This window comes from Narcine bancroftii, chromosome 2 (assembly GCF_036971445.1).
Source record: "Narcine bancroftii isolate sNarBan1 chromosome 2, sNarBan1.hap1, whole genome shotgun sequence".
Classification (NCBI taxonomy): Eukaryota; Metazoa; Chordata; class Chondrichthyes; order Torpediniformes; family Narcinidae; genus Narcine; species Narcine bancroftii.
Window position 1 is genome coordinate 282,263,723 of NC_091470.1, and position 144,179 is coordinate 282,407,901.

Consider the following 144,179-nt stretch of genomic DNA (forward strand, 5'->3'; position numbering starts at 1 on the left):
TCTCTTCAATCTGAGGCGCCTGCAAGCTCACACCAAGACACAAGAGAAACTTGTCCGTGAACTACTCTTTGCAGACGATGCCGCTTTAGTTGCCCATTCAGAGCCAGCTCTTCAGCGCTTGACGTCCTGCGTTGCGGAAACTGCCAAAATGTTTGGCCTGGAAGTCAGCCTGAAGAAAACTGAGGTCCTCCATCAGCCAGCTCCCCACCATGACTACCAGCCCCCCCACATCTCCATCGGGCACACAAAACTCAAAACGGTCAACCAGTTTACCTATCTCGGCTGCACCATTTCATCAGCTGCACCATTTCATGTTCTGATTATTCCATCATTAACTGGTATCAGAACTAAGTTGGTTTGTTTTGCAAAGAGTGAACACAATATCGTGACTTCTATCACAAAATTAGAACATAACTGAAATAGTAATGAGCAAAAGCAATATGTTCATATTATGCTCATTGCTAGCTGTTAATTGCTAAAAAAAAAGGGAGTCAGAGCAAGATTGATGAAGATTGAGATGAGCATGAAGCTGCTATTTTCTAGACAGATTCTCTGATTTATTTGCAGATTTCTAAAGCTTAAAAATGTAGATGGGAAGGATGCTCCTTTTTCAGACTGGAAATATACGGTCTTTTATGCTAGCTAAAGACTGTCTTTTTTTTTATAAAAGAAAAAAAGGTTCAAAGACTATCTCCAAAAGTAGAGGCTGATTGCATCAGGCACAACTAACCCAAGGCTTCACCATCGCAATTCTTGAACTCGGTATTCAAACTCAACAGCCTCTGCAGTCCAGATTTGCCATTCTTTTCAGACCATCTAATCCCTTATTCATGACTTCAGTTTTCAAGTTCACCCTGTTACAGATAGAACTGTATAAGCAATGATTCATTACATTTCTGATTTAACTTAAATTGGACTAAATGGTGGAACATTTGATGGTAATCTGTTTGATCTCTGAAAAATATCATCTGATTCATTCACTGACTTGATTACGCACATTTCTTTCCCACACCTTTTGTATTTTCCAATGTTTAGACTGTTACTGAGGAGAGAGAGACTCACTCTCCTAATTAGCTACCTGACAGCAATATTGCCTGGTATCCAGATCCCTTGAGATGATGATTTAATAAAAATATAAAATGAAAAGATTAATTAGTATGTGCATGCAAGATTTTCATTGCATTAGAATTTTCCAAAGCCATTTATTATTTTGCATTGTGAATGGCATCTTTCAAGCTCAGTAAAAGTCATGATTTATTTTTACTTCTGTCTTCTTGCATTTTTACATTTTCTTCCTTAATCCAAGCATTCATTGAGTTTGCTGGAGATTATTGTACAAGCTGAAAATGAGATGCTCTCTACACCAGAGATGCCAGCTACTTAATTTCAGAATATAATGCTCTCTACACCAGAGATGCCAGCTACTTAATTTCAGAATATTTTGGAAATATTACATGAGCATCATTAAAATGGTGATGCAAATATTTTTATGCTCAAAATATTGTAATGGCTGTAAACAATCAATCCATATCTAGGGCTATCAATTTAATTTGCTTTTGTAATTAGAAATACCTGTAATGCTTTTATTTCTTTATTTAATATTAATATCTAAATATGATCATACACATGACTGAATATTACATTTATTTCACTGGAGTGACTGGGTGTTGCAGCATTTTAAAATGCCAAGACCAAGTCCAGATTGTGCATTATTCATTGTGGAAAGGTTAGAATGATTTTTACTTTTGAAGCTGCATTTTAAATTTTAATGCCAACTTCGTTTACAAATCTTCTCGAACAAGTTAAGAAATCAACTTTCATATTTGAGGAGGGGAGCTTTGGGAGAATAGGAAAGATTATCAGATGGTGGGCAAAAGCGAAGATATTTAACAAGGGTCATTGCAGGTGGAAAAACCAAAGGATTTAAAGGAGCGAATTTCAGAGCATGAGATCAATTCATCTGAAGAAATTCAAATGAAGTCAGAAGGCTCTGAGCATGTGGCAGGTAGAATACTGCAGCAATGGAGGAGGTTACAGAGAGGGATACCTTTAAGTGTGCAATATTACATTGTCTCTATGCTTGTGTCTGGGTTCATGGTCAAAAATCAGGTAGTGTGCATGCTTTTGAACAATGTAAAAGTTACACACAAGTTCTGCTAGCTTTCCAGACTGTCTCAGTGCACAAACAGGTTTAAGAATGTTGAATTGTACACCAACCTCTGTCACTTTTGGATAAATGTCTCAATGTTTGCATGAAGATTTTGCAATAGAGTGGGCTTTAAATACAAGAATGTGAAGTTTAATCCCAAGAATTTAAATGACAGCAAGTAATTTTAAAACATCAAGGGCATGGAGGTGATAGGCAGAATTGACTTGGTATGCATTTGGTTACTGACAAGAAAAAGTTGTAACTGTGGATTTATGACCGTGTCTTACATTGCGAATGGATAATGCTTGATCTCGTCTGGACCTTACTATCATATCTTGCATAACTTTCCTTGCAGCTCCTAATGTCCTATCCTCTTCACTGTTCCAGTCATTCAATGAGGCAGAGCAGCCCTTGAGCAGAAATGTGGCCAAAATTGGCAGTAACTAAGATCTTGTCGCCTAGATCAAACTGATGATCTTCTGACAGATCAGGTTTTCAGAAGGGTTTTCCAACATTTCTAAATAACTATAGTTGGAAACACTTTGAAGAGTTGAAAGACATTTTAGAGTAGGGGAGATTCACACAAGAGGACATGGATTGAGATTGAAGGGGGAAAAGTATAGGGGAAACACGAGGGGGAATTTCTTCACTCAGAGGGTGGTAGGAGTGTGGAATGTGCTTCCGGCCAGAGTGGTAAATGTGTGCTTGATTTTAATATTTAAAGAAAAGTTGCATAGGTATATGGATGAGAAGGTAATGGGGTGGGTGTGGGTCATTAGGCCCAGGTGGGAGAAGGTGTCTGGCATGGACTCGAAGGGCCAAACTGGCCTGTTTCTGTGATGTAATTGTTACATGGTTAAACATTCTAAAATAAGAAGATAAAAACTTAAAGAATTAAATACATTTATTATAAACCAGGTTGCTATTTCAATCACGAGAAAAGGAAAAATTCAATTGTACTTTAAAGGGATAACCAAAATTTCATCAGAGAGAAGAGCAGTCTTGAGCCAAGAAATAGTACAGGCTTTAACCCAAGCTGGAAAGAGTATCATTTGTAGTTACTGATTCAGCTACAGGATCCCGTGATTCCCATAATTTACAGTGAAAGAAAAGCCCTGATCATGTGAGAAGGGCCACACTGGCCTTTAGAAACTTGGTTGCACTTCAACTGCTTTAGTGATAACTTTTAAATTCTTCATTGTGCCAAATGTTCCTTTTTATTGATCAAGATAAAGCAGTTACTTTGATTGTAAATTAAGTCACTTCCTTTCATGTAATGAATTTTGTTCAAATGGCAGATTTGCACAGAACACATTGTAGTGCTGTTTGCATATCACCCATATAAGACACCTGGTTGCCACCAAGCTCTCTACACAAGGGTTGTTTTATCACTTTGTAAACATGGTTATCCTACCTGCAGTCAATGGTGGAAAGACAGTCTCTTTTGATTTTTCCCCATAAATGGATGGGTTGGAGGAGTCTGGGCAGCCATTCTTCACCTTTTTTTTTGGCTATGGCTCCCTTGGGACTCTGCTCAAAGTTTATGGGCCTCCTTCTCTCTGTGAAGCAGCCAAGTTTAGTTGGTTTATTTTGTACTTCTACTGATTACTTAAAAAACAAACAAAAAAAATTAAGATTTCAACTTGTGATTCCCCCATTGAGAATGGCTGGTCAAATTTTTCTCACCTGACCTAATAATTACCCAATTGTGCTTCTAAAATGTATTAATAATTCAAATCAAATAACATTGTTCCTAGGGGATATTTAATGAGATGTGTAAGAATGAGAAAAGTCATTAAAATGAGTTAAAATGGAAACAGAAAAATAACACAAATTAAACTCTTTCTTCATTAACAAGTTTAAACAAAGGCAGTTTTTAAACTCAAAAGACAGATGCTAAAGTTCTGAATCATGGGGGCCCAGTCTCCAAGTCAGATCTTATTAGCATACTATACAAGTGATTTTCAAAATCATTCAACTCCGAAATGCATTTTTACTTAACCAAAAAAGAGAAAGTAAGAACTATTGGAAACACACAGCTGTGTAAGATAATTGATAGACTGAGCACTTCCAACATGTTGCTTTTTGAGTAAGTGACCAGCATTTGCATTGTTATATGCTGTATTTCCTAAATGTTGCTGGATTATAGAAGAGCTTAATATTAAAAGTTTAATAATTATTTTGAAGAGCATTTTTCTGCATAATTCTAATTTTATTATGGCAGATATTTAGAAAACATTGTATAATGGCAATATTATTTTATGCTGTTAGGCTTAATTTAATGTAATGATGACTTTTTTTGCAATGAGGTTTATTTTTTGAAGCCAAAAGCCTCTTAAGAAAGGCATATGGTTGTGCAAGATTTTGATCATTGTTTCTGCAGCCCATCTTTGCTTCTAATTCCCTGAATCAGGTGTTAGCAGTGGCTGGTGATTGTTACACCTTGCCTTTTACTTTACAGACGATATAGCAATGCTAGTCCACAGACATTGGGGTCGAGTGCAAATACACAAGTGTGCAAGAGAAATTCAGTGTCTATTGGAACTAAAGGGTAACTAATATTTTGGGCCTGAGGCCTTTGTCAAGGTATGAACAAAATAAAACAGGCAGGTGTCTGAATAAAAAGGTAGGGTGGGAAAGAAGAGGAGAGGAGCAAGGAAGAAGCTAACAAGCAAGAGGTAGCAAGAAAGGGCATGTGGCTGTGGAAGTGAGTCTGGGTGAGTAATATGGTAGTAGGGCTTGAGAGCAACAGAGATTACAGAGATGGAGCAGTGAGAGAGATTCTCACAGAACTTCCTTTGGAATAAGGTGAACTTTTTCCAGGGGTAGACATCCTTCAAAGAGACTTTGCAGTGGAGCATTTGAATGGAGTTCATCAAGAAAGACTGCAGCTGCTGGGGTTGCCCGCAATACGCAAATTTGCTGGAGAAATTTAGCAGATCAGGCAGCATTTAAAGGGCTAGAGCAAAGAACAAGCAAGCACCGGAATAAAAAGGTTGGGGGGTGGGGTCTCAGGAGAAAAGGAGAGGAGGAAGGAAGGGACAGGCAACTGGCTTGCAGCAAGTTGGATGGGCCCAGTCGCAAGAGATATACAAGAAAACGTCTATGGATTAAATGGCTGAGGTTTCCCATCAGCTTTATGGCAGGAGTAGGAACCACTTGAAATTTTCCAGCTACAAAGAACAAATGTAATTATGCGAGAATGTAACAATGGATGGAACTTTAAAAAAACAACATTTTAATCAATCAGAAATTTCACCTGACTTTTTAATTTAGTGCAGAAACTTTGTGTGATTTGTGATACCTATATCCAGTACCAAGTAAGCATCTATTTCCTCATGTAACCCTGGACAAACTTGTAAATGGCTTGGAGAATAGTAGTTGCAAGATCAAGCCCAAGAATCACTTTTACCATGCAATTCAACTGAGAAAAAAGTTTCAAAAAGTTATTGTTGTCTTACAAAAGTAGGAGAGAAACATTGTAGCCAAATGGGATAAAAGGTCAAGCAACAATATATAAACAAATATAATCAAAACAGCTTTACAAGGATGAAAGAAAAGAAAACCAAAGAACAGGACCTAGAAAGGGCAAGGCAATGTTGTGCGCAAGTTTGAACATCTGCTTAATATCCTGAACCATCAGTTACATAATTTCATCACTAACACAGGGATTTCCCATTGAATTTGCTACTCAAATACAAGCAGTGCTGAACCAAAATTTGGAAATAACATATGGTCACACCTTGAAAACATAATTCAACACATACACCAAGACAAGTTGCAACATATTTTGTGCTGAGATTAAAAAAAATAAAATCAGGTCCAGGCAGCAACAAATGGTTAGGTAACTCTTTATTATGGTGAAATTAATCTTCTATTTGTTTAACATAACAGCATATCAATCAAATAGAGGAAAATAAAATCAAACATAGAACACTACAGCAGAGTACAGGCTCTTAGGCCAACCCATATATCCTTTCCTAAAAAAAATACTAAATTCTCCCTACCCCATAACCCTCTATTTTTCTTTCATCCATGCATCAGACTAGAAGTCTCTTAAATGCCCCCAATGTTTCAGCTTCCACCACCATCCCCGGCAAGGCATTCCAGGCACCCACAATTCTCTGTGTAAAAAAAAGTCTCCTCTAAACTTGCCTCCATTAACTTTGTATAATGTCCTCTGGTAGTTTGCTGATCCTGCCCTAGGAAACAGGTGCTGACTGTCCACCCTATCTATGCCTGTACATAATCTTATAGACTTCAATCAAGTCTCTACTCATCCTTCTACGCTCCAAAGTGAAAAGTCCCAGCTCTGCTAACCTTGTCTCATAAGATTTGTTTCTCAATCCAGGAAACATCCTGGTAAATCTCCTCTGCACCCTCTCCATACCTTCCACATTCCTCCTATAATGAGGTGACCAGAACTGAACACAATACTTCAAAAGTGGCCTCAACCAGAGATTTGTGGAGTTGTACTCCTGAATTCAATCCCCCAATTAATGAATCCCATAATCCCACAGGCCTTCTTAACTATCCTATCAACCTGTGCGGCAACTTTGAGGGATGTGTGGATTTGGATCCCAAGGTACCTCTGTTCATCCACACTCTTAAGTGACCAGCCATTAACCCTGCACTCAGCCTTCTGGTTTGTCCTTCCAAAATGTGTCACCTCACATTTATCTGGATTGAAATTCATCTACCACCTTTTGTCCACTCTGCATGCTGTCTATATCATGTAACCATCCACAAATCTTCCAACCTTCATGTCATTCGCGAACTTACTGATCCATCCTTCCACCTCTTCATCCAGGTCATTTATAGAAATCACAGAAAAGCAGGGGTCCTAAAACAGATCCCTGCGGCACTCTACTAGTCACTGACCTCCAGGCAGAATACTCTCCTTCCACTACTACTCTCTGCTTTCTTCCTACAAGCCAATTTTTAAAAATATACATAGCTAATTTTCCACTGATCCCATGATTCATGACATTCTGGATGAGTCACTCATGGGGGACCTTCTCAAAAGTCTTGTTAAAATCCACATAGTCCACATCTACTGCCTTATCTGTAGGTAGCCGCTGCTATCAGCTGTCCTATTTCCACTGCAATCACGCTGCAGCCTCCTTATCTACAAGGGTGCACTAAGCATGTGCAGGTATGCGAGGTCACTAGAGTGGAGTACTGTGAAGAGAGCAGACACCGAGCTGCAGGCTCTCTCCCTGCCATGTTATTGTGTTTGATTTATACTTAGTAAAGTTCATTGTTTGGTTCACTGCACCCGCCAGCTCCAGTCATTATTTCAGACACAATAATGACGTGATGTTGGAAGTGAAGCCTCACAACTGAAGAACTACCACAGTGAGTAATTAAAACCACATTTGTGAAACTTCAAAATGGCCAATGTGTTCAGACAGCCCAACCCCCTGATGTTCGAAGGAAACGTGACCTAAAACTGGTGCGTGTTCAAACAGGAGTATGAAATTTTTATAGCGGCTGCACATGGCGATAATCCTGTCTATACCAGAGCGTACATTCTGTTGAATTTGGCGGGCTCTGAAGCCATTGAAAGAGAGAGGTCGTTCGTTTAAGCAGGTGAGGTGTGAGCAGGGAATCTCATAAAACAAAGGAGGACCCCGAGTGCCTGAAACGCAAGTTTAGAGAAATGTGCAACCCCCCAAAGAAATGTCACAATGGAAAGGCATGTTTATTAGGAGGGACCAAAAGCCTGGCGAGTCCATACACTCCTACGTAAGCGATTTGAAAATTAAAGCCAAAACCTGCTACTTTGGTACACTTTGTAATGAGTTAATCAAAGACCAGATGGTCTGTGGAATTTGTGAAGTCAACATGAGAAAAGCGCTCCTATGAGATGGTGAGCTAACTTTGAAAAAGGCCGTATCATTTGTCAGCCAACGGATCTACTGAAGAGAACAGCGAAAGACTGGCTGCTCCCCAACAGCCGACCATGAGTATCGATACAGTACAGGCGGGACTGGCGAGCAAACAATGGCCAGAGGACTGGATAAGATATCTGCCTCTCCAAGCAGCCCACTCTACACCCAGGATGGGATGTGACAACTGCGGAGGGGACCACATTCCGAGACGAGAGATGTGCCCGGTGTATGGCCAGCGATGGCAGAGCTGCAGAAGACGGAACCATTACAGCAGGTCTGCAGGTCCAGACAGCAGACCTCTACACAGACCAGACCCAGGAAAGCTGTCAATCACCTGGAACCAGAGCAGAGATGGAGTGACCCAGATGATAAATACCATGTTGATGGAATTTCTACAGGAGTGAAATATGACCCAGCAGCAACCCAGATCAGAGGCATTCGTGTCCATGAAGGTCAAAAGCAAGGTGGCTGAGATGAAAATTGATACTGGAGTGAAATGCAACGTCATGCTGTTACAAGCCCAAAGGACCCCAAAACCCAGCAGCAATTGACATTCACCAAGACAAATGGCTTTCAAAACAAAAGTTATTTTTAATCAATTTTAAACATGAAAATAGAATCAAACATTAACTTAACTTTATACTTAACTAACCCAAATTAACCCCCTTCTAATTCTAAGCGCACGTGTATGTAATGTGTGTGTAAATTCAAGAAAAGTTCTTTGGTTCACATTTCAATCTCACTTCTTCCAAGTTCTCTGGTTGCAGGCAATCACCATTCTGTGCACAGAATTTAACATGTATAAAGTTCACCAGGCTTGGTGCTTGAAAGGTAAATGTTTACCGCTCAGGAAGGTTCTTGTAGGGTTTGCAGAGATATTTGTTGCTCCAGGATTTCCACAACTGAGGTACCACCACTAGTCACCTCAGGGACTCGCTGATGAAACTTGCCCCATCAGGGTCTTCTAGATGGTAACCTCTTTCTTCAAGCTATCACAGAGTTCCATTCCTTCCTCTAGGAAGCATCAGACAGATAGCACTTCCAGCCATCTACTGCTCTGGAACTTGCTTTCATCAGTTTCAAACAGTTTTCCTTGGATTGCACTTTTCAGTTACTTGTCAGTGTCCCACACATTGACTGACTGAGCTGTTAACTCAACTCTCTCCCAAATGAAACTCCAAAGAGAGCATGTGACTCATGTCTTGCAAAACCCCCACCTTCTCCAGCAAACAACAGGAGTTCTTTCTTCTTCTCAAGTTGTTATCTTAGGTAAACAATCCAAAATTTGACCTTTCTGTGAGCACTTTGTAGAAAGGTACTGATAGATAGCATGACTCCATTAAGACAATAGTCAAGCATTTTATGACATCATTTCAATTAACACCCTACTTGTGAAAGGTGCTTCCATTCTCCAAGAGATCCTGCAATGTGAATTCTTCAGTCTTTCAAATAAGATCTGTTTTAAAATGTGTGTATGTATGTGACCTACTCTAAATCTTATAAATTCTCCCCAGATATTAATATTGTTACAATGCCATTGAAGGTCTTCTGCCAGCTGAGAAGCATGGAGCGGGTCCACCATGCATCAAATCTACAAGCCTGGTGGCTTACAGAGGCAGCAAAATCCAGACCAACAGCACAGTACACCTGTGGTGCTGGGTAAAGGGAAGGCCCTATATGCTGTCTTTCTTCGTAGTCCACGAAGACATCAAGCCCCTGCTTGGCCTCACCGTGTGCATGGACATGCGACTAGTTTCCTTTGGCACCGACATCCACCAATTAAGTCTGTCTGAAGACAACTTCTTCCGAACAATCCTCTTGGAGTATGAAGAACCTTTCACAAACGAGCTAGGGAGGCTACCAGTGACATACTCCATGTGTCTCGACCCAGAGGTGAGACCTGTGGTCCGTCCAGCACACCGCATCCCCGTGCCATGAAAGAAAGAGTCAAGGCAGAACTGGACAGAATGCAGGATTTTGGCATCATAATGCCAGTCTCGGAACTAACAAGAGTGGGTGCCATCCATGGTGGCCGCCAAGAAGAAGGATGGTCAAGAAATCCACATTTGTATCAATCTGCAGGACCTCAATACAGCTCTAAGGAGACTGCATCACCCCATGCAGACAGAAGGGGAAGTGGGTGCACAGATGGCCAGTGCAATGGTGTTCTCAGTCCTAGCTGCAAAGAACTCATTCTGGCAATTCTCACTCAACCATCATTCGTCACTCTGAACCACCTTCAGAAGGTATTCGGCTGGTACAGATTCCAGAGAATGCCATTCGGCATTAACTCAGCAAGCAAAGTTTTCTTGAGGTCTATTCTCCGAATACCCTTGCGCCATTATCGTCAACAATATACTGATGGGTGGAACATTGCAAGAAGAGCTTGACGAAAACCTGAAAAGGGTGCTTGACCAGACACGAAAGGTAAACCTGCGGCTTAGTCCCAACAAGTGCAGTTTCTGTCTCAACCAAGTCAGCTACGTGGATCATATGTTTACTAGTGAGGGACAGAAGGTGAACCCTTCAAAGACAAGGTGTCTCTACAGCAATTCCTTGGCATGGTAAAAGACCTGGGTAAATTTATACTCAATGTCAGCCAACTAACGGCCCAACTCCTTCAGCTGATCCACAAGGACACTGAATGTACCTGGCACCAGCAGGACACATTTGAGGCCCTCAAGCAACATATGTCCTGCCCACCAATCCTCTCCTACTTCGATGTATGCAGGCCCGTGCTGTTGACCTATGATGCTTCACAGTATGATCCATGTGCGGCCTGCTTGCAGGACAGCAAACGAGTCCAGATCACTTATGAACACAGAGATGAAATCTGCCCAAATTGAGAAGGAGCTTCTGGCTGTGGTTTTTTCCTGCACCAAATTCAGTGATTATGCGTATGGCAGACTGATTACCATCGAAACCAATCATTTACCCCTAGTGAACATCATCACAAACCCATCCACGCAGCACTGGTAAGACTTCAGTGGATGATACTTCAGTTATAAAAGAACCACTTCACCCACTGATGCCCTTTCACAAGCCCCCAAGAAGTGCACAATACGGCAGGCTGAGGAAGAAGATACCTTTAACATAATGACAGTGAGCCACATCTCTTCAGCCCGACTTGATGAACTGAGAAAGCACACTGCAGAGGACAAAACCCTGAGCTACTTCATTAAAGGCAGCTGTCCGACCAAGCAGCGCAGCCTGCCACCAGCAAAACAACCATTTTTTTCCTTATTGGGACAAACTGATCATTGATGAGGGGATGATTATGAAAGGCCAGAGAGCAGTCATCCCCACTGCACTGCAGAACCTGTACGTAGAAACCGTGTACAGAGGACACCCCGGCATGGAAGCAACAAAATGTAGGCTGAGAGACATGATCCACAAATTTGATCCCCTGCCCCCTGCATCAACTCTTCAGCCAAATGCATTCATCTGCCACAACTTCTGGCATGTAGCACAGGCAGCAGTCCTGAGATTACCATCCCTGAGGTCCTGCTTTTTAACTTCCTAACTCCCTATATTCTCTCTTCAGGACCTCATTCCTACTCCTATCTATGTCATTAGTCCCCACATGGACTACAACATCCAGCTGCTCGCCCTCCCCCTCCAGAATACTATGAACTTGATCAGAGACATCCCTGACCCTGGTGTCTTGGAGGCAACTACCATCCAGGAGCCTCAATCTCATTTACATAACCTCATCCACTTGTTTAACCAATGAGACCCTAATCATCATTGCTCTCCTCTTCTCACCCCTTCCCTTCTGAGTTGGGGGGCCAGCCTCTGTGCTGGAGAAGTGACCATCTCACCTTGCCCCGGAAGGTTGTTTCCCCCACCCTGCCCCACCCCACCCCACCCAACAGTATCTAAAACAGTATACTTGTTGAGGGGAACATCCACAGGGATGCTCTGTACTGTTTGCTTCTTCCTCTTCCCTCTCCTGACAGTCACCCAGTTACCTTTGTCTCCTGACCTTTAGAAGTGTCTGCCTCCCTGAAGCTCCTCTAACACTACCTCTGCCTCCCTCAAGATCCACAGGTCATCCAATTCCAGCTCCAGTTCCCTAACTCGGTTTTTCAGGAGCTGCAGTTGGATGCACCTTTTGCAGGTGTAGTCATCAGGAACAAGCATGCTGTCCCTGACTTCCCACATCCTATAAGTTGAGCACTGGATTGCCCTAATCACTGCCTCCATTACCTACTCCTGTTAAATAAATTTATTAAAGAAACTTATCAGTCTCATCTATCTGTGAGCAAGTGCTCTGAAACCTCTCGAGTCAAAGCCTCACAGCTGCACTCATACCCTGTCCTGCTCCTCACTGGTCATTCCTCATTTATTACCCTTCCTTTTATCTGTTCCTGTCAATTATCTTAATTACCCAATTATTCAATTAAATCAACACTCTGCTTAACCTTTGCCCTCCGTGTCCTTTTTAAATGCTTCTAAACTCTAGTACTCTCCTCTCTAACAAGACTTCCCCCTCCTTTGACTATCCCACAATGCCAAACAATGGTTATAATTTTACAAACTCCCTATACAAATCCAAGTTGGTAGAATGATTATCAAGAAATCGTGGATACTCTGATCCTGGTTTTTTACCTACACAATTCTGTTCTCTGGGTCAAGTATGGCTATTGTCAGATCCCTGAAGGTGAAAGTGCAGGGCCAAGGAGAAACCCTTGCCATACTAGGTGAAATGTGATCTGAATGGTTGAAACTAAATTGAGGACATGAATGGCATGGGAGGAGTTGTGTACATGAGGTAGCAAGGAAATGTACCGTGCGCACAATTCTTGAAAACAGTACGACAGTAGACCAAAAAGATGTCTTATAATGTATTTCAATCTGTAGTTCACATCATGGAAGTCCTCAAGCACCACATAGCTCAGTGACTGCATTCCTGTCTCTGACTTGAAAGCATGTGGGTTCAAGTTCCAGAATTGTTGATTTGGCAATTTAATCCTGGATGATTTCCCAGCACATTACAGAGGCAATGCATTGTTTGATGCACCACTGTTTCTTGGAAAATGAGAGAACAGAAGATTGGACTGCCCTCTCAGAAGGTTGTAAAAGTTTATTAGGAGTAGTGTGAAGAAACTTTCCCTCCTCTTGGCTAATGTCATCGATAAAGATGTAAAACACAAATGTCTGCAGACACCGTGTTTGAAGTAAAAATAGAATGCTGGAGAAACTCAGCAGGTCAAACAGTGTACTTTATATAGCAAAGATAAAGATAGATAACCAACTTTTTGGGTGAGCCCTTCATCAAGGTATGGAAGATGTCGGATGGCATCTGAACAAAATGGTAGAGGGGAGGGGTAGAGGGAGGAGCACAGTCCTAAAGGCAAGAGGTAAGGCTGGAGGGGTTCACACCAGCAGGCAGGAGGAGGAAGGATAGCTCTGTGAATAGAGAAGGAAAGGGTGGGGAAAGAAGACAAGGCAAAAGAGAAGGGAGGGAAAATGAAGAGCAGGTTAGCAGAAACTGGAGAAGTGAATGTTAATAGCATCCAATTAGAGAGTGCCCAGATGGAAAATCAGGTGTTGTTCCTTCAATTTGCAGGTGGTCTTGATGGGATAGTACGAGGCCATGAACAGTCATGTGAGCATTGGAGTGGAATGCAGGATTGAAATAGTTGGTCACTGGGAGATCCCTACCACTGGTGCGGATGAAGTGAAGGTGCTCAGCGAAGCAACCTCCCAGTCTGTGACCATTCTCTCTGATGTAGAGGCTACAAAGGGAGCACTGAATGAAGTAGATCACTCCCAAGACACATAAGTGTTGCTTCAATTGAAAGGCCTGTTTGGGGCCCTGAATTATGGTGAGGGAGAACGTGTGGATGCAAGTGTGGCACTTTCTGCGATAAAAGGGGGAGGAATTGATGGGGAGGGATGAGTGCATGAGGAAGTCATGAAAGGAGTGATCTCTATGGAAAGCAGAGAGGTGAGGAGAGAGGAAGATGTGTCTAGTGGCGGGATCATGTTGTTGGTGGCAGAAATAAGGAGAATAATGTATTGGATGCAGAGGCTAGTTGGGTGGAAGGTAAGGACTAGGGGAATCCTGCATTTGTTGCATCTGGGGGCAGAGGGGGCCAGGGCAGATAAGCAAGATATGGAGGAGATGCGATTAAGGGCTGAATTGATGGTGGTGGAGGGGAATACCACATTTTTGAAAATAGGTGGATATTTCAGATGATCTGGACTGGAAGACCTCCTTTTGGGAAAAGATGAGGCAGAGACAGAGAAATTGCAAGAATAGAATCCTTGCAGGGGATGGGTGTGAGGAAGTGTAGACAAGGTAGTTGTAGGAGTAGTAGGTTTGTTAAATATGTCTGTGGAAAGCTTGTCTACTGGGATGGAAATAGAGAGATTAAGAAAGGGGAGAGTGTTGTCAGAGATGAATCCGGTGAATTTAGGATCAAGGTGGAAGTTGGCAACAAAGTGAATGAAGTAGATGAGCACATCATGAATGAATGAGGTAGCTCCAACATAGTCGTCAATATAGTGGAGGAAGAGTTGAGGTGTCTTGCCTGTGTAGGCTTGCAGCATTGATTGCTCCACAAAGCCTACAAACAGGTGGGTGTAGCTGGGACCCATGTGGGTACCCATGGCTGCTCCTTTGATTTGAAGGAAGTGAGATGAGTCAAAGGAGAAGTTATTAGGAGTGAGAACAAGTTCTGCCAGGTGGAGGAGGTGGTGGTGAAGGGTGACTGGTTCAATATTTATCAATGCTTCATTGATTCAGATGATGTGATACCATAAGGTTAGCCTTCTTGAATTCTTTTCTCTTCACTGAAGTTGTTTCTTTTTGTATTGAGCACGTCTAACTGAACCTTTCTCTACTTCCACACCATCAGTACACCACACCCAATCCCAGGATATGGAACCATATTACACAGAAATGTCCTTATCTAGTCCCACCAGAGGCCTTGTGCCACTCTGACCATTATCTCCTTTATTTAAAAGGAGAATAAAGTTCTCTTGTCCACCCCTTCATCATTTGAAGCTTTCTCCACTTGTGCCACCACCTTCACGTCTGCTGTTGCTATAATGTTTACGTCTGTGCATGCGAGATAATTCATGTGGAGACTAGTGACTGCAGTTGCTGGAACAGATGCTGGAATCAGGACCAAAAAAAAATGCTGGAGGAACTCATTAGCCCTTTTCACCCTGGCTAACCAGTAAATTGGCTGTTCAGTTAACCGGTTAAAAAGCCATTTTTGTCGTTCACACTGGACCACTGTTAACCGTTTCTCTGCATCCTTTCAGACTCATCACAAGGCATCCCCAGGGATAGAGGAGTCTATCCTCCACCAGTGACATCTGACTGATGCATCAAATGATGGTAGACCTGCCCGAAATCCTGATCAATGCATTATGATCCTGTACTTAAACATTAGTCATACCGAATTATAACATAATAAGCATTAGGTACAGCACAGTATGAGCCCTTCAGCCGCTGCTGTTGTGCTGACTTATATAAACCTTTATAAATTCCAGGGATAATACAACCTACCTAGGTGGTCCATCCCCAGCGTGATTTGATGCCCGTGTGTCAATTAAGGTGGTTTCACACTGGATCTTTAACTGGTATATTGGCCTTTAATTACTAGGACAAGGTGCCAGAATGAAAGGGGCTAGTGGTTCAAGCAGCATCTGTGGAGGGAAAAAAAAAAAAAATCAATATTTTGGGTCAAAATTGATTCTCAGATCTGCTGATCCAAGACTGATGCATGGTCTATGCAGATGTACATGGCTACACTATAGAGAGTTTGATTTTGTGATGGACTGTGTATGTATGGATTGTGTAATATTATTGCAAGAATAAACACATATTGTTAAAGATGTAGGCATACTTGTTTTCCTGAAAAATCAAAGTAAAAAGGACAATATAACAATCTGAAAATAAAAACAAAATGCTGGAAAAACTAAGCAGTTCAGGTCAGGTTGCATCTGTGCAAAGAAAAATAATCAATGTTTCAGTCTGTGAACTGGAAAGAAAGATATGCATGCACATTTTTAATAGGACGATAGGTTAAGGAGGAAAAAAGGGAGAGAGTGTGATAAAATGAGTCAAAATAGCATGATATTAATCATCACATTAAACAACTAGGCCTGTTTTATGAGCCTTTTACTTCCTGCCATGTGACCTGCTGAGATTCTTCAGCACGTTTACGCATTGCATTCAACCAGAGCTTCAGTACATTTTCTTGTTTAATGTTGGAACTTGACTGCCATGCTAGACTCATGCAATTAAAAATAAAAAAAAATCATAAAAATTAAAAAATGCTAGAAAAGCTCAACAAGCAGACAGAACCTGTTGAAAGAAAAACAGTTAATGTTTCAGACCAGCGACCTGAGATTAAGTTGTACAAGTAGCAAAATTAAACTGAAAACTTGCTTCTCTTCCCACATACACTGACTTGTTGAATTTTTGCAGCATTTGCTGTTTTTATTTAGCACTTCTTATTGTACATCACTGAGCAGTGCATTATTTCCTATGAAGAAGTACACATCTGCTAAGAAATTGGACCCATTTGTCTTGTTTTATTTCATATTCAACTCGCATGCAAAAAGCCTTTTGCCCTGTTCATAAGTATTTATGATTAGTCTAACCCATCAGGAAATTAAGTGGGCATTTCCTGCTGTAATTCACCCAAATGCATCTTTCATTTCCTTGTGGTATTTTGTATTAATCATAACATCACCATGTGCAAAGTTGATTTTAATTACTTAACAATTGAAAATTGAGCAAAAGGTTTTGATTTACAACCTGCACAAATAACTTCCAATAAAGAGCATGGGGGGACAGCACAATTAGCATAGCGGTTAGCGCAATGCTATTTATAGCACCAGCGACCTGGGTTCAAATCTGGCACTGTCTATAAGGAGTTTGTACATTCTCCCTGTAACCACCTGAGTTTGCGCTGGGTGTTACGGTTTCCTCCGATCCTCCAAAAACATAGAGTTTATAGGTTAATTGGATATTTGGGTGGCACAGATTGGAATTTGAATTAGGCAGTCTCAATACTGCTGATCGAGCATGTTCTGGTGACAAGACCAGGTGGAGAATCTTCATCTGTAGTTTTCTAAAACAAGCATTGCTGTGATAATTAACAGCCCATCTAATGATGGGCTTTTTACTGGCATGGAATATGAGCTGGTTTTCTACTGCTTAGGCTTCTGCTAAACTGCTGGCTGAGATCAGGCAACACAACGCTGATAAAGGATCAAATCTGGGACCATTTAGGCTTGTGGTCTGTTATGTTCAAGTACAGGTTCAAAAAGAATGAAGGCTGGACACGTGTTATGAACAAACAGTGGTCTTTATTTATAAACAATGGAATTCTCAAAAGGGCACACATTCACAAAGACTAACCTGGAATAATACACAAATAAATACACATCGAGTGCAAATAAATCACTACTAAACATTCTCAACTCCAGATTGGGAATGCAAGGGTTAAACATACAATGCCCACCCACCCACAGGCACAGCACACTAATGGACAGTAAATTAATTGCAACTAATAAGAATATGAAATGAACCTGGTTTCCAGCATCGACCATGGGTCGGAATCTAGGATGGGCATGTTGAAGTCACCCTACGATGCTCACCTGTGGCCAGCAATGTGGAGTTCAGTGATGATCTTGAGACAGCATGAAGAGGATGAGCAAGTTCCACGTATGGTATTTTAATGCAGGGCCCATTCATGTCACCTGCTCGGACTAATCATTCATCAGCCTTGCAGGTGGGCAGATCTAACCTTTGATTGGCAGGTGATGTGACTTCTGACTAGGTTCCAGCCGGAGATCACATGACCTGCTGCAATCTACATTTTAACCAGGTTCCAGATGGAGATGTCACATGACTCTCCACAACCCATTATAAATGGCTCTGTATTTTTCTGTTTTGGAGTTTGTTCACCTAGCACCCAAAGCTAGTAAAAGTCCTAAAATCCAGACCGCTCGGGCATTGGGTCCATTCAGATTTTCTGGATTCTCAAGTAGTATTTTTAAAATTCAAGTGTAAGGAAGTGATGAACAGGTAAATTTTGATAGTATTTTGTATGAAAAATATTTTGTCAATAAACTAAGTACAAAAACACAAATAAATAATTATTTGTTCATTTTTACAACTTTTGTGCATCTGTGGTGCTTTTACTGCATTATGAAAACTGCAGATCTGAAGCGACAGCAAAAACAACTCAAATTTAGTTCTCTTTGCTTCAAAAAATCATTACCTTCTTAAGAGCATAGAAACCCAAGAATTAAATCTCAAAATGGAACAAACACTAGGAACTGAAAACAAGATGCAAATTAAAAAGTACTATCCGAAAATCAAAACAAACTGGCTGCTTTTGAACCCAGAAATATTTGAGAAAATGGTTAAAAGGTTTTAGAATTCTCTGTTATGCAAAGTTTAATCCATCTTGCCACCTAAATATAAAGTGCCATTCAAGTGAAACAGAAATCTTTAAAGAGAATTCTAAGGAACAGAGGCAGAAGGTAATATTAAAAAAAAATCAATAAAGTTACTGATTGGGTAACTTTAATATACAGAAGTGCTAGAGAAACTCAGCAAGTCCCTCAGGAGCCAGAGGCAAAGTTTCAGGTCTCAGCCCTTCCTCAAGGTATGAGCAAAGAGCAGGCAGGTATTTGAATAAAAATATGGGAGGAGGAGGGAAGAAGGGGCAGGGGGAAGATCACAGACAACAGAGCATGATAAGAGGACAGGCGAGAAAAGCTAAGAATTAATCGGGGAAGTGTGATAGCTCTGTGAATGCAGAGCTGGAGGACAGAGAGGGATAAGGAAGTAGAGTGGGAGAGAGGGGAAGAGGAGCTGGAGGAGAGAGAGAGATAAGGAAGTAAAGTGGGAGAGAGGGGAAGAGGAGCTGGAGGAGAGAGAGGGATAAGGAAGTAAAGTGGGAGAGAGGGGAAGAGGAGCTGGAGGAGAGAGAGGGATAAGGATAGGGAAAGAGGGAGATGGGAGGGGGCTAATGGAAACCAGAAAAGTTGGAGGCTGCCCAGATAGAATACGAAATTCCCCCAATTTGGAGGGTGAACACCACGAGACCATGGATGGGTATATCAGCATGGGAATTGAATGGGATGCCTTTGGAAGATATCTATAAATAGAGCAGACAGAGCGAAGGTACTCAATGAAGTGATCTCCCAGACTTTGTCCAGTCTCTTTGATGTAGAGGAGGCCACAACAGGACCACCGGATGCAGTAGATGACCCCTGCAGATTCACAAGAGAAGTTCTGCTTCACTTGGAAGGGTTGATTGGGGCCCCAAATGGTGGCGAGGGAGGAGGTATGGGCTCAAGTGTAGCACTTCCTGTGGTTACAGGGGAAGGTACCAAGGGGGTGGTTGATGTAAAGGGATGAGTGGATGAAGGAGTCATGAAGGGAGCAGTCCCTGTGAAGAGGGAATGAGTCTGGTGGTGGGATCACGTTGTAGGTGAGGAGATTGTGGAGGATGATATGATGGATGTGGTGGCTGGTGGAGTGGTCCAGGGCTGATGTGTTGGAAATGGAGGACATGCGGGTGAGGGCTGAGTTGATGGCAGAAAGACAAAGCCACTTTTTTTTTAAGGGGTCATCTTGGATAATCTTGTATGGAAGACCTCATCTTGGGGAACAGATCTGACAGAGACAGGAATTGCAAAAATGGAAAAGGATCCTTACTGGAGACAGGGTATGAGGAGGTATAGTCAAGGCAACTGTGGGAATTGGCGGGTTTGTAGAAAATGTCTGACATGAGTTTATCTCCAGAGATGGAGACAAAGGGATCGAGAAAGGGCAGTATTGCCAGAAATGGACTAAGTGAATTTTGAGGTTAGTGTGCAAGTGGATAGCAAAGTAGATAAACTCAACATGCTCATTAAGGGTGCATGTGTCATTAACCTAACAGAGGAAGAGTTGTGGAGTCTTGCCTGTGTAGGCTGTGAATGAATTCCTTTCAGGTAAGAGAAAGGAATCTAAAGCATGGTTAAGGATATACCTAGACCCAAAGGATCTACTGGTAACTCTGAAACAAATTGTGTCAATATTAGCAGAGATCAAAGTTTTCAACAAACTTGATGCCAGAAATGGGTAGCAGTACATGAGCTTGATGAGGAGTCTTTTCAGTTAACAACATTTAACACTTCATTTGGATGATGGAAATTTCAACATCTATCTCTTTTTATAAAGAGGGTGACCCTAGACTTGTTTCAGTAGGAAGTAGTTAAGACCAAAAGGAGGCAATATAGAGAAAATATTAGCAGATGACACCAAGATTATTGGCAAAGCCCATGGCTGCCATCTCAGCAAAAATACAATCATGAAAGGAGGAAGACAAGCCCTTAGGAATGGTATACACACCAATAAAGAGAAGACCACAAAAATGCATAAACAAAACTGAAACAAAAGCATCAAAGGTCTAGAAAATATTTTTTTAAAAACTAGTCAAATCTAGAGATCAGAGTCATTCACAAGGAAATAGGCCCTTCAGACCAATGAGTCTGTATCAACACTCAACCAAACTTTTACACAAATCCAATTAATAATTTCCCTACATTAGGATTAATTTTCCCCTTCTCCAAATTTAACTACATACCCCCAACTTACGAATGTATTTGTCCTTTATGTAGTTAGAACATCTGGGAAACCTAAGGCAACCAATAAAGAAATAGAGAGTATACAGCACAAAAACAGGCCAGTTCAGCTCTTCTAGTCCATGCCGGACACTTTCTCCCACGTCGTCCCATTGATCCATACCCAGCCCATACCCCTCCATACCTCTCTCCTCCGTCAAGTACATTTTAGCAGTTTTAGAGGAAATGGTGAGTGTACGGACAATAACCACACCAGCAGTGCGAGTATAAGACACAGAACAGGCCAGTTCAGCTCTTCTAGTCCATGCCGGACACTTTCTCCCACGTCGTCCCATTGATCCATACCCAGCCCATACCCCTCCATACCTCTCTCCTCCGTCAAGTACATTTTAGCAGTTTTAGAGGAAATGGTGAGTGTACGGACAATAACCACACCAACAGTGCGAGTATAAGACAGCTTTAATAAACTAATATGTACACTAGGAGGTCTTGTCTCTCTGCAAGACAAACCTGGAAGGCTAGATTGTAGCTCTGGACTGCTTTCTGGACAAGGTCACTGGGACGACCCCTGGTGACCTAGTGGTGTAATTACATAGCACCACAGGGCTGTGTTCTCGCACCAACCCTCTTTTCAATCTTCTTCAGCATGATGCTGAACCAAGCCATGAAAGACCCCAACAATGAAGACGCTGTTTACATCCGGTACCGCACGGATGGCAGTCTCTTCAATCTGAGGCGCCTGCAAGCTCACACCAAGACACAAGAGAAACTTGTCCGTGAACTACTCTTTGCAGATGATGCCGCTTTAGTTGCCCATTCAGAGCCAGCTCTTCAGCGCTTGACGTCCTGCTTTGCGGAAACTGCCAAAATGTTTGGCCTGGAAGTCAGCCTGAAGAAAACTGAGGTCCTCCATCAGCCAGCTCCCCACCATGACTACCAGCCCCCCCACATCTCCATCGGGCACACAAAACTCAAAACGGTCAACCAGTTTACCTATCTCGGCTGCACCATTTCATCAGATGCAAGGATCGACAATGAGATAGACAACAGACTCGCCAAGGCAAATAGCGCCTTTGGAAGACTACACAAAAGAGTCTGGAAAAACAACCAACTGAAAAACCTCACAAAGATAAGCGTATACAGAGCCGTTGTCATACCCACACTCCTGTTCGGCTCCGAATCATGGGTCCTCTACCGGCACCACCTACGGCTCCTAGAACGCTTCCACCAGCGTTGTCTCCGCTCCATCCTCAACATCCATTGGAGCGCTCACACCCCTAACGTCGAGGTACTCGAGATGGCAGAGGTCGACAGCATCGAGTCCACGCTGCTGAAGATCCAGCTGCGCTGGATGGGTCACGTCTCCAGAATGGAGGACCATCGCCTTCCCAAGATCGTATTATATGGCGAGCTCTCCACTGGCCACCGTGACAGAGGTGCACCAAAGAAAAGGTACAAGGACTGCCTAAAGAAATCTCTTGGTGCCTGCCCCATTGACCACCGCCAGTGGGCTGATAACGCCTCAAACCGTGCATCTTGGCGCCTCACAGTTTGGCGGGCAGCAGCCTCCTTTGAAGAAGACCGCAGAGCCCACCTCACTGACAAAAGGCAAAGGAGGAAAAACCCAACACCCAACCCCAACCAACCAATTTTCCCTTGCAACCGCTGCAATCGTGTCTGCCTGTCCCGCATCGGACTGGTCAGCCACAAACGAGCCTGCAGCTGACGTGGACTTTTTACCCCCTCCATAAATCTTCGTCCGCGAAGCCAAGCCAAAGAAGAGACAGGGAGTATCTGAAGGATAGGCTCTATCAATAAGACAGAGTCATAGGCTGCAGGAACAATAGGCTTTAATGCACACAAGACTTTGATTGGCCCGGATCCAGGTCCAGGACTGCCGGAAAGGGGGAGGTAACCTTTATGGCCAGGGCAAAAGGGGAGGAGACTTAAGGGATGAGTCATGAGTAGGCGGGCCAGCCTCATATAAACCGGAACTGGTCAGGGCTAGACAATGGAGGAAGACCTATCAGTACACTGGAGAAACTTACTTTAAAAGGTCGATGGCGCCAATAAGTATCCAGGAGCAAGCCATGGAAAGTGCACACGTTCACAGAGATGAGATAGGACATGGTAGAAATATTTGCAAAAAGTTCCACATTTGCATGATGAATTCATCCCTGCAGCTCATCTCAAACCCGAGGCCCAGCATAAAGGGCCACATCATCCCTCAAGCGTGTGATTTCACACGAAAAGATCAGCAGGAAAGGAGGTGGTGCTGAAAGATGTTCAGTGTTTCTGAAACCACACCAGCGGCTCCGAGAGCTGCAAGTGACAGCCTCGAAGGTGAGCGGGGCCTAAGCTGGCGGCGGCGCGCGGCGCAGCCTGGGGCGGAGCTGGCGGCGCGCGGGCGGTTCCGCAGCCTGGGGCGGCGCGCGGGCGGCTCCGCAGCCTGGGGCGGCGCGCGGGCGGCTCCGCAGCCTGGGGCGGAGCTGGCGGCGCGCGTGCAGTTCCGCAGCCTGGACCTGGGGCGGCGCTGGTGGCGCCGTGCCGACCCGTGGGTCGCCTGGACTTGGATTCACGAGGAAGCGCTGCGAAGACGCGCACGAAGAGTCGCCATGAGTGCATTGCCGAAGTGGACAGGCAACCCCCAGTAAAATGACAAATGGTAAGTGCCGGAGGGGTGTCAGACATCGGGCCTCCGCGCGACCACAGCCCCACGAGAAAGCGGTGCGACAGGCAGCAGGGAACATCCAGCTTCAGATGGGAATCCCACGCTGACAGGAGCTGGGCTTCCCCATGGGAATTTGTAGCTCGGGTTCATTCTGCTGGAAATCCGGACCGAGTTCTCCGGCCGATCTTTAATGGTACCTGGCTGGAGTTGTGCAATCGTCTCGACCCCAACCCAAGAGAGGAAATGCATAGATTAAGTCTTCGATGGCGCGGGGATATAACAAAAGTGGAAATGATTCCGGAAGCCCAGTCCATTTATGAATTTCTCCAGGGAAAGGACGCCGTTGCTAAGCAAGAAAAGCAGAAGTGAAGCCCGAGCAGGTGGTTGTGAAGTGAGAATGACATCCTGGTTGTCGTGATGAGGTAGAAGGCAAGAACACATTAATTGGAACAGGTTGCTTGAAGGAAAGTGTGCGTTGACAAGAGTGCAGGACATGCACCATCCTTTGAGAGTGAAGAGCCATGCATCCCATTTTAAGGAAGTCTGGATGACGGGAGAAATTTAGGCTCTGGTCAAGAGCAAGGAGGCCAGGGCAAGTATAAGCATTTGGGATCATGTATGGGGGACGAAAAAAGAAAATCAGAACAGGAGATAGCTGTGGCAGATAACATTAACGATAATCCCAAGAGCTTTTCTAACTGTGTTAAGGGAAACAGGGCAACCAGAGGAAAAAATGGGATCCCTCAGAAATCAATGCAGTCCACTAGGTGAACCACAGGAGATGGGCAAGGCCAGCAACGAGTTTGCTGTGGAGAAAGACACAAAGACAAGGGAACTTAGTGTCTTAAGAACAGTCAGTATTACAATTGAAGAGGTGCTCAAGTTCCTGATGCATGTGAAGGCAGACAGATCTGGACCTGATCGGATACATCCTTCTACTTGGGAAGCTAGAGAGGGAAATTGCAGGTGCCTTAGCTGAGATTTTTAAGTCCAGGTGAGGTTCCTGGAGGATGGCAAATGTTGTGCCTCTATTCAAGAATGGCTCCAGGAAAAAGCCTGGGTGGGATCTGCAGACCAGTGAGCCGAACATCTGTGTCTTCGGTAAATTATTAGTGAGAATCCTGAGGTAGAAAATGTACATGCACTTGGATGAACGAGGGCTGATTAGGAATAGTAACCACAGTCTTGAAAGTAGAACATGCCTCACAAATCTGATCTTTTTTGAAGATGTGACCAAGAAAGTTGACAAAGGCAGAGCTGTGGATCTTTTATGGATTTCACATTTGATAAGGTACCACACAGTAGGTTGCATGGGATCCAAGGTGAGATAGCAGATTTGGATAGAAAATGTTTTCTTGTACACAAATTATCATACAGGAACATATTTGAATGTATTGTGGCTTAAAATGTTAAATGAGGTATTCAAAAAAATTGCTTCATGGAAGAAACTAGAGGGTGATGGTGGAAGGTTGTCCTTCATATTGGAGGCCTGTAACATAGTGTGCCCATTGCTGGGCTAATTGCTGTTTATCATCAATATCAATGAAAATATAGCAGGTGACACTGAAGTGTCTGGTATTGAAGATAGCCAGAGATTGCAACGACATCATGATTAGTTGGTCATGTGGCCAGAGGAATGATTGATGGAATTTAATACAGAGAAATCGGAGGAGTTGTATTTTGGAAGTCTAACATGAGTATGACCTACACAGTCAATGGTAGGGATCTGGGGAGTATCATAGAGCAGAAGGATCTAGTACTATAGGTACTTAGTACTTTGAAAGTGGCATCACAGGTAGATAGGACAGTCAAAAGACTTTCAGCACATTGGCCTTCATCAATCAGAGTACTGAGTATTGAAGTTTGGAGATCATGTTGCAATCAAATGTTGATGAGGCCCAATTTGCAGTATTGTGTTCAATAATACAGTGCTGCAGAAAAGATGTTGTTAGATAGAGTGCCAAGATGATTTATGAGGATGTTTCCCGGACCTAAGCTATAGGGACCTAAGCTATAGGGAGATGTTGAGCAGGCTAGGGCTTTCCTTGGAGTGCAGGAGGATAAGGAGTGATATCAGAATAGTGGTTATAAACTTCCTCCCTAAACTCACATTCCACCTTTAGTAATCCCTATACCATCAGTACTCTGTGATTCCTTAAGGTGGCATGTGAGTGGCAAGGGAAGGTTGAGAACCACTGTTCTAGACTCAATTGTTACGGAAATATTTTGCTTGAGAAAAATTGTCGTTGGCCCAATTCCTTTGAAGTTATGAAACCGTGCACATAACAAGTCAATTCTCTTTCTTTTCTTTTCTTTGGCTTTGCTTCGCGGACGAAGATTTATGGAGGGGGTAAAAGTCCACGTCAGCTGCAGGCTCGTTTGTGGCTGACAAGTCCGATGCGGGACAGGCAGGCACGGTTGCAGCGGCTGCAGGGGAAAATTGGTTGGTTGGGGTTGGGTGTTGGGTTTTTCCTTCTTTGCCTTTTGTCAGTGAGGTGGGCTCTGCGGTCTTCTTCAAAGGAGGTTGCTGCCCGCCAAACTGTGAGGCGCCAAGATGCACGGTTTGAGGCGATATCAGCCCAATGGCGGTGGTCAATGTGGCAGGCACCAAGAGATTAATTAAAATAATTAATTAAGATAATAATTAAAACAGTAATGTTACAACATTTTAAAAATATTAGATGGACGTATGGATGGGATAAGTTTAGAGGCATATGCACAAAATTCAGATAGGTGGGACTAATGTATTGGGACATTTTTAGTCAGCATCGGGATGTTGGGCTCTATGACTAAATGTGATAGGGATTCTAAGATCTGAAGCCAATAAAGTCATTGCCATGGGGTATGAGTTGGTTGTTGAAAGTGCTGAAGAGGTATTGAGGGGTGATGATATTTTCTGTATCGTTTGATTGTTAAAGATTGTGTTGTAAATTCTCATACATCTTTATTGCTGCACAGTAACTTATTACTGTTGTGTAAGTACATTTTGCTGGTCCATTTCCAGTTATTAAAACATTTACCTACATTTTTTGTTTGACCAGATTATATCAGGATTACTATTACATTAATAGCTGAAATTCATCAATCCTAAAGAGTTCTACAACTGCCTTTAATATATATAAAATTCCATCTTGGGCACTTTCCAAGTTCCACTGGATCCTGTTGTGATGACCTTCTTCACTGTCCATTTTACCAACAATTATGGTGTAGTCAACAAACTCACTAGACATGCTATCGAGCTGCAACAATATTACCAGGGTGCTGGCACTGCCTTCAGATATAAATTGTATTGTTCCTGTTATTCATTGTTGGCACCTCGATCATTTGAGTGGCCTATGGACCCATTATCAATTAAACAGCCCATAAAGCTTGATGTCAAAGTATTTGCCAAACTTGTCCATGTGTAAGTAGTCTTTTATTTCCAAAGAGAGCCAATTTGTTAGCAGTTCTACAAAGTCAGATAATCATTCCTTTCACTTAAAGGAAAGGTTTTGTGATTAAAGCAATTGTACTTCACTGAAAGCACAAATGTTTAGTGTCATTAAGCTTCAGCAGAGTGAAATATTTTCAGTTCAGGAAGGTTCTAGCCATATTTTGAGTCCTGTTCACTGTAATTCAGTTTTCTTTAGGTGTGTCCTGGGTGTACCTTCCCTGATAATCCTTCTGATTCCAAACATTGCACTCTCTTGCAAGAACAGCAACTTAAACATGGCAGAAGTATTGAGTGATTTCCAGTACATCATACATTACGATTTTCAGCATTTGGTAAGGAATGAAGAAATCATGTTGACTTATTTAAAAAGTTGAACATTTTAGAAAATTGTGCACTGAATGTTTGTCTTGCCTTCAGTTGGCACTTTTGGAGACCAAGGGTTATAATGGCAGTTACAGCCAACCATGGAAGTCAAAGCATTCTCACTGCAATGAAGGGATGGTAAGATGATTTAAAGTCCTGTTTCTGCTGTGTGTTTTTCGATCTAACATTGTTAGGTCTGCTTTGTTCATGAATGAGTGAGTCAAACACCAGACTGAGTCGAAATCAAGGTTCTTTGTTCTTTATTGCCGGATTGTAACACTTGCAACTAACAGTGTTAGTTGGAGAAGGCGCATTCCGCCGTTATCAGCAAGTGGTGTTTTTTTACACCTCAGGATACGTACTTAGTAAATTATCATACCATTACATTGTCCAATGAATAAATCATTGCTATCCTTCTATGTTAGTCTGCTGCACATCATTCTTGTTAGTGCAAAGCTTATCTTGAGTGGACAAGGTCACATCTGCATTCTGTTACTCCTTAGTACTGGGTGACTCCTTCTCCGGTCCCATCTCATGATGTTTTTACCTTACAACATTCACAAATAGGTCTTTGCAATCTAAGAAAGTTAAAATGATAATCTAAATCACTTAAGTAATTGGTCATAGAATTCTTGATATTTAAATTTTAAATGTAAATATACAGCCCTTCTCGCCCATGAGTCCATGCCTCCCAAATACACCAATTACCCTACAACTCCTGAATGTTTTGAATTGTGATGGGAAACCACACACACAGGGAAAACCTTCTTTCAGAGAGTGCCGGATTCAAACTTGGTTGCTGTCACTGTAATAGAATGGTGCTAATGGCTGTGCTGCCCTTGTTATATAGCTAACATTTTAAAAAAACCTGTATTGATAGCTGGTCAACAGCAAACCTACATTTCTTTTGAAATGATACTCCAGTTTTGTGAACGCCATCATGTGCCAATCAGATTAATGCAATGTTGATTTCACGATGCTTATTGCTATTAGCTTCCATTGGGGTCATCTTTTTAAAATAAAAGTCACACAGGCTGCAAGAGCTCATTTCAATTTCCAGTCTATTTATTTAACTAAAGGTTTGTCTGCCTTTAAAGTGGATTAAATGACTAAAACTCCCTTTCCTGATTAATAATCCAAAAATTGTGATCATTATCCAGCATCAGCTCATGAAAAGAGATAGGTGGCTATTTGGTGAAAGCAGGAATGCACCCAAATTTCACTCTGGTGTTTTTTTCTTTTGGTCATTAGAACATCATCACTGCCAATCTAGGCTCATTCATGAGTAAAGGTTTTTCTATACACATGCCCTGAGAGATGCCATTCCTTCACTCCTACTGTATAACTGAGGCCCTTTTAGTGGAAGGACACAGGAAAATGGGAGTCAGAGTTGTCCTTTCAGCATTTTGTGATCTTGGCTAATTTACTGCAGGATCTGTCTCCTTTTCTCTACATTTTCTAAGTTGTTTGAATATTTAAATCACCTTTCAAATATTTAAGTGAACTGACTTTATGGAAGCATCCAGTAATCTGCATTGCCTCACCATTTATCATTTATTGGTGTACAATAGTATAATAGCTATGTTCTGGCACTAGCAGCCAGGGTACTGTGCGGTTGATCTGGAGACAGGGATACGAATCCTAATAGACATTCCCAAAAATTAATTCTAGTCTCTGTAATGGTGGAAAACCACCCTCCACAAACTGAAAATGTCTGAGTTTACTATTGTACTTCAAGTTTATTATCTCTGATTGCACATATACAACCCAACAAAACAGGATGCCTCCAGACACACAATCACACATTGCGCAGTATGCAGTAGATAAATAATTTACACAGTTAAAGGATGCTGTTGTCACAGCCTGCGGAAAGAAGCTATTCCCCAGCCTCTCAATCCTAAATTTGATGTTCCTGTACCTCTTTGATGGTAGTGGGTAAAGATACTGTGCACTTCTAGGTATTGGCTTTGGGAAAGCTTATCAGCTATCCATGAAAATTAGCAGCATTTGTAGGATCCAGTAGGAATGTGTGGTATGATTCTCTAGGACGGGTTTTGAATAGCAGCAATTGGATGAGATGGAGGCAAATTAATAAAAATCAGGTGTATGACACAAAAACAGAAGAGAATACTTTATATAATTTCTAATGCACTTGCAGATGTCACAGATTGTTAACACACCTGAGCCATTACAATACAAAAGTCAATATTACATATTCCTTCTTGAAGTGAGGGCATAATTAAAGGATGGAAAAATTCCTGATGAGAAATTTCCAATCAACTTGCACTAATTCAAATATTATGGAGAATCTTGTATTTTGCACACTCTTTGCACATGTATGTGGAGATCATTGCCGCTTAGTTTTAGGCACTTATTACTGTCATTGACAATGGTTGCCATCTATTTAACCCTATGCAATATCCTCTTCTACCCCAGAGCTCATCAATTATGCCATCATAAGTTCTGTGACCCATGCATTTTGAAAAATGTATAATGGAAGACCTGTTCCTCAAGTGCTAGATACCATTACATTCCCTTTTTCCTGCCTGTATTTCTAACACTTCAATATTAAAATAATGATACTAGTTGGAAGTCCTGTAACAATAATTCAGAATGAGATTCCTTGTCAGTGTCAGTTTTCAAATGGATACACGAGCCCACAGAATGCAACAGGCGATACTGATTTTATTTTTAGGTTTAAAACAAAACCTTCAATCTGAAGCTCACTGGGAAGTCCAACATTTAATACTTAAAGAATCTCTAGAATCAATAAAGTTCTATTGTTAATAGCAGGTGACTTTACCAACACATAGACACTCCTCATCGTTAATTAAACAGAGCATATGAAGGCAAATAATTTGAAATCTTGATGCAAGGATTCTATAAAATTACATCCAGGTATAAAGAAGGAAACAACCAGTGCCTTCCAAAGAGATTTTTACAGGACATGATCATGGTTAAACTAAAAAGGAAACAGTAAATTCAGTATATTGCATATACTTGTTATTAGTGCCTGTAGTAAATCCTAATGCAGGGAAGAAGTTGTGCATGTCTGAGGTGTCTAGGACCACATAAAAAGTAAATTGTGTAGGTCTGAGATGAAGAGAATTTTTTTTCCTTTATTGAGTGGTGAATCTTTGGAGTTTTCCATCCTAAAGGGTTGCACAGGCTCGCTCATTGAATTAATTTTAACCAAAGATCGATGGACTTTGGGGTGATACGAGAGCTGAAGATCTGCTACAATTTTGATCGATGACAATACTGGTTCACACAGCCAGAGAGCCTACTTTCTCACTCCTAATTCTTGTGTAACTCCATGGGTGATAACTTGAAGACCCAAAATTATTATTTTTTAACTTCTGGCTCACAATTTTCAATTAATGGGAGGTGCAAATAAATAAAATAATTTGGATGGTTGGATGCTTCCCATTCAGAAGTAAAGCAGAAATTTTGTAATACTCTGAAAAATGGTGCCTATTTCTGATGGGCACTGGACATCTTCAGGCTTGGATAGATATAATGAGTTTGTCTTATAAATTCTAAAATGTGCACATGCATGGAGGTTCTTAAAGCAGCTGAACAGGCATTTGTAAAAAAAAAAGTAAAATAGATATTTGAATTAAAGAGACAATAAATATTTAAGATTGACAAATATTGAAGCGAGAACATCATTGCAAATTTCAAAGAATTAACATGATAATGTCAATTTTTTAATTGTTAAGTGGATACCAGGATGTATTTTCTGTAATCTCTTACTGAAGTCTATAAGATGAAGATGCATAAACCAGGCGGCACCTTTGGGCACAGGATGACGCAACAGTGTCTGGTCTATGATTAATATTTGTGGTATTCATTTGTGGTGATTCCTGACCCAGGGCTGCTCCACACATCTGGTGAAGTGCTAACTTTTCCACCTCCAGAGGGAATTTACCTCTGTTGTCTTGACTACAGTCAAAACCACACCCCCCCCCCCCCCCCACCCTACAGGCAGACATTGAGTTAGCACTGGAGAAGCCACACGCCATGATCAACAAATATACAGTGTTCTCCATTGCCTTCTCAGTCATCGCTGGGGACTTCAACCAGGCCAGCTTAAACAAGGTACTCCAAAACTACCACCAGCACATCTCCTGCAACACCAGGGTAATGAACACCCTCCACCACTGCTACACTGCATCTAGGATGCCAACTGCTTCATTACACCCTGTATTTTGGAAAGCTGGGCCTCCTGGCTGTGTTCATCCTTTTTGCATACAGACAGAAACTGAAAAGTAAAGAGCTGGTACTAAGAAGTGAACAGAGATGGTCTGACACGGAGCCTTATTACCTTATTGGAATCGGTGGACTCGGCCACGTTCAAGGAGACAATGACAGATCTGAATGAATATGTCAGAATGGTCACTGACAATCAGAAAGTGTGTGGATGTGTGTGCTCCTACTAAGACCATCTGGTTTTAGTTTAATCAGAATTCATAGATGAACTAAGACATCTGTAAACTGTTGAAGATCAGATCTTTGTTGCTTGGGTCAGGAGATTCAGGAAGGTACAAAACTACCAAGTATAACCTCGAAGGTCATTACCAACATTAAAAGATAATTCTGGACCAAGCTGTAGTCTCAGACAAATACTTCACAGCTGTAGCAGGGCTTGTCTCATCCTATGAGACAAGGCAGTATCACTAACTGTAATATGTCTCTTCCAGATAAGCTCAATGCCTTCTATGTTCACTTTGAAAGGGAAAGCAATGAAGAATCCTTGCAAGCCCCATAGCTGCTGGTGACTCTGTGCTCCCAAAATTCTGAGGCTGAGGTAAACAGAATCTTCAAGAGGGTGAATCCTCAAAGCATCTGGCCCAGATGGTGTACCTCTTCATATCTTTAAATCTTGTGGGAACCAATTGGCTGGAGTTTTTGGACATCTTCAAACTTTTGCTACAGCCGTCAGAGGTCCCCACCTGTTTCAAAATAATTCCATTATTCCGGTGCTGAAGAAGAGCATGGTTACCTACCGTCCATTGGTACTGACTTCTACTGTGTTGAAGAAGTTGGTTATGGAGGAGATCAACTCCTATCTCGGGAAGGACATGGACCCACTTCAATTCACCTATCATCAAAATGGGTTAAGAGCAGAGATCATCTCATTGGCAACCCCCATTCATTAGGTCACCTGAATGATAAGAATACCTACATGAAGCTGTTGTTCATTGACTATAGCTTGGTGTTCGACACTATTATGCCAGCAAAATATGACTAAACCAAGGGATCTGGACTCTGGTTCCTCACTGGCAGATCCCAATTAGTATGAATAAGCAACATTACCTTCTCCATGCTGACCATCAATATGGGCACCTCAAGATTGCATGCTTAGTTCCTGCTCTATTCCCTGAACACTTGTGTCTGTGTAGCCAAGAATGGCTCCAATATAATCCATATATTCACTAATGACACCACTTTATTGGCCAAATAACTGGAAGTGATGAACTAGAATACAGAACAGAGATTGAGAATCTGTTTGAGTTGTGCCAGAACAACAGTCTCGCTCCCAACATCACCAAGACCAAGGAGTTTATTGTGACTTTTAGGAAGAGGAGGCCTAGGGACTATGCACCTGTTTCTATTGATGGGTCAAAGATGAAGAGGGTTAGTACAGTGAAGAGGGCATACCAAATCTCTATTTCCTAAGTGTCTGAGGATATTTGGCATGCCATTGAATACTGTGTCAAACATCGACAGATGTGCTGTGGAAAGTATTCTGTTTCATTACATTACAGTCTGGTTTGCAAATTTGAATTCTCAAATATTAAGAAGGTAGCAAACATAGGCAGGTCCATCACAGGCTCTGATCTCCAATCCATCTATATGAAAACATCTATATGAGGCATTGCCTCAAGAAGGCACCCAACATCTTGAAGGATAAGCATCACTGCGTCACAACCTCATCTTGCTGAAGACCAGCACCTCTAGTTTCAAGGACAGTTTCTTTCCAACAGCTCTGAGGATCTTGAATCTCCTCTTATTACACTAATTATGGACTGCTCTTACACCACAAAAGGACTGTCTGCACTATTTCCTGTGAATATTTATTATCTATCTTTTGGAATTATTAACTCTATTAATTCAGTTATGTATAGAATCATAGAACATTACAGCACAAAAAACAGGCCCCTTCATCCCTTCTAGTCTGTGCCAAACCATTTTTCTGCCTAGTCCCACAGACCTGTACGCAGTCCATAGCTCTCCAAACCACTCCCTTCCACGTACCTGACTAAATTCTTAAATGTTAAAATTGAGCCCGCATTCACCGCTTCAACTGGCAGCTTGTTACAAACTCCCACTACCTCTGTGTGAAGAAATTCCCCCTGTTGCGTTGCCCCGCACCTCTCGCACCTCAGTCGGAAAAAAGTCTATATTTACTCTATCCCTCTCATAATTTTAATTATCTCCATCACATTTCCCTGCATTCTTCTAAGCTAAGGGAATAAAGTCCTAACTGGTTAAACTTTTCCCTGTAACTCCATACCTGAAGTCTGGACAACATCCTACTAAATCTTCTCTGGAATCTTTCTATCTTGTATCTTTCCTGTAGTTAGGTGACCAAAACTGCATACAATACTCCAAATTTGGCCTCACCAATGTCTTGTACAACTTTACCATAGTATCCTAACTTCTATACTCAGTTGTGTATAAGCTCACCCTGCTGTACATTATGTCATGATGTCATCGTCCAATATATATCTATGTCAGTAGCCATGTTAGTCTGATGCTGTTAAAGAATGAGAAAAGCATCAAGTCTAGGAGTCCTAATTGTGTAAGTGCATACACAACAGTTGTGGTGAGGAATTAAATGAACCCTACGCGTGCTCCATGCACCAACCAGGGGAAGGAAGCAATAGGATAATGGTAAAAGGTGACTACCTAATGAGGTTCACAAATTCCCGCCAAAAGATCAAAGCAAAAGCACACCGAGATGGTGGAGGGATAGTTCGGAGAATTCATCGAAGCAGATGAAAGTTGGGGTAATTACATAGAATGGTTTAACCACTACTGCATAGTCCATAATATTACTGAAGCCCCAATAAACTGAAAATGTGCCCTATTCCTCAGTATAATGGCACCAAAACATTCGATCTCCTTAAAACTTTGCTGTCCCTGGAGGACCCAGGGATGAAGACGTACACCAAGTTATGCACAGCACTGAGGAACCACTTAAGCCCTAGTCCACCGGTTATGGCAGAAAGGCAACAATTCTATGAAAGTAAACAAATGCCGGGGAGGCAGTAAGTGAATACCTGGCAGCATTGCTTAAACTGTCCAAGCACTTTCACTTCGAGTATTTTTCTTACCCAAGCACTTTGAGACAGATTGGTGATGGGGTTGGGAGATTGCCAGGCAAAGCGGAAATTACTGACAATGGACGTCGAAGTAACTCATGATCGCTTAGAACTGCATACAGCTCGGAAATGGCAGACAAAATTTTGGATATGGGCCAACAAGACCTTCTGATCAGGAGGTTTTCCTGCCAACAGTGCTTCCGTTGCGGGAAGTACAACGATCGCCTAGAAAACTTCAAAAATTCCAAATGCCAACACTGCAACAAAAAAGACCTATCAAAGGGAGATATCCAATTAAAGAAACAGCAAAATGCATCTGGATTCGAGGTCAAATCACTAGCAGAGAGAGAGAAAGAGAGAGAAAACAGCCCTGACAACGACCATAGCAACAGCTGCAGTCTTATACATTGGAAAGATAAACGAAAAAAGCACGGCAATTTATGTTCAACTAAAAAATAAACAAGGAACCTCTGAAAAAGGAACTCGACACAGGGGCTGTAGTGTCTCTAATGCCATTAAATTTAAAGCAACACTTGCTTCCTCACCTTCAAGTGAAAACAAGTGAAGTAACACTTTTCCTGGAGACAAAATCAAAGTGTTTGGGAAATGTACGGGCAAGGTACAATGCAATCAACAACAACTAAAAACACTATCTCTCTACATTGTAGATATCAAGGGACCAGCACTTTTTGGAAATAACTGGCTACAACACATTCTTCTAGACTGGCTGGAGATCGGTTCAATACTGACTGTAAACTATGAAGACAACACCGAGCCAGAAATCAACAACCACACCGTTGGGTTGGGGAAGATCAAAGGGGTTCAAGCCAAAATGCAATTAAAAGAGAATGTAGAGCCAAAGTTCATCAAAGCCAGAACAGTTATATTTGCAATGAAAGGAAAAATTGAAGCTGAGTTAAATAGATTAAAAGATGAAGGCAGAATAGAACCAATAGAATACAGTGACTGGGCATTGCCCATTGTACCTGTACGGAAAGCAAACTGGAAAAGAAGGATTAGCAATAAGTTTTGGTGTAAAAAGATTCCACCAATATCTTTATGGAAGAACTTTCACCCTAATCACTAACAACAAACCTTTGGGGTACCCGTACAATCATCCCGGCCAAATGGCAAAACACCATATTATCAGAGCTGTATCAGATGCATGTTTGGTGGACATAGACCGAGACATTGAAACAACAGTGAGAGAATGCAAAATATGTCAATAAAGCAAAAAATGCCACAAGCCCAGCCCAACCCATGGAAATGGCCTTCCAGACCCTGGCATCAGATTCACGTAGACTTCGCGGGGCCATTCATGGGAGAGACTTTCCTTATAGCGGTGGATCCACATTCCAAATGGCCAGTAGTTCAACATATGAAAAACACTAAAGCCGATTCTACAATTGAATGTCTACGGGCCATGTTTGCCACATCTGGATTACCTCACGAATTGGTTACAGACAATGGACCCCAGTTTATGTGCGACAACAATATCAGGCATTTTTTTTGTTGGCACCCTATCACCCATGTACTAATGGGGAGGCGGAACACTTTGTACAAACATTCAAAAAGGTGTTGAAAACCAAGAAACTCCTAAATGCCTCCTGCACTTTCAGAATTGTAGATTTCCTATTGGGGTACAGAAACATACCGCATTCTACCACAAAACACATCCCAGCAGAATTGATATTTGGCCACAGCCTACAGACAAGACTGTCCACAGTTCACCCATATCTGGGCCTCCTTTAAGAAAAATCCACAACACCGTAAGAGAGTACTGGCACAAGATTACAGACAATACAAAGACCCTTGGGTGGTAGGGGTGAACCTACAAAAGTTGAGCCCTTGCTCATACTCTGTTCTAGTGGGAGACAGACTGTGAAAATTACACATTAATCAATTGTGGCCATTGTCTGACAAAGTCCACAAACTACCTCACAACCTGGAGGAGGTAGAACCAGACCTGCCATGTCAATCCAACCCCTTGGGCTGAGTGAAGAAGGGGTGAAGACAAGTACCCCTGTAATCGCCTCAAGCACCCCAGCATGTAGAAACCCAAAGGCCAGCGAAGGCCGGCAGTCATTGTTGACCTGACTATGGGTCCCACCCAGAACAGCCCCGAGCAAATACTGGTCCAGCATGCCACGCTGAGGGGTCTAAGAGAGAAAGAAGACCACCTGAGCACTTTAAGGACTATGTTCCACAATTATTATTATGTCCCTTCCTGTATTATAATCACTCAGTATATGTACCCTAATTCACACTAGTAGTCATGGGCCCGATGTGGTAATGGTAGTTAGAGGGGGCCCATTCAACTTTTATTGCACGGGGTGGGGGAGAGTGTTTTGTATAAGCCCACCCTGCTGTCCATCATGACGCCAAAGACATGATGTCACCCCTCCATATTTATATATATAAATCTGTATATCAGTAGCCATGTTAGTGTGATGGTATTAAAGAATGAGAAAAGCACCACGTCTCCGAGTCCACATTGTGTAAGTGCATACACAACACTCAATACTTTAATATATGAAGGAAAATATGCCATAAGCTTTTTACAATCCTGTCTATCTATGACACCACTTTCAGGGAATTATGTATCTATATTCCCAGATCCCTTTGTTCTATCACACTCCTCAATGCCCTACCATTTATGACATACACCAAATGCAACACCTCACACTTCTCTGCATTAAATTCCATCTGCCATTTTTCCAGCTGGTCCAGATCCCTCTTGCAAGCTTTGAAAACCTCCTTTGCTGTCCACATCACCTCTTATCTTAGCGTTATTTGCAAACTTGCTGATCCAATTTACCACATTATCATCTAAATCATTGATATAAATGGCAATCAACAATGATTCCAGCACTAATTCCTTGGGCACACCACTAGTTATAGGCCTCCATCACCACCCTCTGGGTTCTCACGTCCAGACAATATCAAATCCAGTTTACTATCTCGCCATAAATACTGAGTGTCTGAACGTTCCTGACTAACCTCCCATGTGGGACTGCATCAAAGTCCTTACTAAAGGCCATGTAGACAACATTCATAGCCTTTCCTTTATCAAATTTCCTGGTAACCTCCTCAAAAAAACTATGTTTGGTTAAACACAACCTACCACACACACACAAAGCCATTTTGACTATCCCTAATCAGTCCCTGACTATCCAAATACTTGTATATCCAATCTTTTAGAATATCTTCAAATAATTTACTTACTACTGGTGTATAATTTCCAGGGTTACGTTTGGAACAATATGAGCTAACCTCCAATCCTCTGGCTCTACACCCATGGCAAAGAATATTTTAAATATTTCTGCCAGCCTGCAATTTTTACCCGTCTCCCTCAAGGTCCAAGAGAATATCTTGTCAGACCCTGGGGATTTATCCACCCTTGTTTGCTTTAAGACAGCAAGCTGCTCCTCTTTAGGTTCCTTGCAGCTCTTGATTGCTGATGCAAAAAAAAATTAAGATCTCTCCATCTCTTTTGGCTCCATACATAGTAAACCACTCTAACCTTTGATGGGACCAATTTTGTCCCTTACTATCCTTTTGATTTTAATATACCTGTATAAAATATTAGAGGACTTTCCTTCACATTGTCTGCCAAATCAACCTCATGTCTTCTTTGAGTCTTCCTGATTTTTCTTGAAATTTTTCTTGCATTTTTTATACTCATGTACCTAATTTACTCCATGTTGCCTAAACCTGTTATACACCTCTCTCTTCTTCCAAACCAGATCCCAAATATCCCTTGAAAGCCAAAGTTCCCTTTGCCTACTAACTGCCTTTAATCCTAATAAGAACAGAAAACATTTGTACTTTCAAAATTTCTCCTCGCACTTACCTCGCACGTCCTTGCCCGAAAACAACTTATCCCAATCCATGCATTCTCGATCGTTTCTCATTTCCTCAAAATTAGACTTTCTCCAATTTAGAATCTCAATCTGAGGACCTATCCTTTTCCATATAACTTGAAACTAATGGTGTTAAGATCACTGAAACTAAATTGCTCCCCTACACATACTTCTGTTACCTGTCCTGTTTAATTCCCTAATAGGAGATCTAGCATTGCACTCTCTTTAGTTAGCGCATCTATATATTGATTTAGAAAACTTTCCTGAACACATTTGACAAATTTCAAGTCATCTAGCCCTTTTACAGCATGGGAGTCCCAGTCAATATGTGTGAAAGTTAAAATCTCCTACTATCACAACCTTGTGTTTCCTGCAGCTGTCTGCTATCTCTCTACTGATTTGCTCTTCCAATTCTCATTGACTATTGGGCAGTCTATAATACAACCCCATGACTGTGATCAAACCTATCCCGTTCCTCAGCTCCAGCTGTGTAACTAACTTCAGTAGACAAGCTCTCAGATCTGTCCTGTGATATTTCCCTTATGAATAATGCCACTCCTCCCCCTTTCATCCCTCCAGTTCTATCACGTCTGAAGCAAAGGAAGCCTGAAGCATTGAGCTGGCACTCCTACCCCTCCTGCAACCTAGTTTTACTGATGGCCACAATGTCATAATTCCACTTGCCAATCCATGCTATAAGCTCATATGCCTTTCCTTCAATACTCTTTGCATTTAAATAGATGCACCTGAGAACCGTTGACTTCTAATGTTACATGCAGTTTTCACATATGAAGAACATATTTGGCTGAAGCAAGTGAGAACTTTGTTGAATATAGAAATATTGCACACTGTATGTGACAATAAACTTGTTTTTGATTATCAAAATTTTTCAGAGTTGACAAAAGACCAATTGAGATTTACAGAAATGGTTAGATGCTTTTGTGGGGTTATACTCGATTAGATTTCTTGGAAAAATCAAATAAGAATGGACTCAAGAGCTTATCATCATCAAACACCATGTGATTCCATAACTCTCAACTGTGATCTAATTCCTTACAAACATTAATTTTCACAGCACTCAATAACAGTCACTGGTTTCAACTGTGTTTTGTGAATAAGGAGCAAACAATATTCTGAAAATATTGTTTTCTTTTTAATTCTAGGAAGTTAATTCAGTCCATCACTTGACATGTTCTATTGTTTATATTACCAAGCAAATTAATTTTGATTTTACTCGGGAAATAATAGCTTTATCCAGGAGAACTGAAAGAACATTAAAATGCCGTTGCAAAAATAAAAAGGTATGTTGGCAAGATTTGGTTTATGTAAAACAAATATTATATTTACTCTAGCATTATTATAGACCACTAAACTTAACCATGAAATTGAGATATTTAGTAAAATGCAGTTAAATATTATGTTGTTCTGGGTTTTATGGTCCACTTTTACTATGACTAGAATTGATTACGGAAATGATCTATCAGCCAGCTTCTGCCCCTCTCAAATTGTTTCTTGAACCAACTCCTTCATCTGGCAGTTCAATTCAGTTGACTTTAACACCTCAATCCGAGAGCTGTGAGCTGCAACCCCACTGAAGAACGGAATCAAATAAGAGGTTAATTTTGTGATCTCTTTGTGCTATGAGACATTGTTAAGTTCACCAGCCCAGATTTCTGAAAATCAATGGGGCTGTGGTGTGAAATTAGATATACTAGGTTGACATTCTCCAATTTTCCTGTAGATTGTCAATGACAATTAGCCAAATGTCTATCTACATGTTTTAAAAGTTCTATTATTTAGAGGAAAACAATAACTTCTACTAATGATGGTTTAAAGTTTGTCTAATCATTACTACATACTTGCTACAATGAACAAACATGTTCTCTCTACCATTTCTTGCAATCATGCAAAGATTACAATTTACAGAGGAGAGGATTACAATCAAAAGGAAAATCAGTTAATACCAAGCAAGGACCACATGATAGCTCTGTTATAGGGTTTATTCAGGAGTGGCTGCAGGGAAGAGACTATCTTTCAGCCTGTTGGTGCATGCTTTCACACTTGATTTTTCTCCCTGATGGGAGGAGGGAGAAGAGAGTGTGTCCAGGGTCTTTCAGTATATTTGTTGCTTTTCGCAGTCAGTGGAAGTTGCAGATGGAGTGTACGCAAGTTTGCATTATGCTCTGAGCTGCATTCATTTCCTTCTGTAGATTTTTCTGATCTTGAGTGAAACAACTTCCCTACCACACTGATGTATTCACCAAGTATGCTTTCTTTTGTGCACCTTTGAAGTTGTTGAGGGACAAGGGGACATCAACAGGCTTGTCCCAGATCCGGTCATTGGAGATATTTATTCTGAAGAACTTGTGGCTATCTACTCTTTTGACTTCAGCGCCATTACTGTAAACAGGGATGAGGACTCCGCTCTTTCTTCTAAAATCCAGTGATTATCTCCTTCATCTTCTTGATGTTACGAAAGTGAGGGCACATGCATGTGGTGTGTGTTCATTTGTGTGCATGTTAGTGAAATGGCAGTAGACTATTAATCTCTTTCCTGTATTCAATCTCATTGTTGTTTGATACCTGGCCCACTACTGTGGTGTTGTTGACTTGAAGATTGAGGTGAAATCATATTTAGCAGTACACCCATTGGGTATATTAGTGAACTGAGTACATGTATCATTCATGTACGCTGGTGTTAAGTGTAATTGTGGAGGAGATGTTTTTGCTAATTTTCACCAATTGTAGTTTTTTTTTTAAAGACAGGAAGTCAAGGGTTCAGTTACAGAGGGGAGCATTGAGGTCTAGATCCTGAAGTTTGGGAATAGGTTTGCCTTGGTTTGTGATAGAGGCAGACCTGTAGTGTATGAGCAGTCACCTAATGTAGGTGTGTGTGGCATCCAAGTGTCCTGGGGTCTTGTGGAGAAGTGGGGAAATGGCATCTGCTGAGGATCAATAGGCTTGCTGGTAATATTAATTAAGAAAAAGAAAGTGTATTAAAAAGGAAATTGTAGTGCCCTGCTACACACAAAAAAACACCTAGAGACTCAGTGGGGTTTCCATTAGAACTGTTAATTTGAATTTCGCTCGCGCCCCTTTAAGGCCAACAGGAGTTCTGCCGTGATGTAATCACGTGACCCTGGGCGTGAGCTGTGGCCTAAGCCACGAGGAAATGAGCAAGCCCTGACGGTGCCATCTTCTGCAGCTGCCCCGCCAGCGTGACGGTACAAATGGGGCCTTTTCGCTTATGGAGATGTGCGCTGCCACACTGCCCCACCCAGAACTGGCTTACACGTCCTGCCGCTTGGGCGGACGGCCCCTCCGTTTAAGTTGTGCCATCTGCACAGGTGGGTTTAAGTCCACGTGTGCCGGCTATAACCCGTCAACTGTGAAAAGTTCCTCCCTGCTCCCAATGTCCCGATCGCTGGAGGACTTTGTATGGGCCCTCATACGGGCACTGGAGGGGGGCTGGGTGCGGGCCATGCCAGACGAACACGAACTCCGCTGAGTCCAGCTCTTTGGGGACTTTCGCCAGGTACTTGCTGTGGTGGGTTGGCGTTGGGAGTGTTAACGAGGCGAGCTTGCTACAGAGGTCCGCGAGTAGAGTCGGGGTCTCACTTCCAGGCTCAGTGTCTGCTCTGAGAAACTCCCCTGGTAGTTACAGCGGTGCACCATAGATGAGTTCCGCAGATGAAACTTGGAGGTCTTTCTTTGGAGCCGTTCGAATGCCAAGCAGGACCCATGGCAGCTCATCTAGCCAGATGGGTCTCTCAGACACGCCATGAGAGCCAGCTTGAGGTGTTGGTGGGAACATTCTACGAGTCCATTCTCTTGGGGATGATAAGCCATTGTGTGATGGAACTAGATCCCCAAGTGGTTTGCCAGATAAGTTCAAAGGGCGGAGGTGAACTGGGTGCCCCGTCGCTGGTCATGTGGGCTGACACGCCGAAATGTGCGACTCAGTTCGTGAGCAGGGCTCTGGCGCAGGGCTCAGCGGAAGTGTCCTTGAGGGGGGATGGCTTCCGTCCACCTCGTCATTTGATCGACCACGGTCAGGAGGTAGCGGGCGTCCCTGGACACCGGTAGGGCGCCCACTATGTCAAAGTGGATATGGTCAAACCTCCTGGCCGTCGGGTCAAAGTGCTGTATCGGGGCTCTGACATGGTGCTGAACTTTGGATGCTTGGCAATGCATGCAGTTCCTTGCCATCTGGGCCACTTATTTCTTTAACCCACGTCAAACGAAGCGTTCCACCACCATGCGCACCGTTGTCTTGACTGAGAGGTGAGCCAGGTCGTGGATCGCCAGGAATGCTTCCAGGCTCCACTATAGGGGGACTATCGGTCACGGCTAGCCTTTCGATACATCACACAGGACCGTGTCATGGCTGCCTGGCAGCTTCAGGTCCTTGAGGCGCATGGTTGTTTGGAGGGCCTGCGTCTGTTTGTCATCCCTCTGGGCCTGAGCTAATTCGGTGTAGTTCAGGCCAGGAGACAAGTTGTGGATGGATGGTCTGGAACGTGCGTTGGCAACGACATTGTCCTTACCTGCCTGGTGTCGGATGTTGGTGGTGAACTCCGAGATATAGGAAAAGTGTCATTGCTGGTATGCCGACTAGGGGTCTTTAGCCATGGCGAGGGCCTGAGCGAGCGGCTTGTGGTCCATGAAGGCGGTGAACGGTCTGCCCTCCAGGAAGTAGTGGAAGTGCTTGATCGCAAGGTCCAAGGCCAGGTGTTCTCGGTCGAATGCGCTGTACTTCAATTCGGGTGGTTGGAGGTGCCAGCTGAAGAACGCCAGGGGGCACCACTGCCTGTTGATCTCTTCCTCTAGGACACCCCCAATGGCTGTGGCAGATGCATCCATAGAGAGTGCTGCATGGGCGTCGGGTCGGGGATGGGCCAGTAGAATGGCGCTCGCGAGGGTGGCCTTGGTCTGGGCAAAGGCTGTCTCGGGCTCTTTCAACCACTCGAGTATCTTTTGTTTAGAGGAGATCAGGGTGAACAGTGGTTGCATTATGCGTGCTGCCCCCGGGATGAAGCGGTGGTAGAAGTTGATCATCCTGGTGAACTCCTGCAGGCCTTTGAGGGTGTCCGGCCTGGCGAACTGTTGTATGGCCCTGCTTTTGTCATGTGACGGTGCTGCCCCATCTGCAGTGATGGTAGGGCCCAAAAACTGTAACGACTCCTTCTCGAACTAACATTTTGCCACATTGATGGTGAGACTGAATTCAGCCAGGCAGGCGAACAGTGTGCGGAGGTGGGTCTTGTGCTTGTCGTGATCTCAACTGGTGATGAGGATATCGTTGAGATAGATGAACACAATGTCCAAGTCTCTGCCTACTACATCCATGAGCTGCTGGAAGGTTTGGGCTGCGTCCTTCAGGCCAAAAGGCATCCAAAGGAATTTGAAAAGGCTAAAACGGGGTGATGATGGTGGTCTTAACAATGTCATCAGGGTGTACAGGATTCTGATGGTAGCCCCTGACCAAGTTGACCTTGGAGAAAACCTTGGCGCTGTGCAAGTTGTCTGTGAAATCCTGGAGGTGGAGGATGGGGTAGTGATCAGGCTTAGTCGCGTCGTTGAACCGGCGGTAGTCCCCACACTGGCGCCAACCCCCAGAGATCTTGGGGACCATGTGCGGGGGAGATATGCAGGAGCTGTCTGACCTGTGGATTATGCTGAGCTCCTGGAGGCGGGAGAACTCCTCTTTCGCTAACTGCAGCTTCTCTGGTGGCAGTCGTCTGGTCTTGGCATGGAGCGGAGGGCCCTGTATGGCGATGTGGTGGTGGATGCCATGTTGGGGCATGGTGGCAATGAAATGTGGCCGTAAGATGGCGGGGAACTCATCGAGGATGTGGGAGTATTTGTTCTTGGGCGTGCAGACGGTTGCTATCCCCGGCCTGTGCATGTTGGATGGCTCGAGATAGAGGGTCTGGAAAGTACGGGCATGCACGAGCCTCTTGCCCTTCAAGTCGATCAGCAGGATGTGTGCATGAAGGAAGTTGGCTCCTAACAGAGCAGTTCTCACTTCCAATAGTATTTATCCTGCCTGAGGTGTACCTGAACACTCCGTGTGCCTATGGTCTTTATATTGGTGCCGTTTGCTGCCTGCAGGGTGGGCCTTGTGCTCTCATGCGGGTCTCAAGGGCAGTCAGGAGTAGCATGCTCAACTCTGCTCTGGTGCCCACCAGAAGCACCGACTGTTGGTCTTGTCCACCATGTGTAAGAGGCTGTTCGTGTGGCCAGCCATCGCAGCCATCAGCGGCAGCTGGCCTAGTCGTTTCCCTGGTACGAGCAGGGTTGGTGGCATTTGCGGGCTTGTGCTCCCCAGCATTGGTGATAGAAGCACTAGATCGACTGGTGCTCTTCCGTCTTCTGTTAGGGGGCGGGCTGTGATCGGCTGGGCGCAGGGCGGGCGACCTGGTTCATGGTGGCCTCGTTCTCTCTCTTTGTCTGCCACAGCATGTCAGCGCGGGCTGCGACCTTCCTGGGGTCTGAGATGTCCTCTTCTGCTAGCAGGAGCTGGATGTCCTCTGGCATTTGTTCGAGGAAGGCTTGCTCAAACATCAGGCAGGGTTTGTGACCTTCTGCTAGTGCGAGCATCTCATCCATCAAGGCGGATGGCACTCTGTCCCCCAGGCCATCGAGGTGCATCAGTCTGGCCATGCGCTGCTGAAGGGAGAGTCCGAAGGTGCTAAGGAGGAGGGTTTTTAGGGTGATGTACTTGCCCTCCTCAGGAGGATTGTGGATCAGGTCATTCACTCTGGCCGCCGTTTCTCCATCGAGGACATTCACCACGTGGTAGAACATGGTGGAGTCCGAGGTGATCTGCCGGAGTCGAAACTGTGCCTCGCCTGCCCGAACCATGTGCGGGGCCGGTGGGTCCAGAAAGGGGGTGGGGCTTCATAGATATAGCGCTGATTGCCGAGGACTCCATGTTTTGATACCAGATATTGTCCGGGCTCTGTGGGGTTGCCGATGTAGCGGCTGCTACAACATTTTCAACCTCGCTGGGTTTCAAACACACCACTTAACTCGGTGGGGTTTCCAGTAGAACTGTTTATTGAAATTTTGTGTGCGCCCCTTTAAGGACAACGGGAGTTCCGCCCCGCACAGCAGTGATGTCATCACATGGCCCGGGGTGCGAGCTGTGGACTAAGCCACGAGGCAATGAGCAAGCCCTGACGGTGCCATCTTCTGCAGCTGCCCGGCCAGTGCGGCAGCACAAACGGGGTCGTTTCGCTCACAGAGATGTGCGCCGCCACAAAATAATACTTTGATTCATCCCAAGACTCTTCACTAGATTTTCCAGTCTAATATAGTGCCATATTTGTTTACTTCACAGTTATGGTACTTAGTGTGACGCATATAAAAATGTCTAGAGAATTCTAAAAATGTTTGTTTCTTTTTGTTCCATAGTTTCTCTTTATCTTTAATTATTTTTATCATAATGCAAGTGCTCCTTAATTTTAACTTCTAATTGCTGATCCTTCTTCGCAATAATTCTAACCTCACAATCAATTTGGTGAATTCACATCATAATCCTAAAACCATGAACTAGCCTGTCTGCTTTTTTTCTTTTATTTTCCAATGAGAACAAGTACATCATCCTTAAAATGTTCCTAAAATTTATAATTCATAATCATGTTCTTTACTTCTGGATTCACTTAACAAATTAAATCCATTCAGTGATTACTGTTATGTGACAATGAGTCTGCACTTTTATGCTATAACCTTTTATGATTTGTGCTTTAATATTGAAACTATTTTTATTTGATACCTGTACTGAACTATGTCTGATTTTACTGAAAGCAATTATTTTATTTATTTTTATTTATCTCGTTAATCTGTATATCTTGTCACTCACTGTTTCAAAACTATATTCCCCTTTTTTGTTTTCTTATAATGATTATTAGTTTTTCATCCTAATTCCAAATTCATATTCCACTGCAGTTTAAGAGGATTCTGGTAATCCAACGAAGTGAGCATGAAATTGCTGGCCAGAACAATTGTTTTATAAGAGCGCTTTAATTTGTCACCCCTTAGTCGAGTGTAGTTTGGCATACCATCCCAGTTGTCTTGCAAATCTTGTAAATCCTGGGTTTCAAAGAACAAAATGCAAGCTTATTTGTATTCAGTTGGAGCTTCAATGTTGTGGGATAAGAAAAATCAGAAAGACCACATTTTCCCTCACTGATGATCAATACAGGCGCATCTCAAGGATGCGTACTTAGCCTACACCCATGACTGCGTAGACAGGCACAATTCAAATACTGTCTACAAATTTGCTGATGACACCACAATCGTCCTCAGAATCATAGATGGCAATGAGGAAGCATACAGGAGGGAGGTAGATCAGCTAGTTGACCGGTGTCACAACAATCACATTGCACACTACATTAGCAAAACCAAGGAGCTGATTAGTGGACTTCAGGAGTAAATCAGGAGAACATGAACCAGTCCTCATTGAGGAGTCAACAGTTAAGAAGGTAAAAAAATTCAAATTCTTGGGTGTCAACATCTCTGAGGACCTGTCATGAAGTCTCTCTGTTGATGCAATCATGAAGAAGCCTCATCAGTGGCTATACTTCGTGAGGTAGGTCACCAAAGACTTGCAAATTTCTACAGGTGTACCGTGGAGAACATTCTGTCTGGTCGCATCACTGTCTGGTATGGAAGTGCCAATGCACAGGACAGGAAACAAAAACACCAGAAAGTTGTTAACTCAGCCAGTGACATCACATGCATCAGTCTTCATTCTATTGAGGACATATGCAAGAGATGGAATTTTAAGAAACCAGCCTCTATCCTCGAGGACCCCCATTACCCAGGTCATGCCCTCTTCACTCTTCTACCATCCAGAAGGAGATACAGGAGCCTGAAGATGAGTACCCAACAGCACACGGGCAGCTTCTTCCCCTTTGCCATCAGATATCTGAATGGACAATGAACCACACCTCAATTTCTCCTATTTTCTTGCATTATTTATTTTGAAATATATTTATTACAAAATTTGCACTGTAATGCTGCAAAACAACAAATCTTGTGACATGTTGTCGGACTCTGGCTTTACCCTACCCTCAATTTAGTCTATGTGTCGTCTGAGACCAGTGTGCTCATTGAATGAAGTGATAGGAGAAGGTATTCGGTTCAACAATCAGTTTATTACACAGCACAAGAATAAAGCTTAACAGAGCTCAGAGTCGTTAGTTCATAGGTCACCTGCTCAGTGAGCTATTCCCCAAGACTGACCCCTACTGTCCAGTCTCTTCTGTTTATATAGATCAACATTGTTACATTGAACAAAAGTTGGCTTTCTTTGATAGGCTCCTTGCCTAAGATGTATCTCAAGCAATTTCCTGCTCTGAAATTATTTATGGAGTAGACCTCGTATCTTAATCCCCAAGGCCAGAATATCCTGTTGTTTTGATCAGGTCAATTCATACCACAGATATTTCTAATTATTCTTTTGTTCTCGTCTGGCCATAGTCTTCTGTTCTAATCAACACTTCCCGTGTATCCTTATGACTTAGCATTCTTACTAAATTGGTTTATCCATTTTGTTTGTCTCTTACATTCTCAGTCACTTATCCTTGCAATCCACTTATCGTCCTGTCCCTAGCCTGTTTCAGAATAAATCACTGTCCCTATGGTTCCTCCAACTTCATCCTGCCTAACTTCTCCTATCTGCTATCCTATTATTCTCATGTGTGTTTTACAGTTAGCAGTGTAACCTTGGGGATGAAAGTATTTTCTCTCTTTGTATTTGGAGGCAGCAAATTCTACACGTACTATAATCAGCTAACTTTTCTATGTACTGTAGCTTTTACTTAATTGCATTAATATTTCCCTTAAACTGTATATAGTGTCGGACTCTGGCTTTACTTTATTTACTCTTAATTTAGTCTATGTGTGAGCTGAGTCCAGCGCGTTCGTTGAATGAAGTGATAGGAGAAGGTATTCGGTTCAACAGTCAATTTATTACACAGCACAGCACAGCACAGCACAAGAATAAAACTTAACAGAGCTCTGGGTCAGTCTGTTAGTTCATAGGTCACCTGCCAGTGAGCTACTCCCCGAGACTGACCCCTATTGTCCAGTTGGCACAGTTTATATAGGTCAATCTTATCACACAGAACAAAAGTTGTTTTCCCTGCTAGATCTTTTTGCATAAGGGTTATCACAAGTCATCTCCTGTTTTGCAGATTTCTGGGGTGTAGCATTCCCATGTTAATCCTCCAGGCCAGACTATCCTGTTGTTTAGATCTGAAATTAATTCATCCCCAGATATTTCTAATCACCATTTGGTCCCTGTCTGGCCAATTTCTGCTGTTCTCTTTAACACCTCCTCGTGCCTTAATCTTCCTCCTAGACTGGTTTTCCATTCCCTTTGATTCTTGTGGGCCATTCTTTGTTCTGATCTGGCCTGTGTCTCCTGTGCTACTTCCCACCTCCTTCAGTTGAGCATTCCTCCTAAATCGTTTTATGCATATCCTCTCCCTGTATCTTGGGAGCAGCCAATTTTGTTCAGCCAACTTTGCTCCATGCTGTGACAGCCACTTAGCCACATTCCTCTTTCCCTGACTCATGCAGTACAAATGAACTTATTGATTAATCATTTATTTCATAATGTTTTAACCCCTAGATTCCAACAATAGTAATGGATTAATGAATACATAATGAATAGTACATAGGCATATTTTCCATGATTACAACCCCTTGGTTCCAACAATGTTCATGATGCAAAATCAATTCTCACCTTTCCTCTTATCATATCCAATTAACACCTTTTGTCTGTTAGTCCTTATTCCTTCCCCTCCCATTCATCTCCCTTTATTTTCCCAGTCTTTGATTCAGATGGCATTTTTTTCACTGTTACAGAGTCCAGAGGACCCCAAAAACCAATAGCAATAGATATGCACTACAACACTCTGTTATTTAAACAAAAGTAGTTTTTAATTATATTTGAACAAGAAAACAGAATTGAACTTTAACTTATTACTTATCCTACTTACTTAAGTAACCTAATGACTTAACTCCCCCTCTAATACTAAGCACAGGTGTGTGTAATGTATATTTAAGATTAGTCCAATCTCACTGGTTGCAGGCAATTCTTGTACTGTGCACAGAAGTTAGCATTAACAAAGTTCACCAGTCTTTGGTGCTTAACAGGCAAATGGTTACCACTCAGGAGGGTTCTTGGTGGTTTTCAGAGAGAGATTCCTTTTCCAGGACATCCACAACTGATTCCTTCTCAATCAGTCTTGCTGACGAAACTTGCCCCATTCAGGGTTCTCCAGATGATCCTCTTTCAGGTCATCTTTCAGATTGCCAATCTTCTCCTTTGACCAGACAGCCTTCCAAAGTTTGCTAACTTTGTCCTTCTGGAAATAATTTCTGTGACTCCTCTCTCTGTTTCACACCCTCCCTCCCTGAGAGCAAAACTCTTCTTTCCTGCCTGCAAAGATCACATGCTCTCCCAGGCATGCTGCTGCCAATACTTTGTTGCCTCCTGCAAAAAGCATTCTGCAAAGGTCTTGAAAATATTCTGTGTTTTTAAAATGCGTGTGTGCAAGCTGCTCTAACAATTCCTCCCAAACCACCTCTAAATACTCTGTCACATCACTCATACTTTGAGGAACAGTTCAGGCTTGAAATATCGGTAATCTAACTTTACCTCCTATTGGTGCTGCGAGACTGGCTGAGTTCCACCAGCATTTCTCTAATTTGACTACAATCACAGCATCTGCAGACTTGTGTGTTTTAGTTCATACTTATTGCTTCCCTTCAAAGAGGACCGAAGTGCAGAGGAAAAGAAACGTTATGGAGATCAGGCCCACAACGTTGATTACATATCTTTGCTACATGAGGAACCCTGCATGAATTGCTGAGTTTCTCCAGCATTTTTGTCTTGAAATTGTATGGATTAATTTCCCTTTTCAGACCTAGCAGTCTATTTTCAGACTCTTCTTGTCAGTTGTTCAAGGTGTGAATTTATAGAATAATACAGCACAGAAACCGGTCCTTTGCCCCACTGAGTCCATGCTGAGCATCAACCACCCATCTCACTAATCTTGCATTGATCCCATTTTTTCTTTACTCTCCCACATTCTTATCAACATCCTGCAAATTCTAACCTTCACCCATACACTAGGGGCAATTTACAGTGGTCAGATTACCTAGTAGCATGCATGTTATTGGGATAGTAAAAGAAACTGGAGAATCTGGATAAATCCAATGTGGTCACAGGCAGGTCTGAATCAGCATCTTTTGGGGAAGTCATTTCATTTAAAAGAATAACATTGACAGTTTTGTGTTTGAGTGGCTTGTGCCATCATTTTTTTTTTGTTTAAAGTTTTACAATTACCAATCATCAGATTCAATATTTGGAATGTACTATTTACTGATCTGGAAAAGTATTGTATTTTTAAAACATTTGTACTATCTAATCCTTTAACTGAAACATTATTTCTTTAAAATAGATTGATACCAGCTGTAAAACATTGACAAAGAAATGTTATTCAGATGCATTTTGTAGCCTCCAAGCTAGTTATCATAGCTGAATTTTAATTTAATTTAAAATGTATCTTTTTACAAATTCAAGTACATCCTATTTTTAAAAAATAAACATATTTAAGAATGTATTATACCTGTGTTTTGAACTAAAGCTAGTAGTAATCAAAATAGAAAATTTTGTTTTATCTCCTTTCTCATCTCTATGTTCACATTTTGGCAGCGCTGGAGAACAAATAATAGAAAATCAAAGACTTCAACCAGGAGTACAGCAAAATTATCACAAAAGAAGTTCCGAAGAATAAAAGAAAAAGTTTTAGATTTATATTTATGTTGGAAAAAATTGTATAAGTTCACGAAAACATGATTAACCTATTATAATTCCTACATTTATAGTAATTGAGGGAATACCTTTTGCAACAAAAGCCATCAGATAGTTTTGTTGGTTTTGGGTTCATGACCCATGATAGTATTGAAGATTTGAATTAAATATAATCTCTTTGATGTGATTGTCACTGTGGTAAATACAAGTTGATACCCCTGTTAACAAGATATTATGTTTTCTGTGAAGGAATAAATCAAGGCCTCATCATGCCCCTAACATTGGATAGAGATAAGAAAGTTTTCATATCCAAAGACAATTGGGATAGTCTTTTCATTTGACTTACTGCTTTTTGTGGAATCTTAGCATCACAAATTAGCTGCCACATTTCTCCAAATTCCAACCGAGATTAAGCCCTTTAGTAACTGACTGATGAAACTCATCTTGACCATTCGAGTTTGTTAAAGGTTCTATACAAATGTGTTTTTTCTTACTTTGTAATAATTGATAAATGGTATATTGCAATGAAGGGCAAGGATGGAAAGTTTAGGACATCTTGGATAACCAGAAATATTGTGGCTCTGTTCAAGTAAAAAAGAGACACAAGTTAGATATAATTGGGTAGGATCAAGTGGATTCCTCGATTACAGAAAATGTACGAGTTTGCTTGGAGGGCATTTCAGAGGGCAAAGGTGGAGTAGGAGATGGCTCTGGCAGATAATGTTAAAAAATTCCAAAGAGATTCAACTGGGCTTGTGGCAGAGAAACTTGTATCAACATTATGCCCAGGTTGGTGCTGGAAGACTGGAATGTGGCTATTGTAGCTTTATTTAAGAAAGATGCAAGCTCAAGACCCCCAGGGGGCCTCCAGTCCAGTAAGTTTATTGTCAGTTATGGGTAAGTTACTGGAGGGGATTCTAAGGGACAGGACGAAGGTGCATTTGGAAATTTGCATGGTTTCGTACATGGGAAATTGTGTCCCACTGCACTGAGCCTTCTGAAGAGCTGACCAAGGAGATCGTGGACAGGGCAGTAGACATTGTATACATGAAGGTCTTTAACAAGATCCCACATGGGTGCATACAATCCAGGGTGAATTCGTGCATTGGATACATAATTGGCCTAATGGCACCACACTTTATAATGATGCATCAGTCTGGTAAGGCAAAGATGTTAACAGGATTTGGGGTGATGATGATGGAGGGAGATTTTCATTGTCTTCCACATAAATCCAAATATCTGGCTAATGGTGATTTGAGAGTTTTAGGATTTTGAAAACAATTGATCAGCCATTTGGGAGAGAAGTGAGGAAAACCTCTGTGCTAAGAATGTTAGAAGTGTGCAATTTATTTTATCAAAAACACCTGATCCTCAGTTTTAAACCTCTGATAGATCTGTGTAAGAGATCTTATCCGTCAGAAGTTTAAAACTGGGATATCTTATTGCAGCTGTAGAGGATTTTGTAAAGACCTATCTGGAATTTTGTGTCTGGTTCTGGTCTCTTTATCTGAAGAGTCTTGTCCTTGCCATGGGAAAAGTCCAATAAAGGATTACGAGATTGATTTCTGGGATGGCAGGACTGATGCTTGAGCAGACTTCAGGTTGGTTTGGAGAATAGAATGAGAAGGGATTTCTTAGAAATCTGTACAATTCTAACAGGACTAGACTTAAGGACTAAGGCTCACAGGCTTGAGATACTGGTTAGACCATGTAAAATTAAAAACAAGTTTCTTCACTATTTTTGATATCAAGATTTGAAAAATATTGATCTTAATCTTCATATGTAACTGAAAGTATTTCAAGTTTCTAAGTCTTAATATCTATCGATTTATACATATTTATGAAGTCTTAGTTGCTGTATTGCCATTGTGAACTATTGGCCTTGTTATATTTTCGCTGCAAGTAGCTTGTATATCAGCTGGATAACCCAATGATACTAGGTGACAACAGGGTTATGATTATGTCCTTGGAAATGTAATCTGAATTAAGGGCCTGCCCAATCACCTTTGTATCCTAAAATGTAATTCTTTTGATACTAAAAGCAGTGCAAATGGTAAGATTGATAGAAGATGAATTAGATCAAAAATATAAAACCTATAGAAAGAACTTCTCAATTTAATTTTTTTTCTGTACTTCTAAGGTTATTGTAAAAAGGCATTAAATATGTTAAATAACAATAGTACCCTTAAGTGGCTACAGCAGAAAAAGTTATTTTCTAGATTAACATTAATTTCTAGAGGGAGCTTCATATAAAGAAAGAACCTTTTATAAAATTGTCTTTGAAGCTTGCAATGGGCCAGTGCTAATGGTACCACCCTTCCAATAGATCTAAAGTCTGCAGGTATTTTCTTTAACTTTGAACTTGATAGTTCACAATTTAATTTGAGCCTGCACATTGCACTATTATGAAGGCACAACTTCCAGAAGTTTCCACCTATTGATTTCTTTTTTGTTTAGAAAACGATTGAAGTTAACTTTTTATTCTCTAGAATATAAAAGTGCCAGGTAACAGGTCTAAACAAGCAGTGGAGTATTGGAGACTTACAGGAGACTGATGCTGGAATCTGAAGCCAAACATAATCTATCAGAGGAACTCAGCTAGTCAAGCAGCTTTAGTGGGAGAAAAAGACATTTCGAGCCAAATTATTACACCTATATAGCACATTATTTTTTTCTTAATGATTTCAATTGATAGAGTTTCCATTATAGTCTAAACATACAACTTTAGCCATTTATGGATGTTCCGCAAAACTACACCAATGAGAATAAAATGTATTTTCTAGTCCTTCAGGAAAAGTCTACTAATTTTTTTTATTATTTAGACCAACAGTACAGTAACAGGCCAGTTTGGCCCACGAATCCGTGCTGCCCAATTTACCCCCAATTGACCTACACCTCGGTACGTTTTTTTGAACAGTGGGAGGAAACTGGAGCCTCCGGAGAAAACCCTCGCAGACACAGGGAGAATGTAGAAACTCCTTACAGACAGCATGGGATTCGAACCCCAGTCCGGTCCCAATCGCTGGAGCTGTAAAGGTGTTGTACTAACTGCTATGCCAACCATGTGAAATTCTTCCCAGTATTTGAAGATTCTGTGGACATGCTTTTATATAGGTATGAAGTAATTTGGTTGAATTAGAATTATTTTTACTTCATGTTATGGGTTACAGAGATTCACTGTGTCAAATACATGAACAGTTTAAAGAATACATTCTAACTTCTGTGTAAATTCAGTATTGGACACATGATATTTCTCTTTATTCTCAAACGCTACACTTGTTTGAACAATGCTGTAAACATTTGATTACTGATGAGAATGTTTCACTAAATATTTTGCAATATGAATAGCCTATTGTGCCATTCATTTTTAAATTGTAGATAAAATAATGTGTTTTTATGCTTAATATTTCTTTATATTTAAAGTAACTGTTTTATACACCTATCTTTTGTAAAAATTATGAAATTAATGATTTTTTTTGAGAATAAACAAATCTTTTGACAACAGAGATTATCTTTTAGTTACATGGAAGCTATGTTTCATTAAGCAGGAGATTTGTAATTTTGTTAGGTAGATTGTTTAGCCTAGGTACCATATCCTGGTGGTCAAAAACAGGTTACATGCAAAATATAAAAATAGCTTTAAAAGTTTGGTTGGAATCAATTAATGACAGACAAATTTACTTAACACATCCTTGGCTTTTACCCCTTGCTCATTTTAGTCCCTACTCTTGCTCTGTTATGAGCTCCTTACCTATGTGTGTTCGAACATATAACTGGGCAATCCTCTGTCACTACTTTTTCCACTGCCACATGAAGAGACCATCAATGTTGCCAAGCCTCTGATTATCCCCACAACAGCAATGATCTGCAGGTCTTGTCATTTCTACTTTTACTCCCCGACCAAATAATTTTCATTCTGATAGACTCCAAATGCTCAGATCTACTATCTGACCCCTAACTTGGGTCACATTTAGACTTATTGCATCTGGTAGGGTGGTTCCTGATATTATTACTGCTCTTGAAGACGGTGTACTGATAAGGTGCAAATTTGTTGGTTTCTGATTGCCCTAACCCTAACCCTAACCCTACTCAGCAGAGCTTTCAGTTTTTCCTGGCCTCTTTCACTGTTCTGAAGTCCTGTCAGCCATAATTTTTATTTTTCATTTATATTTGTCCTTAGTATATTTGTCCAGCAAGTTAGAAGTGTTGATAGTCCTGGAATTTGCTGACTTTAATTTGGTTCCCTGGTAATAGCAATAGGACAAAGTTGAAATCAATTAAACCCATTTTCCACCCTATGCTGAAAAAGCTTCTTTTAATCTTTTGGATCATTCCTGATGACAGTCCTGCATTGTGGCATCAAACATTTTTTTGAAAGTCCATATATGTCATAACAAGTACATTTCTCTGATCAACCCTCTGCTACTTAATAGAAAACTATAAAGTTAATTAGACATTATTGTCTGCAATAAATTCATTTTGACTTATTCTAATCATTCCCTAATCATTTGTGTTAATTAATACTTGAATGAAAAAGCATTCTCTAATCCTCAGTTCAAAACATACAGACCTGCAACCAGATGCTCTATGATGAGCAAACTGATCATCAGTTATTAAGTTTATCTTTGCTCCCTTTTTCTTTGCAATTTTTCAACTCCAAAGAACCAACTTTGAATTAATAAAAGTTTGAAAGATTATTATCAGCATTTCTGCAATTTCCTCCCTTACATCCCTCAGCAACTTGGGATGTATTGCATCTGGACTGAGTGATTTATTCACTTACAGTAAAAGTACTGGAAAGTATAGCTGTTCTTAATCAATTTTTTTAGCCCATTCAGAGTTTCAACTGAATCATCTTTACTGAGGTCCCTTTCACATATTCTCTTGATGATGACTGATGTACATTTAATGCCACAGCATACAATTTGCCTCAATTAGTAGATCTTCCTTTTGGTCTCTGATCAGCCTCACTTCTCTTGCAATCCTGTATCTGTTAATATGCCTGTGGAATATTTCTGGAGTCCCTTTCATATTGCTGCTTGTATTTTCTCACAGTTCCTCTGTTTTTCATATTTCCTTCTTTACTTCCACACTTTTGGTTTTCATAAGCGTTATGCCTTTATATGCTTGATACTATATGTGTATTCTTCTATATCTATACTCACAAGGACATGATGCAGAGTAATTTTAAAGTTACTGAGATCATGTTTCTTAATTTTTTTTTCTCCCAGCCCCTTAAAATCTGTCTGCAGTTCCCTTTTATGTCTTTGCTGTTGGTACCATTTTTGACCATAACTTCTCCACCTACTCCACCCCTTCATACAAGGATTAGCTCCTATTAAAAATCCCCAGTGGCTTGGTTCCAAGACAACTACTTCTCATCTCAATGTTCAGCAAGTCCAGGGAGCTAGTATAGACACCTGGAAAAGACTGGAGCTTGCTCTCCAGACTGTATCAACAGTGATGAGGGGGAGGCGGCAGACAATTTTAAGTTCCTCGGGGTAATCATTTCCAATGACCTGTCCTGGGCCAGCACATTGATACAATAACCAAGAAAGTGCACCAGCTTCTCTATTTCCTCGGAAGCCTTAAGGAAATTGGCATGTCATCTGCAAATTCTGGAGATGCACCACTGAAAATATCCTGTCAAGGTGCACCACTGCCTAGTTTGGCGACTGCTCCACCCAAGACAGCAAGAAACTGCAGAGGGTTGTGGATGCAGCTCAAACCATTACACACACCCCCCCCCTCCCTTCCATTGACTCCATCTATAACTCTCACTGTCTTTGAAAAGCAGCCAACATATTAACAGATTCATTCTACCCCAGACATCTTCACTTCACACACCCACTGATGAGAAATAGATTCATGATTGTGAGATATATCACCTGAAGATGAACTTGGAGGTAGTACAGAATGCAGTGCAATCCTCCATGATATTTTTTTTAACCTTGTTAAAAGTTTGTGATAAAGCATTTGAAGGTTTTCAGACTTCAGATCAAGGTACTCCTGCAGTAATATCTGAAGCTGAAATGATTGCCTTCTGCAATTATAATTATTTTCCAGTACAGTGGTCATGAACTCACTATGTAGAAACTTTCTCTTTGATTCTTGTGGATTTCAATGTTATGGAGCTCCTTGATGCTATGCTTGGTTAAATGCCAGTTGAACATCTAAAACAATAATTGACTCTAGAATTCTGATTCCATATTTAGATGAAGGCTGCAAATAAGTCAGGAACATTAACTAAGCAGCAGCAAGCAGTTATTGACTGGCAGCACTTAATAGCATTATCAGTGGCTTCCAATTCTTTGCTGAGGATCAAGAAATAGAATGATGGGACAGATTAACAGGAAGAGTAGAAAAGCAATGCTGTAGAACAGATATCAGGATGTTCTTGTCCAGGAACCTTAGTCAAAAGCCAGGTACAGTAATTAATATGGAATTTAGGCCTTCATTGTAATGAGATGGCCAGGAGGTCTTGCTGAAACCAATGGTGAAATTGTGGAAGTATTTTGCACAGCTTTTATATCTTTAAAGTTGAATATAAATTATTATACTGTATATGTTGCCATATAAGATGACTCTATATAAGATAATCCCAGAATTTCCACTGAAAATGTAGATTTTGAGCTATACTGTTATATAAGACTATCCCAAGTCTGGTACTTACCACTGACCGTAGGAGTGATGCTATCACAATATTTTAAAAACAAATTAGCCAGTAATGTTTAAATTTTATTAGCATATTTTAAGATAAACCACCGTAAAATCCTTCAATGGGCCGTTTGAAGCCCATTCAGAGCCGACGGGAGTCAAACTGGGAAGATGGACCCCGAGGGTGAGCGCTGAGACTTCGCTTTTAAGGTTCAGATTTTATACTTGGCGCGGAGGAGCACTGAGACTTCCCTTTAAAGGTTTGTATTTTATACTTGACGTGGGGGAGCATTGAGGCTTTGCTGTTAAGTTTTGGACTTTATATTTGGCATATAAGCCTTCAGGGCATGAGGCCATTTAGAAGCCCTTCTTGCCCTCAGCATCCTCCCATTGGCCAATCTCCAGCAGCTGCAGCCTGTGTGGGTCCCCCCACTGCAAGTTGCCCACAGCTGAGCCGCTTGCTGGTCTGCTGCTGTGTGTCCCCATTTTTTGGTGCCCTGTCCCTGTCCACTGCTTCCCCTGCAACCCATCTTGGCTACTATCTAGCACAGACCCTGGCACCTTGGGCACAGAACCCATGGTCACAGGATTTTAAATTAAGACAACACTGGCTCCTTTAACAAGCTATTTAAAGTTGGTACAGAGCTGCCACTATTAGGACAGGGTGATTGAACCCATCAAAGCAGTGCTGTGATTCCACTATCAAGTGTCCACACAAGTAGTTGCATGTGTTACAGCAACTCCAGCAATACCACCATTTCTTTGGATTTTTTTTAAATGAAAACTCTTTCATTCCTGGAATGATCCTTATGAACCAACTCTGAACCCTTTCTTATGTCAGTACATTATTTCTTAAATGAGGAGCCCAAACTGCTCACAATATTTCAAGTAAGCTCTCATCAGTGTTTTATAAAGCCTCAGTATCACACCCCTGTTCTTATATTCTATTCCTCTAGAAATGAATGTCAGAAATCTGCTCATTTTTTTCAAATGTGACATTTGTCAACAAGTTTGCCTTAATTTTAGTAATTTGTGTCTTCTATACCAAAAATACATTTTCAATGGTTTTCAGCAATTATGGAGAAACCAACTCAATGCAGATTGGTAGGTGTTATGGGCCCAGAGGACTCCAAAACCCCGTAGCAATAGAAATTCACCAAGATAAATGGTTACTTGAACAAAAGTTGCTTTTAATTATATTTAAACAAGAAAACAGGATCAAACTTTAACTTATCACTATTAACTTACTTAACCCACTTAACTTTCTTAAGCACAGATGTATGTAATATGTGTGTGAGTTCAGAAAAGTTCTTTGATTCACAGTCCAATCCTCATTTCTCCAAGTTCACCGGGATCAGGCAATTCTTATACTGTGCACAGAATTTAACATTTATGAATTTTCACCAGGCTTTGGTGCTTGAATGTTAAATGGTTACTGCTCAGGAAAAGATTTGTTGCTCATTGGACACCTATAACTGATTCCTTCTGATCAGCCACTTCAGACTCTTCCCAAAGAAACTTGCCCCATCAGGGTTTTCCAGATGATAACCTCTTTCTTTCAGGTCACCTCAGTGAAACATTATACAGCCAGCCATCTCCTCTTGTATGGATCACAAGGGCTTTGAATAGGCTGAACTAAGAACTCACAACCAGTCTTCAAAATGGGGTTTTTCCACAAGCTTGCCAGCTTGTCCTGTTCCAGTCCCAGAGAAAACTACATGGGTCTCTTAGAACAGCAAACTGTACCAGACACAATTTTTGAGTTCTTCATCTGTTTCTTCCCAAAACAATAATCTATTACTCCACAGCGTGTCCAATTAACACCAACTTGTGAAGTCTCTATAGGCATTCTTCAAAGTTTTTGCAAAGGCACTCGAAGCCTGGACTGTGGCTTGAGCTAAGCTCTTGCATTTTAAATAAGTCTGTTTGTATTTGTTTGTGACTTACACTGAAAAAAACCTGCCACAATTTATCTCCTTTAAAACATATCTATATACAATATAAAATATAACAATCTGTCACATAGGAAACACAACACTCCCATAGAATCATAAAACACGACAGCACAGAAACAAGACCTTCAACCAATCTAGTCTGTTCCAAACTATTAACCCATCTTGTCACATTAACCAAGATTTCGACCATAGCCCACCATAACCCTCCCATCCATGTTCCTATCCAATCTTCTCTCAAATGTCAAAATCGAACATGCATCCACCACCTCTACTGGCTGCTTGTTCCATACTCTCACCACACTCTGAGTGAAGAAGTTCCACCTCATTACCCTGAAATAATTCAACTTTAACCCATTCTCTTGTTCTTGTCTCACACATCTACAGTGGAAAAGTCAATGAAACAACATTGGCTCTTCTCCAGTCCTATGGCATCTCAACAGTATTTAAAGACAGTTAAATACCTCAGCTACAGGCTCTGAAATTTCTGCATGAGCTACCTCAGGAGCAAAGGGAATATCTTGTCAAGCCCTGGAATTTATTTACCCATTTTGCCTTAAGGTAGTAAGCAATTCCTATTTGTATGGAATCCATGACCTCAATTGGTTTTTTCTCAATTCTGTTGACTCTATAACCATCTACCAAGTATTTTTTTTTTATTTCTTAGACTCAATGCCTCATTTGTTCCTTGTTGCCTATACTATGATTCATCTGCTTTTTCTTAACCAGTGCATCAAAATTTCTCAAAGACCCAAGTTTCCCTATACCTGTAAGTCCTACATTTACTTCTGACAGGAAACTACAGACCAGGGGTAGCCAAACAGCAGCTCGCGAGCCACATGCGGCTCTTTAACCTTTAATATGCGGCTCGCCCTGCTGGTCCCCCCCTCACCCGCCTGACTCATGCTGCTGGTCTCTTCCCCCTTTGCCCGCCCTACTCACGCTGCCAGTCTCCCCCCACCCCCCCACCTTGCCCGCCCGACTAATTTTGTAAGGTGGAAATATGATTAAAGTATCTCTAATTTTTTGGTTTACTTTTTTTTAACATATTTGTGATTATTGAAATTAATATGTTAACAGTTTTAAAACTGCATGCATGAATAAATATCACATTTAATATGCATTTCTTAAAATATATTAATTTTTTGTAACAAAATGTGCATGAAACAATAAAAACTTGTGTGAATTTTGTTCATGTCCTGTGGCCCTCAAGCATCTGAGCTTTATCGTTTGTGGCTCTTACATTAAACAAGTTTGGCCACCCCTGATACAGACTCTGAATTCTCAAAATTTCATATTTGAAGGCATCCCATTTACTAAGCACCCCTTTGCCAGAAAACAAATGGTCCCATAGAACATTACAGCACAGAAACTGGCTCCTTTGGCCCTTCTAGTCCATGCCCTGCATACCTCTTCTATTCATGTACCTGTTAAAATTCTGAATTATTAAAATTAAGCCTTCAGCTGGCAGCTCACTCCACACTCCCACCACTCTGTGTGAAGAAATTCCCTCTTATGCTCCCCTAAACTTTTCCCCTTTCACCCTTAACCCATGTCCTCTGGAATGTACCTCACCTATCTGCAGTGGAAAAAGGCTACTTGCATTTACTCTGTCTATACTCAATTTTTGAATACTTCTATCAAACCTTCCCTTATTCTTCTAAGCTGCAGTGAATAAAGATCTAACCGGTTTAACCTTTCCTTACAACTCAGTTCCTGAAGTCCAGGCAACTTCCTACTATATCTTCTTTGCACTCTTTCTATCTTATTTTGATCTTATTCCTGTAGTTAGATGACCAAAACTGCACACAATACTCCAATTATGGCTTCACCAATGTCTTAAACAACTATCATAACATCCAAACCTCTATACTCAGTGTTTTGATTTATGAAGGCCAATATGCCAAAAGCTCTCTCTACAACCCTAGCTCATCATGACACCACTTTCAGGGAATTATGTATCTGTATTCCCAGATCTCTCTGTTTAACCACACTCCTGTGTTCTACCATTTACCATGCTTGTCCTTTCTTGGTTTGTCCTTCCAAAATGCTCACACTTGTCTGCATTAAATTCCATCTGCCATTTTTCAGCTAGTCCAGATCCCTCTGCAAGGTATGAAAACCTTCTTCACTGTCCACATCTCCAATCTTAGTGTCATCTGCAAACTTGCTGATCCAATTTACATTATCATCTAGATAATTGATATATAGACTATAAATCAATTATTATAGACTTCCCAGTAGACATCGAGAATTAGAAGAGCAGATCTGTAGAGAACAGACAGCTGCAGGAAACAAGGTTGTAATAGAGGAAGATTTTTAACTTTCCACATATTGACTGGGACTCCATGCTGTAAAATAAAAGTTAGAAGGCTTAGAGTTTGTCAAATGTGTTCAGGAAAGTTTTCTAAATCAATATATAGAGGTACTAACAGGAAAAAGTGCAATACAGGATCTCCTATTAGGGAATGAGACAGGACAAGTGAAATAAGTATGTGTAGGGGAACATTTTAGTTCCAGTGATCATAATTCCAAAAGTATCGTTAATTATGGAGAAGGATAGGTCTGGGCCTCAGGTTGAGATTCTAAAGTGGAGAAAAGTCAATTTTGAGGAAATGAGAAAGGAGTGAGAATGAATGAATTTGGATTGGGATAAGTTGTTTTCAGGCAAGGATGTGTTAGTTAAGTGGAAGATCTTCAAAGAAGAAATTTTGAGAGTACAGAGCTTGTATGTGCCTGTCAGGATTAAAGGCAAAGTTAGCAGGCATAGGGAACCTTGGTTTTCAAGGGATATTAAAGATCTAGTTCAGAAGAAGAGTTGTATAGCAGGTGTAGGCAACATGTAGCAAATGAGATACTTGAGGAGTGTAAAAAATGCAAGAAAACTTTAAAAAACATCAGAAAGGCTAAAAGACATGAGGTTGCTTTGGCAAACAATGTGAAGGAAAATCCTAATGGTTTTGACAGGCATATTAAGAACAAAAGGATAGTAAGGAACAAAATTGATCCCCTTGAAGATCAGAATGGTCGGATATTTATGGAGCCAAAAGAGATGGGGAGATTTTTAATGTATTTTTTTGCATCAGCATTCACTCAGGTAACTGGCACAGTGGAGACGAGTAAGGAAAACAAACTGATTAAAGAGTAGGAGGTTCTTGATGTCTTAAAGTGAATGAGGGTGGATAAATCCTCAGGGCTTGACAATACTCTTGGACCTTGAGGGAGACTAGTGTAGAGACTGCAGGGGCTCTGGCAGAGATATTTAAAATGTCCTTAGCCACAGGAATGGTGCCGGAGGATTGGAGGGTGGGTCATGTTGTTCTGTTTAAAAAAAGACTCCAAAAGTAACCCTGGATATTATAGGCCAGTGACTCTGATGTCAGTAGTAGGTAAATTATTGGAATGTGTTCCAAGATATCATTTAGCAAGTATTTTGACAGCTAGAAACTGATTAGGGATAGTCAACATGGCTTTGTGTGTGATAGGGTTGTATTTAGCCAATCTTATAGTTTTTTGAGAAGGTTACAAGGAAATTTGATGAAGGAAAGGCTGTGAATGTTGTTTACATGGACTTTAGTAAAGCTTTTGGCAAGGTCCCACATAGGTTAGTCAGGAAGGTTCAGATGCTCTTTATTCATGGTGAAGTAGTGAAATGGATTTGATATTGGCTGGATAGAAGAAGCCAGAGGGTGGTGATGGATGATTGCTTTGTAGACTGGAGGCCTATCAGAACAGGTCCCACCTTTGCTGGAAGAGAGCCCAATGATCCAGAAACCTAAAGCCCTCCCTCCTGCACCATGTCTTTAGCCACGTGTTAAGCTTCATTATCCTTCTATTTCTAACCTCCCTGGTACCAGTGTCAGAACCTTTCTGATTCCATCATAATGAGTCTTTCTCTGATTTAAAAACGCAACCCAAGGACCAGACCTATCACTTTCCAAAATTATCTTGAAGTTAATAGCATTATGATCACTAGATTCAAAGTCTTCACTTGTACACACTTCCATCACCTGTCCATTCTCATTCCATAATAGGAGATCCATTATTGACTTAAGAACTTTCCCTGTACATATTTGACAAACTCTTACCCATCCTGCTCTTTTACAGTATGGGAGTCACTTGCTCCCACTACCAGCCAAATATTCCCTTCTCCACCCATCCCACTTTCTGCAGAGACCCCTCTTTCCATGGTTCCCTGGTTCAAACCCACTCATCACCCATCTATCCTTCCTTCCCACACTCATCACCCATCTATCCTTCCTTCCCACACTCCCAACAACCCCCCCCCCCCCCTCCACCCAACACTTTCTGCTGTAATATAGTTGTAAGATTGGTCACTACATCTCCAACCAGAGCATAAGCAGACCTTCCAGGTGAGGCAGTTTCACATGCACTTCCTCCAACCTCATCTACTGCATGATGCAGCATCCTCCACATTGGTAACACCAAATACATACTGGGAGATCGGCATACATCTAGCACGAAACCAATTACACACGCGAATATTCCTCCTCAGAAGCTTGCAGCCCAATGGCATGAATATTAATTTTTTCAATTTCAGTTCATCCTCACCCTGATCTGGTTCCACTGTCCTTTCCCTCGTTCCATTTCCTAGCCCATTCCAGTACTTGTTTATCATTCACCCCTACTCCCCCAGTGGTATCATCCCATTCTCACCCCACTCCACCCCACCTACCTTCATTGGTCAAATATCCTGTTACCTTTCATTCACATCTCATTGACAATCATTTGTCAAGAATCTTATTACCTATCCAGGCTTCACCTCTCCTCATGCTTGCTATCTTTCCTTGCCTCCTTAAACTCGATAAGTGGACATTACCCAAAGCATTGACTGTCCATGGATACTGCCTCACCTGCTGAGATCATCCAGCCTCTCTTCATTGACCTTGCAGATTACTTGGTTATTCATATGAGCAACTGTCTGCACATTAATCCCCCTTTCCTTCAGATCCAAAAGATCAATTCAGACCCAATGTATATGCTGTCTTATTATAATTTTCTTGTTCAAATACAAGAAAGATTAAAAAATGTGAACTTGTTTACATTGCATACCCTTGTATTTCAGGACAATTCATGTGTTACTCCCTTTATAGCAACAGGAGAGCTTCCAGTTTTCCCTCCACAAAATAATAGATACAAATGATGCAAATGACAATTGTAACATGCACTTTATTGACTGGTTGACATATAAAACAATGGACATGATACCAGATTAAAATTTAAGTGGATAGAAACAGTGACAGAAATTAAAATGTATGTTGTATGAATAACTTGGGAATATATTTTTAAATATAATTCCAATCAAAAGTGTAGAATTTGTACTCATATCAATATGTTGTTTTATCTTTTTCAGTTAACCATTTAACTGATTAAATGATTACTTGATTATTTCCGTTCTGTTTGAGTGTTATGATACCTAGTTTATATGTAACAGTTTTTCTAATTCAAGTCTTTCTTTAGTCTGTTTTCTTATTCATATTTACCTCTTTATATTTTGATAAACATGGCTTGTACATTTTGTATTATTATTGCAAAATTTAATAAAAATATTGAAACAAAAAAGTATATAACTGGTTTATAAAACACAATTCATGTAATGCATCTGGAACAACATTTGTTTTATAAATTTAACATCAATTCAGCAGAATTCTTGCATGAATAAAACAGTGTACATGACTATAATAAAAATAATAAGGTCACATCACAGACTGAAAAGCAAAAATAGATTTAGTTGGAAACGCGCTTCCAGCATACTTTTTCCTACGGACATAAGGCTTGTTGTTAAAAGGTTGATTATCACAATATTTCGGATTCCTGCGTTCTAAGTTTCACATTTTAGTTTAAATCATCTTACAAAAGTTCTATTTTACTACAAAATTCATTGGAATAGAATAAAACTAATCACATGAAACACAGGTGCATACATTACCTCTATTTTACAACAGACAATGCATTAGTTAATATATAAAGTAATTATTCAAAAGATGATGCGCATAATTTCTCAAACATATGTTTGAATAAATTTCCTTATTCCATTTAGTTGCCTTTAAATAAAAGGGGTCACTGCCAAAGTGCAAGCTGTTAATAAGTAATGAGTGTAAACATGTGACACCTCAATACAAGGTGGCAGACATGAAGAAACAAAAAAAAATAGCCGTTTACTAAACCCAAATATTGTTCCAAGTTCTGGCACATTTCTTTAAATTATAAAGCATATTTCTTTGAAGTTGGGGGGGGGGGGAGGGGAGGTAGTGTGGAGCCAAAATATGGAACAAGCAAAATAACTTGAGGTATATACTACCCTCATGCAGAACTGATTTGGGAGAATTGTCATCAAAAGGAGATTTCTTCAGAAAACATTGCTTTTATAACTACACTAAAATTCTAACTATTGACGATTTGAAGGTGTAACATATCTATACTTAGATATTATTCACATCAGCTACATTTCTTTCCAATACCAGTATGGGGGGACTCCTATCCATTAAGATAGGTCCAAGTTTAATTTTAAATTTAAATGCAACCTTTCTTGGTTTTCTGCTGATTGGACTTGAATTTTTCATCATCCACTTGCTCTGAACAATTAATCATTGCTGTTATGTTGGGCCTCTGGTTTATTTGATGCAGTATTCCTGCTGTCCCTTTCTTTTCCAACAGTCTAGCTCCCTTTAATCACTGTACCTCTCCTCTTTGACTTTTTTTAGATTTGGTTACCTATAAATCTAAATGCTTTATATTTAAAAAATATTTTATGCTTTGAATCTGTAGGTGCCGACTCCTGCTGGCTGCACAGCAGTAACATTTTTACTTTAACTTGCATTTCTATCCACTAACGCCAATTCGGACTCTGAAATTTTATTTTGACTGTAGCCTTGTTAATTTTGTTTGACAGTTTGGTAGAACCCCCAGACCTGGTCTAGCTTTCCTTAAAAATAAATCAACATCCTTCATGAAACAATAACAGCCCAATCACATTGATTTTAAAGGCCTCTAATTTCTTTGTACGACCTAAAATAAATCTTGAATCACTACCATTGATCTCAAAGAGTTGCTTAAATTCAATAATAATTTATTCATGCTCTTTAAACTAGTTATGATCGTCCAGAGAAAAAAAATTATAAATGGCTGCAAGTTGAGGCAGATGTCTGTCACCACTGTCAAGGTTCAAAAGTGATTTAATGATTTGTCTACAAATTACTCAGCAATAACAGTTACAGTGATGTAGGAGAGAATGTTCATCTGAGGCAAAGGTGGAATTTCACCCTGCATCTAATTACATAATATCAGAGTAGTTTCAAATACCTGTACACGTATTATATACTGGAAAAGTAGACCATAAAAATAATGATGTGCTTGATTAAATTTTAAAAAATAACAGAACCACTCATTGTTTATACCAGAATTTCTCAAGATTAAAATGATTGGTTAGACTCTTTCTTTACCCTTCATTTTTTTTAAACTAAAAATCAAAACTTTATCAAATTTTTAGTATTCAATACTGGCTTGTACAGAGATCTGAAAATTAATTATTTAAATTAAATTTAGTCTTGACTATTTTTAAACTTGCACCATGACAATGGCAATGGAAGCAATCACAAATTATTTAATTATGAATTCTCAACCTCCAAAACTTTGAAAACACCATGTCATCCATTTTTCAACTGCAGTAAAACACCCTTACTTTATTTTTGTCCTTATCAATTTCCAACCTTACATCCCTGTTACAACTGAAATCTATGGTCTTGTACAACATTAATATTTTTGCTTCATTTTTGTACTTTGTTCAACATACACTGGAACTGGATCTACTATTACCCAACAGGGTACTAATCTACTCCAGTGCAGTAGGCCCGGGGTAAATATACAGTAATATTGTTTTGTGAATGCAGTGTAGCATATTACCCTTTTAGGGGTGTTTTACTAGCTCCATTGTTCTGGAAATGCATCCAAAGTCTTATGCAAGATACCTGTGTGCAAACCAAGAACATCCTGTGCTTTTTCAACTATAACCCTGCATAACTAGATAACAGACCTCCTTATGGCTCTAAACTTCTTGAAACAATATTATACATTTCTTTTCCCCTTCTGCAAATGCATATTCACATCTCATAATCATAGCTGCATTGATCACATATCTGTCCATCACACTGGTCTATTCAATCCAACTAAAATTTGCACAAAAGCAAATTGTCACAGATGACAGAAATCTGAAAACAAAACAGAATGTCAGATATACATAGTATGTTAGCCAACATCTGTGGAGAGCGATAGTGTTAATGTTTCAAGTAATTGACCTCTCATGAAATGTTAGATCATTGCTCAAAGGATAGAACAATGACATGAGATGGGTGTGTGTGTGTGTGTATGTGTGTGTGTGTATGTGTGTGTTTGTGTATGTGTGTGTGTGTTTGTGTATGTGTGTGTGTGTTTGTGTATGTGTGTGTGTGTTTGTGTATGTGTGTGTGTGTTTGTGTATGTGTGTGTGTGTTTGTGTATGTGTGTGTGTGTTTGTGTATGTGTGTGTGTTTGTGTTTGTGTGTGTGTTTGTGTTTGTGTGTTGGGGGGGTGGGGGGTGTGTGTGGGGTGGGTGGGTGTGTTTGGGGGGTTGGGGGTGTGTGTGTGTGGGGGGGGGTGAGGGTTTGTGTGTGGGGGTTTGTGTGGGGGGGAGGGTAGGGGTGCGTGTGCATGTGTACACCTTTCATAAACCCAAATGGCTAAAAGTGAAGAAGCAATTACCTTTGAATTCTATGGGAAAAATTACCTACCAAATCATACAAAACAACACATAAAACCTAAAATAACACTAACATTTATTACAAGCAGGAATGAAATGATAAGTGCACAGCCTATAAAATTGAAATGCACTTTTTTTACCCTTTAATGCCCCCCCCCCCATCTCAGCACTGCTGCCACCACTCCAGTCAAACAAGGATCACACACCTATTTCTTCTACTCAGTCCATGGTGGCAGGGGGGGGGGGGGGGGAACACCATGAATTACTGCACTGGGTGACACCAACCTTAGTAATACCACTGGGTGGGAGGTACAGGAGACTGCGATGTAGGAGAGAGGGGAAGAGGGTCATCTATCTATGACATCTCATTGTAGTTCCCAAGAAAGGAGCTACTTGGGATGTGCGCACAGCCTCTATAATGGCTTGCTGCTTTCGTAAAAGCGAACACAGGTTTCTTCATAAAAACAAATTTGCATAAAGCGATTATTTGTAAAGAGGTGTATACCATATCACACACACACACATACAGTATATTCAGACTCACACACAGACATAAATATACGTCTCTTCTCTTTCACCTTAAAGGTTCAGGACTGAAACGTTGACTGACCATTGTACCCATGGATGCTGAGTGATCTGCTGACTTCTTCCAGCTATTCTATGTCTGCTCAAACTTGTGTCTTGCCTTGGCTAGACCACACTTAGATTCTAGACTCCAACAAATGGAAAGGTCAGTTTAACATTATTAGGAGATGAGGCTGCGAGAAATATAGAATAGTTTTCATTTTAGATACTTGTATGTTTAAGCCATAATAATACTAATAAGTTCAAAGGAGGAAATATTTCTTTACTCAGAGAATGCAAAGAATTTGAGACTTCTTGTTTCAGCAAATGGTTAAGTCACTTTATAAAGAAAACCAAATGAATACATAAGGGGATAGAGAATGGAAAATTAACCTGAAATACTGACAAGAGAAAGATGGAATGGAGTATGAACACAACATGTATAAGGTGGCTAAATGGCCTTTTTCTATACAATATATTGTAGGTCTCAGATCACACTCTGCTACATTGTAAACATTGTACCTCAGCTCTTCTCAGAACCTATACAGTAGGCAATTAGGCAACCCTTTAAATAAAATACTGTTTCCAAGTATCAATTATTTTGGGCTTGTAAGTGTGTTCATTCTAAAACCTTAGATTCATTAGCATCTCCTGGGCCATTCCAACATTCATAATTATCTGTTTAAGTCAGGCTTTTTCCAAATCCTGTACTTACAAGTTTGTACAAGCATAATGTGAATTGATAATGAGAAAGTCTAATGACAATTACAGCCATGTCTACTAAACAAAAAATTTTATTTTCTATTTTAATTCAATGCCAAGTTAACCTAATACAAACAGCTTATTTTCCACTTCTAAAACCCTGTCCCCTCTTACTTGATACCAGTGTACACAAAGGAAAATTCTTTCTTCATTCTTCTAATAAATAAACTTAAATTAGAACAAGGAATTTCATTAAAATAAACGTAGAATTAGTTCACTGGGTAACTTCCAGGTAATTTGATGCATTTAGTGACAGAACTTTGATGATTCAATTCATTGATGAGTTATTTTCACAATCACCCATCCCCTTTTATATTGAAGATAGCAAGCTTTTTGCTACACTTTCTATAATCTTGAAATATACTCACATCCGACGTCATTTTTAAATGAAGTTACTGTTCTAATGTGAAGAAACATGCTATACAATGATCAGATAATTAGATCACGATATTGAGTGAGCGATAAATATTGGTGAAGAGGCGAGATGAACTTTACTGATTTTCAAATACTGGCATGGTATATTTTAATTTCAGTTGAGATGGATGACAAATTCTTGATTTTGAATCATTATTCATGTGAAAGTTAGCACTTCTGAAGGCCAGCCTCAGTTACATTCTCATGTCTTGGGAGGAAAGCATTACCCATGACTTTCTGAAATATGACAGTACATCAGATCAAGACTGGAATCTTATATAATTACATCTTGAGTTTTTTTAATTTGGAAAAATATCAAAGATTCTTGGCAACTTTTCCAACTTCTACTTTATTCAACAAGTCCACTTGGCTGGATGCTTGAACACATCAACATCACTGGGTTTACCTTTTTGGTATTAAGAAACATCAGATCCTTCTCATGGACAAACTGCACGACACCATTAAATTGCCACTTCCAACACTTTAGATAAGATCATGAGAAATGTACTGTCATTTAACACAATATCCAAATATATATGCAGCTTTTTATAGTGTAGAGTTTGTAACTGCATAAAGTTTTTCTTTTGAGGGCATGAACTGTTAGTTCTGTATTATCACTGTATTTTGCATACAGATATATTTTCTTTCACACCGTAATATCATATCAGGTTACGTTTACAGTGTCAGTAGTTAAAATATATTTTGCCAAATGACAAAGTGTTGGTCAATGCAAACAGTGTGTCATTGACACTTACCAATTAAATTGCTCTCCACTGGGATCTTCTTAAATCTGTCAATTTGTATTTGTATAATTTGTAGCAGACATAAAAATATTCACCATAATTTGTGACAAAGTATGTAAACTAAATCGATATAAATGTATGCAAGGTAAACAGAATGCTTTAATCTCAAAATATTAATCTTATTCATATTTCTGATGACTGATTTTAAACTGTTAGATTTGATGCATTCTACTTTTATAATTCTTGATCAACATAATATATGCATTAATGTTTACTCTGTACTCAATTAATGTTGGACAATTGATCACCGCTGAGCTTCAACATAATAACCAGGGAGTATTTGAGCTGCTAATGGTTCTCAACCTTTATCTTTCCACTTACATACCACTTTAAGTATTCCCTATGCCATAGGTGCTCCGTATATAGTAAGGGATTGCTTAAGGTGGAAAAAAAAAGTTTGAAAACCACTCTTTTAATCATACCTAATTGACTTGTTATGTGCACGGTTTCATAACTCCAAAGGAAATGGGCCAATGACAATTTTTCTCAAGCAAAATATTTCAGTAATAACTGGGTCTAGAGCAATGATTCTCAATCTTCCCTTCCCACTCACATACCACCTTGAGCAATCCCTTACTAATCACAAAGCACTTATGGCATAGGGAATATTTAAAGTGGTATGTGAGTGGAAAGAAAAAGGCTGAGAACTACTGTTCTAAATCATTAACGGGAAATTTCTCTGTTATGCAGAGAACTATATTTTAATAAGTGCTCAGCCTCTCCTGCTTTATAAATTATATTCAAGATGAAGGTACCAGTTTGAAAACTGTAATTTCAATGCATTTCAGTCAACTGAAAAAGTAACCCTGATATAATATGATTAGCAATTTTATCCCATCAATTTAACAATTTCACATTTGGTTATATTGCGCTTTACATGATGCATTTAGATTTGGAGGATTTTTGTAGTACCTGTATTGCTAAATTTTGAATATTATATTAAGACCTTTTCCTTGGAAAATATGCATATTGTATGATTAAAGCAACACCCTTCTCATTCCACATTCACAACAGAACTTTGCACTTTCCACAGGGTACTTGGTTCCACATTGATGACAAAATTTTGACAGTTGTTGACCAGGTGAACTTCTGATGTTGCCTTTTATGTTCCCATCATTCAATGTCAAGGAACTATCCTTAGTGTCTAAACCAGGTTTTACATTGTTCCTGAAAAGGAAAAATGTAATTTATGTTTCAATGAAATTAGAGAATATCAAGCTTCACTGTGCAACAATATTTCAAGAAAAGGTCAAAACTTTGAGTACATCATAACAATCATTTAGAACATGTATCACTGTTCTTCACTTTAATTGTAATTTCTAAATCATCAATGTTGAAGATCAGAGAGCTTTATTAGCACATGTGGAATTAATTCTATGAAGTCCTTCAGCAACTTCCAAAGGCAGCTTGAATTATTCAACAAATCCTAGCCTTGCCAGAGATATGCACATATCGAAAACCAACACAAGTTAGACATTTTGAACTGTAAGCATTTGCTGCATTTCCTTGAAAATTACAAATGATTAACTTTTAAAAAAAAATCTTCTATCTTAAAAATTCCCTAAGCCTAGATCACCACAATTTCAAAATAAAAATGTGACTTATATGAAATATAAAAAAATGTTTCTTCAAATAAAGAAGCTTCACAGAACATTTTCCTTCTTTTCAAGTTGCAGGATATTAAACACTAATTACCTTGTATAATTCTCAGCATTGTGGGTCTTCCTAGTCAATGAGCCTGTGGCAGCAGCATTCCTGGTTCCAGTCGGTGGCGGCAGCGTTCGAGACCTGATATTACTAGACAAGGTCATGAAAATAAAATGCCAATGGATACCTCAAAGGAAAATGAACACAACTCTAAAGTGCTAAGAACATAAAACAATTGATAGATTTAATTTTTAAAAAATGAACAATCTTCCAAGGAGGGTCATGTTGCAGTCTTTTACAAAATATCTATGGACATCATCAAGCATTCAGGTGATTTGGACAAATCATTCTTTTTACAGAGCCTCAGTTAGCTACCATTTCATTCTGTACAGGATGTTCAGGATTGATTCCATATTGATGACATGACAACCAGCATTCCATTTGCCTACGTAATCACAAACTAAAATGATCAAGAGCATGCTGTTTCAACTTGTACATTTTAAAGAATCTTTCATTTTCTATCTGAAGATCATATTTTATGATCCTTTTCTTGACTGTCAAGTTTGTAATGTTTGCAAAAAATGCAACGATCCTCTGAAAATAGATTCGTGCTGAATCAGTCATGTTCTTCGGTATGTGCCATGGACCCATCTTTTTTTTTTTTTTTTTTTGTTTTTTTTTTCACACACACAACTAAAATTAATGGAGAGCATTGGTTAGGCAATGACTGGTTTAGTTGATTAATTTCAGGAATATTTTACTGGCCTTGAATAAACTCAAGTAGTTTCCAGAATATTTACCGTTAAGTTCTTCCTCGATTCCAAATAAGTGTCTAGAAATATTTTGGTGACTAGCCCCCAGAGAGAAAGGGAGGCTAAGGACCTTGATTGAAAATTATTAAGAAAATGGAAAAAAAAATTCAGAAAGAAAATGAATCCATTACATTATGACAATATAAACAATCAAAATTAATTCAGTTAAAGAAAACAGCACAATGCATTGGTGTAACAGAAATGCTTTTAAGCAAGTTAGAATTAGCCAATCTATGATAATCCTTCAGAAACAATATACCAGAAACCACAAGCAAGGTCTGTATCACTGAACACCATGGTTGAAATAAAAACATAATGCTGGAGAAACTCAGCAGGATGAACAGCAACTTTTATATAGCAAAGATAAAACACATAACCGACATTTCGGGCTTGAGCCCTTTATCCAAGTATGGAAAAATGTCAGCAGGTGTCTGAATAAAAAAGCTAATGGTGGGGGGGGGGGGGAGAGGCATAGGGGATGAGCATGGTAGCAAAGGCAGAAGGTAATAGGTGGAAAAGGGAGGGAAGACAGAGCAGTAGACAAGGGGAAGAGGGATGCCTAGGTGAATAGAGAAGGAAGTGTGAAGATTATGTGGGGTTTGTATTGTATATAGATATGTTTTTGGGAGATAAATTGGGGAAGGTTTTTTTTTAAGTATAGGTCACATACAAACACTTCATTTAAAATATTGGAGCTCTGGGGGGCCTTTGCAAAAACTTTGGGGAATGCCCAAGAAACTTCACTAATGGAGTATTGTTTTGAAAAGCAACAGATAAAAGAGATCGGAGAAGTAGTTTAGAGCCGCAGACTGTCTGGAGTGCAGCTTCAGTTCTAAGAGGATCATGTGGTTTTGCAAGCAGAGAGAGAGTAGGACTGGAACAGCATAAGCTGGCAAGTTTGTGGAAAAACCCCATTTGGGTTGTGAGTGCTTAGTTCAGCCTGGTCAAAGCCCTAATGCTCCATTCAAGAGGAGAGGACTGTTTCACTTGAAGTAAGAGAAACAAAAAGGAATTCTGTAGTGACCTGAAAGAAAGAGGTTATCATCTAGATAACCCTGATGGGGCAAGTTTCTTTGGAAAGACACTGACGTGGCTGATTAAAAGGGATCAGTTTATGTAAAGTGGTAACCATTTACCTTTCAAGCACCAAAGCTTGGTGAATTTCATAAATGTTAAATTCTGTGCACAGTATAAGAATTGCCTACAACCAATAAACTTGGAGGAATGAGAAGTGAGATTGGACTGTGAATCAAATTACTTTTCTGAACTTACACACACATTACATACACCTGCGCTTAGAATTAGACGGGGGTTGTTAGGTTAGTTATGTTGATAGTAATAAAGTTTGATCCTGTTTTCATGTTTAAAGATAATTAAAAGCAACTTTAAGTAACTATTTGTCTTGGCGAATATCTATTGCTGTGGGGTTTTGGGGTCCTCTGGGCTCGTAACAGAAGGGATGGAGAGCTGAGGGAAGACAGGGAGATGTGGGAGGGGGAGGGGCAGAGCAGGTTAGCAGAAACCTGAAAAGTCGATGTTAATGCCATCTGCCTGGAGAATGCCTGTAGAGAAAATTGGGTGTTGTTCCTCCATACAAGACGTGGAAAAATTGGGGAACATCATACAGCATATCCCAATGCTTTCTCAGAAATTGCCATGGACTTGCACCAGGTCAGCTTAAACAAGACACTCCTACAAGAGGTCATGCATGACCTGTGAGCCTATGCTCCTCTTCCTGCCCCTTTCTCCACTATTTTATTCAGGTGATTTTTGCTCATACCTTGAGAAGGGCTGAGGCCCGAAATGTTGGTTATGTATCTTTGCCATGATGAAGTGCTTTAAGAGATTTGTTATGGAGTAGATCAACTCCTGTCACAAGAAGGACCTAGACCCATTTCAGTTCATTTATCGTCATTACACATTAATAACAGAGGCCATTTTGCTGACTCTACAATTTTCATTAAATCACCTGGACCACAGGAACACTTACATCCAGCTCTTGCTCATTGACTACAGTTCAACATTCAATACCATTATACCAGCTAAACTTATGACAAATCAAGAGATCTGGGACTCTGTTCATTCCTCAACTTTTTCACTGACAGAGCAAAATCAACACCTATGAGGAACATCTCCTCGGTAATCATGAATACAGAGGTACCCCAATCTTGCTTGCTGAGTTCTCCGCTCTATTTATTGTACATTTAAGAATGCATAGCCAATATCATAAATGATCTCCATCAACCTGGTCACAAACTCTTCTCACTTCTATCTTCGGATAGGAGATATAGAACTCTAAAAGCCAGCATCTCTCGAATCAAGAACTGTTTCTTTCCAATAGCTATCAGGCTTTTGAAACTTCCTTTATTACACTAATCATAGGCTGCTCTGATATCATGAAAGGACAATCTGTGCTACTGTAACACTACTCTTACACTATGGCAAGTATGGATATTTATTACCTACCTATCTTATCTTTATTACCTCCCCATCTTTTATTTTTTTTTAATGCAATGTATACCATTGTCATTTTTTTTCCCCATTAAGTATCAGCTCTGTTGCAACAACTAAGAATTTTGGTACATATGTACATACACTGTTAAATGTATAAGCCAATTTCATTATCATCAATAAAAAGAAAAAAAGGACAAAAAAGGAAATTGGAATGCCACTCATATAAAATTAATGGAAATCCTAAAGAGATGCATAATTAGTTGGGAAATAAGGATATTAAAGGAGTATGGTGGAGTATTAAGATTAAAGGTGGTTGACATTGCCAGAACTATTTTTAATCAGTGAGACTATAGGAATGGTACTAAGCTGGGCTAAGTGCAAGGAGCTGGGTTTAGAGTGATTCATGCTTACATTGGTGCCTGGAATGGAAAAGTGTTTCATTCGCCAGTATTAACATCCATTATCTGGAAGAGCACAAAAAGACAACAGAAAATTTCTGACAATTGTTTGTGGGTGATTCAAAAAATCAAGCTATGTTTTGCACATTGCAAATATAAAACCTGCTTACATTTGTTTCAACTATGTAAAATTGTTTAATTTTAATTGCTAGATAATTCTATTTCATAACTTTTACAACACAAAATAGATTAATGGGGAAATTCAGTTATACAGTAAAACTTTTGGTGTCTGGAATTCAAGCAACCAGTAAAAAAAATCAAGGAAAATAAAAAAAGCATAAAATAATAAGTAAAAATACGTTTAAAATTGTAAATGTAAATGTTCTTTGAGGTAACACAGAAAACTTTGGTGAAGATGGGAGCAAATATTCAGTCAGCAGGTTGTGCTGTGCTTGCAGCAGGCTGTTTGAATAAAATGGTGTGAAACAGCAATGGCACACTTCCGATGACAACACAAAGTGGCAGCTGTGTAGTCGACTTGCTTGTCGAGAAACCCTTTTTAAACCAGCCATATATAAAATAAATAGCGAGGCATATGCTATAATTCAAATATTAATGATTAATTGAGTGTGATGAGCCCACGTAGGGCTAATGAGTGCTGAGGAAAGGGAGGGTGACAACAGAGAAGGCATCCCACTAACCCCCACATTACAGCGGTGAGTCTGATAAGGAAGAATCATCAATTCTCTCAGAGATCTGCAAACTGAGAAAATGACACAAAGTGACCTCAAAAAATAATAAACAGAGTCTAGAAAGTGTGAAGGATAATATTAAAGATTTAAGTGCTCGAATGGAAAAGCTGGAGGGGAAACTGAAGGAAATGGAGGACAGTGTAACCTCAACAGAAGACAGAGGAATGTGACAGGAGAGAGCTATCAAGGACCTGTTACACAGAGAGGTGAAGCTGGACCCAAGAACCTGCAGATTTACAGAGTTGCAGAGGGAAAATTTTAAAAAATGGCATGAGATGGTATGTGACTGAACTCTTAAAAGAATTCACTAAAACTGCCAGAAGACCTAAATATCTACATAGAGAAAGAACACAGGTCCCTCTCAGACAAACCAAGAATGGAGCAAGCCCCACCATGATCTATCATAGTCAGATTTTTAGACTATTACACAAAAAAATGTCGTGTTGCAGCAGGCTTGGAAACAATGGCAGATAACATACAAGTGGGACGGAGTGCTTTTGACCAAGACTACTCTCCAAAAATGCAGAGAAAGCTCAGGGAGGTATGAAATGTGATTAAACATCTGCGGGAGAAAAAACCATCAAAGGCAAGTCTCCATTCCCAGTGCAGATCAGGATTTTTCTAGGCTCTAGAGTTGAGGCTTTCAAGACACTGACTGAGGCAGTGCCCATACTGGAGAACAGAGCGGATCTCAGAGGGAAGCGAAATAGAAAACTACTACAGGATCACTAGTCAGTTGTCAGCAGAGGAATTAGGGGGTAGAGAGAGGACTGTCAACTCATGTTTTCCTTGTCACCACAGGAGTAGAACTATAGACAAGTTTGAAACAAAAACAGAAATGAGGGTTGAATGGAAAATGAAAAAGGCTAATGTCATTATTGACCAGACAAGGAAAAAAGGTGTTATTGTGGCGGCCCTTCACAGCTCCCCCACAGGGCCTCACAAAATGAAGGATGAATGTGACGATCCAGCAGGTTGCATGAAGCCCGCAGCATTGACCTCCAATTGGCCACAACCAAAAAAGCTTAACTGGCCTATCAGGGAAAGTGGATCACAAACACACAATTCAGTGCTGAGAGGGATTTGATCACACCCCTCAGCTTGAGAATAAAAGCAAGGCTGTAAGCCCAATAAAGCTTAGTGTTAACTACACTCAACTGGGTTTGTGTCATTCTTTCTGGGAACATCATGTTCTTTCTGAGCTAACCTATAAGCAGCTATAACTTCTCCTGTACTATATAGGTTCCACAGAGGCATAGCTTGTAGCAGCGAGCTACAATGTTGACCCTAATGGTCTATACGGCATTCTGGACCCAGCAACGGAGACAGACCCTGCAATCAACTTCGTATCATTGAAGCTGCCGAACTACTGGGCAGTGCAGCCCGAAATATTTTCTGAGGAAAATCACCTCCGACGACACCCGCTATTACCATGTGGTGGACACCCTCGAACAAGCCACAGCCACCAAGATCACAGATTTCTTGAAAAAGCTGCCACGGGAGGGCAAGTACAAATCCATCCGAGAGGTATTGACCCACACTTTCCTACCTGGAGGGAGTTTGAATGGAAAATTAAAATAAGAATATTTAAGACTCCTTATGTGTTGGCGAGATACAGCCAATTCTAAGTGTAGCACCTTAGAATTATGTTGGTGAGAATGTGGGAAGGTTGCTGAGCATACAAACTATATCAATATTGGTGAGATATAAAAGTGGAAATCATGGGGGTGGATCTACCTTTGGAGACAGCATATTTTATATTGGCAATGACTCTAGGGGATATAGATGCCAAAAACCAGGGAAGTTTATTTAGGGTGTTACTGTTGATCACAATGGAAGGAAAGATTTAAAAGTGTATATTTGATGGAAAGCATTACAGCTAAACTCCAACTAAGGAATGATGCTTTCAACATCAAGTGGTCACTGGTAATGCTACAGTTATCAAGATTGATTAAGGATATAACCTCTCCGTAATCTCAGTGGTAGGGAGGAGTTTGACCAGTGCACTCTATATGTAATTATTGGAGTAATGTATACAGATGAGATTGTGATTGTATACAAGTGGTTATATAGTGAGGACACAGTGATAAATTCAATAAGATTTACTCTGACCCTCTCCTCTTGAAGCTTAAAAGTGTCACAATGGGCATATAAAGAAGTGTATGGTTAGATATATAGGTGATTGCATGTTGGTTAATTGGGTGCCCAAATCTGTGATGTCTCTTTGACTAGAACTCGAATAAGATAGATTGATGCGCTGTATACATCTATTATGTTATTTATGTATTTTGTTTGTATCCTCAAATGATATGACTGCATGTTTAAAAGTTAAGTTTAAAAAAGAGCTGGTTGATTTTGCTCGCCGTTAGGGTGACTCTCTTAAAGTGTCTCCTTAACGCTGCTTAGTAAGAGTTGCCCCACTCAGAGACTTTATCTGCAAAATTTGGGGGGTGGGGAGGGAATAGGGGGTCGTCAATTATCTATGTTATTGTTGGTCTTCGAGCAGATCCGTGAAGGGGGAAAAACCTGCAGATGTAATGACAGTTAAATGCTTCCAAACAATATGAAATAAAATGCTTTAAGGTTTATATATTCATGCAAATGAAGTTTGTTCAGTGTAAGTACAGTATAGTATTTTTGTATTTGAACTATTTATTCTTAATGAAGGTGTGTTAGTTAGGCATTGTAAGAATAAGTCTCAAGCAACTGCCAACCCTTATAGGTGCCAGATAGGGCATTTAGTGTACATTAAAAAATAATATTATACATATTAACAGACACTTTAACTAATGCAATGTGTAACAGAGGGTCAACTGTGCACAGCAAAATTACTTACTTAACAAACATTGTTTCTATTTGCCATCATCCACAGCATCAATATAGATTCATAGAGCTAAACAGCTATGGAAGCAGACTCTTTGGGCCAACTCTTCCATGACGAACAGGTTGTTCATCCAAACTAGTCCCATTTGCCTGCATTTGGCCCATATCCCTCCAAACCTTTCCTATCCATGAACCTATCTAAAGTTTATTTTTAAAAATCTCTGCAATTTCTTCTGGCAGGTCATGCCATTAACCAACCACCCTATGTTTTGCCACTCAGGTCCCTTGAAAAAAATCTCCTCTTTAATCCTTCATCACCCCTGTCCTAGGAAAAAGTTTTTCATTATTTTCCTTATCTGCATCCCTCATGATTTTATGTAGCTCCATGAGATCATCCCTCAGCCTCCCACACTCCAGGGCCCAAATTCCTATCCAGCCTCTTCTTGGAACTCAAACCCTCCAGTTCTCATAACATTCTCGTGAATCTTTTCTACACTCTTTCCACTTAATGACATGCTTCCTAAGCTGGGCTGTACGATGATGCCCCAACTCCTGTACTCGATGACCTGACCAATGGAAGCAAGTGTGCAAAGCCATCTACCTGTATTGCCAATCTCATGGAGCCCCCTATTCTAGATAATTCTCCAGGGGCTACCATTTATTGTGCATGTTTTGCCCTGGTTTGACTGATCAAAGTGTAGCATTTCACACTTTTCCAAGTTAAATTTTATCTGCCATTTCTTGTTCCCCTTTCCCAGTCGGTATAGATTTGCATGATTAGAGGTGCAGTTAACGCAATGCTAGGGCCAGTGATCCGGGTTTGAATCAAGATCTGTTGAAAGGCGTTTGTACATTCTCCCCGTGTCTACATAGGTTTTCCCTGGGTGCTGTGGTTTCCTCATACTCTCCAAAATGCAAAGGGTTGGAGGTTAATTTGGGTATAATTGGGTGGCATGGGTTTAAATGTCCTGAATCAACTTCTACCGAACTGGAAATAAAACACATTTTCAACTGTAAGAATTTACTGCATTTCCTTGCAAATTACAAATTATTCTTTTTTTAAATCCTTCTAACATCTTAAAATTTCCCCAAGCCACAATGCACTTTAAATTTCAAAATGAAAATGTGATTTACATGGATAGAAAAAAATGTTTGTTCAAATAAAGAAGCTTTCCTTCTTTTCCTGATCTCTGGCATTGCCCTAACTACTATGCCAGTCATTTCTTTACAGGCCTTCTTAAAGGCACTTCATTTGCCATTCTCCAGTCTTCTGGTACCTCACTCAGGCTAAAGGTAATGCAAATATCTCCACCATGGTTCCATCAATTCCATTCCTATAATGTCTTTGGAGACACTTGGTCTGGCCCTGGGCATTTATTCACCTTAATTTACTTTAGAACCACTGGTATCTCCTCTTCTGTAACATGAATATTTTCCAAGCCATCACTGTTCATTAGCCAAAATTCCTCAGCTTCCATGACCTCTCCTCAGAAAATGTACTTGAAAAATAATTATTTGAAACCTCACCCAGCTCCTGTGACTTAACACAGTGGAACCAAGTTGATCCTTAAATGGGACCATTCTCTCCCTAACTGCTGTTTTGCTTTTAATATACCTGCTTTAAGAAGGCCTGTAAAGAAAATGTTTTTTGAGGCAGCATGGTTGACATAGTAGTTAGGGCAATGCCAGAGATCAGGAAAAGGAAAATGTTCTGTGAAACTTCTTTATTTGAAGAATCTCTTAAAATTCTCCTTAACTTGCCTGCCAAAGCTAACTCTGTCCTCTTTTGGCATTCTGATTTTTTTAAAGCTTGAATTCTTCGAGAAATTCATATTCAGCTGCCATATGCCTTTTACCTGACCAGAGCCTCAATGGCTCTAAACCTACCATCTTTGCCATTTACTGTATCAGAAATGTTGCCCCAAACTCTCCCTACCTCAATTTAAAATCCTACTACTTAACAACAGTTATCTCTTTACCTGCAAGCAGCCTCTCCCAATCATTATTTGCAAATTTGTGACTAATGCCTTCATAAATTCATATCCAAACTTCAGCATCTAGGCCTCAGTGACCCCCTCTGCAACTGGATTCTTGACTTCCTGTCTAACAGACAGACCACAATCAGTGATGATGGGTAACAATATCTTTGCCTTGATGTTATTCCACACTGATGCTCCTCAACTGTACAGCTAAATACCATTCCAATCCATCTTCAATTTAATGATGACACCATAGTAATGGACCGAATATCAAGTAATGATGAGACAAAATACAGGAAAAAGATTGAAAGTCTAGTGGCATGGGGCCAAGATAACCATTTTTCTCTCAATGTCAATAAGGCAAAGGAGATAATCATTGTCTTCACTTGAGCGGACAGAGTCCACACCCCTATCCACATTAATGGTGCTGAAATTTAAAGAATAGATAGCTTCAAGTTCTTAGGAATCAATATCTCCAATGCCCTGATCTGGGACAACCACATTGATGCAACAGTCAAGAAAGTGCACCAACACATCGACTTTCAAAGAAGATGAAGAAAGTTTAATTGATAATCTTGTCCATCAACAACTTCTGCAGGTGCACCAGAAAAAGCATATTTGCTGAATGCATCGCTGTGTGGTATAGGAACTGCTCTACTCAAAGCTGGAAGAACCTACAGAAGTTAATGAATACAGCTCAGAAAACACAAACTCCTCTCCCTTTCATTGACTCCATCTCTTTCTTCCAGTGATTAGGAAAGGCAGCTAACGTACTGATGGACTCATCACACCCTGGATGCCATCGAGGTGATGGCTTAAAAATGTGAAAGTACACACCAACAGTTTCTTTCCTGCAACATAAGGCTCCTAAATGAACCCCATAACAATGCTATTTTGCTGACCCTGCTAGGTGCCAAGTGATCTCTCAACTGCAGTCCCATACTCTGCAAATGTCCTCCTTACATGGTTATATGAATGTTAATGAATTGGCAAATGATCCTGGTCAGGTTACTGTAGTTTCAGTGGGACAGCATTCTCAGAATAGTGGTAATTGTCTGTTAAGCATCCACATTTAGGATGCTCAGGGCATTTCAAGATTGAAAACATGTGCGCACGCACACATACACTCAAAACACAGTCAGAAAAGTCAAAATTAATTACTTGACAGAGGTGAGGGTTTCCCAACTGAATAGTCCTTTCTTGGCATTATAAACTTACAGACTTCAAGGACTTTCTAAACTAACTCGCCAACCTCAATCTATCAATTATTCATCTAAGTAGCTGGAACCTCTCTAAAGTTTGCAAATATAATCTGAAAGTTGAGAAGATGACCACTACTGCATGCATTGTTCATTATTATGAAATTTAAGATCAGGAAATGATATGATCAAGGCAGCAATTAACCTGCAAATTGAACAGAAATATGGCATTTGGCTAATTAGCAAGTGAACCGATTCAACATTGAGTATGAAAGAGTAAGGAAAGATTATGAAAATTGACGAAGTAAAAAAAAAACAAGATTTTATTTTTGTTACAGGAATGTGAAATTCTCTGTCATAACCATTACTGAAGTGGAATCTAGAAATATGTACAAGAGAAAACTTATGGTTACTTGGACATCTATTAAAGAATATGGAAACAGTGCAATTGGATCACTGCAAAAAAGATCAACATGTTCAGCAACCTTTTTTGTATAAAAATGTTACCCCTGGCAATACTGGACAGGCCATAATTGATTAATTTTAGAACACTATCTGGTGAATTAAAAGAGCTGATATTAAAACTAATGCAATGGACACCACTAATGTACAATTTTGAAAAATGCTTGAATATATATACAGAAACAAGATATAAGCAAAATTCATGGTTTGTGTAATATTTGTGGCTGTGGTAATGTAATTTATTTGAAAATGAATGTCTAGACAGGTAAAAATTACATTTAAGATCCAAGGTTTATACCCTAAAATTAACCAATCACTATTTGTAAATAATTAGAGATTTGAGTCAAACTCACCCATGCTGACCAAGTTGACATTCTGGGCTTGTACCATTTGCCTACATTTGGTCCATATTCTTCCAAGCCAAAAAAAAATCTGCCCAAATGTTTTTCAAATGTTAAAACTGTGACCACTTCTACTGTCTCCTCTGATGGGTCTCTCCAAATATAGACCACACTCTGTAGAAAAAGTTGCCTCTCAAGTCCCTCTGGAATCTTTCCCCTCTTACCTTAAACCTATGCTCCCTTCTCTATGAAGCAATCATTTAGTTGTTTATTCTGTACTTCTCTCCTGCTGACCACAAAAATATTTTTAAAAATTATAATTTCAGTCCATGGTCCCCTTGAAATATGCTGTGGTCCTATCAAGGATGGCTGTTCCAAGGAATAAAGATTCAGCCTATCTAACCTCTCCATATAACTCAAGCCCTCGCAACAGCTTGGTAAATCTCCTCTGCACCCCTTCCAATGCCTTGTACAGCTTATTCACAAATTCCTTCCTTTTGTACTCAATACCCTGCCCAATGAAGATAAGTGTGCCAAACACCCTCTTTACCATCTTGCCTTCCTGAGTTACCCCTTTCGGGGAACTAAGCACCTCTATCCTGAGGTCTCTCTGTTCCACAAATATTCTCCAAGGTCCTGCCATTCACCATTCCCTGGTTTGACCTACCAAAGTGTAACACCTCACATTTGCCAGAGTTGAATTTGATTTTCCATTCCTTTGCCAACCTTTGCAACTGATCAACATGGTATTGTAAACTTTGATATCTATCCTCACTGTTCAGTATTCATCCATTTTAGTAGCATCTGAAAATTTTCTCATCATGCTAACTATATTGCCATTAAAATTGTTAAAATATATAACAAACAAAAGTAACACACCACTGGTCAATGGTTTTCAATCAGAAAAACCCCTCTGCTACTACTCTCTAATTCCTTCCATTAAGTTAATAAGCCAGCTCCCCAGGATCCCAAGCAATCTAACCTTCCAGACTAACTTGCTATGAGGGACCTCTATTGCCCTGCCCTCATCAATGGTCTTTGTTACCTCTTCAAAAAAAAAAACGATCAGGTTTGTGATATGTGATCTCTCAATCATGAATCTATCCTTGGCTATCCAATGTTGGTAGATCCTGTCCCTTAAAATCTCCTCCAGCAATTTTCTGATCACTATGCCAAGCTCAACAGTGTGCAGTTCCCCAACTTGCCCTTGCTATCCTTTTTAAATAATGGCACAACATTAGTCACCCTCCAGTCTTCTGGTACTTCACCTGAGGCCAAAGATGAGGGAAATATCTCAACAAGGCCTCTGCAACTTCTTCCGAGTTCCCACAAGATGCAATGATGCACTTCATCAGGCCCTGGGGATTTGTCCATTTTAATATGCTCCAAGACCATCTCCCTAGTCTATAACCTTATCTAATTTTCTTCAATTTGTTGGCTTTCATGATCTTCTTCACTGTAAAGTATGATGAAAAATTTTCTTTTAAATCTCATCCATATCCTGTGATTCCATGCAGTCAGCCACGGGACCAATTCTCTCTCTAGTGACTTTTTTACTTTTAATCTATTCATAGAATTTATTGGAATTTTCATTCATCTTTCCTGCCAGCTTCATCAAATTTTCTCTAAATGGGCTTCCAATTTCCATCTTAAGTGTATTCCTACAAGTTCTTATTCTCAACAAGGGACTCATTTGACAAGGATTCAAACCAGGACTTCTTAGATGAGTCTTTAATTATTTCATGGGCATTTAAATAGATGGATAACAAAATATTTAATGTCATGTATTTAATTCTCAAGAGCTCAGCAGGTATTCTACAGCTTGCCTATCTCAATTTGATGGAAAATAATTTCTTTCAAAACGAAAAAAAAAGAGCAAGTTCAGCACTGTGTAATCAAAAATTCAGGGACACATTCTGGAAATTAAATTTGATTATTACACATGATCAATTATCTTTAATCAAAAAATGAGGGAAAAACATTCAAAGTAAGGCACATTAAATAAAATAACTAGAATATGTCATTTGCTGTGTACTGAGGTGAGGAAAGTGCAAGATTTCCTAAAAAAATATCAAGTACTGAAAGGATTAGACCGAAATTAATGCTATTTTAGTGACTATCTATATTTCTTTTATCATACTAGTACTTAAAATGGAAATTATATTATTGTTTTGGTGATAGTTCAAGCAAAAGCACTAATTAAGTAATGAATTATTAGCATAACGGTTAGTGTAGCGGTTTGCGCATGCTGTTACAGTGCCAGCAACCCAGGTTCGAATCTGGTGCTGTCTGTAAGGAGTTTGTATCTTCTCACCAAGTCTGCGTGGGTTTTCTCTGGGTCCTTCAGAATCTTATGGGGATTATAGGTTAAATGGGTGTTATTGGGCAGCATGGGCTCCTGGGATTGAATGGCTTGCTACCATGCTATATGCCTAAATTTAAATTTACTAAGGATCAAAGTTAAATGGAGACTGTGCCATAGTTGAGAAATAGCTTTAACTTCATTAACCTCAATCCAAATCAAATCAATAGATCAGGTTCAAAAGGGCAATGCAATGTTCAATTTACATTTCTGGAATAATTAAATGGCTAGATAAGTGATTGATTTAAAATAATCAACAAATCTAATTTAGATGATATTCTGTATTCATTAGTTCATCCTCACCTTGTGATTTGATTTCCTGTGGCAGAAACATTAGCAGTACCAGAGGAACTCCGTTTTATTGGTGATCCATCTCGAAGTTTATTTTCATTGGGAGATGACAAGTTAACTTTTGCAGTAGAAAAACCTGCCAACAAAATATTTGGTTTCCGTTTTAAATTATTGCCGCTGTAAGTGTCAAAGTTATTTTGATAAATTGCATACACTTTCCCTGCATGTACAAGATGCAAGATCCATTCTGAAGATAAAGTTTCCATCATGCGTGCCAATATATTTTATGACATCCTGAGGAATAACGATATAACATTCAATGCCTGACATAATATCCATTATTTAGTTGAGCATAAAAGGATACAAACATTTCTAGAAGTACAGTACCATTAAAAGAAAGTGGTCACACAAGTAAAATTTTTCCAAAACATGCATTAGAAAGGATACATGGATATTTTACAATGAAGAAACTGCTAAATTGCAGCAAAATAACATCTACGATTAATAGGTAACAAATATGTTGGAATACAAGTTGCCCCATGAACCTAAGAACACAATTATACTGTATACTATCTGTGTCTTGTGATCAAGTATTATTTGCTGACTTTGCAAGGCATTTTGTGATTCTATATGATCCATCCCTCCCAACATTTTCAGTGCACAGGTGGTAATGTCCAATAATTGTTTGAAGATTACCACTAATTGTATTCTACTAAGCTTGACAATTAAACATTGCCAGCCATATCACATTGAAGAGTGCCTGTCGCCTGAAATTGCCTGGACCAATCACACAAGAATTAGGCAGTGAAATTTCAGGGATAATTAGATTTCTAAACGCCTGTCCCCAGTCACTGACAATTTTTTTGCAGAAGGCAAAGTTTGGGCAGAGTTTTATTTTGCATCAAAGTGGGGAAACTTTTAAAATGTTTTTGATAATCTTTTAAAAATATTGTAAATGTTTTAAGTAATTTAAAAAACTATATCATTATATACAAACATTAAAACAAAAATCAATCTAAATATGAAAATAAAATTAAATTGAGTTCCTCATTCATTGGACCCTGCACTAGCACGGTGGCAAGTGGGTTTCATAGCTAATTGACAATTAAAACTGCACGTTAAGAAATCATTGATACATCAAGCATTCTACACAATGAGTACGCACGACCCATGTTACAAAACAGCTTCTTCCCCTCTACTATCAGATTTCTGAACGGACAATGAACCTATAGATACTACTTCACTTTTTCTCTTGTTTTGCAATAATTATTTCTTTTTATATACTGTATTTATGGAACTTTAATTTATACCAATTTTGCTCCTGTAATGCACAATACTGCTGCCCCAAAACAACAAATTTTGTGGCGCATTCATGACAACAAGCACAACTCTGATATCCCACTCCCAGATCCTTGTATATCATTGAAAGATTTGAATTTCTTTCTCCTGTGCAATAAGGTAAACACATCTGTTTAAATTAAATAAAATACATTTCCACATACCAGTTACAGTTTTACCAAGAGAAGGTTGGGGAATCCGTGTTAACGTATTAGGTGTTGACACTGGAGAGTTAGTCTTCTTAAGTACTGGAGACTTGTACTGCATAAGGATAAAGAGCTAGTTATTTACAAGTCAGACAACAGCACAACACAGAAAGAGAACCCCATCAATCAATGTAGTCCAAATCACAATAACTCAATACACAGAGCATTGTTTTTTGTTAATTGCTTTGAATTTGGAAACTAGTTTGCTGATTCTCTTGCCACAGAAATCACTGTTATGTCACGGCAGAACTGAAGCACAGTCTGAATTTTGAGACACAGGGCTCTAGAATAGAATTGAACACATCACCTTCTACCTTGATCAGAAGCCAGTGCTATCCACTAAGTCACATCTTCAGTTAAAAAAAAAGGAATTTCCTTTCAATAAGCTCTTAAAAAAACTTCAAATACCTGCTGTATATTTCAGAGCATAAGTCAATCGGCGTACGTCTACCCCCATTTTAAGGGTTTTATGGTATATCCACCATACAAGTCAACCCATTTTTCTGGATGCCTGAGTTGGCCCATTGACCAGCGTACAAGTCGGCCCCCAAAGATCATGCAGGCTGATCTGCTGGGCAATGGCTGGAAGTGATTGGTATCATGGAGGTTCCATCGACACCATGCAACTTGTGATGAAAGCAGGAAGCGGATTTTAAGTTAAAAGTGGTAGAAATGGCCAAGAAAACTAACAACTGTGCTGTTGCAAGAAAATTTGATGTGCATGAGAAGTTGGTAAGAGATTGGAGGAAGAGAGAAGAGACTTTACGAAACATACTAAAAAGGCAATGTTTGTTGAGAAAATTAATCACTTGTCGGCCAGAGTTGAAAAATCGCGTTGCAGAATATGTACGTGAACAGAGGCAAGATTGCTACATAGTCACCCGAAATAAAATAAGAACATTTGCACTGCAGTGGGCAAAGTCACACCCAGACCTCAGTGATGATGTTGAGCCTACAATAGGCTGGTGCAATCGTTCCATGAATAGGACAAATCTAGTATTACAATAAAAAACAAAAATTGTACAGAAACTACCAAAGAATCTTGATCATAAAGTTTCAAGTTTTCACTAGTTTATTGTACGGATCTGGCAGAAACACTAGTTTGCATTGGCAAATACTGGAAATAGGGACGAAATGATAGACCTGGTAGTGATAGTAGAGTGGAAAGGTGTTAAAACTGGGCAGACCAGAACTACAGGCCATGAAAGGACCAGGTTTACTATGGTGTTATGATGCATGGCCATCAGGATGAAGTTAAGACCCAAGGTAATCTTCAAATGCAAAATTAAACCAAAATTTAAATTCCCTATGGGTATTTTTGTACATTTTCATGAAAAAGGATAGATGGATGAAAATGGTATAAAACTATGGATAGACAGGCAGCCAGGCAGTTTACGCAAAGAACGGAGTTTGCTCGTCTGTGATATGTTTCGTAGCCACTTAACTGAGGAGACTAAAAGTAGATTAGCACTACATAATACTTACATGTATTTTGGTTTGATGTCTATGTTGCAAACTCTCGATGTCTCCATGAACACGCCATTCAAAGACCCAGCATGCAAGGAATGGAATACATGGATGTCAAGTGCAGAAAAGTCCTTTACAAAAAGCGGGGCAATGCATGCTGCCTCACTTGATGCGTTGTATAACTGTGCTCAAGGCATGGGACAAAGCTAGAATAGAGACTGAGATAAAATAGTTTCAAACGTGCGCTATCTCTTGTGCAATTAATGGCACAGAAAATTATTTATTGTGGGACACTGACAACGAAGCTGAAACCGCCTCATCAGATACTGACTGTTTAAACAGTGAGAGTATGGATGTGCTTGCCGCCATCTTTGGTTCAGACGACGATAGCAAGAGTGATTTTGAAGGGTTCTAATTGTGCTGTTGTTTTCAATAAAAATCTCAATGAAAATCTGTCACAGTCTGGGTTTTTTTTTGGTTTTTCAAGGGACGACCTTTATCCCGAATCCACTTTTCATGGGTTGACTTGTATGTAAAATTGGTTTTTGTGGTTGACTTGTACACTGGATTGGTGTGGATTGGATTTTGAGCTGAATTTAAGGTATATCTGGCGTACAAGTTGACCCCAATTTTTTGAGGGTTTTTTTTGGATTTTATGACTCAACTTGTATTCCAAAATATATGGTAATTAATGAGTAACAGAACAAGCCATTACCTTTTTGCTATGAGAGGTGAGTGAGGCCACCATTTACAGCCATTTTTTTGGTTCTGAGTACTACAGATTTTGGTGAATTAAATTGTTTGATGATCCCCTCTAACCTCCACACAGTTCACAGGGTTATCATTCGAGCGGTATTAAAATTGTACAAGTGAACAAAGAGAAGCTGGTGGCATTTACAAAGAGAACCTTGACTCTTCTTCATTCACTTAAGATTACATAATCTGAACTTCTTGTGTTTGTGTCACAGAGTTCTACTGCATGGAAATAGGGCTTTGTCCATACCAACCAAATTAATCCTATTTGACAGCATGTAGCTCTCATCTCTCCAAACATTTCCTAACCATGTACCTATTCAAATATTACAAATGTCTCATTAATTCCACTGGCAGCTTGTTTCAAAGACTGACTACCTTTTTTTTTCCAAAGGTAGCACCCCTCAGATCCCTTTTGAATATTTCCCTCTCATCGTACATCTATGCCATCCAGTTTTAGTTTCCCCTTTCCTGGGAGAAAGGCGATGACTATTTACTATATCTTACTTATGCCCCTCATGATTTTATAAACCTCTGTATGGTCTCAATTAGCTGCCCATTAAATACAACATAATTTGTGTGTTTTACCTGTGCTGGAGAACTTTGTTTTCCTTTACCAACAACAAGCTTGGGCTTAGTCATACGAGCAGCCTGTTCCTTGCAGAAGGAAATATGTCTTTCTGCAGCGTTCTCATTAAATCTTCTCTGGCAATAAGGACACTGGACATAATCTTAAAAATAAAAATTGATAAATGCATTTAAAAAATGAGATGATGATTTGTCCATACAGATATTAGTCTAAGATTTTCACTTTCTTTTTATAAATTTTATTTTTCGTTGCATCAATACATGTACAATACTTATCCATATCATAAGAATAAAAACTACGACACAAAACCAATATATTTTTCACACTTTCTCCCTCCCCAAAAAAGTAGGGTAAAAGAGATAAAAAAAGGAAAAAGAAAAGCCTATCTAACAACCATACATCTTTTAATTGATTCATTGCAAACTTGCATAATAATCTTAAACTGGGAACTAATCAGGGCGGGTTGGGTGGGGAAGTGTGGACGCAGTAGGTAAAGTCATAGGAATAAAATTCATAAAGGGTTTCCAAATCTTGTCAACATTTTCTGGTTGGTTTCAAAAATTGTACTTTATTTTCTCTAATGGTATACAGTTTAATAATTCCATTCACCATCTATTCAACCTCACAATATCATTTGATTTCCATGTTACAGCCGTACATTTTCTTGCTATTGCTATACTTAAAAACTTCTTCTGATAGATATCGAATTTCAGTTGAAAAATCTCCCAATAGAAATATTCTGGGATCCTTCAAAATCTGCGTCTTCAAAACTTGTCCCAATGACGTGATGGAGTAGTGGCCGGTAGGGGAATTCCAGCCCTCTCCAGAAAAGAAGAAATAAAGTGAAGAAAATACAAAGTTCAAGAAATACAAAACATAACAAATAAAAGATAAAGTTGTAGAGAAAAGAAAGAAAATGGCACCCAAGAAGGAAAAAATAAAAACAACGGGAAAAAAAAAGACGCCAGAAGAGAAAGGAGAAGGCCTTACCTGCATGAAAAAACAGGAAGCCGTCATGGAGAAGAGAGCCCATTCTCAGAGGTTGGTGACGACCCCGCGGAGTCGCGACCCCTTACTGCTAGACTGCAAAAATGGCTCTCTGAGCCAAACAAAGGTGCTCGCGCATGCGCAGTAAGCTTACTAAGGAGAAGGAGAATACCGACGGGAGGGGGGCTCAGCCGAGGAATGGGCAAACACAACGCGACCAGCTGAGGGATGCCCGACACCAGGGCTCTCAGCTGGAAGAAGAGGAAAGAGACAGGAAAGGGAGTGAAAGGAAAGAAGAGCAGCAGCAGGAGGCCCAACAGATGAGTAGCCCAGAAGAAGAGGACCAACAGCAAGAAGCCAAGCAAGAGAAGGCCAGCAAAGTGAGACAAGTAACTCATCAGGAAAGTCAGAAGAGACACAGATACAAGGAAGAGAAGAAGACACAAACACAGGTACAGACACAGAAGAAGAGGAAGAAGAAGACCAAGATCTGCACAGAGAAATAGAAGGTAAAACAGCTCAAAGCACTCAATATAAAGAGTGAAAAATTATAAACAATCCAAGATGAATTTGTTCACAAAAAATTAGAATGGTTAAAAAAGTACTATTATTGTAATCAATAATTAAAGTTTTTTAAATATACAAATTCTTGTCTTCTTTGAACCAATAAAATGAAAATACAACTCTTAAATGCCATATACCTGGATCATATAAAGGTGGAGGTGGTGGTGGAGGAATACCCCCTTCCTTCATTATTTGAGTAGCCTTTTTGGCTGCTCTGATGGTAGTGATAAAATTTTCATGCTTTTGTCTCCAGCTTGAAGGCTTTTTGAGAGGTTCAGGCTAAAGTGTAACAAAATGAAATGGCATTCATTTAAAAATATAGCCTATGCACTCCATATATCTTTCTCACATGTAAATAGAAAATTGTAATCAACATTCAAAATGCAGTCATAGTTCAACATGGATAGCCAACTCTCATCATAATTCCTAATGAGCTAATCAATCAAAAAATGGATTTTAAATTATTCCAATTTTCCCCCATATATTTAACTGATATTTCTAAGACACCTTTCTTCCCCCTTCAAGATTTTCTTTTAAAGTTAAGGTTTCCATTTTCTATCAATAAGAGATTTTAAATGTGTTTTTCTGCCCAAATCCTTTCTATTTCTTTTGTAACTAAAGACTTTCTTCTCTAGTTACTGACTTTCCTGCTAGTGTTTTCATATCCTAAAGTGTCAACTTTATACACTTTGTATCTTTGGCCAAAAGTAAATAAGAAATTTTGAGCTGAGCATATGATTTAATCATTTTACATTCAGCAATGTTTTCTCTGAAAACTGATGACATTCCATAATTTGTCATGAAATGGAAATCACTTAATATTTTTACATTTGTAATAGCATCTTTCATGGCAAAAAATACAAAATTATTTTAAAATTTAGTGATTTATGAGCATCGACTTCAGAGGCAATATGAAGTATTTTTTAAAAATGATTAAGTAATAAGCTTTTCAAACATAAAGCTCCAGAAATACCATATATAGGAACATAAGAAACAGTAGTAGACTTGAGCTATGTGTCCTCTTGTTCTACCATTCAATAAAATAATCATTATTTGGACCTTTGTTATGCAATTTTCAGATTATGCAAAGATGCATTCAATGACTTAGTCACCAGTCTGGGGTTGATAATTCCAGAAAATAAATTCTTCATCTTAAATTTGAAATTTTGTTCCTTGACAGTACACAAGTGTTGGAGAAACTCAGCAGATCATGTAGCACCTACAGAAAACAATAGGCAGTCAATGTTTTAAGGCCAAGCCCTCTTTTAGGGACCTCAGTTTTAAATACCCTTCATGAAGGGAAGCATCTGTTCAGCATCCACCCAATCAAGCTCTTTCAGAATCATTGCAGCTCTGGGTGTCTATTAAGTTCAATTAATGTGCATTGAACCACATACACACCTTCAATTTGTCAAAACGTTTGTATAAACATGCTGACTCTGCTCAATTGATTTTCTAAATGTCCTATCAAGTATCACAAAAAAAACTATCAATAACTACTATTAATAATCCACTCACTACTTTCTCATAAATGAGGAAAATTAATTTTAATAAATGTCATCTCATCTTAGGTCTCAGCGAAAGATCTATAAGTCATTAATGCCTTCCTCTGACAATTTAGCTAAGATCATTCAGCTACTCAATCAACAACTTCATTCAGGATAACTTCCCACAATGAAAAGAATAACAGATGGCAACAAACTCAGAAAATTTCCATTTCTGTCACTCAATCAATCAGAAACTCAAACAACCAGCAAAAAAAATACCAAGTCCGCAGCAGCTGTTCTGATAAAGTTTCAATTAAGTTGTGTTTGAATAAAATGGTGGCACCCAGAATTGAGAGCCGGCTGGTGCCGCTCACTCTCCCAAAGTATCTCCTTATCCTTGTTTGGTAAGAGTAGTATTTATCTTTATTCTTTGGCTTGGCTTGGCTTCGCGGACGAAGATTTATGGAGGGGTAATGTCCACGTCAGCTGCAGGCTCGTTTGTGGCTGACAAGTCCGATGCGGGACAGGCAGACACAGTTGCAGCGGTTGCAAGGGAAAATTGGTTGGTTGGCGTTGGATGTTGGGTTTTTCCTCCTTTGTCTTTTGTCAGTGAGGTGGGCTCTGCAGTCTTCTTCAAAGGAGGTTGCTGCCCGCCAAACTGTGAGGCGCCAAGATGCATGGTTTGAGGCGATATCAGCCCACTGGCGGTGGTCAATGTGGCAGGCACCAAGAGATTTCTTTAGGTAGTCCTTGTACCTTTATTAGTACATTATTATATTAGTAAGGCTTTATCTGTAAACTACAGGGGAGGGGGTTTAATTATGATGGTGGCTTAATGGCAAGCATAATGCTTCCGAATGGGGTTTGAATTTAGGTGTTTTAAAAGGAATAGGATAGGAAGTGATGATGAGAATGAAGATGGAGCCACTTAAGGATAAGGGAGGCAACATGTGCCTGAAGGCAAATGTTGGGAAGCAACATCCTAAATGCATACTTTGCTTCAGTATTCATAAGAGAAAAGGACCTTGATCGGGATGAGGTCAGAGTAGAACAGGCTTGTGCGCTGGATGATCTTGAGATTAAGGATCTTCTTAAAATGACTCCTTGTACAGGAGTTATTAAGATTGATAAGTTCCCGGGACCAGACACGATCTACCTCAAGTTGCTGTGGGAAGGGAGGGAAGAAATAGTTGGGCCACTGGCAATGATCTTTGAGTTCTCCTTGACCACAGGGGAAGTGGCAGAGGATTGGAGAATGGAAAATGTGGTCCCCTTGTTTAAAAAAGGTAATGGCGAGAATCCTGGGAATTATAGACCGATCAGTGGTGTGCAAACTGCTGGAGAGAATTCTTAAGGACAGAATCTATGATCATTTGGAGAAATACAGTCTACTAAAGAATAGTCAGCATAGATTTGCAAATTGAAGGTAGTGCCTCACGAACTTAATTAGGAAGCAACAAAATAAATTGATAAAATGGTAGATGTGGTCTAAATGGATATTAGTAAGGCATTTGACACTGTCCCCCAAGAGAGACTCATTCAGAAAGTCATGTGGCATCCACAGCCTTGGCTGTATTGATTAAAAATGGGCTTGTATGTTGAAAGAAGAGAGTAGTAGCGAATAGAAAGTATTCTGCCTGAAGGTCAGTGATTAGTGGAATTTCACAGGGATCGGTTTTGGGATCCCTGGCCTGTGATTTTTTTTTAAATATAAATGATCTAGATGAAAAAGTGAAAGAATGGGTCAGTACATTTGTGGATAATAGGAAGGTTGGAAGAGTTGTGGATAGTCCTAAAGTTGTTGTATGTTACAAAAGAATATGGACAAAATGCAAAGTTGGAGGGAAAAGTGGCAGAGGGAGTTCAATCCAGTTGAGTGTGAGGTGATGTATTTTGTAAGGTCAAACCAGAAGGCTGAGTATAGGGTTAATGCTTGGATACTTAACAGTGTGGAGGAACAGAGGGACCTTGGAGTCCAAATCCATGCATCTCTCAAAGTTGCTGCACAGGTTGATAGGATAATTAGAGGCCCATGGGATGTGGAGGGGATTGATTTCAAGAACTGAGAGGTTATGTTGCAACTTTACAAATCTCTGGTGAGACTACACTTGGTGTTCAGTTCTAGTCACCTCATTATAGAAAGGATGTGGAAACCATGGAGAGGGTGCAGAGGAAATTTACTTGGTCTGGATTGGAAAATAAGTCTTATGAGGTAAGATTAGCAGAGCTGGGACTTTTCTCTTGGTGCAATTGGAAACTTAAGGGGCATTTAAGAGAAGCTTAGATAAGCACATGAAAGGAAACTAGAAGATTACAAGGTAGAGAGGGATTAGTACTTTTTTTGATAGGAATATATAGGTCAGCACAACATTGAGGGCTGAAGGGCTTGTACTATGCTGCAACATTTCATGTTCTAATTTGAAGGAAGGTGTGCCAAGGGCCTGACCAGAACATATGCGTGGAGGTGAGTTGAGTAGGGCTAAGGGCCTGACTGGGACACTGTGTGGAGATGAGTTGGGTTGTGCCAAGGGCCTGACTGGGACACTGGTGTGGAGGGGAGTCAAGTTATCAACACGAGGAAGGTGCACTGAGGGTCTGACCTGGGTGCTGGCATGGAGGTGAGTCAGGTTATGCTGAGGGATTAACTGGGACACCAATTGCTACTGGGGCAATTTTCCCAAAGTGTCTCCCTATCCCTGCCTAGTAAGAGTCTATAATCTTTATTCTATTAGATATATCATCAAAGCTTTATCTGTAAACCTGGAGGAGGGAGGGTTAATTATGATGGTGGTTTGAATTTAAATTTAAATTTAAAATTTGTAAGTTACAGGAATTAATTACAATGAACTTTACATAATTAAGACTAGAGTACTAATATTTTTAAAAATTATTTTACATTTTGCACTATTTTGTCTTTTAGATGGTATACCCTTAATGTAGTGTATAAGTTAGGCATTATAAGAATGAATCTCAGTTAACCAGAAAATTTGCATAGCCGACATTCACATAGGTGCTGGATAAAGGGGATTTTACTGTACTTGAAAATAGAACAAATCACATCTTCATGAGAGGACTCCACCAGTAGACAAAGGAAATGGAAGGATGTTGCATGAGATGCAGCCAATCACAAGCTATCTGGTTTACTTGACTTACCATAGATACACCAACTATTTTGAATAAAAATACACCTGTATAATTCCACTCTATGATATTAAACATAAGCATTTCGTGATATACCCATTTCTTATAAATTCCCCTCATTCAGCTGTACAAGGAGTCATACAGCATGGAAACAGGCCTTTCAGCTTAACTTGTCCTCGTCAACTAAAATTTCCCACCCACACTAGTCTCACCTGCCTGTTTGGCCCATATCCCTCCAAACCTATCTTATCTATGTATCCATCCAAAAGTTTATTGAATGTTGCAATAGTACCTGCCTCAACTACCTCCTCCAACAGCTTGCTCCATATACACTCAATACCCTCTGTGTATTAAAAAAAAAGTTATTTCTCAGGTTCCCATTAAATATCTCCACCCTCATGTTAAACTGATGTCCTCGGTTTTCGATTCTTCTTCTCTGGACAAAAGGCTCAATGCATTCATCCAATCTATTATTTTTTTTTTACATTTTATGATTATGCATGCCATATTATGCAAGTAAATTCTAATGTGGATTTTGCTACATGAATGGCTAATTCAGCTTGGGTAAAAACAATATTACAATTTTTGCTATAAATAAATACTATTTTATTCTGAAACTTTGGTCTACCTACCCTGGGCTTTATAGGCTTCAAGGTGGGAATATCAGTTCCTTCGGCTCTCTGTCTACTGGAGTCAAAGGCCTTCCTCTTCTTGTTGGCATTTTTTTGACAGATAGGTTCATGTTTTAACTGAAAACATCATTAAACAAAATGTAATGTAATCTTAGAAGTTTTATTAGTGCATAATTCATCATTGTTAACATCATAGCTCATGAAATTGCACTGCTTTAAAGAAATCCAAGCAATTTTCTTTCTGGTGGAAAATCAAATAAGAAATACTGAGAATGGATGAAATCCATGGTCTTATATCTAAGTGCAAGCAGGTTTCTCTGTTTGTTGACTTTCTCTCTCCTTATTTCTAGTGAGCACATGTGTAAAATTTTATCCAGTTTAGCAGCTACCTTCTCAGTGAATTCAATGTCATAAAATACAAACAAAATTAGTCTGACAAAACTCATTTTCTAGCACGAGAAGAATTATTACCAATAAAATCTGCAAATTATGAAAGAAGCCATTAAATGCTAGAAATACACAAGTCAGTTAGGACTAACAACCAGATACACAAAATTTCAAAGATTTTCTGTAAAATGGGAATTTGTCTTTAAATTTAAAAAAAATACTGGGAATGCGTTTGATAATCACTTTGAATTTAATTCACATCAAAAAGGTAATACATTTTGACTATTCAAGTTTATTAACAATGCAATCTGAAATTGGCCTTTGACAGACTACTTTCACGGAAACATTTGTTCATTACAAAGTATGTTAACTGTGATTATTATTGCAACTGATGTGTTTCAACATTGAGCATATTGATTGTTGGCAAATTTAAGACTCATGTTCGCTTTCTGAATAAAGTGCTTCAACCATATGTTCAAACCTGAATTGGTGTAAACAATTTCATTACCTGAATCCACTTGTATTCACTACAAGAATTACAATATGGTACTAAACTTTGATCCATGGAAGATGAGCTCTCTCATGTTTTTGGTATCAGTGGGCTTGGATGAAGGTAACTTAAATTCAATTTTTGTAAGATGGCCAGCAGAATTTCTTTCACTAAACTGAGCTGGATTTAAACAGTGTCAGAAGGTGATGTTACCACAATGTTTGTCAAAATCATTTAAATGATATATGGTTACAAAGTCACAACCTCTTATACAGTTTAGTTGTAGCATCCCATTGAGCAAAACCTTTTGGGACGTTTGATCTGATTCGATAAAAGTTATAGTGCTATCTTTGTCAATGTTCAGTTCACCATTTACTAGCAACATTGTCCCCATTTTGCATTCTAGGCAAGGCACACAAAAATTGTTGATTTAAATCTTTATCTTGAAATTAAAACTACCAAGTTAAAAAGGAAAGGAAGTTTAATACTACATAAAAATCCACATGAAAGTCTCCTCCTCTGGACACTTGTATGTCATGAAAATGTGGGCTGAATTAGGTGGATAAAACATGCACAGTATAAATCCACTGATTTATTGCATAAGCTAAGCATCAGCTGTTTGCATCAAATTCACTCAAATGCCTGGTATCAGTAATATATAAACAACCTTAAATTTGTACTTTGACCAGAAAAAAGTTTTCAAATAGTTTTCCAAAATATGCATCACAGCTGGTTAGCAATTCTTTGTCTTGAAATAGTTAAATCATCTTGCAACAAAATAATTATGGAGAGGGTAGGAAAGAATAAAAAAAATGATTTGATGATATACTTACTCGTGTTGCTGCCAAAAAAGTTCTTCCGCAAATTCTGCAAGGAATCAAATTACTTTCAACTGCTCCACCTTCAGAAGGAAAATAAAAATTAAACTACACTTTAATCACTACTTATCAATGAAATTATATTCAATGTATGAAATAGCTGTTGTAGGTTCCCTCCAAATTACCTTAATTCTAAGATCAGAAAGCCTAGTTCACCCATCCAGCAGCATTTCATTATAAAATAATTATAACCTCTGCCATTTATTTGTGGTAAATGAAACTGTCATAATTGGATAACCCACCTCCACAATGCGACGCTGATACATAAAATATTTTTAACATTAAAACCTTTGCTTTTTTGGGTTATTTTTAGTAGAAAATGGCTCAGTACTTTTTACATGCAGTTTGTGTTGAACCATACAAGCAATTTCTTCACCAGCGTTAGGGACTTCAATTCATAAGAGCTTTGTTGAAATTCCATTTTAACATACAGGATGCCTTCTATTGTTCAGAGTGGCACCACATCATGTTAAATGGAAAAAAAATTCAGACAGATGTAGCAGCTCAAAAATAAATATCAATGATATGCCATAGGTCACAGTGAAAGCATGATTCAAAGTTCAGATTTATTGTCAGAATTCGTGTAAGATGTCACATTGAATGCTGAGATTCTTTTTCCTGCAGGTCAGGCTGAATTTCTACTTATTGGTAGTGCAAACAACTTCTCTATTCCAAAGTCAGAGTTATACGCATTGAAACAGGCCACAGATCATTCTTCCCAATTCATCCGTGCCGAACAAGGTGACATCCTGAGCTAGCACCTATTTGCCACTATCCCTATACCTGTTCAAACTGTCTTTTAAGTATTGCAATTGTACTTGCCTCTACCAACTTTTTTGGCATCTCATTCTACATACAGTACCTATCACTGTCTGTGTGGATAAAATTTCCCCTTGGTTTCCTTTGAAATCTTTCCCATCTAAGTCTTCTAGTTTTTTTACTCCCTATCCTGAGGAAAAAATCTATTTATCTTATCTATGCCCCTCATAATCTTACATACATCTATGTTACCCTTAGCATCCCATGCTCCAGGGAAAAAAACAAGCACAACCTATCTATCTCTCCACATAACTCAACCTCTCCAGTCCCAATAACGTCCTTATCAATTGTTTCTGCACTCTTTTCCAACTTCAATATATAATTTCTGTTGCAGAATTGCCCAGAATACTCAAAGTGTGGTTAAACAAGAAACCCTGCAGATGCTGGAGTTAAGTGTAATACACAAACATACTTGAGAAACTCAGCAGGTCATACAGCAGGCATAGGAAGTAAAAGGTAACCAACTTTTTGCACCTGGACCCTACCTGATGAAGGGTCCAGGACCAAAATGTTGGTTACCCTTTACTTCCTATAGATGCTCATGATCTGCTTTGTTCTCCAGGCTGTTTGTGTATTTTCACCAATGTTTTGTTCAGATGCAACATGATGTAGTAACTCATAGCCCTGACAGATGAAGGCACCACCCTGCCTATATGTGTTGACACTTTCTGGGAACTATGCACCTGCATCCCTCTGTTCCCTGCCATTTACTGTGCAAGTTGTGCCCTTGTGTGACTTCCTAAAATGCATCTTACCATACCTGCCCAAGTTAAGTTCCATCTGCCATTTCTTGGCTCACTTACCAGTTGATCGAGATCCTTTTGTAATTGTTTACCCCTTTTACACAGCGCTCGAAAGCTGGGTATTATCCACCTTTCGAGTGCTGTGTAAACACATCGAAGACAGACTGGGGAGTCTAAACTTGCCTAACTTTGATCTGCCAAGGTAGGTAGTATCAGAAGTGGAGCATATTGATGCGGGACCAGTCTAAAAGGGCCATGCAGTTGTCCTTCACATCCTGCCTCTTTTGCTTCTGGAAGCCGGCTTGCTGTGTAAAAGGACTCGTGGATCTGGCTTTTCTTCTGTTGTGAACAAGCAAGCTGGCATCCAGAGATGGCTTTTCAATGTAAATGGGGCTTTAGATAGCATTCTCTTTCTCCTATCCTCTATTTTGGTGTCATCTACAAACTTACTAATATGACAACTATATTCTCATCCAAATTATTGATATGGATGACATACAAAAGTAGTGTACACCACTGGCAACAGGCCTTCAATCTTTCCAACAGCTATCAGATTCTTGAACCTACCAATTACATTAATTATGGATGCCTCTCACAAAAAATGGCCTTGGTTTTTATCTCCCTCCATCAGTCAGAAAAGAGAATATGAAAAACCAGTGATGTGAGGTTCAAGATTTTATTTTAGAGTTCTATGATGTGATTTCTATTTCAATCAAATTTTAAATAATGCAATCTTCATTTCACCAAGGTGGCACAATTCAGATTTTTTTCTGCAAAACTGACATTATGAATAAAAATGTAATGTTGTCTGTGTTTATGCCAGTTATTGTGGATAGTTTGCTGTGACCTACAATTTGGAGAATATTTTTTAAAACTTTAGCATCTACAGCTGTAATTCTGTTTAAAAGGCAGAGGCTTTATTTCTTTGGCTCTTTGAAAGAACTCTGTTTTAGGGGGCTCCCACTGTTCGGGTAATATTTTGGGGTTAACTTCAGGTGCCTGGATGAGCACAGGAAAAGGCTGGACCAGAGAATGGTATCCACCCACCAATGGATCCTTTCAAACTACTGGTAACAGATGAGGGCTCCAGAAAACAGCCTTTCTAGATTTAGTATACATCCTGAAGAGATAGACTGTCAACAAACATCAACAGATACATTGAAAGGTCATTGTTTCCAGGTCTGGTCGGCTTTCGACAAATACAAGGTGCAGCAGTCGGTGTTCATCAGTGAATCGCCAACCAGAACACTGTTGTCAAACAAAGGGCTTCCACTTCACCAACGTTAAAATCACTATAACGTCAACGTACAACTCTTGCAAATATTTAACGTTTTTATTTCCTCGCATCTGACAATCAACTTAAGCGTTATGTACAGAGGATAATATATTTCAAACATTACTTCTCATTAACATTGCTTCAATAAATACATAGTATAAAGGCTTGTAACTACTTTTAAGGTAACTAAATACATTTCACGGTATTTGTCTCTCAGAACAAGTTAATGAATTACAAATGTAAAACATGCCCCAAGTTTTCTTGCATGCATAACAATGTTTTTATTTGGATTTAGAGACCGGGCGTCAGATCAAAATATGCGGTGTGAATCTCGCCAAATGATTCAATGCACCAAGAACGGGTGGGGTCATCAGCGCGGCTATGTACTGTGCATACATAATTGAAAACATGCAATTGACGCTTTTGGACGAGCCTCTTTAAAAAAATAATATTGGATGGAAATAGCCTGCAACAGCGATGAAACCCCATCGGGAGCCGCTGACCATCAGCAGAGCAAAGGGAGGAGATCTCCAGGAGCCCGTGCATGCACCGGGCGTGCGAGCGAGCCCTCCCACCTCCTGGTTCACAGGACCATCACCCGGCGAGGAGTGTGATCCAGCCCCGTCCAAGCCTCTCTCCTCTCTCGTTGCTCGCTCACTCACCTTCCCGACCAGGCTCACCCTCCATCTTCGCGTCGATGGCAACAAGGAGCGCGTCACACCCAACAACATCGAGCCGCCCTATTGGATGACGTCTTGACCGCACCACGCCCACACCAGGAGTTCGCTGGTGCACATGCGCAGCCGTGCTTTGATTTATTTCAAGACGGGGTTTGGCTCTGGGTTTGGACCGATAAAGTCGGGAACCAAATGGCACTGGAACCAACCCAGGATTGGGAAGTGGGAGGGGAAGGTAAGGGGTGGACAACTCAGGCCCAAAACATTGATTATATATCTTTACCTCCTATGGACTCCTTGAGACCTGCTCAGTTCTTCTTGCACTTTTGTGTTTTTATTGCCATCCTATCTGAAGCTTGTGTTTGAAATTAGAAGCAGAATACAAAGGTAAAAGGCATATTTTGGGTATGGTAGTGTGGGAGACTACATAAAATTGTGTTACAGGCATGAGAGTAAGCAAGCAGCACTGTTAATACAATAGATGGTTTATAACATGGTTTGCCACAGATATGTTTTCCTTTGTGGCATAAAACCAATAAGAAAACAAGTGAAATTAAAGAAAGTAATTGATGAAAGGAAAAGGCTGAGAAGGTGGTCAAAAGAGTATTAGTAAAATTTGATAATTAAGTAAAAGAAGTGAAGAGAAAGGATGGAAGAGTGGATTAAGAGAGTAATATAGTCGAAAACCAAAAGAGACTAAAAACTTCTGAAGGCATGTAAAATAGAAAACAAAATAGAAAATGTTTGTGCAGGGGTAAGGAAGTAACCAAAATTAAATATTGTCAGTGCTTACAGAAGACATAAACCTCCTGGAAATAGTGGGAAATGAGTCTAGAGTGAATAAACTGCTGTAAGTAATGATCAAATAAGTAATATTCAATAAATTATTGGGACTGAAAGCAATGTCTCAGAATCTGATAATCTATTATCCCAAAGTTTTGAAGAGTGGCCATGGAGATAGTGGAAGCATTGGTTGTCATTTTCCAAAATCCCAAGAGGTTGGAAGATATGAACTACAAATTCACTAGTTAAGCAAGGAGAGAGAAAAAAGGTAGGGAGTCATGGACCAGTTAGCCTGACATCAGGAAAACACAGAGGATGTATTAGGGTTCTTTGGGGAAAAAATAGGTTTGGGTAGAATTAGCATTGATTTATGTAGGGTCAATCATGTTTGATAAATCTGATTTTTTTTTCAAGGAGGCAAACGGCAGAATAGATGAGAGGCCTGTGAATGTCATATATTTGGATATTCAGCAGAGTTTGAAACAGAATTAGAGCTGGTAGGATTGATTGTAATATACTGATGTGGATTCAAGACTGATAGAAGGACAGTAAATAGAAGTTAGGAATAAATGGGCTTTTTACTTTTTTCAGTGTGTAGTAAGGTTGAGTCTAGGTTGCCAGTTGCTCCCAAGCTATAATCAAAATGGCGGGGGGGAGGGATGTTCAATATATTTGTTCTGGCCACCGATGACATAAGCGATGCAACACGCGGGGTAATAGCGCACATGTGTGGGTGTGTTAAGCTTCAGTTTATTGATGATGAATCTCAGATGCAAGAGGAGAGTGAGTGTCAGGATCACCTATGTGGCAGTGAGCCAATGAGAAGATCAGGGGAGTTTAGCTGGGTGGTGTTTGGAGAGTTGAAGAATGCAATGCTGTGTCTAGTGAATAATAAAAGGTCGACTTCATGGTGTGCTGAAAGAAACGAGTGAGTGCATTCTTTATTTGTTTGTAAGCTGTGGGAAATCAGTGCCGTTACATCTTCACATTTGTTGGTAACACAAAGCTGGGACGTGGTATGGGTTATAAAGAAGAAACACACATGCTCATGATACTTGACAGAACAATTGAAGGTTATTAGTGTGTAGATGTTTGGATATTTACAATGAGGGGTCACGGCCCAGAAATAAGTGGCTGGTTATTCCAATCTGAGATAAAAGGAAAGTTCTTCACGAAAAGGGCCGAGAATTTTGAGCGTGGTGAAGTCTTGGTAACTGGGAACATGAGTAATAAGTAAAATATCAGCCATCTTATTGAAAAATAGAGTGAGTACGAGGCACTAAGTGGCCTCTGCCTGTTTCTACTTAGTTCAAGATGTGTGAGGAAAATTAGGAAAATCTGAGGTGGACTCAGATGTTTGTGAAGTTGAGAAATACAGGGCTAGGCATCAGGACCTTGGAAAAAGTATTAGCATGGGATGATTGGAGGATGTAGAGGATGTTTGTGGCTGTTAGTGGGAGTGTAGTGTGGATTGAAGGGGGGTGTCATGTGTCATCTCCGTTTAGAACCTGGAGTGTCTGGAACCTGATGGGAATGTAGATTGTGGAGGGTCATGTGACCTCTCTTGAACCTCATCTGAAATTACGTCAAATGCCAATCAAGGTTGGACTCTGTCCACTCATTAGTGCATTGGCTCCATGAAGTGGGTGGTGATCGGTGGTGTCCAGAGGCATCGGTTGGGTGGCCTGGTCAGTGCCCGTGTTGACAACGTCATCATCGTTGTCAGTGCTGTGCTCTTTGTAGGTCTGGGAGGACCTGGATGGCTGTGACACCTGCGCTCGCCCGGCACAAGATGGTGGTGCCACGTGGGGGGTGCCTGGCTGGCCTACCCCCCAGCTGCACTAGTTGCACCAGGGGATGTGATGTCACACTGTCAGCCATCAGTGCTGGTGACGTCATCGCGGATGGCAGAAGTGACATCACTCAGTGGACCAGAAGTGATGTCTTTGTAGTCCACGGGTGTGGCGTCTTAGCGGGACGGCACTGGCATGGTCGAGGGCTGGCCAGGTGTTGCCTTGTCCTCCAGTGCTCTTCCTGCATGTACACAGGTTGCCCCCTGCAGTGGGCTAGTGGTGTATCACCAGAGCCAGTAAACGCGCTAACCTGCTAAACACTTGCAGTGAACTAAGATTTACTGGTGGTGTGTTATGCTGATGGGTGGCTCTGCCCCATCTACCCATATATAACCCTGATTTCCTGCTTAAACCCTGAGCCCTTCTGAAGACCACTGTAAGACCCTACCCTAAGATAATAAAAGCATATGTTCTCCTTCCAGTCATGAGAGCTTTTATTCACACAACAATTTTATTAGCTTATTCTCTAGAAGATGGAAGCACTGCTCAAGCCAGGGATGCTGCTGACCCCTGACACTACTGAGGAGTTCACGTACTGGCTAGACTGTTTCCAGGCCTACTTGAATGCGACCAGAGACATCTTCCACTGCAATGAACTCAGGAGGTCTACACTTGTTTCCAGGGTGGGAACAAAAGGACTATTCTACATATGACGCTGCCATCGAGGCGTTAAAGGCTCGGTACCTGAAGTCGCAAAATGAGGTCCTAGCGAGGCACCAACTTGCTCGATGTTGCCAACGGCCAGATGAGACCATCAATGACTACCTGCTAGATCTGTGGACGCTTGCCAAGAAGTGAAGGTACGAATCAGCTACGGGCCAAGTTCATGTGAAAGTACAGACACTCTAGTTGTGGGGTTCCTCTAGAGGTACATGAGGCAGTGCCTGCTCAAGTCAGGTAAGAAGAACCTGGCTAGCCACGTTGAACTGCCCAAATCACTGGAACAGGCCAAGCTCGAGAATGACAACCTCAAAGCTAGCAACCTCGCTCACCCAGGTGACCCCTTCCAAGGACCGGCTGCTCCTGCTATGCCAGCCCTAATGGCTGCCGCACCCAGTGCTAGGAAACACTCCCACACTAGGGAGGGCTTTTTCTGCAGCAAGAGCCAGCACCCCCGATCTCGTTGCCTGGCTAATGAATCAGTTTGCTCCAGCTGTGGCCTTTTCTCTGATGATAAGATTGAATCAGATTATATTTATGCAGACTGAAATCAGTGACTCCATTTTATAATATTTTAGCTTTGTTGATTATTTTAATGGAAGTGATTGCTGGAAGAACAATTTAATCTAGCTCAGTTTTAAATTGACAATCCGTCGTCCCCTGATGACTTCCTATTTGGCATCTCCAACATAGCTTCCTTAATCTCAAATTCTGTAAACGGAGCTTCCAATTCCATAACATCCTCCTCTTCCAATGCTGGTAACGTTAATTTAGATAAATAAGATTCAATAGAAACACTATCCTGTTTCCCCTCAGAAGTATACAATTTTTTGTAAAATGAATAAAACTGGTCATTGATTTCTTGAGGTTTATAGGTAACTGTTGAATTCTTCTTAACAGCATTAATAGTCCATGAAACCTGTTCCGTCTCTAACTGCCATGCTAGTACTTTATGTGCCCTCTCACCCAACTCATAATAACGTTGCTTAGATCGATTAATTTAATGCTCAAATTGATAAGTTTGCCATGTATTATAACATAATTTCAAATTAGCCAAAGCCACTTATTTATCTTCTGTTACATCTTTCTGAAATTCCTTCTCCAATTCAGCAATTTGCTTCTCCAGTTCCAAACTCTCTGCCATACACTGTTTCTTAACTTTAGTAGTATAACTAATAATATGCCCTCTTAAATAAGCTTTTAATGGATCCCATAATACAAAGCGTCTATCGACAGAATTAACATTCTCAGTCAAAAACAAAGTAATCTGTTCCTTAACAAAAGTAACAAATAATCATTTTTTCAACAGCATTGTATTAAGTTCATCTATAACAGGGGTGACAAACTCAAATTCACAGAGGGCCAAAATTAAAAACTTGGACTAAGTCGTGGGCCAAACTAAATATTTATTGAAAATTTTCAACAACATCTGCATGTTTTCTCTTCTTTCAACTTTTTCTTATTAAAATAAATGTTTAATAATAGTTTTGGTTAAACTCTTTCCAGAAGAAGCATTAACAAATGAGAAATAAAATATTCAATAAATAATATTTCTCTATAGCCTTTAAGCTCCTTTTAAATGTTTTTTTTTAACAAGCCAATAAGTAAAAATTAACAACTTGCTTCAATGACAAACAGGTTTGTCTTTTAAAATGATGAACATATAGTCTGCCTCCCACCTGTCTTGAAAGGTCCTGTTTTCTGTCTTTCGTTTGGCCATTTTTCGTAAGGGGTTTATTACATGTGAGTTGGGCGACAGGTCGCAGATGTTAATGAAAGTAAAGAGAGGAGGTGGGGGCGATTAGCGGGCTGACGCCAATGCATTTGCAAAGCATTCTGGGATTTGTAGTATTAGCTGTGCATGCGCTATACTGGCGCGGCAGCCAGCGGGCCAGCTCTAATACATATTTGATATGATCTTGCGGGCCAAATATAATTATATCACGGGTCAAATTTGGCCCGCGGGCCTGAGTTTGACATGTGTGATCTATAAGATGAATGTACCACTTCTGAACTTACACAAGAGAAAAATAATAAAGAATGATCTGATATAACCCTACTTTTGTATTCCGCCTGTAATACTCTTCCTTGTAAATGTGCTGATACTAAAAAAAATCTATTCTAGAAAATGAATCATGTCAGGACAAATAAAAAGAGAAATCCTTCTCCAAATATCCACCAAATTTAAATCCTTCATCGAAGCCCCAATTTGTGTCGCCATCTTTGATTTCTTTATACTTTTTGAAGATCTATCCAGTAAAGGATCCAAAACACAATTAAGATCTCCCCCAACTATGATATTGTCATTAGCTGGATTCAACAACAAAAAAGCATCAGAAATAAAACGCTCATCATCCACATTAGGTGCGTAAACACTGAGCAAAGTCCAAGATTCAGCAAAAACTTTACAGTTCACCCTTAGGACCTGCCCAACATTTCCTTCCATATTTTGTAATTCAAAAGGCAAATTCTTATGAATTAAAATAGCTACACCTCTTGCCTTAGAATTAAATGAAGAAGAAAACACATGTCCAACCCAATCTCTCTTCAATTTCAAAAGTTCTTTTTCAGTCAAATGAGTTTCTTGTAAAAAGGCAATGTCAATTTTCATTTTCTTACTATAAGCCAAAACTTGCTTTTTTTTAAACTTTATTTAAAATTTTATGACATGAATAAAATAAAAATTACATTTAAAGAAATAATAAAAAATAAGATAATAAAAATTAGAATACTACATCATTAAACTACACAAATTAACGCCCCCAATAATTATAACACAACATTAATCATCTAATTTAAAATTAATCCAACCTTCCCCCCCAAAATAAAGAGTGAAGAATTAATTAACAATGTTGTAAATAAAATAGAAAAAAACCCACTTACAAAAAAAGGATAAAACTTAACAACAAAAAAAAATTATTAACAACAAAAAATATCAATACTAAAATAATACCCTTAAACATATATTTAAATCAAACATAATTCATGTATTTAACAAATGAAATCCACTTTAAAACTAAATTCAAATATTAAAATCATATATCAACCACATATCTGTTATACAAAAAATCATAATTAATAATACATAAATACAGAATTTCCATTAATACCAAGTTTCCTTTATAATTCATCGAGACAACAAAAACATCCCTTAGAAAAACAATCAGATAAACTTTTTATTCCCTTCCCCTCCCCTTGTATAAAAAAAGAGAAAAAAAAGAAAAAAAAAGTTCAAACTCTTATAAAATTCTCCATATTCTTCATTTATAACATCTTCAAAATTCTCTATCAAAATTAACTTAATTTTGTTAAACTCTTCTCCCTCAATGTATTTGTAGTTAATTTTCTTCTTCTTCTTATCACCTTTCCCCTCATCTTCCTCTTCATCTAATTCAACATCCTCAATTTTTGACTTATTATCTTCTGTGACATCATCCTCTTAAAAAAGAAAGAAAAAAGAGAAAAAACCCCCCCCAAAAAAAGAGAAAAAAAAGGAGAGAAAAAAACCTCCTAATTCCCTCTCAATTACAATCAAAACAAAAAGAGTTAAAAAAAAAATATTTATTAAAAAAATTTTTAAAAAAACCTTCACTTCTTAACCCAAAAATTAAAAAGAAAAAAAAACAGGTCGGAGGTCACAACTACCTCCTCCTGTTTAAACCGCCCAAAGCGGTAACTCCCCCAAAATATTGGGTGTGATATGACTTCTGGAAACTAGTGCCCACCCAGTTCCCTCTCCCAACTCCCATTTCATTAAACTATCATCATTATTTAAACTATTTAAACTCTTTTCAAAGAAAAGAAAAAAAGATTTATTTATTTATTTTTTAAATCAACGTTACCACTTCGATCACCATTGCTTCCATTTCTTTTAAGAATCTGGATACCACCTTACATCTCTACTCTCTTTGGAGACCTTGAAGGACTACATCGTTCCTGAAACTGCATGATTGGTAGAGACTAAGCAAAGTCCATAACCTCTTTAGGATTGTCAAAGAATTTTGGCTAATTTCCATCCTAAAAAATCTTCAGTACCGCAGAATACCTGAATGTTGCCCTATGTCTTTTTTTTTCCACAACCGTTCTTTCACAGAATTAAATTCGCGTCGTAATAGCATAGTATTAAATCTCCATTTTGAAGCTTTCTGAACATCTCGTGAACTCAAATATTCTAATAATAATAATGAATGATCCGAAACCAGTCTAGCCTTATACTCCACAGACGTAACCCTATCCTGCAAATGTGCTGATATTAAAAAATAATCAAAAAGAATTATGTCGCGAGGAATAAAAAGAAAAATCTTTCTCTGTAGGATTAACTCTTCGCCAAATATCAATTAAATTCAAATCTGCCATCATATTAATCACTTGGATTGCCATCTTAGACTTCTTAATTACTCTTGGTTACTTATCCAATAAAGGCTCCAACACCACATTCAAATCTCCCCCAACATTATATTAGAGTTCGATTGTCCAAGTAATAAAGACATATCCACAACAAAAGCTGTATCCTCAACATTAGGAGCATAAACATCAAGCAAAGTCCATGCCTCATTAAAGATTGTACAATTTAATTTTAATAATCTTCCACCATTTTTCTCTTCACTCTGTAACTAAAATGGTAGATTCTTATGTACCAAAATTGCCACACCTTTTGCCTTAGAATTAAACGAAGAATAAAAAACGTGCCCAACCCATTCACGTTTGAGTTTCAAATGTTCCTTATCTATTAAATGAGTTTCCTTTGCCATTGCGACCACCGTTTCTTCCATTTCTTCCAGAAATCAAATTCCCTTCTTGCAGCTCTGCCCTCTTTGTAGACCGTGGAGGACTACGTCATTCCTGGAATTGCATAATTGGTAAAGACTGAGCAAAATCCATAGCTTCTTTAGGATTATCAAAGAACTTTGGTTGATATCCATCCTGAAAAATCTTCAGTACCGCAGGGTATCTAAATGTTGCCTTATATCCTTTTTTCCACAATAATTCTTTCACAGAATTAAATTCACGTCGTTGAAACATAATTTCCTGACTCAAATCCGGATAGAAGAAAACACGATTACTCTGAACCATCAAAGGAGATTTGTTTTGCTGTGCATTTCTAATAGCCATACGTAAAATAGTCTCTCTATCACAGTAATTTAAACAATGAACCAGAACAAGTCTTGGATTCTGTCCTGAAAGAGGTCTCCTTCTCAAACCTCTATGAGCCCGTTCCAATATTAAACCTTCAGAAAACTTATCTTGTCCCAACACTTGTGGAATCCATTCAGTGAAATATTTTCTTGGATCTGGCCCTTCTATGCCTTCTGGCAAGCCGACAATTTTCACATTATTCCGTCTGGATTGGTTCTCCAAATAATCAACCTTTTTTGCTAAATTTTTATTCTGAATCTGTAACGTTTCAATTGTTTTATTCGCATCTTGCAATTGATCTTGTACATCAGATAATCCTTGATCACACATCTCAAGTCTTTCAATAGTTTCAACTTTAAAAGCTCCATAATCAGCCATCTGTTGAGTATTGACATCCATCAATGCATTAATCTTAGAAGTAAGATTATTCATAGAATCACCTAAATGCATCATTGAAGAAAATATCTTATGTTCAAGACTCTTGAAAAGTATATCAACATCAGTAGATCCAGACATGGTGGGATTCTGCTGTTCTTGTGGAATCAGAGGACCTTCTATCCCTTCTTTTAATTTAGTAGCTTTTCTTGCAGTTTGACTCCGTGTAAGAGCCCCTGCCACAGACCCCCCCCCCGAAGTATCAGGAGGCTGAAGATCAGGGTTATCTTTGATCCAAACCTCCTTTAAAAGCTTCGTTACATCAGTATCTGGAAGAGCTAATATAACTGGTGGTATAGCAGTCAAATAACAACTCTTTAACTCTCCAACTGGTGGCGCCCCAGCTAATTCAGCAGTCAAAGTCTCAGTAGACGTTGTTTGAAATACTGGCATCCGGCCAGCCCTTTGTTCTAAAGGCAGCTGAAAACGACCTTCAGAAAGACCTGCGGAATCAGAACGGAGCTCCAAGGCCGAATTCTTCGCTTGTTTTCCTGGATCCATTTCACGCTGAGTCGTGGCTTTTTGTAAACAAGCAGGCTCAGATAATTTCAGAAAATATAATTTTTTAACAATCTGTTGATGTTTCCTTTTACTTTTTTAACAAATGTACCATTAGGTATTAATTCAACATCTCATACTATTTATAAACTTTTAAAAAAAGTTTTAACGGGCACTTAAAGACAAAACAATAAGTTAGAGTCAGGAGAGGTCTGTTCCTTACGCCATCTTGCCACGCCCCCCCAACTTGCTTTTGCTTAATCGGATTATTTAACCCCTGAACATTAAAAGTTGCAAATTTCAAATTAGATACCCTTACAAATTAACAATATAATCTCACTACAAAATATTGCTCCCCTTATAATAACGTAATTCACTATCCCTCCCCTAGATATTTAAAGAAAATATAAAAAATAAATATTAATTATCCCCCAAAAAAAACAACCCAAAGGTAGTAACAGCCTAAAAAACTGGGTGTGGTAAATCCCACGAGTGACGGATGACTATCAAAGATTTCAGTACTATCCCCTCCTCCCCCCCCCACCCCCCCAGCCAGAAATACATTATTCACATCAACACAATCAAATACTGTAAATAAGAAGTAAAGAACTTGGACTTTATTTGGATGGAGCACAAAAAAGATTTATTATGATAGCCTTAGCTGTAGCAAAAAAATGTATCATGTCAACCTGGAAATTAGAAGATAGCCTGAGAATACAGCAGTGGTACATAGAAATAAATAAATGTCTTCCATTGGAAAAAAATAACATACAATTTAAGAAATAACATCACAGTATTCAAACAAATTTGGGAACCGTACATGGAACACAACAGAGAAGTCCTACCGCGGACCTCCACCGCCTAAAATGACAGAAGGAGAAGATGACAAAATGAACTGACCCAGTATGTAAAAGTAGAAGACACAAATTTCTTGTTTATTTTCATTGTGTGATGACATTGTTTAATGGGTTTAATGTATCATATAGGTTGAACATTGAGTGGGTGGGGAGGGGGAAAAAGGGGAGAAAATGACACTATATATTCAAGAGGGAAATGTTTGTGTGTATTTTGGTTAGTATGGCTCATAGTGTGGAAATTAAAAAATTTTTTAAAAAACCCCAATGAATCCATTCCCATTGATTGTTCTGGATCTTCAATGTCAATAAGACTTTGTGTTAAAACTTCTTTCTTTCCATTCTTCCCATTTGTCCCATTCTTCCCATTCCCATTTCCATTTCCATCTGCTTTAGGTAACAGCGGCAAAGATCTTCCATATTCTCTCAAATCTGGTAGTGAATTAGCAAAAAATTAATGCATCATGGTCATTTTCAAAAATTTGAGATTAAAAATTATCATAAAAGACTTTTAATATTAATACTGCAGGGTAACGGAAAGCAAATTTGTAACCCTTCCGCCACAATATTTATTTAGCCGAGTTAAATTCCCGACGTTGCCTAATAATCTCTTGACTCAGATCTGCATAGAAAAATACTCTGTTATTTTGGATCATCATTGACTTTGTTGGGCCTTCTGCACCGACAACCGTGACAAGATGGTGTAGAGGACAGACGTGCGGTCCCACCCTCCCTCAGCTAGTTTTTTTAAGCACCTGTTTTTAAAGTTTACAAAAGTGATTAAAAGTGATTTTTACTTTTGGGAACATTAGTGGGTTATAATGGCTACTAATGTAAAAAAAAACGAAAGCTCAACTGCAGAAGAAATTACCTTTGAAAAGTGCTGAAGAATTGAGGCCTACCTGTTCAACTGAAACCACGGACCCGATATTTGGAACCTCCAAGGCGCAGAGGACTCCTGCCCGGCTAAGTATGACGCTGATGGTGAATTCAGCCGGTGCTGAACCACGCGTCTGCGATGTAAGATGCGCGGTGTTAGAATCTAGGGGTTAAAACATTATGAAAGAAATGATTAATTAATAAGTTTATATGTACTGCATGGTTCAGGGAAAAAGAGGAAGGTGATTAAGTGGCAATCACAGCATGGAGCAAAGTTGGCTGAGCAAAATTGTCTACTCCCAAAATACAGGGAGAGGAAATGCATAAAACGATTTAGGAGGAATGCTCAAACTGAAGGAGGTGGTGAGTAGCACAGGAGACACAGGCCAGACCAGAACAAAGAATGGCCTGCAAGAAACAAAGGAAATGGATAACCAGTCTAGGAGGAAGATTAAGGCATGAGGAGGTGTTAAAGAGAACAGCAGAAATTGGCCAGACAGGGACAGAATGGTGATTAGAAATATCTGGGGATGAATTAATTTCTGATCCAATCAACAGGATAGTCTGGCTTGGAGGATTAAGATGGGAGTGCTACACCCCAGATATCTGCAAAACAGGAGATGACTTGTGATAACCCTTATGCAAAAAGATCTAGCAAAGAAAGACAACTTTTGTTCTGTATGATAATGAAATCTAGCAAAGGAAGCCAACTTTTGTTCTGTATGATAAGGTTGATCTATATAATCTGAGCCAACTGGACTATAGGGGTCAGTCTTGGGGAATAGCTCACTGTGCAGGTGACCTATGAACTAACGACTGACCCAGAGCTCTGTTAAGTTTTATTCTTGTGCTGTGTAATAAATTGACTGTTGAACCGAATACCTTCTCCTATCACTTCATTCAAAGAACACGCTGGACTCAGACTACACATAGACTAAATTAAGAGTAAGGTAAAGCCAGAGTCCGACAGCGGGCGACCCAGCTGAGAGAAGAGCCCTTGAACCCGGGCTGCCGTTGGGTGAGCTGGGGATACGCAGAATGGCATTGGAAGTCACGCCTGCACAGTCCCTGGCCTTACCGGGCATACGCGGTGCTTCAAGGGTCCGGGACTTGCTGGACTGTGTGTGGGCTGTGGGCGGGGCCCGAGTGGCATCGTCCCGACTTGGTCGGGTGTACAAACCTGCAGCCGCACCGGGAAGGGACTGACAATGCTGGAAGAAGAAGCAGACCTACCTTTACTGAGCAGCTCACACAAACAATTGGAGGTGGAGACCAGAGAAGGTAGGCCTCAAAAAGTGGAACTGGAACCTGGAATGGAGTCTGTGTGTACAGTCCTGGAAGGGATTGCTTATCAAATGGACAATATGTTTAAAGAAATGACTCAAGGATTTTTAGATGTGACAACCAAAATGACTATTATGTCTGAAGATATGTCTGCAGTTAAGAGTGATGTTAATAATTGTATTAAATCAGTGGATACAGTGCAAGAATTTTTTTTTAAATTGATGCAGCTTTTTTTGAATGTAAAAATCAAGTTGATCATAATAGGGAAAGATGGAAAAAATGGAAGATTCCTTTGTGGATTGGGGAATTCAGAAGAAAGACATTGAAAAAAATTGACTCATTGCAAAATCAAAGTTGGAGAAATAATGTGAAAATTGTGGGTCTCCTGGAAGATATTGAAGGGTCAGATCCAATAAAAATTTTTAAGAACTGGATTCCCAAGGTGTTGGGCAAGGAGTTTTTTTCAGAAGGCTTAGAATTTGAGCAGGCACATAGAGAGTTACGAAACCGTTACCGGGACAACCGCTACGGGCGGTTTTAATTCGTTGTTTGAAATACCAGGACAGAGAAATTATATCACTGAAAAAAGATTTGTATCCATTTACAACAGTATCTATGAACTTTTTTTCACTTAAATTGCATGAGAGAAAATTTTATTTCTCAAATGTCTGGATGATGATTTGTGAATCCAGTAAGAGTGAATCTCTATTACTCGAATAGCTGTAACATGGTGGGATTCACCTGTATGTGCTGTCATTAGGGTGATATTTCATTTATGCATGATCAGCCAGCCCCAGAAATTACGATATTCATCTGCCATCTAGAGGTAGCTTAGAAAGCTACATACACCAATTATGGAATTCATCTCTGGTCAAATAGGCTAAATGTGCTCAATAGTAGGGTAGGCTCATGCATTCAGATCTTATCAAATTTCCTTTTTTGGCAGAGTTGGTGCAAGGGATGTAACCAGTGGCATGGACAGGATGGATCAGTGGTTCTCAACCTTTTTCTTTCCACTCACATACCACTTTAAGTAATTCCTATATCATCGGAGCTCTGTGATTAGTAAGGGATTGCTTAAGGTGGTTATGTGCATGGAAAGAAAAAAGTTTGAAAACCACTGTTTTAATCGTACCTAATTGATTCATTATGTACATAGTTTCTTAACTCCAAAGGAGATGGGCCAATGACAATTTTTCACAAGCAAAATATTTCAGTAACAATTGGGTCTTGAGCAGTGATTCTCAACCTTCTCTTCCCACTCAAATATCACCTTAAGCAATCCCTTACTAATCACAGAGCACCAATGGCATAGGGATTACTTAAAATGGTATGTCAGGGGAAATAAAAGGTTGAGAACCACTGGGATAGATGGCCAGAGTCCTTTCCCCAAGGCAGGGGAGTTAAGATCTGAGGTTAAGATGAAAGGGGTGAAATTAAAGGTGATCTGAGAAGATCATTTTTAACAGAGGGTAGAAAATTATCAGGAAAGGGATGTCAGAGGAGGTGGTCTAGGCTGATTTAATGTTTGAAAGGCTTTTGGACAAAGTCTTGGGAAGAATAACAAAGAAGGGCATAGGCCGAATGCAGGCAAAAAGGTTGAGCTTGGATAGCTAACATGGTTGGCATAAATGAGGTGGGTCAAAAGAGCCTGTTTCTCGGCTGTGTCATTCTATGATAGCAAATCTCAGGTTACCTTAGTTATGAAAACACAGGGGACATTATAAGTTTTACTCTCTAGATTTGTAATTGATAGTTTTAAAATTTTCATCTAGATATTGAAACATGTCTATTTAGGCATTTATTGTGTGCAAGACATTATATCTTTTGCTTGGGCCAAAGCTCAGAACTTCAGTAATGCACAGGGCCAAAGCACTATTGGACAAGTTTTGCTGCACTATTTGCAGAAGGAGATGGCAAAGCTTCACTCCCAGATGAACTCAATGCCTTCTGTTTCCAGTTCTCTGATGACCCTCTCCTGTCTATATCTGAGGATGACATGCAGGCTGCCTTCAAGAGAGTAAATCCAAGCAAAGCGTCTAGTCCAGATGGAGTACCCAGCCGAATATTTAAAAACCTGTGCTGATCAACTGGCCAATGTATTCACAGATATCTTCGACATCTCGCTCCAACAGGATATGGTAACCACCTGTTTTAAACATGCATCAATTATACCAGTCCCCAAGAAGGGTATTGTAACCTGTCTAAATGACTATTGACCAGTGGCACTCACATCAACAGTGTCAAAGCATATCAGCTCCTGTCTGAGTGGTGACAAGGAACTGTTCCAATTTGCCTACCGTAGCAACAGGTAGATGCCACCTCACTGGCTCTACACAAAGACCTGGAACACCTGGACAGCAAAAGTGCATACATCGGGATGCTCTTTAACGACTACAGTTCAGCATTCAACACCATCATTCTCTCAAAATTGATACAGGAGGGAGATTGAAAGCTTGGTTCAATGATGCACCAACTACAACCTCGCAGTCAATGTCAACAAAACCAAGGAACTGATTGTTGTCTTCAGGAAGGAAAAAAACCAGATGATCATTGGTGATTAGAGATGGAGAGGGTGAGAAAATTTACTTCTTGGGAGTCACTATCTCAGAGGATGTTCCCTGGTCTCAACATGCTAATAGCATCATGAAGAAAACAAGTCAGCACTTCTACTTTTTCAGGAGTTTGCAGAGGTTTGTTATGACATTGGAAACCCTGGAGTATTTCTACAGATATATGGTGGAAAATGTGTTGACTGGCTGTATCACAGTCTTATATGGGATTACCAATACCTGGAGCATAAAGGAAGTGGACACAGCCCAGGGCATTACAGGCAAAACCCTCCACCGTTGAGAACATATACAGTGTACAAAGAATACTGCTATTGGAGAGCAGAAGCAATCATCAAAGATCCACACCACCCAGCACATGCTCTGTTCTTGCTGCTACCATCAAGAAAGAGGTGCCACAATACTTGCACCACCAAGTTCAGATTCCTCAACAACAAATTCAATCAGAGGCTCATTTAAGGACTCTGCACATTATTGATTTTTTTTCCTCTGTATTGTACTTTGTTTACATTTCTTTATTTGTTTACAGTGTATTTTGAACATGGTTTTTTGCACCACCACCTCAGACAGCTCCAAGAAAAGTGCAGAGAACAAAACAAAGGACTCTACATCACCTTTGTTGACCTCACCAAAGCCTTCGACACCGTGAGCAGGAAAGGGCTTTGGCAAATACTAGAGCGCATCGGATGTCCCCCAAAGTTCCTCAACATGATTATCCAACTGCACGAAAACCAACAAGGTCGGGTCAGATACAGCAATGAGCTCTCTGAACCCTTCTCCATTAACAATTGCGTGAAGCAAGGCTGTGTTCTCGCACCAACCCTCTTTTCAATCTTCTTCAGCATGATGCTGAACCAAGCCATGAAAGACCCCAACAATGAAGACGCTGTTTACATCCGGTACCGCACGGATGGCAGTCTCTTCAATCTGAGGCGCCTGCAAGCTCACACCAAGACACAAGAGAAACTTGTCCGTGAACTACTCTTTGCAGATGATGCCGCTTTAGTTGCCCATTCAGAGCCAGCTCTTCAGCGCTTGACGTCCTGCTTTGCGGAAACTGCCAAAATGTTTGGCCTGGAAGTCAGCCTGAAGAAAACTGAGGTCCTCCATCAGCCAGCTCCCCACCATGACTACCAGCCCCCCCACATCTCCATCGGGCACACAAAACTCAAAACGGTCAACCAGTTTACCTATCTCGGCTGCACCATTTCATCAGATGCAAGGATCGACAATGAGATAGACAACAGACTCGCCAAGGCAAATAGCGCCTTTGGAAGACTACACAAAAGAGTCTGGAAAAACAACCAACTGAAAAACCTCACAAAGATAAGCGTATACAGAGCCGTTGTCATACCCACACTCCTGTTCGGCTCCGAATCATGGGTCATCTACCGGCACCACCTACGGCTCCTAGAACGCTTCCACCAGCGTTGTCTCCGCTCCATCCTCAACATCCATTGGAGCGCTTACACCCCTAACGTTGAAGTACTCGAGATGGCAGAGGTCGACAGCATCGAGTCCACGCTGCTGAAGATCCAGCTGCGCTGGATGGGTCACGTCTCCAGAATGGAGGACCATCGCCTTCCCAAGATCCTGTTATATGGCGAGCTCTCCACTGGCCACCGTGACAGAGGTGCACCAAAGAAAAGGTACAAGGACTGCCTAAAGAAATCTCTTGGTGCCTGCCACATTGACCACCGCCAGTGGGCTGATAACGCCTCAAACCATGCATCTTGGCGCCTCACAGTTTGGCGGGCAGAAACCTCCTTTGAAGAAGACCGCAGAGCCCACCTCACTGACAAAAGGCAAGGGAGGAAAAACCCAACACCCAACCCCAACCAACCAATTTTCCCTTGCAACCGCTGCAATCGTGTCTGCCTGTCCCGCATCGGACTTGTCAGCCACAAACGAGCCTGCAGCTGACGTGGACTTTTTACCCCCTCCATAAATCTTCGTCCGCGAAGCCAAGCCAAAGAAGAAGAAGTGGTAATTCTGCCTTGCTCATGGGAAAAACAGCCTCAGGGTTGTATGTGATGTCATGTATGATCTCAGACAATAAATATGAAATCTGAGGAATTGGGTAAGTCCAGAGGGCCAGGGGTTGAGAGGAGTAAGTTCAGTGGAGGATTGAGAAAGGAAGATTAGAGATCAGAAGGTTCAATGAATCTAATGGTAAATAAAGATTCAGGACCTGAAGGGCTGGGCTATTAGAGCAAGGTTTGTTGGGGCTGATTGGGTGAGTGTCAATTAATTGGGATAATGTCGACAAAATTAGTAGTCAGGGATGTGATTGCTGTTGGTAGCCAGAGACAAGATTTGGTTGGCATTGTGTCACAAGACAGGAAATTTAAGCAAGGTTGGCAGGTTCATGGTGGGTTGGGGTGGGGTGGAGGGGGGGGGGGGTTACAACCCCATGCAGGATGTTGTCGGACTCTGGCTTTACCTTACTCTTAATTTAGTCTATGTGTAGTCTGAGTCCAGCGTGTTCTTTGAATGAAGTGATAGGAGAAGGTATTCGGTTCAACAGTCAATTTATTACACAGCACAAGAATAAAACTTAACAGAGCTCTGGGTCACTCATTAGTTCATAGGTCACCTGCACAGTGAGCTACTCCCCAAGACTGACCCCTATTGTCCAGTTGGCTCAGTTTATATAGATCAACCTTATCATACAGAACAAAAGTTGTCTTCCTTTGCTAGATTTCATTATCATACAGAACAAAAGTTGTCTTCCTTTGCTAGATCTTTTTGCATAAGGGTTATCACAAGTCATCTCCTGTTTTGCAGATATCTGGGGTGTAGCACTCCCATCTTAATCCTCCAGGCCAGACTATCCTGTTGTGTTGATCAGAAATTAATTCATCCCCAGATATTTCTAATCACCATTCTGTTCTTGTCTGGCCAATTTCTGCTGTTCTCTTTAACACCTCCTCCTGCCTTAATCTTCCTCTTAGACTGGTTTTCCATTCCCTTTGTTTCTTGCAGGCCATTCTTTGTTCTGATCTGGCCTGTGTCTCCTGTGCTACTCACCACCTCCTTTAGTTTGAACATTCCTCCTAAATCGTTTTATGCATTTCCTCTCCCTGTATTTTGGAGCAGACAATTTTGCTCAGCCAACTTTGCTCCATGCTGTGATTGCCACTTAATCACATTCCTCTTTTCCCCTGAACCATGCAGTAAATATACACTTATTAATTAATCATTTATTTCATAATGTTTTCACCCCTAGATTCCAACAATGTGGGGTCCATGGAAAAGCTGTGAGATCATTCAAGGAGACCTGGTGAAGGCCTAGCTCCAAGGGCTGGAACATGCTTCAACAGGACTCCTTTGCAAAGGGATAAAATGCACCGCAGGTGTACAGTGAAAGCTGCATGATTGAGAATTAGTGATCCTTCACATCAGGCAGATTGGGGGAAATCCCTTTAATGAGCACCTTCACTCTGTATGCCACTGCATCCAGGATCTCCTGTTGACCAGTGTAAGGTAAAAACATCATGAGATGGGACCGGAGAAGGAGTCACCCAGTACTAAGGAGTAACAGAATGCAGATGTGACCTTGTCCACTCAAGATAAGCGTGGCACTAACAAGAATGATGTGCAGCAGACTAACAGAGAAGGATAGCAACAGTTTATTCATTGGACAATGTAATGGTATGATAATTTACTAAGTACGTATCCTGAGGTATAAAAAAAACACCACTTGCTGATAACGGCAGAATGCGCCTTCTCCAACTAACACTGTTAGTTGCAAGTGTTACAATCCGGCAATAAAGAACAAAGAACCTTGATTTCGACTCAGTCTGGTGTCTGACTCACTCATTCATGAACAAAGCAGACCTAACACCAGCCACTTTAATTCCACTTCCCATTCCCATGCTGATATGCCTTTCTATGTCCTATTGTAATGCCAAGTTGAGGTCACCTGCAAAATGCACCTTGTATTCCATCCTGGCATCAACATCGACTTCCACAATATCCAGTAACCACGCTGATTGTTTACCCAACTCACTCACCCCAGCTTTCCCCCATCTCTCTGGCCCCATTTATTTTTCACCTTTCCTCCTATTCCCCTGTCTACCTCCTTCTTACCCCATATCCTTCCTACAGCTTCCATCTCCCTTCCCTTCCTTCTATTATAGTGCATCTTCCTCAGGCCTCTCTCTGCCTCCTATTCCTGTCATATCCTAGCTTCTTACATTTTCTGAATTCTTTCCCTTCCAGTCTGTATTCACCTATCACCTGCCAACCTCCTCTCCCCACCCTTTTATTCAGGCATCTGGCCAATTCTTGCTATTCTTGATGAAAGGTTTTGGCCTGAAATGTGGACAACTTTAACCTTCCATGAGTTTCTGGATCATTCTGTGTGCTTCTCCAATTTCCTATTTGCAATCTTTCTTGTTTATCCACCCTGTTTCCTTACCCAGATATGCTGCCTCTACACGTATTGGGACCCACTGAAAATCACCCAACTCTCCCTGTATCCAATTCTTATTGCACATTCTCCTCCACACCAGATATTCATGTTCCTGGTTCACAAAACATGAATCATTAGCCAAATTTTAAAGTGTGTTTGAATTCTACACTATTATCTTCCACTATGGTGAGCTTAAGCTTCTCCCTGCAGGGTCCATGCCCAATTTGGCAGTTCCACACAAAATTAACCTGTCAACCTTTGGTTCTGTGCCCAATTCCCCTATCCTTTTCTCTGTTTGCGCTTCACCCTCCCTGGTTCGCTGACTTGTCATGGCACATTTCATGCCACAGTTCAATATCTGGCTCTCCCTGTATCCAATTAAAAATTATGCATTAGTTCGTTTGTTGTCCCTGACACCATCTATCATGCTCTTGGTCAATCTTACATCATTTCTTATCGCTACACCATTCGTCAAGCCATCAAACCTTCAGGTCTGTTTGAGCTCCAGCCAATTATTCCCTCTTTCATGGGAGTAAAAGGTTTACTTCATCCAATGCTCCCTTTGTGGCCATCTCTACATCAAAGAGACTGCGTTCAGACTGGGAGATCACTTCACTGAGCACCTTCGCTTTGTCCGTACCAGTAACAGGGGTCTCCCAATGGCCAACTATTTTGGTTCTTCACCCCATTCCCGTACTTGCATAGCCTCATGTTTTATCCCACCAAGATCACCTGTAAATCAAAGGAACAACACCTGATTTTCCATCTGGGCCATCTCCAGCCAGATAGTATTAACACTGATTTTTCTGGCTTCTACAAACCTGCTCTCCTTTTCTCCCATCTTCTGTCCCTCAGCTCTCCATCCTTTCTTTCCCTCTCTATACACCTAGCAATTGCTCCTCCCCTTGCTTGCGGTTCTGCCCACCCTCCCTCCTTCCTCCACCTATTACCTCCTGGTTTTGCGATCATGCTCCTCCCTTACCTTTTTGTTTGTACACCTGCTAACATTTCTCCATACCTTGATGAAGGGAAACATTGGTTATGTATTTTTAAAAAATCTTTGCTATATAAAATACACAGTTGGGTTTGCTGAGTTGCTCCAGCATTGAGATTTTAATTCCCCTTTCATGTCCACTTGAGCTCCACCAAATCCCCTCCGCCTATCTCAGTGTTTTTGAACCTTTTTCTTTCCACCTAGTTACCACCTTAAGTATTCCCTATGCCATAGATGCTCTGTGATTAGTAAGGGATTGCTTAAGATGGTATGTGAGTGGAAATAAAAAAGTTTGGAAATCACTGTTTTAATTATACCTAATTGACTCGTTATGTGCATGGTCTCATAACTCCAAAGGAAATGAGCCAATTACATAATTTTCTCGAGCAAAATATTTCAATTTAGAGCAATGGTTCTCAACCTTTTTCCCCCACTTACATACCATCTTACCACTTACATACATCCCTTACTAATCACAGAGTACCTATGGCATGGCAATTACTTAAAGTGGTATATGAGTGAAAAGAAAATGTTTGAAAACCACTGGTCTATTTCACACCATGTTCACATCTGTGAATACCACCCTTTCGCTGTCCTTTCAGTTCAGCTTGAGCTAAACCCTGCCAGTTCTGCTTCGTTTGTCAGAACCAATCAGATTCATTGTGCTGTCTCTCACTTCTCTGCTGCCTCTTGTTTCTGTTCAAACCTTGCCCTCTGTGTGCTCTTTATTCACCTTGCTCCTCCACAGATTTTCTCACTTTATCTATATTCTCTGCCAAGCAGCTACTGATTTTTTTCCCCTTTATACTGTCCATCCTTTCCCCAGGTTCGAACTATAACTCTTGCACTGTTGCTTTAGTTCTATTCTTGCATCTGGTTTGCCGAAACTAATCCGTTCACTGTGTTGCCTCTTGCTTCTCTCTGCTATCTGCTACCATCACCCAATGAAGTTCACCCTCATTTCGCTCACCATTTTCATTCTGTTTATGCTTCATCGTCCCTGAATATTGTCTTATCACGTTGTACATGTGCACATTTTGCGGTCCATTTATAATCACTCTGCATCTAATTGTTACCGCCAAACATCTATGGCTAATGTCCCTAAGATGCTGTGCCTGGTTCACCCTTTACCACCGTTTGGGTCTGCTGGAATGCCATGCTAAAACCTCCGTGAGCCCTGCCTAGCTGTATACCTTTTAAGTCCACTTGGGTCCCATACTAGATGCACTGTGCCAGGTCTACAGAACCAGTGGTTCTCTTCCTTCTCTGCCATCCATTATCATGAGCCCAACAGCACTCTTTCTATGCTCTCATTTTCCCCATGACTCGCCCTCCCTAATATCGCCATCTTGCATAATTTTATGGTAATTTCCAATCATCCAGCTCTCCCTATATCCAATTACTCATTGCATTTTGTGTGATCCACTTACAATCATCCTTCATCCAATTTTTACCATTGTATTGGTTAGTGTCCCTATGACACTGTCTATTGTTGCGCCTAGTTCACCCTCCACCACCCTTTGGTTTGTTGCCCCTTCACACCATCCATCCCTGCTTGAGATTCACCCTACACCTTCTGGCAAGCCATCAACTTTTTCTGGTCCATTTGAGCTCTGCTCTATTATTTGCTCCATTCATGTCACTGAACTCCACCCAGGCTTCTCCCTCTTACATCCACCTGAGCTCATCCTATTTCATGTTCACCTCCGAGAACGCTGATCTATCCTATTCCTTTCAGGTCTGCTTGAACTTCACCCTTGGTCCTTGCCATTTTGCCAGAACCAATCAGAATTATTGTGCTGCTTCTCGTTTCTCTGGTACCTGCTATTTCTCCAGCCCCAACATGCTGCTCTTCACCTTGCACCTTTGCTGATTTCATGGCTTAAAAATATTTGTGAACATTCGTTGTTTGTTGCTCTTTACACTGCTTACCTTCTCCAGGTTCACACTAGACGGCAAAGTTAGCATCACAATTAGCATGATGCTATCACAGTGTCAGTGACTCAGGCTTGAATCCGATGCTGTCAGTAAATGGGTCATGCATTCTTCCTGTGATCTGCATGGCTTTTCCCAGATGTTCTAGTTTTGGGTTTGTTGGTTAATCAGGTATAATTGGGCAGCACGAGTTTTAATGGCTGAAATCAGCTTTGAGTGTGTTGTTAAAAATACGGGTTATCACTCTTGCATGTCCAATGTTGTTCTGTCATGCCAGGTCTAAGCCAGTTTGCTGGAACCAATCTGGTTCATCGTGCTGTTTCTCGTTTCTCTTCACCATCTGCTACCACCACCCAAAGTGGTTCACTTTGCTCTCCATTCTCATTCTGTCCATGCTTCACAATCTCTGAATGTTGCCTACTCATGTGGTACTCTATACATTTTGGGATCCACTTACAATCATCCTGTATGCTGTTATTACTATCGGACATTCATTGGTTGGATCCCTATGACGTTATCCATTCCCTGGTTTACTCTCCTCCGCTGATTTGGTCCGCTGGAACACCATGCTGCCACCTCAGCGATGCCTGCCCAGCTGCATTCATTTCAGGTCTGCGGAGCCTTATCCTAACAGGTCCCGCATCAAGTTTGCAGAACCAGTGGTTCTCTTGCTGCTCTGCCACCCATTCTATCGAGCATGAAGTTCACTGTGTCTGCTCATGCTTCGCTCCCCAAGCACATTGACACATTTCATTGTCCAATCACTCTGCTCTCCTGTGTTCATTTGTCACCCTTCTCACCGTTGTGACAGATTATGTTGTGTTTGTAATACATATAGATGTTTTTGGGAGATAAATTGGGGCAGATTTTTTTAATGTAGGTCACATACAAACACTTCAAAACAGATCTCATTTAAAATACTGGAGCTCTGCTCAAGCCAGACAGGGCGGCTCCTCGGGGCCTTTGCAAAAACTTTGGGGAGTGCCCAAGAGACTTCACTAATGGATTGTTGTTTTGAAAAATAACAGATGAAAGAGACTGGAGGAGGAGTTCGGAGCCGCAGGCTGTCTGGAGTGCAGCTTGCTGTTCTAGGAGAGTCATGTGGTTTTTCAAGCAGAGAGAGTAAAATAGGCTTTTTTCTCAGAGAGAGAGAGAGAGATCAGTTCTGCAGTGCTACAGTTAGTATCAGCAGCTTTCCAGTTTGTCCTGTTCTTGTGGAAAAAAAACATTTGGAAGACAGGTTGAGAGTGCTTAGTTCAGCCTGGTCAAAGCCCTTATGGTTCATGCAAGAGGAGAGGACTGGCTGCCTAATGTTTCACTTGAAACAAGAAGGAACTCTGTGGTGACCTGAAAGAAAGAGGTTATCATGAAAATCCTAATTGGGGGAGTTTCTTTGGCAAGACACTGACATAGCTGATTAAAAGGGATCAGTTTGTGTCCAGGAACAACAAATCTTTTTCTGAAAACCGACAAGAATCTTCCTGAGGGGTAACCATTTACCATTCAAGCACCAAAGCCTGGTGAATTTCATAAATGTTAAATTCTGTGCACAGTATAAGAATTGCCTGCAACCAGTGAACTTGGAGGAATGAGAAGTGAGATTGGAATGTGAATCAAAGAACTTTTCTAAACTTACACACACATTACATACACATGGACTTAGAATTAGAAGGGGGGGGGGTTAAGTTAGGTTAGTTAAGTTAATGGTGATAAGTTAAAGTTTGATCCTGTTTTCATGTTTAAAGATAATTAAAAGCAACTTTTGTTTAAGTAACCATTTGTCTTGGTGAATATCTATTGCTGCTGGGTTTTGGGGTCCTCTGGGCTTGTAACACTGTCCACGGCTGTTCTTGGTTCACCATACATTTTCTATTAACCACAACTCTTTAATGCCTGCTCAAACTCTTCAACCTCTCTCAGCAGGGCCCACACCCATTTTGCCATCTCCACACCAAATCTAACTTCCACCTCTCGGTTTCACTATATCAGCTTCCTTTCACTTCCCTCTGCCCTTTCACTCTGTGCTTTGACCTCCCTGGTGCAATAACTTGTCATCTTGCACATTTCACGATATACTTCCAATCAGTCATCAGGCTCTCCCTGTATCCATATCAGTGGACCGCAACCTTTTTATTTCCACTCACATACCACTTTAAGTAATCCCTATGCCATAACTGCTCTGTGATTAGTAAGGGATTGCTTAAGGTGGTATGTGAGTGGGAAGGGACGGTTGAGAATCACGGCTCTAGACCCAATTGCATGAGAAAAATTGTCATTGGTCCATTTCCTTTGGAGTTAAGAAACCGTGCACACAATGAGTCAATTAGGTACGATTAAAACAGTGGTTTTGAAACTTTTTCTTTCCACCCACATTACCTTAAGCAACCCCTAACTAATCACAGAGCATCTATGGGATAGAGAATACTTAATATGTGAGTGGAAAGAAAAATATTGGGATCCACTGAGTTAGGTGTTTGTTTCCCTTTTGATTATCAATCCCTGCTCCAAATTCACCCTCTCGACATGGTCCCTCAACCTAAGATCAGCTTAATGTCCACCCTGCCATCCCCCTATCAGCTCTGCTCTATCATGTCCCATTCATGATGCTTGAGCTTCATCCAGGTGCCTCCCTCTTAAGACTGCCTGAGCTCCACACTATTTCAGTTTCACATTTGCAAACCCTATCCTGCCTATTCATTTCAGGTCCGTTTTGAGCTTCACCTTGCCTGGTGTGCACCTTGTTCTCCCTGCTGCTCTCTCTTTACCTTGCATCTCTACAGATTTTGCAGTCTAATCATGAGCATGCATTGTTTGTTGCCTTTTCTCCCGGTTCACCCTGGAAAGCATGGTTAGCATAGCGATTAGCACAACGCTATTACAGTGCAAGTGACCAGGGTTTGAATATGGCGCTATCTGCGACAAGTTTGTACATTCTCCTTGTGCCCTGCATGGATGGGGTTTCCCAGGTGCTCAGGTTTCCTCTCACCTTCCAAAATCCATGGGCAGTAGCGTCAAACATCCTGCATTACTTCTTTTGGCATTACTTAGTTGACATGGGCAAGGTTAAGGCATGTGTTAGCTCCCAAAAACCCTTGGGAATAGAAGGGTTCAATTTTCTTCCATGAAGATTTCTCAAATTTCTCAAAATCCTCAAAAATTAAAAGAATGGGATCCAACATTATCAGATAGATGTTTTCGCTGTAAGAAGGAAACGGGAACAACAATACATGCAATTTGGGCATGTGAGAAAGTGAAAACATTTTGGGAAGATCTAAACCAGGTATTAAATAAAATCACAAAAAGCAACATACCAAAAAATCCAGAGATCTTTCTTCTAAGTAATATAAGAAATAAAGAACTTGGATTTGATTTGGATGGAGCACATAAAAGATTATTATGATAGCCCTAGCTGTAGCAAAAAAATGTATTATGTCAACCTGGAAATTAGAAGACAACCTGAGAATACAGCAATGGTCCATAGAAATAAATAAATGTATTCCATTGGAAGAAATAACATAATTTAAGAAATAATATCACAGTATTCGAACAAATATGGGAATCATACATGGAACACAATAGAGAAATCCTACCATGGATCTCCACCACCTAAAATGACAGAAGGAAAAGACAACGAAATGAATTGACCCAGTATGTAAAAGTAGAAGACACAAATTTCTTGTTTATTTTTATTAAGTGACGACATTGTTTAACGGGTTTAATAGATTGAACGTTGAATAAATGGGGAGGGGGGTGAGGGAGGGAGGGAAGGGAGGGGGGAAAAAGGGGAGAAAATGACACTATATATTCAAGAGAAAAATGTCTCTGTATTTTGGTCAGCATGGTTCATAGTGTGAAAAATAAAAAAAAATTAAAAAAAAGATTTCTCAAATTTTCAAATTATTCTGCATTTACCCTTACCCTGCTAGTAATGTTCTGCCCGTGCTGACTCGCTGACCACTTTTCCACTAACCTCTTTTTTCCCTAACCTTACCCCCCCACCCCCATCACTTATCTCCATAACAAGACCATCTTACCCCTACAACCACTCCCTTATATGCCTCCCACGAAATCTAGTGCTTCACAAATGTGGCCTACATTACCTGATCAACTTCTTCTGCAATCTTCAGGTGGGTTGGGTCTTTTCCAAGCTTTATTCGTCAGACCTGTGACCAGAGGTACAACAACTTGAGCTTCTTCGTGTTATATATGGGAGGATTACATTTCAATTGAAAATTGTAATCTCATTAGAAAACCCATTGCAGTTAATATCTTTCTCATTGTTAGTGTGCACAACCCAGAATTTACATTATTTTCTGCAGTTAGGTGGCAAAATAAATTAAAGGTAAATATAGAGGAGATGGACAATTAGTCCATTTTTGTGATGTTCTAAATTGTCTTCGCATCAATTAATTTGCTTTGACATGTATTCCAGTCATTATATTTGTAAACGTGCAGTGGCTGGTGTGCAGAAACAATAAAAGCTGAAAGAAAAACATGTTTTGGATGTATTTCCATGAAACAAGAGGATGGTGCAGTTGTTCTGAATGTAACCTTAATTCTGCACATGAATAATTCCCTTCATTTCCAAAATATTAACCTCCACATTTTTTCCAATTGTATGCACATGAGCTGCTCTGATCGTCAAGATGGTGGGATGTCAATGATCACTGCAGTTATTGGCCTTCTGCTACAGAATTTAGATGCACACAAGCCTTGGGATTGACCTTCAGTTCAAGACTGTTCAAGGACTGGGTTCAGGATATCCAGAAATTCTAAGATCACTGGTTTGAGGAAGGAGGGAGATGGCGGATGTGATTGTAGTTTCTTATAGTTTTGAATGATTTGTTGGTAAGATATGGTAGATCTAACATATGTCTTGTCCTTGGATATCTATTGGAATGAAATTTTTGATACCTTTTTAATTGTATTTCAGGTGGAGCTAGGACCCAATCCTATAGTTGCTCTTTTTGGGGTTATTGAACCAGACCTGGAGTGTTTCTGTATCTGCGCAGCAGGTTATGGCTTCTTAATGTTGGCTAGAAGAGCCATTTTATTCAAATGGAAAGACTCTAGACCTCCAGCAGTGTTTCATTTGTTTTCTCGTATAATGTCCTGTTTTAAGTTTTGAAAAAATTAGATATCATGTATTTGATTCATCAGTGAAATTTGGTGACTTTTTGTCTTATTTTAATTTGATGTAAATGTATTTAATGTGATTAGATGTACTCACTCTTCCAGATGAGATATTGTCTTACCTTTGTTTTTTGATTCACTGTATGAATCAAAAGCTACAAAATATATGTAACCCTCAGGATAAGCTGCTCAGATATATTAGTTTTTTTTACAATAGAGTAGGTTAGGTGGGGTTTTTATTTTATATATAATATTTTTGACGTCTTTTCTGTTTTCATCCAGTGCAGTGGAGGGGGACAGTGTTAGGGCGTTGCAGAAGTCAGTGTGACATTTCAGTGTTTGACCTGATGACATGATGAACCTTTGGTTGACTTCTTGAATCAACTCCTTGTTGTTAGATATTGTTTATTACATATAGATGCAAACCAAGATGGCATATTGCACTTGTTGTCTATGCATCAATCGGTTTGGTTGTTAAGTTAATAAATAGTGTCCAAAATACAGAGCTTGCAGAGCCACATTTCTCCTGGTGTCAACCATTTCAATGCCATGCCCCATGACCACACCAATTATCCATGGCCACATGCACTGCCAAACTAAGGCCACCTGCCAATTGGAGGAACATCAAACATTCCGTCTGGGCACACTCTAAACAGATGGCAGTAATTTCAGTTTCCTGAGGACCCTCCCCTTTCTCTTTCTTTTTCTCCCTATCCCCTTGTCTCTTTTCCTTTCCCCATACTTTATCGTCATTCAGAGAACATTCCCTTCCTCCTCTCACTTCCCAGCTTTTTTCTGTTCCGCACCCCACCCCTTTCACCTATGATCTCTTACCGTGAGCCTGTCTTCCACCTCCTTCCCCTCCCCCCCCCCCCAACATGCACATGTACACCCCCCTGATTTTTTTGCTCATACTTTGAAGAGTTCAGGCCTGAAATGTTGGATATATATTTTTGCCATAAAGCACGCTGCGTGATCTACTGAGTTTCTCCAGTACTTTTGTGCATTAAACTACAATTACAGCATCTGCTCACTTTCTTGTTTAACTTATTTCTCTCCTATTCCCTTCAGATAAGAACATAAATAGAAGCAGAAGTATTGGTATGTCCTTCTACTTATTTAAGCTTTCTGTAAATAGGAGGGTCTCTCGTGCCTGATCATTCACTTAATAAAATCATAGATGATCTTTTATCTTGATTTCATTCTTTCATTAATCACCTATAAATTACCTTAATGTATCAAACTCTATTAATCACTTTTTTTTTCACAATATACTCAGCAGCCCTCTCTTGGGTGGAGAATTCTAATGAATCCATACGCTCCAGGTGAGAATATTTCTACTCATCCTGAATGCTGATCCCTTATTTTGAGACAATATCCCAGCCAAGATGATGAATCTACCCTGTCAAACCCCCTGGGAACATTTCAGAAACATCAAGCTCTGCTGTCTGTTTTCTTTGTGCTCTTCAGGCATTCTCACAGGTTCAATCTGTCCAATCTTTTGCCATCTTTGTGCCTTGCTTGATCTAGTACCCACACCATCTCCATCACAATATTGCTTTATTTCACCTTGGTAGCATTGCCCATCTTTGTATTTATCTCATCCACTAGTAGGTTTGTTGAAATCGATAGAGCCAAAAGCAGGGCATAACATGTGCAAGGCAATATACAGTATTTAATGCTTAATTCATTGACCAGTAATAAAATCTGTTTGGATGAATTGACAGGTAAATCAGGAATCATGAAGGTGAGGCATGATCATTTACTGGATTGTTATCAGTGAGTTCCAATGACGAAGGGCATGGTGGAGCAAAAATACCAATGGAATCTGATAATTTGATGGGTGCTCTTGTGAACTTCCATACTGCTGCACTCCTTGTTGTACATTTCTGCTTTGCACCTCCCTCCTGTTACTGTACCATATTGTTGCAAAGAGATGAGCATACAGTGGTTATTTTGGGGATTTTGGCTACTGCTTCTCCAGATCTGTACAGCAGATTGGAGGAACAAAACCTCACCTTCCCTCTGGGCAGCCTCCAACCGGATGGCATTAACGTCGACTTATCTGGCTTTCATTATACCCCCCTCCTCACTTCTTCCCCAGCTCTGTCTCTCTCCCTTTTCCCTCTGATTCCCTTCACACAGACAAAATCAATTCTCATCTCTCCCCTTATCATATCCAATTAACACCTTTAGTTGGCCTGTGCTCCTCCCCCAGCCAACACTGTCTCTGTTCTGAGATTTCCCATTTTTTGCTTATTCTTTGCCTATTACTTGAAGAAGGGCTCAGACCTGAAACATCTGCAATATATCTTTATCTCCTATGGATGCTGCAGGACTGGCTGAGTTCCTCCAGCATTTCAGTGTGTTTTCACTACATCCATACAGGTACCTGACTTGTATTTGCATTGTGCCCATGCCTTGTTTGATGATACATGTTGGCATTTATTAGTTCACTACAAGGAATCATTTGTCAGTTTCCTGGGATGCTTTCATGGTTTTCCTTTGTCTCAAAGCAATCCAAACAACATCTCATTTTAAGGCAAAAAGAGATCAGGGATGGATGCCTGCTAACAGTTCCTCCGGAATCAGGGACACTACTGTAGGTGAATCTTTTTGGTACAGAAATATTCCTGACTCATCTCAGGGTCTCCCTTTTGTCAAATGCTTGCAATTGCTGATGCTGTATCTTGTGCCTAAGGTGAACCAGCCAGAGTCACAATCCTGAGCACCATTTCCTTCACCATTTCACAGTTGCCAGCCACAAAAAACATAAATCAGTAGGTCATGTATTTGGGGCTACTGATTAAAAGTTTAGTTCAAGAGTATCTTGCAGTTCCCATCAGGAAGCTGAGAGGCTGAAGGCATGGGTGACATTGAGATAAACTCATAAAAGGTGGTCAAAAGGCTCAGTTCCAAAAGACTGCAAATGTCTGTCTGACATCAGGAGGCTTCTCAGACTTGGTTTTCCAATACATTGAAGCCCATTCTTTGTCAGCCGTGAATATCAAGTTTGATTTCTTGGCAGTTCTCCCATCTTGTATTAATGAACTGTTCTCTAAATTACAGGCTTAAGCTGGGATGGCTCCTGCTGTTCGTCCTATTGATGGTTCTACTGGTTTTCATCTAGCTTTTTGATGTGGTTCAATCTAATTCATCATGCTGATGTAATTTTATTATTTTTCTAAAAATGCAGATCAAGCTTTTGAATCTCCAGCATGTAGATAATGCTTTCCAAACTCCTGCTCTGATTCTTTTCATAAAAGTGGATAGAAAATCAGAACCCATAACCTTCTGGTATTTTTCCTATGCCATGACATTAGGCCCCACAGTTTTGCTTCTTTTCGCCTTTGCCATTAAGATCTTGAACTCAACATTAAACACCCTGATGTTTCTGTCACTGAAGGATTAACGCCACCTCTCTTATAGGCACATTTTGATGTTTTAGAGTGAAAAGCAGATTGTAGATATTTTCCCAATGTATTTGTGCTTTTTCCAAAATTTCTTTCCTCATCTGTATTCAAACCCATTCACGCAACCCATGTAAACATTCACTTCATAAAACCAGTAGCTTATTCACTTGATCAGTCTGCTCAGTGTCTTGAGAGATATTACGTGTGTACCTTAACACCCTTTAATTGTCTGCCACTGGCAACATTGCTCTTAATTCTTGGAGCACTTTGCAATGCAATCCATTCTTCTAGTTTGAGCATGAAGGCAAAAAACACACCTGTTAATGTTACTTTTCTTTTTAGATTGCAGTTATCTTATTTTTGAGCCATTTCATAATCTGATGATCTTATTTTTTTTTAGTGAGAGCTTCATAGGAAAGTGTGGGCCTGGAAACACTGAGTGATATGAAGGTGAAATTGGATACCTCACTTTATATATTAACTGCTGGAAATGGCAGATCAAGTCTCATTGCTGAAAATGGAAAGTGCCCAAGTCTCTGAAATGATGCTGATCAAATGGCACAAACTTTGAGAAATCCAGCAGATTGCTTTCTCCACAGAATTTTCTGTCTATTCCACAGGAGGTATCTTGTTTTAAGTACATCTTAACACAAATTTTAGGATAGAATGAAAACTTTATCTGCTGGTGGGTGCATGAAAGGTGGTCAATATTTTTTTTCATAAGTATACTTGAATAATAATTTTAAATCTTTGATCGATGAATTTTAGCTACCAGTGGTATTAAGGCACAGTTGGATGGCTTACAAATTCACTTTTGGACAAGGCACAACTAGGAAATGTAATATTCCAAACCAAATTGAATTTTAAAACAAAATATTAATATTAATTCTCACAAATATATTCTCCTATGCAACCTATTATAATTGTTACTTTTGCAACAAAATATGAAAAATGTTCATAATCTTTTATTTTATGGTGCTGCATTTATTTTACAAATTCAAAAAAGTTAAATTAAGCTTTTCATTCAGCACAGGTGACCTATTTTCAATTCAATAATACTCACTAATGGCACAAAAGGAGTAGAATTTCTGAACTTTACAGAAGAATTCTTGACAATGGTAAGTAGAAAGAGTTATTTTTATATACCATCAAAATAATTTTTTTCTGTCACTTATTCATGGGTTCAGTATATACTTTATTGATAAAACTGTTCAACCAGTATAGGCTGTTCCTGAATAATGATGGGTTCCACTTTTAAGGCCTCGATTTTGTCTGTAATCCAAAAAAATTTCATGGATATGGTAACCACAGTATTGTAATGAATATTATCAGAAGCACAAGATTGATAAGAAAGAACAATTACAAAAAGTGGAGAGAGGATAATTTTCCTTCATTTAAATATTGGGAAAACTGTTGGCTTTGTTTGCAGTCTCTGCCAAAGACTCTGTTCTCCAGAATCTGCTAGATATTGCATAACTGGAATTTTATGTGACACTTGTGCTTTAATGCACAAGTTGATATCATACTAAGACTAGAGTGAAGCATGAAAGTCTGCAGGCGTTGTGGTTGTAGTAAAAAAACAAAATTGTTGGAGGAATGGATGCTGCAAGACCTGCTGAATTCCTCCAGCATTTTCGTTTTGTCATACTAAGACTATTTGCTTTTAGCTCCTTTTTTTTGTAATTCTTTATTTATCGCACTATGAACCATATCAACCAATATATTTACAGATGCATCTCTTTAAATATTCACAGTGACATTTTCTCTTTTTTTCCCCATATATGGATCCCAGGTTTTTTTGAACATTGAAACTTTTTCTTTTAAATTTTATGTTTTTTCCCCCCAATGGGATACACTTGAACTTGGTTATATATTCCGTTAATGTTCATAGTCATATAGTCCAAGGTGGCCATTTTATATCTTTATTTTCACTTCTTTTCCGCCTCTTCACCACCTCCATCCCTTTTTTCCATTACTGTTTTTTAAGTTTTCCTTTTTAATCTCAATATATGACAATGCACTTAAGACATGAAATACCCCAACAATCCCCACAAGCAATAACCCTTTAACCCCAAATGAACCTCCCCTCCTTGGATTGCTCCTTGTTCCTTGATGGCAACCATAACTCCCCTTTCCATTTGGTTTGCATCAACCAATTTCGCAGTGACCATTATTCTCCCCCCAGCCCCCCAAGAGAACACTATTTTCCTATACATATAACAAAGCTCTCTCTTTTTTTCCCCCCATTCTTCCCCCTCTCTTATCCAAATTTAAATCTTGACTTTATACTTTTACATATTTGTGTATATTTTCTTGCCGGACTTCCTTCTTGTCACTCCTCCTGCTTTTAGCTCCTTGGTATTACCTGACAGTGTCCCATCCTCCTCTTCTGAATCCCTCAGCGATGCCATTAAATCTTTACCCTCTGTCAATCCAGGACAATCCTGAACAATGTGATTCAAGTGTTAAGATCTAAACTTAATTCATAAACTTCTCCAAATTCCTTTTCTGTTGTTTCTTGGAACTTACCACTTTGACATAATTTTGTTTATCTTCTAAAATGTCTCCTTTTATTACTCAGTTATTATGTTTAAAAAACAATAAAATCTGCTTACGAAATGACTTTAGGGGAAGTTCTAGCAGTTGTCATTGAAACCAGCTACAAAACAACATAAGAAGCTTTTAATTGCTTGTGACCATCCTTACCTTGCACAGCAGTCAATGTGTGATTCATGATAGTGAATATGAGCTGGTTGCTCGCACAAATGAAGCATCATAAACAAGTGTTTTTCCTGTTTCATGCAGAACATGACCTGAATTGTCCATGTTCAAAAAATTTACTTTGCCCCATAGTGCATCCCAGTGAAATAACTTTACAACTCAATTCATGCGGACTGCTTCCTTTGATATTTGCAATCTTTAAATCTCCACTAATTACATGATTTAAATGTCTCAAAACCTGTTCCCTTCTCCACTGAGCTAATTGAACTCTTAATTGCTATGGTTGCTCCTACCTCAATCCTCAACTACAGTACAACAATCCTGAGATGTTAATCTTGTACTCGAACTCCAAACACCACAAACATCACTAATTTCCACTTAATTCCTTTAGGATTCCAAAATGTGTGCTTGTTATCTGGGCCTAGAAATTGCAATATTTTCTTATTTTAATTTCCTCATTGCAACTTATTCACTAACCTCCATATGTCACGGATTAACAAATGAGATTTTTGACTAAATTTTGCAGGTATCTTGTGGTGAAGTCTCACTGCATGTGCAAATGAATTATTGATGGAGTGGAGGAGGCGCTTCTTTACTTTCAACGCACATTATGGGGATGATAAGCAAGCCTCGGATGTTGTAATCTTCTGAGAGTGAATGAGGTAAATGAAGTGATCTTCAGAAGGGTTGAGAAATGGTGAAAGGAGTGAGATGGAGCAATTTTACTGAAGGTTGTAGAAATGTAGGTATATGTTATAATCACTGGAATCAAGTGGTTGTTCTGTATTAATGCTATATCCTCACTGAGGAAATTATGCACAATTTGAAAGAGTCCAGTTAAATTATATGGTTTTATTAATTTTATCTGTTGTATGAATCAGCCAGTTTATCTGACTCGCTCAACAAATTGTCTCCCTATTTTTCTCCCTTTAGTTAGTTACATTTCATTTGATTTGTTTGATGAGCTAGTTTTCTTGTATACTTGTCTCCTCAAGCTGAGCATTTAAAAAAAAATATTTTACATCTTTTATTCATTTGTCAGAGTTGGGTGTCTCTCGCAAGACCAACATTTATTGTTAAATGCAAAATGCCTTTGGGATTTGGTAGTAAGCTTCTTAAACCACAGCAGTATTTCTGGCAAAGGTATTTCCACACTGTTTCTGCACAGAGAATCTCATTAACATTGAAAGATTGTCCATGTGTTTCCAAGTGAGAATGATATGAAACATGAAGGGCACCATTATAATAACCTGGTCAAGTATCTGTAGTGCATTTAATTAATGCAACCTGTGGTGTTGGGAATAAATGCTTTGGATTTTGGATGAGGTGCTTTGTTCGATGTGGTGTGAGAATTTTAATTAATTTTGAGCTCCACTAATTGAGACAAATAGAGTTCATTCCATCAATTTCCTGAATTAAATTTGTGGGTGATCGAAAGACTTTAGGGTGTCAGGAGCTGAGTATCTCTCTGCACGATACTCTAGCCTTTTTTTTTCTCACCACATCCCCTGATGAGATGATTCTCTACTGTCAATATCTAAAGATGACATGTGGGCTGCCTTCAGGAGAGTAAATCCAATGAAAGCATTTGGTCCAGACAGAGAACGCGGTCAAGAAGTCGAAACCTCTCCTGAGCAACTGGTCAGATATCTTTGACATTGCACAGATCACAGATCACTGGATTCTACCAAATAACCCAGAGCTGGCCAGAATTACAAACTTCTTCCTTTATGCTCCACCTGATTTCAGCAAGGAGAGAGTTTTCCTTCTGCCTTCAATAACTCGTTGGAGGACTGGTCTTGTAAACCAGGGGTCATGAGTTCATTCCTCGCTGGGGCCTCATTTTTGTGAGGGGCACTGGACAAAGTGGGACTCCCTGTCTTCCTTATGGTAGACAAAGTTAAAGAATTTCATGTATGTTACATTCTAAATGTAGTATTATCTGACAATAATGGAACCTTTACCTTTACCTTTCTTATTGATATTATCAATATCAACTAAAAACCTTTGCTGACCAACTGGCCAATGTATTCACGAATATTTTCAACATGTCACTCTGATAGGGCATGGTACCGGTTTCAAACAGGCCTCAATTGGACCGATACCAGAGAAGAGTGTGGTAACCTGCCTAAATTACTTCTGACCAGTGGCACTCACATCCATGGTGGGGAAGTGTTTTGAGAGGCTGGTGTTGAAGCATATCAACTCCCATCTGAGCAGTGACATACAGTGCCCTCTATAATATTTGGGACAAAGACACTTTATTTGCCCCTGTGCTCCACAGTTTAAAATTTGTAATGTAATGATGATTAATTCACATGATTAATCTGCACATTCCAGACTTCATTCAATGTTACTTGTATACATTTTGTTTTGACCATGTAGAAAAAGCAGCACTTTTTATACACAGTCCCCCCATTTCAGAACACCATAATGTTTGGGACATTTGGCTTCACAGGTCTTTGTGAGTATTTCAGTAGGTTTAATTGCTTCATTGGTGCAGGTATAAGAGAGTTAGGCTTGCTTCTAAGCTTTTGATCAACTTTGGAGTCTGTAGTTGCCATTTTTCAACATGAGGACCAAAGTTGTGCCAATGAAAGTCAAAGAAGCCATTACGAGGCTGAAAAACAAGAATAAAGGAATGAGATACATTGCCCAAACTTTAGGATTACTAAAATCAACAGTTTGGAACATCATTAAGAAGAAAGAGTGTACTGGTAAACTCAGTAATCAAAAAAGGACTGGTAGACCAAGGAAGACCTCCACTGTTGTTGACAGAAGAATTCTCATCATAATGAAGAAAAATCTCCAAATGACTGTTACACAGATCAGAAATGCTCCTCAAGGGGTAGATGTGACTACTGCCTGCAGAAGACTTCATGAACAGAAATACAGAGGCTACACTGGAAGATGCAAACCACTATTGAGCCACATAAACAGGATGTGTTGATGACAGTTTGCCAAGAAGTATTTAAAAGAGCCTGCAGTATTCTGGATAAAATGTCTTGTGGACAGATGAGACAAGGATTAATCTGTATTGGTGTAGAGATGTAAAGGAACTGCCCAAAATCCAAAGCATACCATCTCATCTGTGAAACATGATGGTGGAGGTGTTATGGCGTAGGCATGTTTAGCTGCAACCAGCACTGGCGCACTTATCTTCATTGAGATGCAAGTGCTGATGGCAGTAGCAAAATGAATTCTGAGGTGTATAGAAACATCTTATTTATTCAAATTCTGGGGAATAGATAAGAGGTGCTGTAGGAAGGATCAAATATCCTGGATGGTATGTTGCCTCACTGGTTCCAGGGTCCGAGATATCTCAGATCAAGTTCACGGCATTCTCAAAAAGGAGGGTGAGCAGTCAGATGTCATGATCCATGTAAGGAGCAGTGATGTGGATAGGAAGGGTGAGGAGGCCCTGCAAGGTGAGTTCAGGGAGTTAAGCATCAGGTTGAAGGATAGGACCTCTAAGGTTCTGATCTTCAGATTGCTTTCTGTGCCATATGCTAAGCTAGTGAGGTTTGAAATAGGGGGATAAAGCAGTTTAACATGTGGCTAAAGACATGCTGTAGGAAGGAAGGCTTCAGGATTCTGGATCATTTGGTTCTCCTCCAAGGAATTTGGGACCTATTTCAACGGGACAGTTTGCACCTGCACTGGAGGGGTCTAATATCCTTGTGGGAAGCTTTGCTAGTGCTGTTCTGGTGGGTTTAAACTAGATTTGCAGGGGTATGGGAACCAGAGTGCCAGAGCAGATAGAGGAGTGGAGGAAGGAAAAGATTATATCAAAATTGCATGTACTGTTAGAAGTCAACAGGTGAAAATGTTCTCAGGTGCATTTATTTCAATGTAAGGAGTATTGTAGGAAAGGCAGACAAGCTTCGAGCGTGGATTAGCATGTGGAATTATGACATTATGGCTATTAATAAAACATGATTGCAGGAGGGGCAGGACTGGCAGCTCAATGTTCTGGGCTTCTGTTGCTTCAGACACGATAGAATGGGGGGTGAGGGGGAGAGGATGAAATGGAGGAGTGGCATTGTTCATCAGGAAAATATCATAGCTGTGCTCAGGAAGGACAGACCTGAGGGCTCATCTATTGAGGCTGTATGCATGGAGTTGGGATGTTATTGTAAAGTTGTATAAGACTTTGGCGAGCCCAAATTTGGAGTATTTTGCGCAGTTTTGGTCACTTAACTACAGGAAAGATATCAATAAGTTAGAAAGAGTGCAGATAAGATTTACTATGATGATTCCTGGACTTCAGGATCTGAGTTACAGAGAAAGATTAAGCAGGTTGGGACCTTACTCCCTGGAGAATGAGGAGATATTTGATGGAGGTATTTGAAATTATGAGGGAGATAGACAGAGTAAATGTAGATTAGCTTTTTTCCATTGAAGTTAGGTGAGATACAAACCAGAGGACATGGGTTAAAAGTGAAATAGGAAGAGTTTAGGGGGAATATGAGGGGGAAACTCTTCACACAGAGAGTAGTGAGAGTGTGGAGTGAGCTGCCAGGTGAAGTGGTGAAGGCGGACTTAGTTTTAACTTTAAGAAGAATTTGGACAGATACATGGATGAGAGAGGTATGGATAGCTAAGGACAGGTGGAGAGCAGAGTGACTAGGCAAAAAAAAATGGTTTGGTACAGACTAGATGGACCGTGGGCATATAATGCTCTATGTTTCTATGGTTCTAAAAGTTTCCAAACTCATAGGATGGTGCTTCATACTACAGCAAGGCAATGATCCCAAACATACTGCTGAAGCAACAAAGGAGTTTTTCAAAGCTGATTTAAATCTAATAGAGCATGCTTTCCATAAGCTGGAGAGAAAATCTAAGGGAACAAGCCCCGAAACAAACAGCAATTGAAGATGGCTGCAGTAGAGTCTTGGCAGAGCATCACCAGAGAAGATACTCAACACCTGGTGATATCTATGAATTCCCCGACTTCAAGCAGTCATTGCATGCAAGGATATGCAATAAAGTTCTAAGCTTGACTACTTTAATATACATATAAAAAGTGTTGTAATTTCTACACAGTCAAACCAAAATGTATACAAATAATTTTGACTAAAACCTGGAATGTGCATTTTAATCTCATGTGAATTGTTTGATTACAAATTTAAAACTGTGGATCAGCAGGTTTAAAGCAGATGCCATCTCATTGGCTCTACACAAACCCTGGAGCACCTGAACAGCAAAGATGCATAGATCAGGATGTTCTTTATTGTCTATATTTCGGCACTTAACACCATCCTCTCTCAAAACTGATCAGCAAACCCCAGGACTTGGGCCTTAATATCCCACTGTGTCATTGGATTCTGGATTTACTCGCCTCTAGACCACAATCAGTGCAGATTGGCAAGAACATCTTCTCCACAATCTCCATCAGCACCAGAGCATCACAGGTCTGCATTCTTAGCCCCTTCTCTACTTACTTTACACTCATGATTGTGGGGCTTGGTACGGCAATAACACCAACGACAAATTTTGCAGTAGTATATAAAATGGGGCGATGAGTCAGCATACAGAAGGGAGACCCTAAACCTCTCACTCAATGTCATCAAAACCAAGGAGCTGATTGTGGACTTTAGGAAGGAAAAAATAATTGGGGGATCAAAGATGGAGAGGGTGAGAACATTTAAATTCCTGGGAGTCACTATCTTGGAGGAACTTTCCGGGATCCAACATACTAATGTCAATGTGAAGAAAGCACATCAGCATCTCTATTTCCTCAGGTGTTGTGGAGGTTTGATATGACATCAGAAACTTTGATGAACCTCTACAGATGTGTAGTGGAAAGTGTGCATCATGTCCTGGGATGGAGTTATAAATCGAATTGAGCTTTATGCACTCATCAAAAATATTCCTATTATGGAGTTAGAAGAGCTCTCTGTGAAAATTGATTAAAAAGATGATTCAGAGTTACCAAATTGAAGATTTTATGTACTAAAAATAGAAAATGATGGGTAAGAAATTTAAGACCCAAAAAACTGAAAAAAGTTCAGAAGTCCCCAAGATCGTCAATAGAAAGTCCACAAGGGAGTGGTGAAGATGGTGCTGCCGTGATGTCGGCGCAGACTCAAATAGACAGGGATAGGGGTGGGGGGGAGGGTCGAAACCCAATCTGCAAAAGTTGCTGGAAACATTAGAGACATTGAGTGGATGATTTTCTAAGGTAGAAAATGTGCTGAAAGAAATGTCATACAAAACATCAGTGATGGTAACAGTGCTCAAAAATTGGACCACTTGAGGTGACCAGATCAAAAATGAACTGACAATGGCTCCAGAAAAATTGAAGGCCATGGAAGAAAATGCAACAGTATGGAAACTGGGCAAACAAATGCTGCTGGTCAAAATTGATCATATGGAGAATTTCAGCAGAAGGAATAATGTCTGTATTATCAGGCTAAAAGAAGGGACTGAAGGAAATGATCCAGTGGGGTTCTTTAAGGAATGGATTCCACAAGTGTTGGGAACAGGAAGATTCAAAGAAAACTTGCTTATTGAGAAAGCCCACTGGACTCTCGGATTCAGAAGACCAGAGGACCAAAGACCACAACTGGTTCTGGTACAATTTTTGAGTTATCGGGATCTGGAGGCAACACTAAGAGCAGTGGTTGAATATGTCAGAGAAAATAATGATTCAGTTGAGTTGGAAGGTGGAAAGACCTTAGTGTGAATTTGGTTAAGCAGAGAGAGGAATGTGATAGTGTCAAGTGACAATTGTGAACACGGAACATGCAATATGTGTCAGAGGGACTTTGAAAATTCTGTAAATTCTCCAAAGAAGGTGAAGAGATATATGGAAGGATTATAAAGGGGACCTCAGAATGGACTTTAGAAAGAACAATAAGAAGAGGACAAACTGAACTGTGAAGTTAAATATCTGGGTAAAAGTCAAAAGAGAGTTATATTTTGAATAATCTTTTATTGGTTAATTAAAGTGATATTGAAATATATAAGGAGAGGATGCATACTTAGTAAAATAGTAGCAGGGTGGGTACATCAATCTAATGGTGTCGGAGAAGGGGAGTTTTTACAAAATGGTGCCAAAGTTATGGGGAGAGGCTTTCTTTTAGACAGCACCGTGGGCTTCTGGGGTTTTTGGTACAGGGACTGTATTTTATGAAGGGTCATATGGCTGAGCTGGATATGTATGAATATGAGTAAAACATTATAGTTTATAATTTATATGGTTTAAACATACCCATAAAAAGAAAGAGATTCTTGGCACACTTTAAAAAAATTAAAGGCCGACATAGTTTTCTTGTAGGAAATGCACCTTACAAAATTGGAACATAATAAATTAAGAAGGGACTGGATGGGGCAAGTTATTTTGTCTTCCTTCAATTCCAAAGCAAGAAGGGTAGCAATTTTAATTAATAAGAGTATACTGGTGTTGGTTGAGAACACATCCATTGATTCAGTGGAAGATTTGTAATGGCACATTGTCAGATATACACAGAATCCTGGATGATCCTAAATATTTATACTCCAAATTTTGATGATGAATCCTTTATGCAGAATGTCTTAAAGACAGTGGATGGGAGACAAAATATATTGATATGGAGAGACTTTGATTTCTGCTTGGAC

At 40.0% G+C, this 144,179-nt stretch overlaps 1 protein-coding gene and 2 long non-coding RNA genes across 4 annotated transcripts; 1 reads left to right on the top strand and 2 right to left on the bottom strand.

Annotated features, from left to right (window-relative positions):
- Positions 1–69,857: 69,857 nt before the first annotated feature.
- zc2hc1a (zinc finger, C2HC-type containing 1A) lies at positions 69,858–103,071 on the bottom strand. Of its 2 annotated transcripts, XM_069921158.1 has the most exons (9): positions 102,998–103,071; positions 99,453–99,520; positions 97,743–97,859; positions 92,620–92,761; positions 90,931–91,073; positions 88,081–88,177; positions 86,591–86,714; positions 72,754–72,855; positions 69,858–72,225 (listed from the first exon to the last, which is right to left on the bottom strand). In XM_069921158.1, exons 1-9 carry the CDS (start codon positions 103,020–103,022, stop codon positions 72,036–72,038), a joined length of 1,008 nt encoding a protein of 335 aa, XP_069777259.1. In that variant the 5' UTR covers positions 103,023–103,071; the 3' UTR covers positions 69,858–72,035. The 2 variants fall into 2 exon arrangements, with proteins under 2 accessions (XP_069777259.1, XP_069777260.1); XM_069921159.1 differs by lacking the exons at positions 97,743–97,859; positions 99,453–99,520; positions 102,998–103,071 and adding an exon at positions 93,595–93,668.
- A 10,214-nt stretch (positions 103,072–113,285) lies between these two features.
- Positions 113,286–114,259, bottom strand: LOC138752698 (uncharacterized). Its single transcript, XR_011350848.1, has 2 exons — positions 114,134–114,259; positions 113,286–113,663 (listed from the first exon to the last, which is right to left on the bottom strand). It is a non-coding gene; the product is annotated as an uncharacterized lncRNA (long non-coding RNA).
- A 20,002-nt stretch (positions 114,260–134,261) lies between these two features.
- Positions 134,262–137,633, top strand: LOC138752699 (uncharacterized). The gene is made up of 3 exons (XR_011350849.1): positions 134,262–134,479; positions 134,890–134,974; positions 137,104–137,633. It is a non-coding gene; the product is annotated as an uncharacterized lncRNA (long non-coding RNA).
- The last annotated feature ends 6,546 nt before the right edge of the window (positions 137,634–144,179 follow it).

What these genes read in the sequence shown, in the direction of transcription:
- zc2hc1a (XM_069921158.1), bottom strand. Translation starts at nt 103,022, where the DNA reads ATGGAGGGTGAGCCTGGTCGGGAAG. An exon ending in CTTTTTTGGCAGCAACACGA is followed by an intron (nt 97,860 to 99,452) that starts GTAAGTATATCA and finishes TGATGTTTTCAG; the next exon opens with TTAAAACATGAACCTATCTG. An exon ending in AATGCTGAGAATTATACAAG is followed by an intron (nt 72,226 to 72,753) that starts GTAATTAGTGTT and finishes TTTCCTTTTCAG; the next exon opens with GAACAATGTAAAACCTGGTT.